Here is a 144,179-nt window from a genome sequence, read left to right as displayed (position 1 = left end):
AAATATTTATCTGAAAGGAATTCTCTGAAAACACAGAAATGAAGACAAATTTCTTTGTAGCTGTGGGTTTTTGGGACACAATAAGGACAAACTTCATACCAAACCACATTTTTCACATGGCATTAAATGGCTTTAGATTTTGATAAGTTTGGTTTTCTCCTTTATGTCTGATGCAATCTATTACATGTGTAATTGTGTTTCTGAGTATGTTCTTTCTTCAAATGTGAATTGCATTAATTCTTTCACTGTGGTTGGTACTGTGACAGTGCCCATCCCTCTAAATCTATGTAACTGGTATTTTCTCCAGGTTCATAGTTCTTGTCTCTCCAGGTCTCTGCCACTTGTTTTAATAACCTTTCATATGAAGTAGTGTTACTGTAAGCTTTTGTGTCAAAAATCAGATACAATCTCAAGAAAACAATGTGGGTTTCAGGCTTTTTACACTCAGGTAATATTCAGAGGAGAAAAAGATCTGTAAATATTACTTTTAAGGAACATGGAGGCCAGCCAGAGTTGAAATAAGAGCCTTTCCAATGCATCCTGAAGAAGCAACAGGGGCAATAATAAAACCAAATTTCCCCCTGTAAAGAGAAACATTTTTGGAAGGATGGACTCATTAGCTATGTGGTGAGGGCCAAGTTATTTTCTATTTCCTTCTCATTACTTCTAGGCCATGACCATGTTCTAACTATATTCCAGATCAGAACACTACCTGGGAATATTAGTAAGCTGAAAAAGAAACCAGTAAAACAGTTATAGTCCCAACGTTAGTATGAAATTCAGGACCATGATCTTTTAACTGCACTGGTAAAAAGTTATGTCAGTTGTAATTTTTGCTTCTTGGAGATGCCCAGCATTGAAAGAGCTCTCCACAAGTTCACATTCAGTTCTGCTGAATTTAAAAATCAGGAAAAGGCATTGATGAGCTCAGTTTTCATGGGTTGCTTGGGGGGAGACAGTCAAGAAGCCAGCCCACTTCCCAATTTCTGCTAAGTCCTGTTTTGGGTGCAGTGATTTGGCACCAGTCATTAAGTTATTTGCCAGCTGTGTGTATTTAGTGTATCAGGTATCACTGCTGTCAACTCCTTTCCTAACTCTTCAAAGGAGAGTCTGCTGGTGACTAGACAGCAGAGGGATTCTCTAGCCTCTGTTCTCAGGAGCAGGGCAACAGAGCAAGGGCAAGCTACAACAGATTGTTGCTCTTACTCCTCCCAATGTTGTAAATTAAAACAAGAATACGAAAAACCCATATGACTTCATCCCTCAGACCACAAATGAAGCTGAGTCAGCAAGTGGTGAAGAAAACTACATGTATTTATAGTGAATGAGCAATTATTTCTTTTTCATGACATGTTTGTAGCTAATCAACTCAAATAGCTGCCTATCTAATAAATACAAGCTGCATAAAACCCTGCCAAAAAACTGCACTTGGATGGTATATTTGGCAGAACTACTCTCAAAGCATATTTGATGTTCACTATTTGATTCAATAGATTGAGACCTGAGTAAGATTAAGAAATTATTTTGATTTTTTTTCATACTAGATATCTCTTTTATCCAGAACCATGTTTAGTTCCCTGATTTTTGTGGATGTAATGGTGGCAGGAACTGAATCCAGAGCTAAGCACTTAACTATTTCTTTCCATATATCCTAACTTTTTAATATGTTCTAATTATGCTCTGAAGCATTAGTCTGTTTTTTTCTTCCCTCCCTTTCTTAGGCATATCAAATGGATTCAGATTAAATTCGAGTTTGGAATTCTCAGAAGTCCAGCAATTATATTTTAATACAGCTTTAATTTAGCTTAAATTGTAGTTTAACACTTAAACTACAATTTAAGCTAAACTCTAAGCACATCTTCTGAGTATTTTTTGTTGTTAATTGTGATATAATAGTAATAATAATAACTATATATACTTAAGTGTCTGACTTCAATATGAATATATATTTTTACAGAATTAAAATATGTATAATATGTACAATACTATGATAAATACAATTATGCTTTCAAAGGAGATTTTAAATGGACTATCATATCAAAACTAGATTTGGTCCCATTTAATATTGATTACTTATTTCCTACTTTGGAGCTCACACCACAGACCACTTAAACTCTGAATGCTTTTGTTTTAATCACTTTATACTGCTCCATCCTCTCCTTCCTCCAGGAACTTGAAAGAGGTGTAGGTAGCCAGACAGGAAAATTCAGAGATCTAAATCAGGAAGAGTAAATTCTACTGACATTAGCTTCCCATGAATTTCAGCACACAGATTTTTCCATGTAACACCCATGAAAACTAATGGGAATCATGTGACTCAAAGCTCTGCACACTGAGCAGTTTCCTTGGTGTACTGAAGAATCTGTATCTAGTTTCCATGTCCTTAAACAGAATGATGGAGGCACAGTGACAATATATCACTCAAATATCTCACATATTTAGTACATTATAAAGTTTTGACAAAGCATTTGTAAAAGCAGCTTTAGCATCAGAAGTCAGAAATACCAGGGAAAGTTTAATTTAGAAATTTTGTTATGGTTTTCATGAGAATGATAAAACAGACTACTGAACTTGCAATTTGCTCTGTGACTATAAAAGTCCTAACTTAAATAGCCACACAGAATGCAATAAATGAAGCATTTTCAAAACAAATGTTTAGGCTTCATCTTTCTTTTTAATAATTATGACTTATTTTAAATGATAACCTATAAATAGATCATTAATATAAGAATTTTTTTAAAAATGAGATTTCAAGGAAAGGCTGAATAAGCTACAGTAAGACTAGGTAAGACTAGGAAGAAGCTGATAGGACAACTTTCAAAAAAATAATGCTATAAGCAATATTTATGATGATATGCTCAGGCAATTTGAAAACAAATGCTATAATTTACCTTTAAAATATATATTTATGTCAATATTTAGAGGACCACTGACTTAAAAGGAAGCTGTATTAGCATGAGGACATGTGCAGATAATACAGTGGAATAAATGGATGTTCTAAGTGTCTAAGTAGCACACAGAAGCTCTCAAGACTTTCCAAATACTCTCTGAATTTGTAGAACATCCCAATTCCTTCCCTTCTTCCTCTGCCTTCTTTTTGTTCCTTCACTTCATGCCCAGTTGCCATCTGCCTCTGCATACCACTCACAGTTAACTCTTGTGAAATTTTGAATTTCCTTATGTGTCAATGATCTCTAAGAAAACCCTCCAGCTGAATACTCTTCAGGATAGTTGACTTTTTATAAGTCAGAAGAAGTAAGAATTTATATTTCTTAAATTCAACAAAAGATGAAAAAGTTAATAAACTATTTTCCAGTAAAGAATAAGATCAGAGTATTGATGCTTTGGAAATTTAAATTTATTGTCTTCCTTCTTGCTCATACAACATGTCAATGAATGATAAGGATTAAGGTCCACCATTGCCAAACCACAGACTCTCCTCCTAAGAAGTGTAGCAAATGGTGCACATAGGCTATAATGGCCTGATAAAAATAAGAATATTTGCTTCCAGACTGTTATTCAAGTCACTCAAAAGACCTTTGGGGTATTATTTACACAAATTCAGTCCACTCATGTGGCAAAAATAGGTAAGTAGGTAGATAAAGAGAGACTGTTTGAATTGCATTCTAACAAATTTCTCTGGGTGTGGTGCAGAACAGCAGAAAGAACAGCAGTGTCCCAGCTCTCTCCCAGGAGTGCATAAGAACAATATTCTGTGTTTTATTGCAGAAAGTGAAAGCTATGGCATTCAACAGAAACTTCAGCAGAAACTTCTGCACAATTAGATGCAATCTAGGTTAAATCAGAGCAGAGACGCGTTCTGGCCATAAAAATTCTTTCATAAAACAGCAGTTTTTCTTAGTAGCAAGTTTTTTTTTTTTTTTTTTTCCTAATTTAACAGATCAACAATACAGACCTTGCTGAATTAAACTACTTTGTTTATTTTGATTCAGGAAAAGCTATCACTTCTTATCCCATTTGCCAATAATTTCAGACTCTTTCATACTATGAAACATGAATATGGGATCAACTGATATGAACTTCCACTGTCTCCATCTCTCTTATGAAATATAACCTTGGCTATTTCAATTCCACCTTCATTTTGTCATTACTGTAAACAGCACATGCATGTTGGTTTATTGATGGTGCTGAGAAGATGTTTTAATATTACTTTGACTACAAAGCATACCAGAAATATTTTCTATTGTTACAATTAATAATCTCTATGATATCTTCATTGAGTGGGTCCTCTGCTTGGAGATGCAAGTGCATAGATGAGTGGACTGGACTCTGCTATTCTTGAAATGATCTGGAAATATGAAGGAGATAGTTTGGGTGCTTCACTAGTTAGATACCATTTCTCCTTACATGTTTTTCTTCCTACTGATTCCCACATCCTTTGCTATAGTTTGGGGTTTGCAATGATGGGAAAGGATGCTGGCATAAGGTATTCTTGAAAGCAGAAACAGAGAATTTGCCCATCAGCTTGAGACACTTTTCAAAGAAATTCACTACTATCATGACAACAAAGTCAAACACAATCTTATTCATGTATCATAAAGAAAAATTTTGAGTTTTGTACAAACATGCCTTAAATTTTTAATGCAAAAATGTATGATTTTGGTTTAATCATAATTTTCTGAAAACTTTCAAAATTGAAATGTCTCTTACAGTCTTGATGGTCATGAAAGCAAAATAAAGCTTAGCTAAAAAGGAAGGTATAATCATGGCTTTTAATCTCTAATATTTTGGCATTAGCCCCAAATGTTTACTAATTATGCCCTAAAGTAACACCTCAGGATCAGAGAAGCTAAATGGGGTAAAGAACGTGAAAAAAACACAACTATTCTTCTTTTAAAAATTAAAATTGCTCATTCAATTAAAAAACCCTTAATAAAAATCTCTACTTGAGTTCAAGTTGCCCACGGGAAGGTCTAATTCATGCTGTCCATTAATGAAAGCTTTATATGACCATTAAGGAAAAACTGACAAGTTATCACAGCAACCTCAGTAATGCTTGTTAACATATATAAGAAATAAAAGCCGGATACTTAAAATGTACCCTAAATTTTACTTTTATTAGGTCAAACTTAGTAACATGTTAATAGGTTTAAAAGATCTATAATTTCAACTACTGCGACATGTTTTTAAATGCTGTACTGAAATTTTTTCCTTTGTAGATGACAAGTGTACTCTTTGATTGATGGGAAAGAATGCTGCCAATAAGTTAGTTATTGCAATACTTTGCTGAATTTGCTTAGTATAGACACCATATCTTCCAAATTGGAACTTCTAACAAAAATTTATAAAATATATATCAAATTAATGTCTAGAACTTGTTCTAGAACAAATAAAAACAAGTAAGCTCTAGTTTTTAGAAAGGAGATTGGTGAAAATTAATAATTTTGAGAACTTGCATTTTGTTCTCTGTATTTATTGCACTCCAGAGCTACAGTTATAAAGACAAAGTAAGCATCATAATTCCTACTTGGAAATGAAAAGATTTCTGGGACACTAATGCATTTTTTAAAGATATATTTAAGATACATTTCAGATGCTTCTCTTTTTTTTGCTGAAAATTTGCCAGCAGACATTCTGAATTGTATTCCACATCACTTAAAAAAGCATATTTACATGCCTTAGGTAAAGTCATATCCCATAGAATGAAGGGGAAAATAAGCTTTTTAAAATTTAGAAGTCTATTCTAACCAGCACATCACAACTATCTTCACATAAATCAAACCCAGTGGATTCATATAAAACTATTTTCTCTTTTGCTAGAAGACATTTGTACAGGCTATGTAGTATGATCTGGTCTTGAGTGTTGCATGTTTTTAGATTATGACAAAAAACTGTAAAAGAGAGTTTATTATATAGTGTCAACAAATTAACATAGTAGCTTAGGACAATCACAGTAAACTACTGAAAAGTAACAGAAATAATTTTTATTTCAATTGGTGACTTCACTTTAACAACACAGTTTGTAAAAGATTTATTAATTTTGATTTTTTTACGCTATTGGTAACATGTCCATTGATTTCACAGGGAGACATCAAATCTCAACAAGAATTACAATCTTCTCAAAGCAATTACTACAATGAAATTAATTTAAAAAATTTTAAACTGCATGGCTTTCATCTTCAACCTAAAAAAGTCAGAATGAGATTAGAACTTCTGGTCACAGTCACTAATAGGTCTACTGCTTTTAAAGATGATGTTATTACATCTGTAACAATAACAGCCAGGACATGAACATACTGAATGCCTGTCAACACAGAATATAGGCATCTCTGTACAATTAGCTGGTATTGATGCAAATATATACAGATATATATGTATATTTGTATGTGTGTGTGTGTGTGTTTATGTATATATTTTGATTTTCTCCTCCTTCTGTGAATTTTACAACTTCTTGAAATAATCTTTTTCAATTGTTTTGCACCCCAATCTGTGTTCTGAGCTCTCTCTCTCTCTCATTTATGCTCTCTGTCAACACACACCGCTGGAAAAAATCTCTGAACATCCCACCTTACACTTCAGAAGCTTCCTTCATTTTTTCTGTCTTGATTTTTTTTTTGCTTCTTTTCGTCAGCAGTTTACCTACATATGCTGTCCAAATTTTTTGCCCAAATCTTCCTCTTTGCAAATATTGGTGGTCAGACTCTTAACTTCTCCTTGTCCTAACACAGCTGTGTACTTCATTTGCTTTGGTATAAATAAACTCAGGAAATTTTCATCCTACTTCTGTTGTTGCTTTTGTTAGTGGTGACATAAACGTTTCTGCTGATTTAATCATATAATCATAGAATGGGTTGGAAGGGAGCTTAAAGGTAATTTGTTTCCAGCCCCTTGCATGGGCAGGGACACCTTTCACTAATGCTCGTTGCTACAAGCCCCATTCAACCTCACCTTGAGCACTTCCAGAAATGGGGAGTTCACAGCTTCTCTGGGAAATCTGTTTCAATATCTCACCACCCTCACAGTATGAATTTCTCCTCTATGTGTAGAGAAAGCTACTCTCTTTCAGTTTAAAGCCATTATGCCTTGTCTTATCAGTACATACCTTTGTAATAATTTCCTCTCCCTCTTTCTTGTAGTTTCTGCAAGTTTTGGTAGTCTTTGGCAGTTTCACTGGTTTCACTCTTGGTCCGGGGCTGGCACGTTTTTTGACTAAGAAAGCTTGGGTGGGATTTTTGTCATAGCATGGTTTTTTGTTTGTCCATTTCAGAGCTAACAACCCATTTTCCCGTGTGCACTTTCTTCTCTTAGTGCCATTTTAGCTTGTTCTGCTGTGTATGACTACCCTGCCCAGCCCCTGAGATGAGAGACTCTGATCTACTGAGTTGCCTTAACTGTTTACAGTCTCTCTGTGCTATGTAGCTTTATTTAGGTGCCTACCTTGTCTTGAGAACCCATTTTTCATCCTCAATTTATTTTGCCTTATGCTGGTCTATCTTTGCAGTGCTTACTAACCCAGTTTTGTCTATACAAACCACGACCCAGAATGATATTGCTTCCTTCCTGCTATGGTTAAGAACAGGACCCCTAATAGCACTGTACGCACTGTTCTTGTTGCCTCATAGATGCTGACACTTTTATTCTGTCCTATGCATTCAGTAGTAGCTGTAATCCATCATGTTCTCTACAAGTTTGTGTTCTGAAATGTATAACAACTCCATCATATTCATTTTGTCATTTTCCAAGCTTTTTTTATGTCCAGGCAGCTGAATCTTTGTGAAAGACAATGCTGCCTGCTTTTTCCAGTAGTCACAAAGTTGCTCTTAAATGTGCAGCTCCTGAGATGATTGTCATAGTCCTACAAGCTCTCAGCAACCTACCTGATGTAGACACAACAATAATTTGTCCCTTGCTAAAAGTTATAAGTAAAATGTAGGAATGGATGCTTATATTTATATACCAGCTACTATAATTCTGCCTCTGCATTCTGTAACAGTGAGGTGGCAAACTAAAGGAGAGAAAGAATTGCTCCAGGATTTTATTTATTTTTGCAGTAGATTATAGGCAGTGGGACTACAGAGAAATGACATTATGTATTGGTAAGATACAATTTCTTCCATAACCTTCCATGACAGCTTGAAAATTCTAGGTCTTAATTGCTTGCTATATATAATTTCCTTTCTCCCAGTCTAAAAATTTTTCTGCTACAATGCAGTAATAGCAGAAAATACAGAACAACAGTGGTGACAGAAAATTAAATTATTCTATTATCTTACAAGCATATTTCCCTAAAAAATAAAAGGTTAACATATATAATGAAAGAAAAAATTTCTAATTAATTCAGGACTAAGTGTGTGATCATTAATCAGAAAAACAAAGCAACTGCCTAAAAATAACTCTAGGAAGTCCATGCTGTGTTTTTACTTAAGAAGCAAAATAGTCTTAAGTGGACCACTGCACATTTCCTATGGGTTCTTTGAAATCATTATGACATGTCCTTTTCTGCATGTTTTCCATACTTTATATTGTCTCATAAATCTAGGACAAAGGTATCTTTCTACACTGGAGTTATATCTGTAGTCTAACATTTGAAGATTTTTTTTAAAAAAAATATGTATATTTGAAAATGCGTCTTTAAACAGATCTGAAAATAAGTCTTTACACACATGGTATTTCATATCTTCTCATCTACCATCTACAAACAAAGGATGTTCAACCAGACTCTTTCGCCCTCACAACAAGGCCTTTCAGTTTTCATCTTTTACATTTTCCCTTTTGTTGGTTTACTTGCCCCTTTAAACCTTTCTATTTGTATAATCATAAAAACTAAAAACATCATCAAAAAACCCAGAATTCTACTAGTTTGAATAGCTAATTTTTGGCATAACCATTCCAGAAGCATGAAGTCTGTGTGATTCCCAAATCCTGATCTTTTCTCATGCAAGGAAATATTTTATGCATCCAACAAATGAAACTGTCAGGCTGTTTGTTTTTTAAAGACAGAATTGAGGAAGAAACATATGATTTAAATAAAAGAGATTGTTTGAACATGCCTAAAGCCATGGTACGAATATGTCACTGTTTTCCTGCCTCTTAATGTGGGTCTAACTGAGTCCATTGGGCAAAGGATTTTCAAAGAAATCTCTGCTTCATTCATTCATGCACAGTTAGAAAGACAGGGAGGAAGTTGTAGGATATTCTCATTACAGTCTTGGTGTAAAATCTTGTTTTGTGGTTGCTGTGCACTTTGAAATTGTTACATTTTGCATAAGTTAATCACTAGTTGTCCTTACACAACTATGAAGAGGAAAATAGAGAACTTTTCCCATTATCTCGTAGTTAATTTCTTCAGTACTTCTAAGAAATTTTAATTGAAGACTTTTACTTGAAGGTGCAGAGTTCTATGAAAACATCCATATTTACCATCACTGATGTCTCCTTCACAATACTTATACAAATAAATTTAGCTAAACCATTATTTATCTGCTTACTGATGTGCTTTTCCATTTTTCGAAAACAGTTGTATAGTGCAGGGCACTAGCTGAACATGGCTGATGGCACGACGAGTTCCCACTGAACCACTGCTTAAAGTACTGTTTAAAAAAAGTTTCACTGAAAGCCTTCAATGCAATAGGATTGGACTCCTCAGCAAAAGAAGTTATGGTGCTTTTCAGGTATCCCCCAAGGTTCTCAACAACTCTTTTTCTTTTTCTCTGAAGTAGTTTTGGTTTGAACAAGCTGCCCTGCAACAGAATTGCATGCCCTGTTTCAGAGGCAGTCTTGCCAAGAACTTGTGGAAGTGGTGCTCTCTACCAGTACTGGAAAACATCCCAGCACATCCTAGGATTACACTTTCCTTTTTCATGGCAGCTTCACCCTGGTAGTGATAATCATCATGTGATTGACTGATTAAATGCGAGTTTTTCTCCTCCTGTACCATTTCCAACTGATGAGCTCCCAGCTTATAGCAGAAATTCTTGTTATTAGTCCCTGAGTGCATGACCTTACACTTTGTACTATTAAATTTCATCTTGCTTCTATTACTACAGTCGTCAAGGTCATCTAATTCTTCCTGTATGAAATTCCAGTTCTTCTCAGTATGGGCAACTCTGCCAAAGTTTTTGTCATCTGAAAAATTTCATTAGCACACTCCCAGTATTTGTATCAAAGGCACTAATGAAGAGATCAAATACTTCTCCTAAGACAATTCCCTGAGGAACTGCACCAGCAACTCTGCAAATTGATAGACTTCCTTTCAACAGAAGTCATATTGGTCTCTTGTTTAAGCCACTTTTTCAATGTTACAATTCTTGTGCTAGTTACTCTATTTAACTGAAGTTAACAGAGATTATACGGGTTTCACATTAGAGTGGTAGAGAAAGAATTCTAAATGAGATGTGAAAGTGTGACCTAGGGAAGGCAATTCAATCAAGCCAGGCCTGTCTCTCACCTAGATTGTTTGGATTGTTGGATAGGAGAAGACAAAATTTGATTATATAGCTATTAAATCTACAGAAGAAAAAAAAAAAAAACAACTCCAATAGGAAGTATAGAATCTGAAAACAGAAATATCCCTAAAATATTGGTTTTCAAATAAAAATATCTTTTCACATAGCAAATAGCTACTAAGTAGCTATTCGGGGCCCAAGAATATTTCTACATCCAAACAATGCTGCTTTGCATTCCCTCAATATAACAGCGTTATTTAAGCAATAGTGATGCAACAGTTCATTATCAGCTGGTTGTTCAATTAATGAAGTGCCTGAGGTAAAGGCCACTGCTTTGCTTACCCAACACAAGGTTTTATTAAAAAAAACAGGCATTCATCTTGATCACGGTACCAATTCAGCATCTACTAAGTTGACAACTCTATCTGGGAATAAGTTTCTATCACAAAGAAAGTGATATCTGCTGTCATCTGACAAGTAAACTTCATTCCCTACCTATATTTAGCAACTGAGACTCCTCTACTGCACAGAATAACAGCTCCCTTGCTTTATAGGAGTAAAATAGTTTATCAGAAGTTATGCTTGTTGCCCCAAAGAAATTTGTTTATTGTTATCTATTGATGGACCATTCACAAAGTTTAAGCCCTTTCACTGATTGCTGCTTATTATGTATGAGCAATTTTTTAGATGAATTTTGATATCTAAGATAACTTCACTGATTTCACTAAGGCCATGGCCCCAAAAAGCAGTGGTGTCTCCACCCATCTGATGTTGCAGTGAATTTTATGTAAGAGGAGGGTAGACTCCCAGGCCTGGATCGGGGAGTGATTGACTCTGGTTTGCTGTCTTTTCCCCTTCCAGCACCCCAAAAATAACTGTTCAGAAGGACTTAAATGTGGTCAACCCGAAACATGTGTGCCAGAAAATTGAGTGACCCAGGTGTGAAAACCTAAGAGGAGAGAGCAATACTGAAGGAGCTCACCCATCAGACGTGTTCATGATATCTGAATACCTAAAAGAAAGATGATTAAAAGAAGAACAGAGTGTTACAAAATATTTAAGTTTACAAAGAATGTTCTTCAATTTTTTAAAAAGAAAATCCATGAAGTAGAGACCAGGTTATTTATTGTTTCTTATTTTTCCATTTTATCTTAGCTATGTGGAACTCAGGGGATGTCATTCACCAATGGCTTAAAGGTTAGGAATTAGTGCACCAGGGTCTCTCAACAGTCATATCTCCTGACCAAAGAAAAGAAAGAGATATGTAGGCCCACTTTTCTTGAGATGCAGTGACAATGGTTAGTTTCTACCCAAGTGCAGGTATCTTGAAAGCTGAGTGGAATCAGCATTTGGGGCCAAGTTAAACTCATTAAATAGTATATTTTATAACAGATTGTGCACTCCTACATAATTGTATTTCCATTTTGGTTTATATAACACATTTTCCTCCATGTCTCCTCCTCTTTTGTTCAGTCTTTAAAACATTCTTGCCTCTGTAGCCTTGGTGGATATAATTTTATACCACATTAGAAAGAACTGTTTTTAAATTTATGTACTCTAGGTCAAAAACATTGTAAATTTAAACTACATTAAGCCACAAAATTAAGTCAAATACTGGGCAGAATTAGGACAGTTTTGAACTACTTCACTAATAGAAAGTTGGCTCTAATCCCAATAACTTCTAAGTCAATATCGTACAATCTGATCATCTTCTGCAAGAAAGCCATGACCTGTGTTTGATTCATTATAAGGAAAAGAAATAAGGAAAAATTTCTTCACAATATTTATTAAGAAGCACAAGTCTGTACCTGATTACTTCTATTCTCTTATCTCTTCTTAGAGAAAAACACAGATCATAGACTGATGCTATTGCCTTCCCCCTTTCTGCTAATTTACCAGTGGCTTAAATCTTTGTATCTGGCAGAATAGCCCTACTCTTTTGCCTAATCCTTCAATCCAGCAACTCCACAATGCTTCAGCAGTTGCCCAGGTAAAGCAGTACATGCACCTAACCCATCAGCTGAAAGCCTTTCTACAACATGTCAAGTACATCTGCAACATTTGTTCAAATTGAAATTTAGATGATGCTCTCTTCACATGCATCAAGACATTTTTTATTTCTGTGATTTGGAGTTAATGTTTTTTCCAATCCCAGGCAGAAAGAAAGTTCTGATTATCTATGGAGGATGATCCACAATCTTTTTCATTCATCCTGGAATAGCAAATGAGTATGTTTACTCTGTCATCTGAAAAGATGATACCTTGAAGCTGCTCCATTGAGCCTGTCACAGCTGTGTTAGAGGGAGGTGACCCATTTACTGATAGAAATAACTAGAAAATATAAACCTAGGCTGAGATTTTGTTTAAACAAAACTAGCCCTGATATGAACCTACTTGCTCAGACAATGGACTAAGTAATAATACCTTAACTGTTCACACATTATGACAAGACTGCTTCAACTATAAATACCATTTTAATTTTAATGATAATTTTTGTAATATTCCCACTTTCACTCTAATACATCTTCTCTCAAACACATTTTTGAAAGACATTTTTCTATAGTGGTTATTTAAAACTTGAAGACTTAGACACCTCTGACAGAAGTAGTATAAGCATTGGTCTTAAACATAATAAATGCCATTTGAGATAAATGCCATGAGATTTTATTATTTGTGTATTTTTTTCATAGCAGTTAACACCAGGAGAGGCCATTGTATTTTGCTATGGTCTTTCCATCATGAGGCTTCACATTTTACCCCACTGGTCTGTCCTGAGGCCAATAACCTGTGTTTGGAAAAAGCACTGGTTCCAGCCAGAGAATCCATCTTGATCTGTAGACATAAAAAGATAGGGAAGTGATCATACCGTTTTATAACTTGTTCCAGTGGTTAACCACTCATGGTTAACATGTGGCTTAGCTCAGCTTCCAGCCTTTAGTTCTTGTTACCCCTTTCTTTGTCTGTTTAAATTTAGCACTCTGTGTTTTCACATTGTGAGAGTATTTACACTTTCACAGTTACCTCCCAGTCAAGTCAGTGCTCCATATTCTTTTTGATAGATTAAACAAGTCAAGCTCTCGCAGTGTCTCCCTGTGGACATTTCATCCAATGTTGAATAGTCTTCTGTCTCTTTTCTACAACATCTCCACATTTAAAGAAAACCCAACAAACCAAAACTCTTTAAACTGTGGACAAAAGAAAGGGGAAAAGTATTTTCTTATTTGTCTCGTTATTGCCAAACAAAGATATACACATTTTAGATCCTGTTTCTCACTTGGTTATTTATAGTATTACAATTGCTGTTTTTCAGCACTATGCCTGTGGTTACCTCTTCACTGTGATACTTCTTAGAGCTTCCTCAGTCAATGTATTTCTGAACAAATATGTCCATCCTGCTGGGCTGGCCTGGATCTTTTTGCAACATGGGCTGGCTTTTTTATTATTTTTGGAATTATCTCATTTTACCAGTAATTCAGAATGCAGTTTATGGCTGTGTTGTCCTCATTATTATTTACTGATTCTCCAATCTTTCTGCCACCCACACATTTTCTAAGAATGATTTATGTTTATGTTTTAACTCATGGGTGAAAATGTTGAATAATGCTGAGTCTAATGTTGATCCCTGAGGAGCTTCCTAGGATCACTTCCATTTGATGATGATTTACCACTGACTAACTCTTTTTTGAGAGCATTCATTTAATAAGTTTTGCATTCATCTGCATTGTGCTCTGATGAACTTGTAATGTGTTGCCAGTGATCTGAAACCAGATGTGAAAAGTATTCTAGTTACATTGACAGGAATTCTATGCACTCACTGGGAAAGAGTAAAATGCAGGTAGTTGTCCAGGTTGTAAAGCAATGTATTCCTCTCACCTGTCAGCTAAAAATCTTTCTATAGTGTGCTAAGTATTTCTAAAACTTTTAATCAAAGAGAAAGGTAGATGGTATCTTGTCATACCTGTGAAGATAGTCCATATGAAATAAATTCAGAAAAATTGAAATGATGAAAAACTAATTAAGGGAAAATAAGGAAGAAAAACCAAACCAAAAAAAAAACCCCCAAAATGAAGCAAACCCCTTCTCAAACCACTTTTATATGGTTCTAATCCATAATTGTTTTTTTGCAGCAGCAGAAGTGTGAGAATACCTGTCTGGGTCATCTCAGCCAATGCTTTGGAAACTCACACACAACACATTTCACAGTATGCCTTTTTTTCCTACTGTTCCAAATGGTGCATGTGTGGATACTATACAAGAACACCAATTCATTTTAGGATATTAGGTCCAGATAAGGGTCTTCCAGTACAAATGGGACTAGAGTAATATGGTTACTTTAGGCACACCCTGAAAATTAAAATTGGATATGACTTTTACCTATTATCTGCAAACACAAAAGCTTCAAATCTTTATAGTTTTAATTGCTAGTCTGTACCTCTAAAGATTTTGCTTGGAATTGCATAATTATCATTGAGGCATCTTAGTAAAAGAAGATTTCAAAGTGCCACAATGATTGCTGAAAGACTGGGCATTTAGAGTTGAGTTTGTCACCTTACCAGAACCATCTTGGATCCTGCAACCAATGCAAAAGTGCTAGGAATAAGTAACACAGAATTCATCAGCACCAAGTGGTGCTGATGAAGTTTCTGTTCAAAGGTAGAGGCTGGTTACCAGTGGCATCATCTGCTGAGATAAAAGCAGTGAGTAACAGAGGCACAAACAGAGGCAAGGTGATATAAAATATATAATTCAACACTCATATTTTCTAGAGAAACAAAAATTCCAAAAAAAGCTAGAGCAAGTAAATTCTGAGGACACAAAATTATCATTAGTGGACCTTTGCAAGTACTCACAGAAAAATAAGTGCATTGTAAAGATAAACGTGAAGGATTGCAAATAGATATGATACTTTTCTAAAGATCTATTGATGGCTAAAACCCAGAAGTTTCTATATTTGGCTTTGCCAAAATATGCCTTTATCAAGACCATTACAGAACTTGATGGACTGATTGAAAATATCCAAGCAAATTGATGTAGTTATTCACTGATTTTTCCTCCTACCCAAACTTACCTGAAGACAGTACTGATGTGCTCAAATGGACCAGAAACTATATTCCTAAATCCTCTTCTACCTTTCTTCTTGTTGCTTAAGATTGCATATTTGTACTGTAGGACCAGTGCAAAGAATGATAAACCCTTAAAAAAATTCACACAACTTAGCTTTCATCAGATTAAGGTACCTTAGCAACTAGAGTAATACTTTATCTATTTTCAGTGGGATTTGGTTCTCTTTATAGCACCCTTGAACTGACCCCGATAGCTGGTGTTTCTATCTTTTATCAGCCCTGAGTCTTTTGAATCGCCAGGTTATTGAGTTGTGAGACCCTGCCATCTTCACATGTGTACCTAAACTTGCTTATCCTTGCCACCCAATTTGGGTCTTTAATAAAGTGCCAGGAAAGGTGCATCTAGTTCCTATCTGCTGTATTATGACATCAATCCCATAGGAGACTCATGGTCAAAATCTGATAATGTTAACTTTATTTTCAGCATGAATTTATGATAACTAAGTACAATTTATATCCTACATGCTGATACGGCATTCTTTTTTTTTTTTTTTTTCTTCCCTCCCTATCCTGTTCTTTGAGATCTTCAAAATGTGCACAGCATTCTTAATTCTTTCCTATTCTCTGTATGGGATCTTTCCATATAAATGACTTATCATAGAGAGGAGTGGCATTTTTGCCCTTTGTGGCATACTCCTTCAGTGCAGTAGCTATGGATCTAAAAAAAGGCAGCATGTTTCCAAGCACTTTTTTTCTCTCAGGGTTTACTTGCTAAAATAGAAACCCAAGTCCACATGGTGATCATATTTGCTACCTCAGGGACTAATTTTCTTTTACCTCCTTTCCTGTATTCCAAAGCTTCATTGCCATTATCCTCTTGCTCCCCATGCACTAACAAAAAGATTTTAATGCATTCATTATGCAAAATCTTGTCTTTTGTGACCTTTGCCAAGAGTGCCCCCAAAGGACTGGCCAGGCTTAATAAGCTCACAAATAAACTACGATGTCAGCCAAGGGCACTACTGGCCAATTGAGCCTGCACCATTGCCCTCTCCCCAAGCCCCCACTTCACACCTGAGATACCCCGAGGTGGGATTGTGGGGGTGTTGTCTGCCCTGAAAAACTGCTAATCCTTTCCGGCGGCTCCCAGCTAGGCAAACAATCCCCTTTGTGAAGGCTGGAACAATCACACAGGCAATATTGCCTTTTGCCGCTTCTCAGATACAGTCTGCCTTCCTTTAAGTTCCTCTTTCTCCTCTCTCCTTGACTACATTGTCTAATGCTTTCATTCTTCTTATTTCATTTATGTTATGTCCTGTAAAAGCTTTGTCATGTGTAAGCCAGCTGGGTCATTGGAGGAAAGGCACTCTCTCATCAGATCCTTGTGTTAGTCCATTTTCCTCCTGTCCAGAGTTATTGTCTAGGTTCTGTGGGGAAAACATCCGCTCCCCCATTCAGTGGTTGATGCTGTGACAGATTACAGCAGTTTCTGTCTGTTAAGCAGTCAGGCAAAGAAAAGAGTAAGAAGGATATAGCAGCCTCTTCATTTCATATATAAAAGATGCAGATAAAGTATATAATAACAGAGAACGGCATAATCAGTAAAAAAAAAATCTGAATTTATTGGGGAAGAAAATAAACTTACAAAACTTTAAAAGCAATCATGCTTATAAAAAATAGATATTACAAATGTTAATGCAAATTATTAGTAAATCTGACCCCTCTACCCCACTATGACACACATTTAAAATTTATTATGGAACACATTCAGGAGAATAGCTTTAGGGAATTCATTGCTCATCTTTCTCTTTCTTCCTCCATCTCACACACTAGCAGCCTCCAGACAGCTTCTCTGAATTCTTCAGAAATACTGCCACTCTGACCTCTGTACCATAGATCCATTGACTTACTTCATCTGACTGTCTGGAGTGACAGCTAAGATACTAGTACAACATGTTCTCACAACTTCCATGGCAGTGTACACATCTTCTTTCCAGTTCACCTTTATATTGTGATGCAGAATTTCAGGACACAGATTACTTAAGTTAGATATTTGAACTTCTGATATTTTAATATATATAGTTCAAAGAAAAAGCATGAGCAAACCATAGGCTTTAGTTAAAAGCAGAATTCATCTTACAACACTTAACTAAGTTCTATTTGTGAGTTCATGTAAAATAGAAAGCCTTTCAAAATAAAGGAAAGATTTAGGTATTGCACTGCCATTAGGTGCAAAAGGATTTAAATACATAATATATTTTTATGCTTGTTTTTGTTTGTTTATTTGTTTCAAGTTTTTTATTTGGCCAAGATATCCAATCTGTTCCAAAATTTATCTGAACACTTGTCAGCTCTGGATTTACCTCAAATTATTAGACTGGGGGAAAAAAAAGAAAAAAAAAAAAAAAAAAAGAAAGGAATACCCTGAGATGATGACACATTCTGATTTTTTTCAGAGATCAGCAGCAAACTCGAGGCTGTGTTTTCATGGATACTGAAAATTCAGTGCTGTGAGTGCTCAACAATATAAAAACTTAGTTCTTGAATTAAAACTCCCTCAATAACAATCTTATATTTATGCCCTTCCTGATGCCATAACATCAAAACACCTTCTCTAACATTTTAAAGAAAAAAGACCCCAAAACAAAACCTTTACATGTTTATCAGAAATTTTACCAGGTTCTATTTGCAAACTTCAAGAAATATATACTTGTTAATCTGACAGGGTAAGGCAGCATCAGAAGAACACATTTACCATATGTGGAACTGGAGTAGAGCCATTTATTCTTTTAATGTGTGCTTCAGACACTAGTGCTGCACACAGTAGGTAAAAATTATCTGTCCAAAAGCTCAGGAAGAATAAAAGTTCCTTTCTTTGGCATTTCTCAAAAGATGCCTCCAAATGCTTCTTAAAATGAAATGAGAGAAAGAAAATTAGGAAGGCTAGAATGTTCATCAAGACCTGGGAGAGGAAAAAAGCTAGGAAAACAAAAGGCACTTGTCAATAAATACAATAAACACCCACCCTGTATTACTGCACTTACTAAGAGCAGACAATGAGCCTCTGGCAGCAGTGAGGTGTGCAGACAAAAGGCCCTTGAGAAGTTTACTGCTGCATGCCGCATAATAGTTGAAATCTGTGAGTGTTTTTCAAGGTTAGGCACAAATAAAGCAAAATTTCTTTATTAAGGTTCCAAATTACTCATCTTCTCCTGCCTTTCAGTCCATTGTCAGGCTCTGAGTACTGTAACTGACCTTTGATAAACAGTCATTTCACCACAGTGATGAGACTACATAAAAACTAGTCTGTACAATATAATGCAGATTAACTGAGGGACATTCCAGCTCTTCTTAAAAATAAGCCAGAATGACACCAGAGAATTTGTTCATAATTTAGCTCGTTGCATGTGCACATATTCTTTGTGCATGAAATTTCTTTCCAATGAGATAATTTAAACAACGAAGAAATGAGATACATCTAGCAAGCAATTCTATATTTCCTTCAAAAGAGAGTCTAGTTAATGTTTTGCCACAGGTGTGAAAGAACTGGTGATTCAGCATTCATCTGCTTCCCTTGTAATGAGGCTGAGCACCAATGTTTAAAATACAGGGAAAAACCCTGCAAATGTGAAGTTGTTGCAAATTGTTTCATGAGCAAGCTTCACCCTTCAGACTGAAGCTGGTGAGTAAGCTGGTAGTGTAAAGCTTGCACATTTATCTAAGGATGAAACCAAGTATCTGTTTTGATCAAGAAATCTTTCATCAATAGTTTGTCTAACCTCGGAGATCATTAAAAATGTCTGTAAGATACAAATACAAATAGCATACTTTGTGTCAAGAAAGATCAAACGGAGTGATGGTGTCATGCTGAAGGTAGTCTGAAATATTGACAAGAGATCTTGCTGAATTAATTAGGCTACAAAGTTTCATAAGCAAAGTGTTTTTAAAGGTGTGGTATTATTTAGTATTAATATGAAAAATTATCAATATCAATTTGTAAAACCATTTTAGCACAATGATAAGAAAAGAAAGAGGAATAAGATGAAAAGATTGCCAGAAGAAGTAGTACTAGCACACTTTGTTGTGTTGCCATATCCAGTTTCTCTCATTATAGATGCTCCCAATTTATCTTCTTTTCATTTTATAGAAAAAAAAATCATAAAAGGCACTAGAGATGAAATGACCAGTATTAACATCAAGGCATTTTAAACAAGAATGCAGAGTCCTTGGGCCAGAGCTCTATCAGTTCAAGGCAATCTTTAATCCAGCTTTGTTTCTCCTCTCTCTCTTCTCAATTTGTGTCTTGATACCCATTCACAATGAAGCCTCTAAACTACATCACAACAGGCAGTTGTCTTTTCAGAGGAGAAGCTGTAAAATTGAACTAAAATATCAGACATTATTACTGAAATGACAAAATACAAAAGTCCATTAATGTAAAACCTGTACTTGAGGATGCATATAATTTATTCACTTAAACAAAATGCTATAGGCTATAAATGGCATTGTAAAAGGCTAAAGTACTGCAGGAAACAAGTTTTTGGATTCTATTTTTAATTTCAGAACTCCTAGATTTCACTTGGTGAGGATCAAAAACAATTTTAAGATCTAAATGGCTTTATATTCCAAATATCTGAGCTACAACACCTGATAGTTTCAATAGAAACTGCTAGTGCTGAGGACCACTGAAAAATCTATTCATATGAACGTTATCAATATTCTTTATATTGATATGAATTTACTAGTTGTATTATCTATATACATAGTCATGAGTATTTCCGACTGCACTACTGTAGTATCAGAAAATAATTTATTACAGAGACAGTATAAAAGTACAACCATTCCAACAATGCATATACTAACTAGAATTCTCTGGTGTGTTCTTGAACAAATATGAGCAGTAAAATAAAATAAAAAATAAAACATAATTAGAAATCTTTATTGATACCATCCTGTCTTCTTTTTCTCTACTGATTTCAGTGAGAGCAAGCTCTAAAAACAAAGTGTATATTGATTCAACCTTTTTTCTTACTTAGGATAAAGGAATAATTAAATCACATGAAAGAAAATATCAAGAAAAACAAAAATACCACTTCAATTGCCTTATGCCATATTAGGAAAATCAAGTAAGTAGCTGGTTGGTTGTCAGTATAACCAGTGTGCTGTTCATTTCTGAAGCTGCTTCCTCTGCTAAGAATAAGCCCCAGAAAACATTCATGGAAATTGCAATTTCTGAGGCACACAGTACAATTTATTTAGGCAGTCAAATTTACGCAGTTTAACAGATTCCTCGAGTCTTGTCTTGCTTTTTCATTAAGCCCTTTAAACTGGACTTCTTGTCAATAAATAAAACTATTGACGTTAAAAGGTCACATCTCTGACCTTTCACATGTTTCTCCTGGGCTGTATCTATATACACTGTATACTTTACCTCGAGAAGAGATTCTTTTATTTAAGAGAGCTTAAACTGTTCAAATTTGTAATGTACTGGGGATTTTGGAATATCTAGAGGGCTTAGTGGATAAAGAACTGACCTTTCATCTCTGAACTCAGTCCCCATCCAACCTAAGATGAGTGGAAGAGTTTTGTGTCAGCTGCCCATGTGATAAAACTAGCTTTCCCTTGTATCATTCAACACAATTTGGCATGACTGGCAGTTTTTTTTTCTCTCAAGAGAAGCACATTGAATATGGAAAATGAATTGCTTCTGTCTCTTGAGAGGGTGGTCCTCCAGGTTAGGCTTTGAAGTTATAAATGGGAAGTGCTGGCAAGCTCATATTATTGTTGGTTGCTAGCTCCATATCAAATGTATGGATAAACACTGGGTCACAATTTTAAATCAGTGGTAGGAGATGATTTACAAACACAAATATGTAACCACTTTTGTGACTTTTCCTCACCAAAATGGAAACTATGCCATGTAGTCCAAAGTCGATACAAGTAATTCTACGGGCTACGCTTGCTCCTGTAGGTAGTAAATTTTGACACATATCACAAGGGGATATGTTTATGTGTTTTGCCCCAGGGAAAAAACTTCTTCAAACTTCCAAAGAAGTGCAATTCCCTTATTTCCCTCTACATCAGCCTCCACAGCAGCTGATACACCAGTGGGAGGGTTGGGGAAGCCCGCTTCTGCCGGAACTAGAGCAGCCTCCAAGCAAAGGGCTCCGGGGGGCTGCGCTCCCCAAAGCTGCAGAGCTGCTCTCCTCTCACACTCCGAGCGTCAGAGCGGGGAGCACTCATCGACAAACAGAGCATTAGACCCAGTAATCTAAGACAGGTCCCTAGCACAGCACCGTGGTGCCCAAACCACAGTGCTGGGTCTCGGTTTTCTGCTGGATGTGGTGCTTTTCCACTGGGAATAATTTTTAAAAATAAGTTTTGATTTGTTTTGATTAGAATTATGTACTGAGTCTTTGTGACAAACTTTAAAAAGAAATGAACAACGTGAAATGTGAATTCAGTTAATTTCGTTACTGAAACTCGGAACCTGCAATCAGTTAGCATGCACCCAGTAATTAACTGGATTTTTTCTGTCTAGTGAATGTATTAATTATCTGCAATATAACATAATGCTCCCTCTTCTCTTGCAGTCCTTGGAACTAAGTTTGTTTCATCTGATACTTTTTATGACTCTTTAGTAATGTAAAATCTTTTTTTAAAATAGCAGTAGAAAATTGCACTGCAAGAATTTCTGGAGACAAGATATTTTTATACAAAAGAAAACCCACCTTAGTGACATTCATTGATTAATTTTATCTTTATGATTTATCTGTACATCACATAGATGGAATTTTTCAGAAATGCTGTAAATTAAAATTTGAAACCATGTTCCCACATTCCATGTCTCATGGCTGTGCTCACATGTTTAAAAATCAAGAGAATAAATTTCCTTTAAAGATAGTGACATCTTTGGAATGTTAATAACATAAAACTTTCAAAAGATAAAATTATTTCTTAGGTGAACTAGCAAAGAAGCAGATTGACTCAGTCCATTTTACACCTTTGTGCTAGAGAATGGCTGGGTTTAAATTACAGCAGCTTCAGTCTTTGCTTTTCAATCCCTTAATCCTTAAGGAGCAGAGGTTTCGGTTCAAGACAACTTCACACGGAACATAAGAAAAGATTCTGTGAGCCTACCTCAAGTATGATGATCATTTTTTCAGCTGTAATCTTTCACTTGCATCCCATAGCAAAAAAAAAAAAAAATCTGAGGAAAACCAGTGTCAAATAATTAATGCATTTTCAGTGAAAGGCTCCTTTCCACTATGGTTTAATACGTGTGCATGAAAAGCAGTAAATGCTTTCATGTGAGCCACTTGCAGATATTTGTACCTATGGTTTTCATCACTGTTTTACTGGTATTCCCTCATATTAGAGAGCCTTTGTGATATGTCTGAGCTGGAATGGAAAAGGAAGCTGGCCTGGGAGGTTTTACATCTGGTAGCCAACATCATTATTAAACAAGCTGCGTCAGTTTTTAAAAAAGCTGCATAGGTCGAATCAGGGCAATTACGTTCTGATCTAAGTCGCATACATTTGTCAATTATTTCCAGGTGTTCTTGGAACAACATATTTTCCTTATCTGTAATTAATATTTTGATTATTAATATGGCTGCAGTCAAATGTCAGGGGTCTCTCTGCTTGCCTTTATTTCATAAAAAATGTAGTCATGACAGTAATAATTTGACAATACTTAGGTTTTAAAGCATTATACTATTTTGTTTTACAGTTATTATTTAAGGTATAGTTTATAGTAACTATGTGCATTACATTGCTCTGTGTGTCTCTGCATTCATACGTATGTAGGTATAGTATACACCTCAGAGAACTGAAAAAACTCACTTGGAAATTAAAGATAGATAGTGGGAGTGAACACCACAATAACAATATTTTTTGGAATATAATAACAAAAAAAAAATTGAAACCTATACTTAAATTTCTACCTATCATTTTAAGTCTGATGTTATTTCTTAACTTATGCAAGATTACAGTTGGGAATTCTGAAAACTGTATAATTAGTCAGTGCATGAATAAGTATTCTTTGCTAATAGAAAACATTCAGACTAACCTCAATATTCAGAAGCCAATGTGGCTGGCACAAACAAATCATAAAAATGTTACAAAAAAAAAAGAAAGGGCAAAATGCCAAATTTTGAAAAATCACAAAGACAGACATTTATGGAGAAACCAAAATGAAAAGTCGGGGTTTTTTTGTTGTTGGTTTCCTCTGAATTTATAGGGGATACTCTATGACATTAGATTAATAATTTGAGGTCAACATTTTCTTTTTTTATCTTTCATAATTTTATGGTAAGAAGTGCTGACATCTCAGAATTAGAGAACTCTGTTCACAGTTTCTTCTGTTTCAGCTGGCTAAAGTAATGCATGACACTTTCCGAAGAATGCAAAATGTATGCAGCAACACAGAGTTAAAAAATTTATTTTTGATCTTCAAACATTGTTTGACCTTAATCAATGTCTTCCAACAAGCTTAATGTGACATAGCCCTGAAACAAAAACACAGAGCTCTCGGGTCCGGCTCTGGAATGAAAAAGCTGTGATTATTAGTCCTCTGTGTGATCTTTTCAGATTGCACTGATGAGATGAAGTTTAATCTCGTTTCTCTCCTCTCCAGTACCACAAACCACAGGCAGTTTAAGGCAGCCTGGAAATCTCTTACATCTGGAAGAGCAATAATTCATGGGATTTCACTTGACAGCCATGACAGGCAGCAGGGCAGCCAGAAACAACTGTCTCTTATGTTGTGCTATTTGCAAAAAGTCAGAAGAGGAGGAGCAGGCACAGGACCACATCCTTCTTTAGCATATGTTAGAGGAGGAAACCCTTTTATTTTCTGCCAGATGCTCCATGAATAGTCCTAAATATTACATAGACAGTAGCTATCACTTCCAAACAAAATTCCTTGGTGTCTGCTAAGCTGCAAAGCATATGAAGGCCTATTGTCTGGCAGAGGGTCATGGTTAAATTTGCACAGATTTTTTTTTATAGATATTTCAGATTCTACGTTATGATTTATAGGCATTTGCACACCCTGCTGTGCATGAATATGATACCATCTTCTGGGCAGGATTATTTCATGAAATGTATATGGGATTTAGCTACAGTAACTTTTACTGGGCAGCTTAGAATGGCCAGCAAAGTACTAGAATTTACTGCAGCACAGCTTGTGCTGTCAGGCTCATGGCTGGTGTTTATGATTTCTGCAGAAGCAGAAATAAACAACTTCTCCTTAATGGCTCTCTTTATGTGTAGGCAGCAGTAGCTCTATCTGGTCTCACAACAGTAGCTGGTGCAGTGGTCTGTCCCATTTCATGTGGAACCAATGTCTGAAAATTTGCATTTCTGCTTTTCTGAGTTTTCAGTGGAAGCGACCAGGAATGAATAAATCAACTGCAAATGTCTGAATGAGCAGCATTCCATTCGACTGCTTTTTCATGCTATAAATACATCTGGTTGAAATGGCCAGGTTTTGGAGTAAGAGCAAAATGATCAGATTTAATCTTAGTTTGTCTTAGAGTCTATACCCACACCATAAATACTCTGATATCAACTGAGACCTACTTAAATTACTGTCTTAAGGAAGGAGGCCTGTCTTCTGAGGGTCTGTGGTAAAGCAGCTTAATCAACATTTTTATGGGCATTTACATATGTGCTTAAGTAAAGGCTGAAAAGTGGGTAAGTTTCACCAGTCTGCAAACAGATGAATTAAATATCAATTTACTTTGCTTATATCTGCATACATATATAAAAAGCAAAATAGTCAGAATGTAATTGTCTAAGTAAAGTTTTTTGAGTAACAACTGTTTTTAAAGTTCAAAAGAATGTCGATGCACTCACTGTATATATAAGCAAGCAGAAAATACTTTTTTTAAAAGAAATGAGACAACTACTCTATGCCAAAGAAAAACAAATCCTTTGCCAAACTACACATTGTTAACTTAAAATGTGTTCCATGTGGAAGTAGGAAGACTGATCTGATGGAAAGGCTAGTGATTTAAAGTCAGCTGGCTCTGTGCCTGTCAACTGCACATTCTGGCTTCCAGTTTTACAGCTAGAATTGGAAATATTTAGTTTCTTTTTTCTTTTTTCTTAGGGAGGGGGAGGACATAATTCTTTTTCCTTTTCTAGTGATGCAGTGAATTTACCAATCAACTTGCCTATATAATCATCCAGACTTTAAACAAAGACAATGCAATATTGAATCACTTGTACAAAGCTCATACTGTATTTTAAGGACATTGTTTTATGTTAGACTCATTTTCCAAAGTGAGTTTAAAACCACTTTTGTACACCCATCACAGTTTTTCTAGGAAGAAATTGTATTACCCTATCTTTTCAGCATGGAAAAAGTATAAAGACAAGTTTATATTCTGAGGGAAGTACAGCATCTTACAGGTTACTGTATTTCACCTTTCACTGTGTTAGTATTACCTGTGTTGATCAAGCCTTTAATTTTTGCCCTCCTTTCCTGCCCATAAGCCATACAGTCCTGTCTCTGTATGTGGCCTAAAGGATATTGCAAATACAAAACGCTCAGATAGACAGAAAGAAAAAAGCTACACTACTACACCTGGCTGATATCTTAAAAAGAGGCTATCACTCCATGGTTTTTGCTGCAGGACTCTCAAAACTTCTTTTGTTATTCACATTAAACTTACATCCATCATCCTGTTTTAGTACATATTTTCCAGCACATGCTGCATGGTAATTACGAATACAGAAGGTTCTATTCATTGTGGAGGTTTTTTTTAACATTCTTTAGATACACTGAGCACTATAAGGTTGAATTTTGATTACTGGATTTCTGCACACAAAACACACTTAAAGCACATTTGCTTTTCTTTTTAGTTTTAAAATATTCCTGAAATATCTAGCAAGTCTCAGGATATTTAAATGGCAGAATTTCAGACACAATTCAGCCAGAGCTGTTTACTGCAAATATGATTGCAGATTGTAGAACTCCTCCCTTTTTTTTTCTTTTTGTTAGAATACCCACGTTTTATTTATGATTTTGGATTTTATTTCACAGCATTCCAGTTTAGTTTAGCACGATGTATTTAATAACCATGTCTACTGTCTTAATTACCCTATAAAGCAGGGTTCCATTGGCATTTGACCCTCCACAGCATTCCAGAGAAACTGCAGGACCATGATAATTACCAACTGCCTGTGAGAAAATTAAACAAAAAAGGCCTAACTTTTAAACCACCATTTTAAACGACCTATTACATCTCAGGAATAAATCATTGATGAAATAGCCTGCTTAACAGGAAAATAGCTATTCCATAGCAAAGAATTTCCCCTTGCATGATCATGAAGAGAATATTAAGTATTCTTCAGCTCAAAAGGTTAGGTTTTATGTCTGTCCAATGCTTTTTAATGACACATTTTTGTGTAATTTTATTGTAATCAAAGCCTTTTCCTATGTAGGCCGTAGACTATGACTATTTTGTCAGTCTTAAACATTTTACTAGTCAAAGAATAGAAAATCTATTTAAACATGTACCAAGAAAATTAAACATGTACCAAGAAAAAAGTGTTTATAAATCATTCACCGTTAAAAGAACCTGCATTAATGTAGCTTGATTTCCTTTGATGAACATAGCTATTTGCTGTATATTTTTCAAAAAAGTGCTCATCGATTTAAACTCATAACAGTACACTCTATTAATTGATAACACAGTTTTAAAAAGCTAATAAATTTTGAAAATCTAAATCATGGTGTGATTTATTTAATCACTCTCTCTTTAGTCTGTATCTAATGGCAATTACTATACCATCCTATGCTCCATTTCTTATTGCTATGCTTAACAAGAATTCTATTTCATCTATCTTTTTCTAAATGTCAGTTTGTATTTTTTCGAAATAATTAATCTTGGTTGAACATTGACACTAATTTCCAGATCAGATTAGGTCAGCACTCCTCATAGTGTAAAGTTAGGAACGTAATCAGTAAAAAACAAAGGTTGTTTTTTAAATTCTACAATTAAAAGTATTATTTTTTCACTTTTACATGTAAGACACATGAGACACAGGATATAAACCAAGGGAATATGAATCAGTTTTAAAATTATTTCCAGAACATTTTCTAACCCTCCTTAAAACATTTCACTTGAAAGCATCTCTGTTTTCAACAGAAGCAAGTAGAAATGTAATGAACAAAGAGTTTATGGAGTAGCCAAGCCACAAATGAAATTTGAATAGTTTTAGAAAGGGAGTTTGAAAATAATTCTGTGTTCAATCAGAAATAACACAACCATTCTACTCTGTGCCTTATAGCTTGAAAAAAAAAAAAAAAAGCTTTGTGACATCTATCAGCATGGTTTAAGACCTCTGGCCACGACTTTTATTTAAATTCCAGTTTAATTTATAATCCAAAGCAGAGATTAAATGCATAGCAGGCAACTGAATCCTAGTGGTATATTACAAACTTCTGGGCTTGATGATCCCAGTGCAGTTGTTCCCAGCCCAAATTTGACACTGCTATACCATTGTTCCCATACTACTGTCTACTGAAGTACCACCTGTGTAATCACTTAGACTAGAGCTGGAGTTACTATTGCAGCCTGGGAATTTCTGGAATAACATGTAGTTTAAAATCATAGGAAAATAAGAACAGCCATAATGGTTCAAACCAAAGGTCTAGCTAGTCTCATATTGTGTCTCTGACAACGTCCTATACCAGATGTCAGGGGGAGAGGATAAGAACCAGGCAAGCGTGTAATACTGTTTCCCATATTCATCTGGCCTTTAGCTGTAATTCAGACTTCTTGAATGAGATTCTTTTGTATTTATGTTTTTTCTCAATAAACTGGAACACATGACATTTTTAAACATCCACAGCATACAGCAATGAGTTCCACAGCTTAGCTATATCTTGTACAAACCTCTTGCTTGTTTTTAAACATCCAGCTGCTTTTTTCATCTGGTAGCCCACATGCTTGTACAGGAAAATACAGGGGATCAATACTTCCCTATGTGCATTCTCCAGGATGGTTAGAGATTTTGTGGACACTCATCAGTTGCTCCCTTAACGATTTTTCATTATTTAATTATTTAATCCTTTTCTTTTCTTTTCTTTTCTTTTCTTTTCTTTTCTTTTCTTTTCTTTTCTTTTCTTTTCTTTTCTTTTCTTTTCTTTTCTTTTCTTTTCTTTTCTTTTCTTTTCTTTTCTTTTCTTTTCTTTTCTTTTCTTTTTCTTTTTCTTTTTCTTTTCTTATTATCTTTCCCAAAATGCAGTGCCCTGACCTATTGAATAATTTTCAATGTATGGAAGCATTTCCATACCTCTGATCACTTGTATTGTTCATCTCTGTCCTTTTTTTTTTGCGGTTACATAGCATGCTTTTTGGATAGAAGAACCAGAAATGCCTATTTTCTTGTTTAAAATTTCATATAGTAATTAAATTTAATTGTATGCCTTATGATGCTGCCTACAGGAATGTGTACAAGAATCCAAAGTCATGGTAATTTTGATTTCTCTAACACTGAAACTCATTGTAGTAGGTTCAATCCCTAGAAGAGGCTAATAGCCACATCATTTAAGTGTTTTCCAAGTACTAAGTAGCTTAGTCTTTTTGAAGCCTAAATTCTCATGCTGTAATTAAGGGCCATAAGCCACTTTATCTGAGCATCTGGCACACACCAATTGCCTGTATATTTCTAGTATAAAACCTTGTCACAAAATTCTTCACAGCCAGTGCTTCCCTTCATTATCCAGAGCATTAGTCTGGTCTGTAACTCAGCTTCACAAGTATGTGTTTCATTCAAATCTCTATACCCAGATGTTGTTGAGGAGAATTTACCTTTTAGGGACTCTTGGCCCTATCTTTTGAAATCATAAGTCATCCGAGATAGCACTAATCCCTTCAACTCAGGTGCTGTATGAAGCAGATTCTTTGGTCACTTATGGACTAGTACAGTTGTCATTATTATTATTAGGATAAGTGCTAAAAATCTTCCTTTGAACTGGGCACTGAAGAGCAGGAGCTGAATTCACATGATCAGCTCCCAAGACTGCCACATGAAGAGTTTCATGATCCAGGAACAAAGCAGAAGTCTTTCATGCTCCCCTTTGCTAGATACTGCTTGGAGAACCCAAGGAAAATGGTCTCAAGGAAGTATACCTTGTAGGGAAGCAGTGCCTCTCTGTAGTTGCCTAGATGTTGTTATAGGCCTCCAAACCTTGGATCCTGTTTCACACCATATTTCTAATCTTCCTTCTCTTATTAAAATCAGGCTTTCCCTTGCAAGTAGAAAACTACATTAAACCCTGTCAAAGTGAAAATGATCCTCAGTCTAGTGATCAAGGCTTTATCTTGTTTTTCATGTGTCTGGAAATGGTATCCAGAACTGGCTACTCCATCATCTTTCCAGAGACTGAGGTGAGGTCCTTCTTTTTATTCAGAAGTGACACCTCCTTTCCTCCAGTCCTTGGACACTTCTGATTGTCATGATTATTCAAAGATTATTGAGGGGCCTCACAAAGAAGTCATTCTGCTACCCAAGGGTCCTGCAAAGGGCCACAAAGATGGTGAAGGGACTGACGCATGTCTCTGAGGAGAAAAGGCTGAGAGAGCTGTGAATGTTCAGTCTGGAGAAAAGAACGCTCAGGAGGATCCCATTAATGCATATAAATACTTGAATGGAATGTCAAAGAGAACAGGTAGGGTCCTCTTCTCAGTGGTGCCCAGTGACAGGACCAGAGGTAATGGGAATAGACAGGAGGTTTCCTATGGACATCAGGAAACACTTTTTCATGGTGAGAGTTACTGAGCACTGGCACAGCTTTTCAAGGAGGTTGTGGAATCGTCATCCTTGGAGATATTGAAAAGTGGTATGGATGTGGTTCTTGAAAACCAGCTCCAGGTGGCCCTGCATGAAAAGAGGGATTGGACCAATGACCTCCAGAGGCCCCTTTCAGCCTCAACCATTTTGTGATATTATAACTTTACCAAGCAGATCCTGATGACCCCAGCTTCACCTAAGTTAACTTGTTCCACAAAGGCTGATTTTAGGGAAGATTTATTACCTAAAAAAGAACAGAGAAACATCAAGGCTAAGATAGGCAAAGCCTTGATTTCCTCTATTCTGTGATGAATTTGTGTCATATAATCAGGGCAGTAATAATGAATAGCAGTGGTAAGGCCCAAATAAAGGATGCAGTTAAATAAAGAATGAGTTCCAGAAATTTAATTTGAATTTTGAATACAAAAAAAATTGGAAATTTTCAAAATTTTGCTTGGATGAACCTGTAACTTGCTTGAATTTAGTGGAAATAAAAGTGGAAATCATCAAATGAAGAAGAAACAACAAATGGAGAAGAAAACCAGACTGATATAATCTTTGATTATCTTATATGAGAAGAAGTTTAGAATTCAAAAGTCTTCCTCTTCAAGGCAAAACATGCTTCCTTCATGTTCCCATCAAGTTCCAGTACTATAGCTGTGGCATACAGTAGAATAAGTGTAGATCTTTTGCTTACAATTAAACAACACATACACAAAGACTCAAAACCTAAAAAATCAAAACCCAAAAGAAAATCCACACCAAAATGGACTAGTTATACAAGGAGGAAAATAACAAGGTAAGTGGAGTAATCATTCAGCCATAGCTAAAGCTAAATTCTGCATCAGTTTACTGCCTATCAGGAATAATTCATGTAAGCCACATACTGCATGGTCACTTACCTGGGCTTCAGGCTTATATCTTTCTTCTTTTTGATCTGAGGTAAGAAGTTGAACATAGTCTTTACTTCTCAAGATTGGTTAGTATAATGGTTGCTGTATTTTTTTGCTATACCCATCCAACTGTATAATACATTTTAGATTTGCTGGTAAGCAAAATGGTAGAATTGGGGCAAGATGCTCTATATACCATGTCTTTATACCATTTAGAAGGGGTGCAAGTATTCCTGTGAACATAAATGTGTCATAAGTTTTTTTTACACCATTTTACATTAGAAATCCTCATTTCAGCATCTCAGAGTTTGTCTTTCTGGGTGCCAGTCACTGTGAGTCCTACAGTAGCTCCAATTGCTTTCTGCACCAGAAAACAGTCTTGCCTTCTACTGTATGTTCAGAAGCTGACTAAGAATGCGTTTTTATGGACTAGCTTTGCAGTTCCAGGATTGGTTCCTTCTTCTGAAAACAAAGACATTTATCTGCATCATACTGGCATGGTACACTAAGCCCATCTGCATGTCTACCAGCTTGCCAGTGCTCATTGACAACTTTGCACTTAGGTGTTACATGCATGCAGTGTTATGTTCTGACCAGTCAGTTCAGTCTGTACTTGAAAGCAGACAAATTATTAAAAAGGGCTATGACTATTTAACCCTATCACTCCTTTTATAACAAGTCAAGAGACTAGTTCTGGAGACCCTTAGACAAACCTTAAAAAAAATTGTTTTCCTCCTATTGCTTCCCATATGATGTAAGTTAATTTTTATGTTATATTCCCAGAGATCTCTGTTGACCAGATGTTAGCAAATATGCTGTGGCTGCAGAAAGCATATCAGGAAGTCAAAGGGACCAAAGTTCTTGGTTTTCCATGAATTTACATGGTGATATAGAAAGACCTCTTCTTCAGGGTACCAGGTTTTATATGCCTGTCCATGAATAACAGCTTTTCAACAAGACAACTTTTTAAATTTTAGTTTCATCTTTTGATATTTATATTAAAGAAAAGGGCTGTCAGCAGATAGATTTAAAAGAATAAAATTGTTTGTCACACCTCTGAAGCAATCATTGTCTGAAGCTGGTTTTCAAGCAAACACTATGTAATTAGGAGATACACCTGCTCAGGACATGAGCCATGCCTGTTATTTTACATCCAAACTAAAGGAAAGAAATCCAGGATTTCTTTTTCAAAATGTTGGTGTAATATTCCTGATGGAAACCACAGATTTCATTCTTCTTCATGCAGGACAAACTAAAATATTTTTTGATGTTCAAGATACTTTTCTAGTTTGCCTTAGGTGATCCATAACAGCTTCTTTAAAGCAAGGCATTATTTATTTGCTCAAAGCAGCATAACAAGCATAGCAAGTGGATGAAGTAGGAACAGCCATATGCCCTCACTGTTTAACCATATTTATTTTACTGTTGACAAGTTCCACTCAGCTGACACACTGAATTCATAGGTGAGGGGTATTGCCAGCCTTTGTGGAACCAAAGCATATGTTTCCTTCAGCTGCTGATACTTACACTGTTTTTTAGAGACTTTAATAGATTACTGTCTCCTTTGATCTCAGATTTTGGCTGGGAAGATAAAACATTGTTAAGCTTGTCTGACTTCTCTTAATAGCCAGGTATAGGGAATACAGACAGTTTCCAGGTTCTCTATTGTTTCAACAAGAATTCTTCATAATCTGTCTAATAATTTATTTTCTTCAGCATTGTTTGCCTTCTTGAAACATTCCCCAAAACTTTTCTTGGAACTACCCACCCACCCAGAATAAGCTCAATGAAATTAACTCCAGGGCCAGAGTTGGTATTTATAAAAATAATGCAGATGTCTTATGCTCTTCAGCAACCAATGAGTATTACTGATATGATTCTCCCGTGGCTCAAAGAGGTAAAGATGCATTGCTATCAAAGTTGTTTCCATTTACAAGACCAGTCAATTTTGCATAGCACAATGTGGTGGAGAAAACAGTGGTGTTGGCACCAGAGCCTATGGAGCAGGCTATATTGTATATGAGCAAGAGATGGAGGTCTTTGATAAGAGATGATGCAGGGGGGTGGCTTTAATGCTCCAATTCATTTTCTGTGTGAGAGGGAGGGATGGTCTATTGAAAGTTTCATTTTAGGCCAGTTAACTAATACTGCCCCTTACTGATTCTTCAGCCATGCTCAATTAGAGAGAATCCTTTGTCCTGACACCAGTCAGGATTACTACGATTCATCAACTTTACCCTGAAGAGTGCTTTTATACCAGCTAGACCTCTTAGCTCTAGCTGTGAAATGCCTAGTCACAAGTTTGCCAGCAGATAATTTTCCTTGCCCCTGTAAACAGTAGGCCACTATAAGTACATCGTCAAAGCTTACTAATAATAGGCAATATAAATATGTAGCAAGTTGTGTATATTTGGAAATTAATTTAGAGTAGCTGTTAGCACATGCATTAAGCTGCACCAGGAGTGTAGAAATATATCAAATAGCAAGGCAAGATTTTTTTAAAGACATTAACAACTTCAATGCAAAGAGTAGTTGAGCTTGTCAGATGAGAGAGCTGCTATACACTCAAAATAGCTTTACAATGGTTTGGACAAAGGCTCCAAAAAAAAAACCTCCCTGGTTTGAGTCAGGAACAAGTAACCACAGACAACGCAATACATCAGTTGTTGCAGCTGAAAAAAAGCCAGGCTTTGCCAACACAGCTTGTAAACTGCAGAAGGTCAAATCCCAGTGATTCAAAACATTTGCATACACTGCTATGAAAACCAAATGTTTTCCCTTTAATTCAAATGAACATGAAATTAAACTAACAATAAAAATTGAAATGAAAATTCTGGCAAGCATGTTGACATGCAGAAAAGAATAAGGTTTCTCTGCAGCATTAATTAAAGTGTGAGTCATAGTAGAGAGTCTCATTTGTAACTAGTGGTGATGTGGTAGACTTCAGTTAGCCCAACGAGTATTGTCAAGATTTTAGCTGTCTCTCATGATTATAGTTGAGGAAACTGTTGATCACCAATTATAACCTGGTATACAAAAGGCCAGAAGCAATTCAAATAGCTCACCACTTAGTATGCCTGGTTTTTTTCTATTGAAAAAATATGTCAATAAAATTTTCACAGGTTGAATCAGCCCTGCTAGAGAATAGCAGGAATCTAAATATTCCAATTTTAAATATTTTTATTTACTTTAAATTAAAACATTAATTAAAAACATTTAAATATTTTATATTTTATTATATTATATATTTCTTTACAAAACCCTCTGATATGGTCAGAAAACCAGAAATAAAAGCACTTTCAAACTGCTTGGAATACGCTAACCATGATATATAGAAAATGTGTTATACTGCCTAACTAAAATCTAAGAGAAAAAAAAATGGTTACAGCATTTTTATTTTCAGAAAAGGACCAAATTACATGATGAATTGGAGAAAATAATGTTTGGTAGTGTGTGCTTGCAGCCTGGAAAGGCAACCATACCTTGGTCTTCATCAAAAGTACTGTGACCTTTAGGTTGAAGGAAAGGATTCTGCCCCTCTGCTCTCATGAGACTCCACTTGGAGAGCTGCATCCAGCTCTGGGGTCCTTAGCACAAGGGCACGTGGCCTTCTGGAATGAATCCTGAGGAGGGCTGTGAAAATGACCAGAGGGCTGGTATTAAGTTTTGTTTCGTCGGGCCAGGGTTTTATGAGCCTTTAAAAGAAAACTTAATACACACAAAGGATAGCTCAGCTATTACCTTTGGAGGCAAATAATGAGCAGGATGGCTTCTGCTGCAGTGTTGGAAACCAAACTGTTTAATAAAAGGAAAAACAATAAACAGAAAATCCGATCCAGGTACAGAGGTCTGCTCCTGGTAAAACACCTTCACAAAAGCCTCGCAGTTCTTTTGTCTTCTCTTTTTCTACCTGATGGCCCAGGCGGGATCTTTTGGCTCTCATCCAATTAGGTGACCCCAAGGTTTTAGTGAAGTCTCTGGGGTCCTATAAGGTGGCTTTTCACCTGATCGTTGGGAGAAACTTCTGGGCTTTCTTCCTTTTTTGGGGGACAAAGGCTAGTTTGTCCCTCTCTCATTGGGGGCATCCCCCTACACTCCTTCATCTCACCCTTTACTATACATTTAGAAAGAAAGAGGAGAAAGGAGTATAGATTAGAATGCCAATAATTTTTGCTGCCAATTCTCTATCTTAACTTTGGTGAAGTGTTTTTCCAGGTAGGCTTCAAATTTCTGGTTATATGTGTGACTTTTACATAGAGGTAGGTTTAACAACTTTTTTATCACAACAATAACTACAAAACTTTTTCAGTGCAAAACTTTCTTGTAAACAATTTTAACTAATGCAAACTTAGAAAACAGTCTTTGCTTCTATCCGTGGCTCAGTTGTTTGTGCATTCTTCTTCTGGTGCCGTCTGCTGCTCTCGGATCGGCTGCACTTGTGGCTTGACATTCTTTGCAGAGATCCATCGAAGACCTGTGTTTGTAGAAATGCATGCAAACCCCCGGCCCCATGTTACAAGAGGATGGGGTCCTGAAATCTGTCCTGTCTCTGGATCCTTGATGAAGACTGGTGGTCTTTCCTTGAGCTTTGCCTGACTGGTATTGCTGAAATGCCTGAAAATTGGTGGTACCTGCTCCATAAAGGAATTGTTTAAGAAGTTAAAAACATATACAGCTTTATTCAGCCTCTCTATTGTAGAAAGCACTTCTGTCCCCCCTTTCTGTCTTTCTAGTATCATTTTCAATGACCTGTGTGCTCTTTCTACAATAGACTGGCCTGTGGAAGAATGTGGAATACCTGTGGTATGTTTGATACCCCAAGTTTTGAAAAACTCTTGCAATTTATTAGAAATGTAGGCTGGTCCGTTGTCAGTTTTGACTTCTTGAGGAATACCTAGGGATGCAAATGCTTGTAAGAAATGTTTAATCACATCTCTACTTTTTTCTCCTTGATGTGCAGAAGCAAAAATTGCTCCTGAGAAGGTATCTATTGATACATGTATATGTTTGAACCTTGCAAATGACTGATATTGAGTGATGTCCGTTTGCCATATCTGCAGGCTATTTAAGCCTCGAGGGTTAACTCCTGTTGCTATTGCTGGTATAGCTAATTTCTGGCAATCTGGACATGACTGAACAATTGCTTTTGCCTGATTCTGAGAGATGTTAAACATTCTTACTAAAGCAGGTGCATTTTGGTGATAGAAAGCATGGCTCATTCTTGCTTGTTCAATAACATTAGGAAGTGTGTGCTGGATTGGCATGGCTAACAAATCAGCCATGGCATTTCCCTCTGCTAAGAAACCTGGAAGAGAAGAATGTGAGCGAATGTGCATTACAAAGTAAGGTTCTTGTCGAATGGAAAGAAGTAAGATTAACTGTTTGAGCAAACTATATAACTGATCATTAGCAACTTCTTTTAGCAGAGATCCTTCTGCTCTTTCCACCACACCTGCAACGTAAATTGAATCTGTTACTAAATTAAAAGGAAATGTGAATTTTGAAAAGACCCGTACAACTGCTGCCAACTCTGTAATCTGTGCAGAACCATCTACTTCCTCAATATCTGATTCCCATTTTTTTGTCTCTGAATTTTGCCAAGCAATCACAGATTTTTTAGACTTCCCAGAACCGTCTGTAAAAAATGTGATTGCCTCAAGGGGTACATTACTTCTTAAAGGCTTATGAATTAATTTTAAAGATGAACTTAATAGCTCATGTTTGGGACAATTGACTGAAATTTTTCCTGCAAAATTTTCCAAAGCAAATTGCATAACTTCTGAATTTTGAATTAACCATTCTAAGTAGATGGTTGTGACAGGCAGAAAGATTTCTGCAAAATCTCTTCCTGCAAGGGAAAGCATTCGAGATCTAGCCTTGATAATCAATTGTGAAATAATTTCAGGGCAAGTTGTTATAGTTTTACCCAATTGACGCGATAGGAAAACCCACTCTAAGATTATCAGATGGTCCTTCTTCTCTAGATCCCACTGGAATATCAAACCATGAAGTTGTGGACTCTCCCCTAAAACTGCAAACAAAAAAGACAGGTTAGGATTATACCGATGAGCCTGACGTGACTGGATGGCTCTCATCACTTTCTCTAAAGCATTTTGAGCTTCTTTGTTGAATTCTCGCGGTGAGTTTAAGGCTGTGTCTCCTCTTAACAAATCTGCCAGAGGAGCCAAGTCCTGATTTGAAAGGCCTAGTAGTGGACGAAGCCAGTTCAGAGTGCCTACAAGCTGCTGCACTTCATTCAAGGTCTTTGGATTTGTCCTTAGCTGGAGTGGCTGCGGAGTTACCGTTTGTTCTGTGATCCTGTATCCTAAATATTTCCAGGGAGGAAGTGTCTGTATTTTTTCTTTTGCTACAGTGAGTCCTGCTTTCTCTACTGCTGAGATGACCTGATCTGTTGTCTCCTGCATTGATGCTTGGTCCTTTGCTGCTACTAAGATATCATCCATGTAATGTAATATGAGAGAATTTGGATATTGTGCACGAACTGAGGAAAGTATTTTTGCAACATACCACTGACATATAGTCGGCGAGTTGCGCATTCCTTGTGGAAGAACGAGCCAATGATATCTTTTCAAAGGTGCTTGCTGATTTATGGATGGGATGGAAAATGCAAATCTTGGTGCATCGTCTGGGTGCAAGGGAATATTGAAAAAACAGTCTTTTAAATCAATAACAGTTAGCTTCCAATCTTTTGGAATCATAACAGGAGAGGGTAAACCTGGTTGTAAAGAACCCATTTCTTGAATTACTTCGTTAATTTTTCTGAGATCCTGTAACAACCTCCATTTCCCACTGTTTGGCTTTTTGATTACAAAAACTGGAGTGTTCCAGGGACTAGTAGTTGGAGTTAAATGACCTTTGGTTAATTGTTCCTGTACCAACTGCTCTAAAGCAGCAAGTTTCTCTTCAGGTAAGGGCCACTGGCTGACCCAAATGGGTGTGTTAGATGTCCATGTAAGTTTTAAAGTGTTATGTCCATCAACAGCTTTTGTTAAAATCCAGTTTCTAACCTGAGATGCCATTGTGATAAAATGTCCCGTCCCCAAAGAACTATATCAGCTCCTACAATGAATGGTCTTGTGGTGGCAACACGACCTTCAGGCCCCTCAAATGTGACTGCGTGCGAGCTTCGAAAGCTCTCACAGTGACCACCAATACCTGCCAGCTGATCCAGCGTAGGCACGATGGTCCAGTCCTGTGGCCATTTCGATCTCGATATCAGAGTGACGTCTGCTCCGGTATCTATCAGGCCAGTGAGGGTGATGGCTTGCCCGAGGTGCTTCAGGACACAGGTGAGCTGAGGCCGCCCGCGGCTGATGTGCCTGGTCCAAGCGATGACAGCTGTGTTGTTCTGTGACTCTGGTAGGAGGAAAGCTTGCGCTATGGTTATCCCTTTGGGTAAAAAACATGGAGGGTCTAGACACAAAGCTAAGACTGTAATTTCCTGTGAACAGGTGACAGACAGCACAGTTGGAATGACATAAAAACCTTCTGCATGGGATCTGCTCACTCCCACTATTAAGAACTGACGTGGTTGTGGTTCAGGTCCCAGCTGTCCTGTAGACACTGTGTGAGCAACAGCATTGGTTAGCATCACTGGCTGGGCTGTAGACAGCTCCAGTCTGGTACCTGGGGACATTGTGGTCGGAAGTCCTGCAAGGATGTGTTGCAGTTCTGAACTTGGTGGCCTGTGGTGGTCTCTGGCCTCTGGTGCAGTGGTTTTTGTATCATTGCACGCCACTGCTCCGTGCTGGGCTGCACGTTTCCCGGCAGATGGCACGAAAAACCCTGTGCTGGGTAAAAGCTGTTAGTATTGTGACAGAAACCTCTGCATCCACTGTTTCTTGGCAATGGCCTTCTGCGGGTCCTAGGACATCCCCTTTTAAAATGACCTCTCTGACCACACGAATAGCACGAGTCCCTTGGAATTTGTTGGTTCTCAATTGCACCTTTGAATGCTATTAAAGCTTCTGCTAGGGTTTGTGTTTGCTTTTCTACTGCTTTTTCCTGCTGCTTTAGGGTGTTTTCTTGAGCTGTTGTGATGGCACTGGCCAATACTTCTGCCTGCATGGCTGCTGCATGCTCAGGGGTGCTCAGGCGGTTGCAAGCATCTACTAGCTGTGTCAGGGTGGGCTCAGGATCCTGTGGTAATGTACGTAATGCCTTTTTACAGGTTGGGTTTGCATTAGAAATTGCAAGCCGTTTTAATAACTCTTGTCTGGCTCGGTCTATTGGAATCTGCTTTTCTAATGCCATTTTTAAACGGTCCAAAAACTTAATATAAGGTTCATCTATGCCCTGTTTTATTTCTGTGAAATCTAGTTCTGGCTTGTTGCCATCAGGGACTTGTAACAAAGCTGTTTTTGCTGCTTCTTTGACATCCTGCAATACTTGTCTACTAAGAGTTCGGGCTTGTATTTGAGGATCTGTATGAGCTCCTTCACCTGAGAGCTGATCTATAGTCAAATTTGCAGTAGCTGGAGTTCCTGCATAACCTCTTAAAAGGTCGTTTAACAAACGTTTCCATGCTAGTTCCCACAGAGAAAATTCTGTTGGAGATAGCAGGGATGTGCAAAGCTGTTTTAGATCATGTGGAGTGAATATGTTTGCTGTGAAGGTGGCCTGTAATAGGCTTCTGAAATAGGCAGAATCTCTACCATACAGACGAGAGGCTTTGCAAATCTCTTTTAACTCAGCAAAGTTAATTTGTTGCCATGTTTCCCTGGGTCCCGGACCTGCAGTGTATTTCACAGGAAAAACCTTCAATTTCGATGCAATTTCCCACTCTCCTTCCTGAACTGCATCCTTTCTTATCCTCTGCCAGGTATCTGTGACTCCCTGTGTGTTAAACTCTTCCTTAGATTGTTTGAAATTACATTGTGGAGCATAGGAATAGTTTGTTTTTTGTTCCGGTAAGTTATCGGACATGGGCGCCGCCATTTTGGACAGGGTCAGTTCCGGCGCATCACTTCCGGTTCCCACGCTCGGCAGAGAGGGGGTGTGCTGTCCCGGGCTGTGGGCGGGGAGCAGGGGCAGGGACACCGACCGGGCACCGCCTACAAAAGGGGCGCGTCCCTGTTCTGATGGGCAGGAGCTCAGGGAGCAGCCACCCAGGGACTCCTGGGAGTCCGAGGAGCCACGCCCACGAAGGACAGAGCTGGGCTCGGGGCTATAATGGCGATTGCCACGTGCTCTATTGTTCTCAGACTGGATTCTATCGGCTCGGCTTTTTCCAGTTTTACTGTCAAAATTCACCGATTTTGAACGCCAAAGCAAGGTTTTGAGAGGAGATAGAGAGGACTTTGCTCTGGTAGGGTTTTTGGAAGACGGGTTTTGCAGACAAGCCTGGCCAGGGCTGGTCTGCTCCCCCCTGTCTCGGGATGGGGTCGGTGGGGCAGGCGGGGGGGCAGCTGGCCTGGCTGCCTCCCGGCCTCTCCACCGGGGTTTCTCGGCTGGGATAAAGGAAGGTTTTTGGGTCCCCTCAGAACTTCGCTTTCTCCTGTCTTCTCTGTCCTGCCTGCATTCTGCCCTCTCCCTGGTCTTTGCTTGCTTTTCATTTTCCATTATTACAAATTTCAATACCGTCCTGAATATTGGACGCAGCTTTAAGTTGGACTTCTTGTTCTTTTCTGTGTTATATAATTTCAGTCCAACTGAATCCCAGAAGTCTGGATCGAGTTTCTGAGACATGTCTGAGTTTGGGAATTCTTTTAAGACCCATTTTACAAGCTTTTTAAGCTGTTTTTTGTCAAACTGAATATCTTGGATTTCCAACTTATAGTTAAAATACGAAAAAAATTCCTGCTCAGCTACTGACAACCGATTCCCCATGGTGAAACTCACCGAGTCTTCTGGTCGTCCTTCTTGGTATAGACTTTTTCCCGGGTCCTGGGTGCAACAGTTTCAGCTTAGCCGATTCACAGTATCCTCTGAGGGTGTGCCGTTTGCTCCCGTCCCGTCTGAATTATAGCCTCTTCTTCACCGGTATGAGGCTTCGATTTGGGATTCCCTCTAAACCCCAAATCTCTTCTTCTGAGTTTTCTTTTTTAACGCGACAAAAAACTCAGGTGCAGGCCTGCTTCCCCAAAAACGCAAATACCAAGGAAAATTGTCCTATTTTGATTGAGGTAATCAAAAATTCCTAGACCATCTTCCTCAATATGAGAAATTCTGTCCAGGTGCCACGTATTAAGTTTTGTTTCGTCGGGCCAGGGTTTTATGAGCCTTTAAAAGAAAACTTAATACACACAAAGGATAGCTCAGCTATTACCTTTGGAGGCAAATAATGAGCAGGATGGCTTCTGCTGCAGTGTTGGAAACCAAACTGTTTAATAAAAGGAAAAACAATAAACAGAAAATCCGATCCAGGTACAGAGGTCTGCTCCTGGTAAAACACCTTCACAAAAGCCTCGCAGTTCTTTTGTCTTCTCTTTTTCTACCTGATGGCCCAGGCGGGATCTTTTGGCTCTCATCCAATTAGGTGACCCCAAGGTTTTAGTGAAGTCTCTGGGGTCCTATAAGGTGGCTTTTCACCTGATCGTTGGGAGAAACTTCTGGGCTTTCTTCCTTTTTTGGGGGACAAAGGCTAGTTTGTCCCTCTCTCATTGGGGGCATCCCCCTACACTCCTTCAGGCTGGAGCACTTCTCAGACGAAGACAGGCTAAGAGAGTTGGGGCTCTTCACCTTGAAAAGAAGGCTACAGGAAGACCTTATAGCACCTTCCAGTACCTAAAGGGGGCTACAATAGAGCCAGAGAAGGATTTTTGGCAAGACAATATAGTGACAGGACAAGGAACAACAATTTAACTTAGATTAGATATTAATTAGATATAGAAATTCAACATTGTGAGGGTGGTGAGGCACTGGAACAGGCTGTCCAGAGAAGCTGTGGATGCCCCATCCCTGGAAGTGTTCAAAGCCAGGCTGGACTGGGCTCTGAGCAACGAGTTTAGTGGAAGGAGTCCCTGCCTACGGCAGGGAACAAGTTGAAACAAGTTGATCTCTAAGGTTCATTCCAACCCAAACCATTCTGTGGTTCTATGAAGTAATGAATACCAATAAAAGGATAAAGATTTTTTTCTAAAATTCCAAATTGCTTTTACTGCAGTCAGTGTGGCCTTTCTATTGATTTAGATAGAAGGACAAAACACTTGAAAGATAGCACATTAGTAAATATTACAAAAAACCCATAACCCTAAACCAAAGCAAACAGAAAAAATAAATTAATAAAATAAGTTCTAGACATTGTTTAAGAAATTGTAGAGTACATGTGGTTATATTGTTAAGCAAGATTTTTTTCAAAGTATTGTTTCTACCCACTGCAGATGAATACAACCAGCACAGCTGTTTAAGAATAAGGTGTGACTGAACAGAAAAATGTGTACTGGCTTGAACAGTGACTTTGGGGAAGTAAGATCCTGGACATGTGGTTCCTGCTACCTGCTGTAGGCTGATTAGTATTCAATGACCAGGATGATCACAGTCCCAGTCTTGCAAACTTCAATTCCACTTTTCTAGCAGGGATTCATTGAAATGTTTTCCATGTCTTTGACAAATTTTGAATTTCAGTGGTCAAACAAGTGGATTTTTGGTAGATTTTGGTATACAGAAACACAGTGCCTTTAGTTGTTGGCAATGTAAAGATAAATTATTCAAGTTACTTTTTTTAATCTCCATTTCAAATTTTGTCTGGCACCAGAAATATCTATTCAGAGCTCAAGCAAAAAAAATAAAGAATGCACCTCAGTTTTCAAGAATTTCTGATTTTCCCTGCCAGCTCTCTCCCCTGCCATATTTTTGTCACGACTCATTCAGAGTGGCTTTCCTGTGAGCTGGAGGAAAGTCAGAATTAGGTCACAGACATATAGACTCACACATGTATCTGTACAAAAGTCTCTGTATTTATGAAAAGTTTGGGACAAATCCAATCTCTGGTGTCAGTGAGTCAATTAACCTTCAAATCCTGTATTTCTTAGGCATTCAGGTGCTAGTATGTATTGCCTCCTACATACTGCATTAGTAACAAAGACAATTCTTCTCTGGTACTCTATATGTCTCTTCTACCTCAAAACAAACAATTTAAAATAATTAAAGAAAAAAGATAGAAACTCAATTATCCTGTATGGCATACATCTTAGATGTCCTCATTTGATGTGTTTTACTTAATTTACTTTAACAACAAACCAAGATCCTAGAGAAACAAAAAAAGAATTTTGCACATAGTGCTCTGTAAACCTGAATGCTTCTAATGTACTAGATATGATTTCTGAACTGAAGAGAATTTTCTGAGTGTCATTACTGTGTCTGCCTTCTCAGCAATCATAGAGGCTCACATCTATCATTTCCTTTGTTCAGTGAGAGACAGACTTCTTGCCATAAGAAAAAAAAATAAAGGGAAAGACTAGAAATATTTACTCTGATGCAATGGAAAAAAAAAGCTTCAGTCAAAATACTCTCTGTAATTTATATTTTAGAGAGTTACATATAAATTTGTACTTATATATACATGCTTATGAATTATACTGATTAAATTAATATTTTATATGTTTAAGGTGTACACTGTTATAATAATTTTGTAATATAATCTATTGTGTTTTTTAAATCTATCATTTAAAAAAATCTATGTACTTTAAAATAATCACTTAATGAAGTATGTGAGATGATAGCAAAATCCTGCATTTTCATTTACACTCATCCCTTTCTAGAGTTATTCAAATTAATAGTCTTAAATGGAATGTATATTAGTTGTTTTTCAGACCCTTCTAGCTATGCTTTTAGTGCATTACTGATTTTTTAAAATCAGATTTTCTCTGGAACCAGCCAAATTTTTTTCAGATGTCATATCACACTGCATGTATGCAAGAGTCATCTACGTTCTTCAAAAGAGAAATTCAATTAGAAAATTTGACTTACAGATTTTTGTCCTAACTGGAAATTTTGTAATGAACTGTAACTGGGTAAAAATGCTGCATTTTTATTCTTCTAATGCATTTGCCAGCACTTGGGGCAGTTGTTTGCAGTTCTTTGTTGCATTTGTTGGGCAGTGATGCCATTCCCAAGTGTCACACTGCAGGAAAGTGAGTTGCTCACATGCAGACATGACCTTCTCAGCCCTAAGCTGAAGCAGATAATGTATAGTAGTGTATGAATTTGAGAAAAAAAAAAGGGGTTTTATCTTCCTGGAGCATCTCCAATGGGATTGATTAGCACCCTGGGAATCCTCAGCTAAATTTTTCACTTTCTAGATACCACCATATGCTTCTTCTTCATATGTATGCTTTACTTATTTGGCTGGGTGATATACACTCATAAACAAAAACTACCTTTGGCTACTGGTTGCACTGAGGATGCTGCCCATCCAGGGATTTCAGATGAACTGACCCTTAATCGTTTAGCACAAGAGATGGAGATTGCTTTCACCTTCCTAAATCTCTGCAGCAAGAAAGGATTAGGCAAACTAAGGTACTACAATGAGTATTACTCTAGGACTGTCTTCAGATGTCTGAAGTCACTCTAATGCTAAAATAATTCAGAAATATTCTCAAGGAGTAAAGGAGTAGCTTTGTGTTACAACTTGTGTAACTGCAACAAAAAAGATGAAGGAAGGTAAGTGCCAAATTATTTACACAAAAGTATGCCAAATAATGCTAATTGTGTAAAGGTATGATCTTATTAATGGACACATGTATCTATGCTTTAACAAGTCTTAGGAAGAATTCTATAAAATGGGGGCACATTTGTCCTGATATTTTTTTCCTGAAATTTTAGTGTTCCTTCGGTGTCAGTGTCAGCTGCTAAATATGCCTTTTCCTTTTTTAAATACTAAGTTTCTCCAGGTCATTTTAAAAAAATACAGTTCTTCTTGTCCCACAACTACATGCTACATGGGTAGAATAACCATTTATATCCCTTGTCACAGTAGACCACATATCATTCCTAAAATTATCCTTTCTCAGGCTTTATTTAAATCTCTACCACAGGTGAGAAACCACAGCTACTGGGTCTATATTGAAGCCAACTGCCTCACTTTTTTTTTTTTTCCAAACACTAATAAAGAGGGCTTTCCCCCCTTCATTAAAAGAATGATTTGTATAAAAAATATGAATTAAGAACTTTTTAAACATATTCCCCTTTCTTTCTTTTTTTCAGTTCCTCATGATCATCTCTCCTTTATTGAAAAAAAAGCTAACATATCACTGAGATGAAGTGGATCAGTTCTGAGTTGCAACAAACCTATGTGCTGCTGTCTGTTCAGCCCTGTGAGTCTTTAAGAGATGCACTGAGACTGGAATGAGATCATCTACCTGAGATTATCTACCTGGAGATTCAATGGCTGCAAAGAGTGGGTGAAAATCTTCATGAATACTTGCTTCAGGAAAAGGAAGTATGGCGAGCATAACTGAAAAGCAGCCATGGCTTTTCAATGTGACATATAGATCCATTACAATTTACAGGAACAGCCACTGGCAGTAGCAAAAATCCGGGCAGATTAAGTAACTAGGCTGCTCTAGCAACAACATTTTCAACCAAGCAAAGGAATTGCCTCACAAACCAGCCCTTGTCTTTCTGGTTTTTTTTCTCTGCCCTTTTCAGAATTTGCTGCCAAGCTAGAACCCGGCCCTTCCTTCTCTACAGCTCACCTGTGATTTGAACAGTTTAGTGATGGATCAGATAACCCACAATGCAGTTAAACAGCAATCCTGCATCTCACACTCTAGTTTTAATGGTGCTATCCACTGCATTCCATTGTCTGGTTTGGCTCAAAAGGGAAATGAGTCTGCCTTTCTGCAAAAATTAACTGGCAGTGCTCAGTAATTTGGTAATTGGTATTCAGTAAGTGGTATTTTTAAGTTCTATATGGCTCTCAACCTGAAAGAACACAGCACTTAGAAGTGCCACTTGTTTCCATGCAGTTTTACATCCCATTCACTTCTGGCTGATTCTTACACTTTAAGTGCATAAGAGACCAGCAAGAAGGACACAAAGTCAGCATGTTTTCTGACCCATATAAAGCAGAACTAGATGATTACAATGCTCTTTTAGGGTGAATACATGGGGTGGAGTTTTAAGTCTGTCTTCTGGTGCCAGACATTATGTTTTATATGTTATTTCATTTCTAGCGCCCTGTTTGTGCATCATGATGTGGGTGCAGTAAGAGAGATTCATCCATCTCTTCCTACTCCTCTGTTCCCCAGCTCTCAGACTTCCTCTTCTCAGCCATCAGGCAATGAAAATGCTCTGGCAGGGTATTTTAAATATATTATTGCTTCTGGGCTCTTTGCTGATTGGAAGGAGTTGTTCAGTAAAAAGGTGCAGAGATGTTTGTGTGATAAATGGGAATATATAGACTGGGATGCTTGGCAGGGCTGAAAAAATACTGTCATGTGCATTCAAGATGGAAGGGAAGGGAGGGGAGGGAGACACGAGCTGTTAAAGTGAGTGGCAGCCACCTACAAACCTAATCCAAATAAAACCGCTCGGAGCAGAGGGACGTAGCCCTGCAGTTTGCACCAGCACAGAAGGATCAAAGCGAACAGCAGCCCTTGCTCACGCTGTCGGAGCCGCCGCCACCGAGCCCCTCCTCAGCGGGAGCAGGCCCGGCAGGGGCCCGGGTCACCTCGCCGTCCCCTCGGCCCAGCGCTGGGGGTGGGCAGCAGCAGCACGCCGCAGCCTCAAAGGCTGGAGCAGCCAATGCACTTCTCCAAGGCCGGCACAGAGCTCCAGCAGCCAGCGAGGCTGCCCGAGGCACCGTGCCTCCCGGAGCTCCTGCCGAGCGGCGCGGCCCTGCATCCCAATGCTCGCCCGGCGCTGAGATGGCCGAGCCAGCCCGAGCGAGGCAAGGAGCCGCTTGCCGCCTTATTGTGCATCCTCCTTGGGACTCCAGGGGAGGCACGGCGCTCAGCTGTACTTGTGCTGGATGAAAACTGAAAATATCTGTAAATGATTAAAATGGTAGGAGAGAAACAATCATAAATATTCATCATCTATCACTACTGATTTATTTTCCTAATGCTGTTGTTACTCACAGGACCAAATCTTCCTTGTTTTGCCTTCAGTGGCATATGTACAGCACACTAGAATTTGGAAGTAATTATGTTTGTATAAATTTAAAACATCACATAGTTAAAGGGAATTACAGGTATGACCTTTGTGAACTGCTGTCAGATTTTTTTGTGTTATCTCCAAAATATAATAAACAAAATCACACGGTATTTAGAAGGTTCTGTACTTTTCAAACACACCTTTACAAGTAGTACTAAGAGAATATGATGCTTTAAGAATGCAACAGCTTGACCTGTTCCAGAGAGCAGCCTAATTATTGTTTTAATGCTATTTCAGCAAGATAGGTATTTCTTCCTTGGTTTTTTTTTGCTTTTTCAAATGGAAGGAGTTGTATTTATCACTCTTGTATATCCAGCATGATTTCATCTTAAATTACTTTGTTGGAACTCACAGAGCTTTATTTAAGAGTGAGATGAATAGTAATATATTCGAGGTACCTGGAATTTAAGAGAAAAACCATGTAATATTGAAAAAATCTGGTGTTCATCTGGTACTACTTTTTTCTTTAAAAAGCTCCTTTAGTTTGCAGTCAGATATTCTTTTCAGGTCCGTTTTGGTGTCATATTTTGCAGAGAAACTATTAATCTACAATCTGTATGGCAATAAGTAGGAAAAAATTGCAATTTTTCATACAACAATCCAATGTCCTTCTATTTACTATACAAGACAAGTTTTCTGAAACACAGGGGTTGTTTTTATTTTTTTAATAGTTATATGGCTCAGATCCAGCAAGCAAACCCGTTTTACTGATGGGGTCTCTACTTATCCAGTGTTTCTGTCATCAGCCTGACCTTGCAGCTTTCTACAGTGCCATTATACCCTGGGTGCTGGCTTATTTTCATACAGCAGCCCCCAACTACTTGATCCCACTTCATCTACTTCATGGACACAGACATTTGTTGGGCTTATTAGCTCAGCAGGAGCCTTATCATATTTTGTATCTGAGGCTGTTGGAGATGTCAAGAGATGGAAATGCTGTGTAGCTTTTTATCCTCTCTTCTTGCACTTTCTCTGAGAGCCCAACAGTGCATTTGGATTCAATGCTCTCCTGCCACTAGCTGCTGAGATCTCTTTAAATATGTCTAGCTTTGCCATCTGTACCAATAACACTGCAAAGGCTTAGCCATGATTAGGCTGTCAAGATTTATTAAGTTAAAAAGTATCAAAGTTTCTTGCTGCAACCCCAGACCTTTTAAGAGTCCACCTTCTTTAGAAACCCTTCCCCCTCCTGACTAACACTACAGTCAATGTGCTTCGCTTGACCTTGACCAACATATGCACCCGGGGAACACTAATGAATTTGGGCCAATTCATCTTGGAACTCCAAATTTAATCAAGCTGACATGCCAGGGAAAGCAGACTGTAATTAACTCCTAGCATTTTAGGTAATCTGTAAATTTCATAAACTTAGATCAATCTGTTTCTGTGGTATTAAGCATTTTTTCATGGATTTGTTTAACAGACTAAAATTGTTAAAATAATGCAATAATAACAATTAAAAAGAAAGTGTTGTATCATAACATTAAATCCCTTCAAAAATTACTATTGGTCCAGCAGAATAGGATGCCACCAAACAATGTATACTTAGCAGCCTGCCTAGTAAAACCAAGTGAATCCAGTGTTTTCATTTCTTTTTGAAAATGAGTCATCCACTCATTTCATGATGTGCATGCTATGAAAATGTACTATCAGTGAAAATAAAATAGAAAAGAATCCCTTGCTCAGTGTTATCTTTCAATTAGTTTAATTTTGATAGAGAAGAGATAGGAGCATTAAAAACTAGCCCATAGGGCTCCTGTTTTGTTCTGCTTCATTTTATTATTATTTGTATAATGGTAGCACTTAGAGGTCCTGGCCAGGATCAAGGTCCCACTGTGTGAAGTGCTGTATGAATGCAAGGTTCCAGTCCTGAGGGGGAGGGAAAAAAAAAAAAGAAAAAAAACCCAGTAAAATATTGATTTAAAAAAAAAAAAAAGAAAAGAAAAAGAAAAGGAGAAAAAAGAAATAACCACCAACCCACCCACCACCCTAAACCAGACTTTTCTGAGACTAATATTTAAATCTCCAGGCTGAAATAGTTCCTCTGAATATTTTAAAAATTCTTTTCATATCTGCATGGAGCATCAACAGCACACCTAAGCTCCAGCCTTTCGAAAGTGGTCCTGGTAGGTAAGAAATTTTGAGGTGGCAACAAATATAACAGAAGAACAAAGTCAGAGCTCAAGCAATCAAATTATTTTATATGGATTGAAAAGGAAAAAGCCCAACTAACAAAGACTAAAACGATCACGGCATTTACAGCATATAATCTCAGAAATCATAAACCTTTGATCTTTTAAATGTAGGAGTTAAGAAAAATATAAAAAGCAGGACCATACCAAAGACTGAAACACATACATAGATATATACATATTGTATAGACATTTCCTGCAGACCTTGTTAAAGGGAAGCAATCAAATAACATCAGATATTGCTTCAATCAAATAAATGTTAATTATTTAAGAGCAGAGGCAGAGAAGAGCCCGAGCTATTAATTTAGGTTCCCTTCCTCAAAATGTGTTTCATAAAAATGCCATCTTTAAGATCTTTCTATTGTATTTTAAACTAAAAATTCATGAAGTTTTTTAAGGCAGACAGCAGCACAAAGCGCTGCAGTGAAGATGAAGTTCACCTACTCCTGTTGATCTTTGCAGTCTTCCTTTTCAAAGAGAAGGATGAACAGCATTTTGCTGATAGCTAAGGAAAATTCTTCACTGTTGCAGTTTGTACACACTTAAATAATGTACAGGGATTGTACATTATACAAATAAATGTACAGGGAGTGACAAAATACAGCATGTGCCTTAACCTTTTCATGCTGATTATGGTCACTGTGGCTAGAAGGGAGGATTAAGGTCTGTGCTCAAACATAACATGCAAACACACACACACACATGCACTGTGTTTACACAAGTAATAATCATATACAGCAACACATATATTCTATAGGATGAGATTTTTGACTCTGTTCCAAATGTTGATGCTATTTTAGATGGACAAATCAGTCATGCAGTGTCTTTAATGAAAATATTTCTCATACTGAAGAAACCACAGCATAACACCGTATGATCACAGAAGATTCTTTAATGTCTTGTGGCCAGCACAGTCTTTCATTTCTAAATACACTGGACCAAGGGGAATAAAACCAATTCACGGCTTCCCTTCTTCACGAGGCTGGAAAACTTGGCATAAATTGCTTCTTCTTTCTCTTGGTATATGACTATGCACATGCCTGTGTCTCAATTACAAAAACAAATATCTTGTTTTTGTGCAAGCTAAGAGAGCTAAGCAATGTATCTTATGTGCCCTCAGTCTATAAAAGTGAAAAAAAAAAATCTACTCAGGCCTCTTTCATAATGTGTATAGTATCCAGGACTTTATTTTGAATGATGCAGAAGCACAATTCAAATACTCAAAAAGGTGGAGTCTCCATAGGCATGGCCAATAATGTGCTATATACTTTCAAAGCTTTAAAAAATGTCTTCACATATGTTGTTATGATTTATTAAGCAAATTCTTGACCCTAATAGCTAGTAAAAGCTAGCAAAGTGCAACTGGCTACTTTAATGACCGGAAACATAAATGCTGGTTCACAGAAAGTAATCTCCCAACCATCATAATGTGTAATAGATCATTCAGGACACTAAGCACTTGACCAAAATGATCTCACCTGCTGTCAAATTCTCTCTAAAATCCTTTTGTTGACTGGTCAATGGGAACAATGTGATGCAAGGATATGTCTTACACCAACATATTGGAGTCATCATCATCAGACTACATGCCAGGAGCAGAAAATTTAGATTGTTTGGGTGTTGGTGATGGGTGGCCTCCAGTGACTGGGTGACAAAATACCCAAGCTGGTGTAGGAACATTTCTAAGTCAACCTCAGCTGATTGTGAGATGGTTGTCAATCTATAGGTTACCTATATGGAGCCCTGCGTGGATTAATCTTACTTCTTCTTTTCAGAGATCCCTGGAGATAATTGCAATACCACAATTTCGCTGAACACCAGCTTCACCACCTCCATTTTAGCCTCTACAACCAATGTTATCTCCCAAAGGAGGGAGCATATAATTATGAGAAAAGTTTAAATTGATGCAAGGATCTGAGGAGCTAAAAGGCCACTTATAGCTGAACAAGACACTTAGAACTTTCAAAACAACCTCCTAAAGGAAAAAGTAAGTTAATGCAAAACACTGAAAGGAGCAATCAGTAATGTTGACTGTACCTTCAACAGAGGATATGCCCTCAGTAGCTGATAATGTAGAACAATCTTGAGGCTGCATTAGATTCATTGATAGTCCTGACTGCAGAGATAATTGTGGTAAGAAATGGTTGCGCTCCCACTTCCCCAAGAGACTGTGCCTATTGCTGTCAAAGGAAGATCTGGAAACTGTGATTCATGCTTTTATCATCTCCATGTTCCTAACTTAGGGCTAAGGGCTCCACAGAAGTTTCATCTTGTTCAACACTCAGCAGCCCACCTCTTAAGCAGGAAAACCTGCCAAGAGATCATAATGGAAATCTGCACACTCTAATGGATTTCTGCATTCATTATCCAGATACAAATCAACTTCCTGGTCCTTATATTTAAGGATATTTTAGATACTGGCTTTTAGCCAAGATCTACCATGCAACTTTTCTTATTGAAAATGCTGAAGTGTATGCAACCTATGTTCAAATGCTCAGAAGTGTTTCATGTATTAGGCTCCTGCCCCTGGAAGGAAGATTTAACAGAATTCAAGATGTAGTGTGAATCCAATCATCTCACAAGCAAATCTTCCTGTAATAGTGCGGCTTTAGGAAGAATGACAAGAAGTAAAAGAAAAGGAAGGAGTAAAGTGAGAAGAAAAAACTGAGGAAAACATATATGCCTCCAAAACTTGTCACATTAAGTACAGATGTGGACAGAAGCTCTTTGTAGACTTCCATAATTTACTTTTTAGTGTGAGAGGTACAGACATATTACATGTGTTGATTGAATTATTGACATATAAAACTTTCTGCCCAAGAAGCTTATTTGAGGGTACTCATATGATATGCTGAAAAGGAATAACAGAAAGAGAGAGATGAGGTGGGATGGAGATAAAACTTACACAGTTTCAAGGAAAGTAGAAAAGTATTTTTGTATTAATACATGCACATACTGATCTCTTTTGGGTACTGAAAGCTGACCTACCAAATGTTTTCTTTAAAACAAGGAAAGAAGGGAAAGAAGAATGAGGAAAAGAGAGTAGAATATCAGCTAACATTAGTTAGAACCTTAATGTAGTATTTTTACATGTATTTTGTTGCAGCATTGTTGCAAATCATGTATATTTTGAGCAAATCTAGGAACTACCTGGTCACAGGATTCACATTGTAGCTAGTTCTAAAATGTATGGCATATATCTGCTGCTGCAGTAAGAGCTTATTTTTGTCTTTTCAGTAAATGTTTAGAGGAAAATGGTGATCAAAATAAATCCTTATTCCTAGGTCCAAATGCATGCATAAATAATTATTGTGAATCAAAATTGTTTCTTTCTTTTTTTTTTTCAAGAGAATATATTTCCCAAACACATGGAAGTAAAAGTCTATTGTTAAGAAAACACAGAGGATGCAACAACATCCTAAACTAAATTTTTCATCAGGATCAGTGTTCTCTGAATTTGAGCTTTTACTGCTCTAAATTGCTCGTGTTCAAAGTAAAGAACTTTGAGGGCACAAAACCTATTAATTCTATTGCATTATAAGAGTATGGTTAGCTTGTCCACTGTCTGGTTTCCTGATGGTCTGCCTAGTTTTATTCTAGCTCCTCCCAACTCTGTCAGAGCTACTAAGCATGGACACATGCATAAGCAGTGGTCTCTAGTCTGAAGTGACCATTAAAAGTATTCTGTGGTAGAATCCTTACACAAATTAGCAGGCACTTTCTGTCTCATCAAGAGATGTGGCTTTGTCCATGCTACTCTACATCTGAGTTTCACAAACACAGAGATTCAGGGATAAGGCTCCAGTGGAATCATAAAATATTTGCTAGTCTGTCATTACCACAAACCTGGTTGTTAGTGGGGTGGAGTGCTCCATCTACTTCCTGGCACTAGCTCCAAGACTGCTGACAGATTTATGTGAAGCAGAATGCATACACACTTCTAGCTTTGACCCAAAATGGTCAAGCTCTTAATTTTTTTTCCCCCTACAGATGGACAATCCCAAAGGTGCAGCTAATACTGTCACGTTAAGTGACTCCAATATTGTAAAGCTGAGAACAGGTGACATGGATAAATATTTTTCTGAAATTCATCCAAATAATATTACAGTTTACTATTACAGTTTATTTGTGTTAGGCAAACAGTAGGGTATGCTATTAAAGCAGGGAAGAAAACAGAGTATTTTCCTCTAAGACCTTCCAACCTGAGCAGCATATAAACAAAGAACTTGGTCTTGGGACATGCTGAGCTCATGCACAATAGTGATAGGTACAATAAAACAGCCTCAACTGGATTCCTAGAGCATCCTAATTTACTCTGAGGTGGTGAAAGAAGGTTTGATGTGAGAGATAAGAAAACACCAAACTGTTAAGAAGAGTTCAGAAAACCAAAGCTAAGAATAAATTTGGGCGGGCTTTTTAAAGATTATAGGATGCTGTTGTTGAAAGGATAAGTAGTGAGTCCTAGATTTTGTTTATTAGGTGTAAACAATGAAGAGTGATGCCCCTGTTTTTATATTTTTTCCTGTTTTGCACTGTTGTTTAAGAAACATTTTTCCTACAACTTCACTGAGCTTGAGATTAGCTGGGACAATAGCTGGGGAGATAGCTTCAGGCTTGTGTATAAATGAATGTGTTTCAGGTCCTGCTTTAGGCTCTGCCAGCATTTGGTTGGGGCTGTCTAGATGGAGGAGGTAGATACTAGTAAGCATTAATGTGAATTTATGGTAGTCTGGCTACATTGCATAGGCATAACCTTTACCAGAAAGTGAAGTGTGTAGCACCAAACAATGCATACTAGGAATATCCATATAAAAAGGTACCTCTTTATGTAGAAATGAAGACTTTCCTTAAAGAGTACTTTCCTTTAAAGAACTTATTATCTGAACAGCACGTAAAGAGAGAGCCCAGTCCTGCAGGGTGCTGTAGTTAGTGTCCTATTAATTCACTCCCGTGCTTACTGCATCCTAACTTCTTGTATTGACAAGCAGAATTTAAGCCTTACAGAACTGTAAATGGTTGATGTCATATACCCTTTTTAATGGGACTTAATGTAGATAGCGACACCAGCAGCCAAACCGTTCAGCTTTGGAAAGCTCCCTCTTACCCAGCTGTTGCTTACAGGTGGAACAGCAACTCCTGCAGCCACAGCTGATGACATTCATGGAGTGTGTCAGTGGTTCTGGCACTATGAATGGAAATGAGAAGACTGGGAGACATCATGGAAATATATATTGCTCATGACATCTCCTCACTGTCTAAGAGTCCTCCAGATGCTTGGTGATGTCCTCGTAAGTGCAGTAATGCTCTCAACTCCTAACACTAAGCACCATTTCTTGTTATTTTTCTGCAGGGGCAGCAGCTGCTAGAAATGCAAAGGCACGTTAGAGATACTCCAGAGTAAATGTTTCCTTTGCCTCTTCTAGAGCTGCAAGTCTTCACACACTACAGTGCCATTCAGTGGCTTAGAAAAATCTGCCTGGGCCATAAAACATTTCCAAATCAGAATTTCCTAGGTGTATCTAGTACAAGAGGTGCAAAAATTATATTTCATAATTCACCAAACAGATGAGCAATTTCTGGAATTGAACATTTCTGTTCAGTCCTTTACTCTTTATAAATTGATGAGTGGGTTTGTGGCCTGTCACTAATAGGTCTCTAAATTAATAAGCTGACATGTATTGCAACACTCTCTAGGGCAAACTTCCTTCAAGTTTGGATTCTAGTGACCTGCCTTATGTCATGCTGTGGATTCAGCCTTAGCAAAAGGTGGAATTTTCAGCCTGCTTTTTGTTCTCTGATAGTTTACAATAAGTCAGCTTCTCATTCTGTCATCAGTTAATATTAAAAGCAGAAAAAATAATAGTCACTGTCTTCTAGCACAGAACAAGAAGACTAATATCTCCTTTTAATGGGATTTTTGAATGATGGGAAGAGAGAATGACGACCTTTTTCTTTACAGAGTTTTTTAAAGAAGAGTGAAGGTCCCACCATTTTGTTATGTGCAGGCCATGGTTTAAGTCTGTAATCTCCATTGCTGCACATAGTTGGGAGTCTTGGGCTTCCATGTGTGCAGACAGAGCTGTGTACCTGCTCACCACCTCTGGGACTGTCAGCCTGTCCATGCTCCAGCAGAAGGATTGGAGGTTACATTTGCCATGGCACAGCTGGGCCCAAAGGATTGTACTCTGGCTGCCCAGAGACTGAAGATGTTCTAGGCGTGAGAGGCAGAAGCACATCCTGCACTAAGGGGCTAGACCAGGTTATTTATTTATACTAATCTCATCTCTTCCTCCTTACCCAAGAAATTTCTACAAGCCTGTGGTCAAAGAAATGCCTAATCTCACTATGGTAACAAGCCACAAAGAACTGGGAATCATATTGCCAGCTTGTTGTATAAATGTGCTTTTTGCCTCCTAAAGATTCCTGTCTGATTCCTGACTGCAAACAGGTAAGTCTCATACCCCTCACACCCCCACATGCACCAAGATCATCTGTGTGAGGTGGTATACATTTGTCTTATCTGCACTGGAAGACTTATGCATTGTGGGTTTAACTGGGCCTGTGAAGGGAACAGCATGTGACTAGATATAGTCACAAAAGTATATCAGGCTATTAGTTATTTAAAAATGGTCAAAGAGATAAAAAATCAATTTGAGGGAGGAGGACTGTGAACAGAAATAATGGAGTAAGCACTGCAATACACCCATCTTCTCCACATTTAACTGTTCAGTCCCCACATCTGCAGAAGGAAAGCACACTTTAAATGAGACATTCAGCTGGCATAAATCAGGAAGCATCTCTGAAATCAGTGGTTTCACATCTGTGCATCAGCTAAGCTCTGTGTTGCAGAGTTTTCATCATTGAAGACCAAATGAGTATGATCGCTGCATATTATACAGGAATTATTTAGCAGGCAGAGGCTAGCTCTCTTGCTAAACAGGAACCTATTACAGAGGGAATGCATTCATATACAGCAGTAAAGTGCCTGCAGTTCTGATTAAATAAAGAGAAAGGCAGAAACCCATGAAAATTAATATTTCTGTAAATCATAAAAGCAAGCCCAAGCTTATTAACAATTTTTATAGGCATTGTATAAAACAGAACAACTATATGTGTGAGAAAGAGAGAGAAAGACAAAGAGACAGAGACAGAGTGAGAGAGAGAAAACCAGAGACAGAGATAGAAAGGGAGAAAAATATTTAGGATGCAGAGATAGAAAGGGAGAAAAATGTTTTGGATGCATGCAGCAAAAAAAGTATTTTGAACAAGAATAAAAATAAAGATCAGAGTTCAAATTAAACTGCCATACAGTCCCTATACATGATCTGCTCATTATATATTTATTGTTTCTTGACTACTGAAAAATGATCACTATCACTGCTATTTTCATGTGACTTTAAAAAAGAAAAAAAAGGAAAAAGAATACATGTTATCTTCTGCATTATCTCTGTAGGCTAGGTTATATACTGCACATAGTTAAACACACAATGATGAAAGATTCATATAGGCTGCTCTCATTTCCCAGCTTCTCATTTTTACACAGAGCACCTAGATTTGCCAGAATCTCTCCCTCCTTTGGCAAGAGGGCAAGCAAGCAGTCATTTCAGAAACTGGTGCCAGTGCTACCTATGAGTCAGCGTGATGTATTTAATGCTCCATTTGTTAGAGGCTAAGTACATTACCCCTACAGTGCCCTAACCTCTAATGGCTCAGTGCCAGGGAGCCCAAGTCTGGTCCTGAACCTGTATTACTACTCCACATTTTACTGCAGTGTCAGTTGTCTCTAATACATACATTAGATCTAGGCATCACAGTTCATCGTTTTAACATTAGATTCTGGTATTATGAAATATATCTTTTTCAGAGTATTTCTTATTTCCCTGTAATGCATCAAAAATGGGAATGAAAAATTAGACATGAATTTGAAGTGCAAAAATTTTATGTTTTCATCATTTTGTACTAAAGCTGGAGTAAAAATATAGGTGTTTGTAATATGGTGCACGGGTCTGACATATAGCTCTTGATGTTCAGGGTTAAATTTAAATCTACATTGCCTGGTTACCAATCTCCGCAGTTGCACCCAGGCAGGACTAGGAAAGATTGATGATTGTGATTGTGAGATTAATCCTGTAATGTTTACAAGACTTCTGAGCTGAAACCTGGTTGGTCATATCATGCTATCCAGAGAAGGCCGCTTGGCTTGCCAGGGTAATTTCTTCTGATGCAGTAAATAACTAGGCATAATGAAAATACTCTGATGTATTCTACTGCCTGATTGATGCTCTGCATGCGATATGGCAAAGCAGTGCACTTCCTATCACAAATTTACATATACAAACCAGCAGAAGAAGCATGATAATGTCAGCATCCTCCAGAAACCCTAGGATGCTACACAATTTTATAGCAGTTATGAATTACTGTTGACCTTTCTGCCCTCTTATACCAGTATGCTAGACTCAAGCATATTGAAAGTCATCAGTCTGAAGCAGTCATTCTTTACATAATTATGGCTATTTGTGTGTGGGAGGATAGTGTTTCTTTTATTGTTAAAAATTAGCATTAAAGAATATCATTGCTGAGATTGAATGGCCCATCTGTTTTAAGCATATATTTTAATAGAAATAGAGAAAAGTATGATTCAAATTCTGCAAACTATTTTTATAAGCCAAATGATGCCAAAAAGTGGACTTTTACAGTTCAGTATTTAATGAAAGAGCATGGCTTGTGTCCTGGTTTCCTGGTTTCAACACAGACATTTTTTTCTTTTTAAATTTTTTTAAAATTATTTTTTAAGCATGCTAAAAGGTCTTAGCACTTAGCACTATCATTTAAACTAAATTTCTTGCTGGATTTTGCAAGTCTAAATTAACAGGAAATATTCAGTAGTGGTATAAAAGTCTTTCAAGTACAAATATAGATTAAATCTTTGAAATCATGTAGATGCATTAGTTAAAGGAGCTTCCATATTTCATACTAAATATTTGAATAATCAGGCTTTCAGAACATCACTAAAACACAGCTCCTTATTATCATTTGCATTTTAATGTCCTTAAAATTATTACACTAAGGGAAATGTTTTTGATACATTATAGCATTTCCTCTAAATGTGTGATTATGTTAATGGGTTTTCAATCAGGATCCTAGCCTGACACCATAGGAAAATTTATGCAAAGTTCATACCCTGTCAGGGCCTTTAATCAGGACCATTTATTAGACCCCTGCCTTCTTTGATGGTTGCTGCTCCCTTTATTAAATATACTGACTTGGCCATCTGAAGAAAAGGACAATAAAAGGTTACTGGGGATGAAAGCATGAATGCTATTTGCTCATGTTTCCTTTACAGACACTTCTTCAATAATTAAGGAAGGGCTTTCTTTGGCCTTTTAGGCTTTTGAAGTGCATATCAAACATAACACTTAGTTCTTGTTTTTATGGAATGTTTAATGCAGAGATTTAGGCTTAAGCACAAGTAAACTAACTTAGAGGCTGCTAACAGAATTAATTTAAATAATTCTCACAAAAATCACTGCAGTCACGTATGTCTACTGACTAGCTGAGCTATATTGAAGTGAGGCGATTAAACTTACTGTAATTTAGAGAAATACCGAAAACAATGGCCTCCCCCATCTTCCCCTTTTCTTTTTTTTTTTCCTTACACTATTTTTTTTCTAGCTTTTTTCTGGTCAAACCTTAGCATAGCAAAGTCATCACTGCATCTGATAAAACAGCTTTCAGTACGAGAACTGTTTCCAAGATCCCTCAATATATATGCTAGTTACTTTATAAAATTATTTAATACACTGCTTAAGGATTTATAGGAGGGTTGAAACTGGCATGAGTGACACTAATTTTTCCCCTGGATCGCATGCAGAGAAAAACACAACAAACAGCAGATCTAACTAAGTAGTATTGACAACCTGGGGTTTGGATACAAATTCAATATGAGAAAACAGACTCACTTCAATGAAATACAAATAAACAACGAATTCTGTTTTGACATGTCTAAATAGGTAGTAGGTGACTGAGAGGCTTGGGTCTCATAGGAAAGCCATTAGTGGAGCATTTGATAGGAAAACGTTTGATTTGAATGCAAGTTGCGTTTCCCCTCAGGGGGTGATCTGAGTGGTATACTGGGGATTCACAGGCGCCCTTTTCACTAGAAAATGCCTGCTGGGCTGTATCTTGATAAATGAAATTTGTAGGATCTCCTAATACTAACAAGTATATAACTATATCATCTATTTAGAAGGCATGCTAATTATATTGGTTCACTGATGTTCATTTTCTCATTCTGTAAAAATATATTAAAAAGTTTTAATAATGAGCACCTGGGTCAATTCTATGTCCAGACTGGAAAAAATAATAATACTTCATTAGTTTAATTATCAATATTTATTGCTCTGAAAAAAGGAATTCATTATTTTTCCCCACAAGCAATTGGTAAATATTCAGTGAAGTGATAGGACTACAGCAAGAAATTAGTTACATAAATGCCACTGACCTTATGTAGAATAGAGTCTTAAACTTAGAAACTTTAAACTGAATAGTTCTCTGGCATATTTTTTTTTGCCAGAAATAGTACCCTAAATATTATCATGGCCATCAAAAGCATTGATAAAATGAATTATCTCTAACAAGATATTCAGATGAAAATGACTACATCCTTGTTGGTATTTAGATATGTACACACCTTTGTGTACATTTCTTAAGATGCTAGGTTTTTTTGAAACAAATTATTTGGTACCTAAATTGCACAGCTAAAAAAGCAATATATTTGATAAAATGGGAAGATTTGACTTTTTACTTTTTTCTCACATCAGAATCTTACAGAAAAATAATTTAAGGTGTTTTTGAATACACTAGCCTGTGACCCACCCTTTAAAATTCAAATAGTCTCAATTTCAAAGGAAGAATATTCAAAGAATACAGGGCTAAAATAAACGATTGGGACAGTAAAGAGTTAATGTTCAGAGATGAAGGTTGGAGTTAGGGATTGTTTATGACGCCAAAAATGTTGCTGAAGGTAATCTTAGTCAAACGACCCTTCAAAATTAGTATTACGTTTAATTGCATGCATGTGTTTCTGATAAATCTCATCAGTGTTAAGCATCATTTTATCTTTCTGTTTGTCCACACAAAGAAGCCAGCAGACTGAATGATACTGGTAATGCCTGTTAGTTTGAAAGCAGAGAATGCACGGTATGCAGCTTAAAGCACATCAAAGGAAATGTAACAGGACCTCAGTATGTCTTCCTATTAGACAACACGTTGTTATTAAGTAGAAATACTATTTCTTGTATTTATGCAGTTTCGCAGATCAGAAGATGCCTTTCAGAATTAGTAATTAATAAAAAAAACAAAACAAAACAAAACAAAACAAAACAACCAAAATATTTTCCCTTTTAGTGAGGTAGACAAATGAAAAAAAGAAATGCTTTACTTCCATGAATAAAGAAAGCAGGATATTAATTCATGTAAGACACAGTTTGTTGGTTTATGTTGAAGTAAGCTACCATGATTACCTAAATGGATCAGGTGTAAGGACATTAAAGGGATAAGGTGGCTTCTGAGCATATAAGAATATATAACATCATATAAATATATATCTGTATTTGTTCTATTTGCTCATGCGCATGCACACGCATTCTGCATATGTTAGGCCTTTCTGAGAAAGAGGCAAACAATATAGATGAAAATCAGCATCTGCAAAAGGCAGCAATCCCATGATTCCTTCTGAGCCAATCACTTAACATATCATTCATAATGCTAGTCTGCTTTCATCATCCTCACCCTGTCACTGGCATCTTTCTTCATTTTCTTCTGCTTCTCAGTTCCAAGAAAGTGGAACCACTGTATCATTTACTGTCCACAACCTAAGCTGCTGATTTAAAGGCTGATTTTTTACTTTCCATAATGTCATATAACTATCCTTTCTGCTTTCTATAAAAGTTTAAGTTCAGGAAGATCTTGGGTAATTTTAACACTGAAAACTGTTCAGGGAGCTCAATTTTCTCTCCCACATTTTTCCTTTTATTATAAATTTTATAATTACAAGGTTTTAAAGAATATGATATGCAGTTCCCCCTTCCTTTTTATTTTTCTTTTATTTTTGGTTTTGTTTTGTTTTGCTTTTGTTTTTCTGGCTTCCAGGGTTATACAACTTAAGCAGTAGCTTTTAGTTCTGCTCAAGAAAATTTCTAAATTAATAAAAAATTGCTGCCCATAATCTTTTCTTTAATGACAAGACACATTATATTTATTAAGCATATTCTCCAAATGTTGATAGTTATATTGCTTTTATTAATGATTCCTAGAAGCAAATAAAGCGCATTTTTTCCTCCTCTTTTTTTCCCCCCTATTATTATTATTATTGTTACAGTGGACAGTGATGACTCTGTGTCTTAAAACCTAATCACTAGTGCCTATTAAATTTGGGTTTCATATGTTGCTGGAGGTAGAACTGATTATCATAGTGAATGAAATACTTGTTTGGCGTATTCCCAGAGGGCAAAAAGTCATTCTTCAAGGTGATGCATCTCATTTGAGGAATACATTAACAATTGAAGGCAGTTAAAAATACATGTGAACTCCCAGTGAGGCAAATCTGAGGTTGACCACATATATTTACTGACTGACTCTTGCCTCATTCAGGGGAGAAAACTGTGATATGGAAGGCTGGTTCCTGCAACATATGAGACCTTAATTTACAACTCTAATGTGGCAAGTAGATCATAGCTGCTTAAAAAATATTTAGGATTTAACGCTCTGTATGGGTTTAAGATGTCTTTTGTATCTTAGAAGGTTAAAGAAAAAGTATGAGAAAAGATAAGGCTCAACAGCATAAAAGGTCAAGTTTGTGATAGAAATTAGCTTCTTATTTCAAGGTTGTGTGATAAAATAAAGAATAAGACAGATGCATTTTTGAAACCATGCTGAGATCCATAGTGAAAAGTTTTATACAATAGAAAACAGGACACAGGCTACATAAAGGCCAGCATTATTGCTATGAAATGCCAGGTTACAGAGTGATTGTATTAATTGCAGTAGCACCCTGAATAGATGGAGTGATACAGAGGATATCCTATACAATGATGAAACATATTACTGTAACAAATGCTATTTTTCCTCCAAATTAATTTTCAAAGCATGTGATATTTTAGTGGAAAATAAAGCAGAAATAGAAAGAAAGCCAGGGTACCCACATTTCTCAAGAAGACATGAGTACTAACCAAGCAATATATGAAATGTAAAGCAACATCATGTAATAAAACCCAAACCAAACAAAACAATACAGTATTTGAGCTTGTTTTGCCATCAAATTAAAAGTTATATTATACCATGTAGCTTATTATTTATTTGGAAAAAAGTGATTTATCAAAATGTATAAATATTAACATTTTGATTCACAAAGAAGCACTGTCAAATATCCAACCTGTCTTCTAGGAAATTGAGTCAGACAGACATGAAGTTTTGCAGAAGAGAAAATAGAGGTAGATCAAGATGGAATGCTTTTCATCTCCAAATAGTATCTTCCTCCAAATTCAAGAAAAAGTAATTTAAACTGCAAAACACATTTATATATGAATGCATTTATATATTTCACACCCTTACAAAACCACCATTAGAATGAGAACATGTGTGTTGAAAGACATGGGATAATAATTATATAACTGACATACATGTTGCTATCAAGTAAAATTCCAAGACAAAAAGAAGACAAAATAATAGAGATAATATGGTCCCTCCACCCCCCAAATGTTAACACCTAAATTCTGACTAGCATCATGACATCTCTGCACCACAACCCAAGCCATCCTCAGTCACCAGGTATATTATAACTGAAACTTCTTGAGATCAGCCCCTCAGTATAGCCAAGATATCACGACATTTTACTGCAGTCCATCAACCTGTACTTTTCCTAAAACACAATTAGAACTGCTGTGTGATATCAGGATATCCATTTTCCAGGGCAGCAGCTGAAGGCAGACTGAGAGGTGGTGAAACAGAGAAATAGGGTAAGGATGAAAAGGGACAGAATTTTGTTAGGAAACACTGCTCTCATGAAAGAAATCATTTATGTAGTCCAAAATCCAAATTGTTACACAAGAAATCCTTCACTGAGCCTAGAGATCTAACATTACATGTAAAGCTAAATTGCATGGGCCTGTGGAAGCTGGCAGCTATGTGAGACATATGGGGCTGCAAGCTCAAGGATTCTGCACTGAGAATGATGAGTTAGGATTCACACAGGGAGCTGTCTGTAAGTTTGATTAGCCAGATGTGTGAAAAGAAACCTAATGCTTAGTCAGAAATTCCTGAAAGGGGCTGTTGAAAAATCAGATGTAGTAGGAAGACAGCAAAAACCCAGATATGTCTTTATGGTGAGTGAAAGCCTTAAAGCCTTGCTGAAAGCCAAGGGAAGGTCTGGTTAAAATGAACATCTTGTTGTGGAGTTGCACATCTCATAAGCAATTTAATGAGTTCCTTAAATAAGGACTCACAGAATCCAGAGCCATTGCAGAGAGGCACCTGCCACAGAGTCAGTCAGCTCTACTCCTAGCTGGAACGTATTCACAGGTGCACATTTCTGAAGAGGATGTATCATCTTGCCTTCAAGACTCCAAAGGTAAATCTACCATGTATTTTGATGTTGGATTGCCCCACTCAATTTAATTTACAAAATAAGTAACTGAGGAGCCTTAAAACCTTGGATTCTAAAACTTGTAATTTCTTTCCCCAAAGCCTTTTTAGATTCTCTTAATTTTTCTCTCTGGTTTTCTATGCCCTTTTTGAAGTCTGGATGGATATATATCCTACTCACCCTTTTTCTGTGCTATGTACAAAGAGAAATTGACCTAAACACTGCTACCACTGGTAAAGGTTTTATTTTCATAACAAAGGAAAATGTGAGCCATGGAGGCGGGTTCTGCAGAAAGAGCAGGATCGGCAGTTGTCTCTGACTGACTCAGTATAGTGTTTCAACTCTAAGTTACTGCTGTCCAGAATTATTAAATTCTCTAACCTAAGTCCCTTTTTTCCTTTTCACTCTCCAATATATTATATTTTATAGTGCTGTATTGAAAAGTACAAGCCCTACCCATTTTAACAAGCCATTCAAATCACCCTGTGAAAGTGAGGTGTGCTCATCATTTGCTGCCCCACCAACATCTTTGTCATCTGCAAGATGTGATTCTGATATCTGCATTTTTGATTAAGAGGTTAGCTAACACTGGATCCAGATTTGAAATCTGGGTCTGATTGAAAAAGTCACTTTATTGTTTTCCAGCAAAACCAGCTAGTTTCCATCATCTGTCTACAAGTCAAAATTGTATGGCCTATTAATCACATAGGCCTCAACCTATTCTCAAACATAATATCTTTTATTAATAAGTCAGTTGGTTGGAAGAAGTCCCCATTACTTGCAGAATGTTTCTATAACTGAAGTCTTTAATCCTATTGAAAGACTCAAACAAAAAACTCCATGTAACTTGATGACAATTCCTGTCTTTTGGAGAACAGTTTGGCATTGACTATACTTTTACCTCTTCTAATTAAATTTCTATCTACTTTGTGAGTAAAGGCTTTTTAGTTAAATTTAGCACCATTCTGTCCCATTAGTAACTCTCTTGTTAAACTTCTGAACTCTTTGAAATATGTGAAAATCACTGACAGTCTTTGAGTTCCTTAGAATTTATCCAGTTTTCTATTCCTTTATGGTTAACATTTATGGTTTAGAGAGATTCTGGTAGTTCCTGAGTGCGAGATATCATGGCCAGTTAATTTAAAAATGTTAAAATCCTTTGCCACAGAGGGTAAAGTTCCAATTACAACAGCATCACATGGGACAGGCACATCTCTCTGTTTTATTTCAAATAAATAACTAAAATATCTGCTTAACATTCCTGTCTTTATACATCAGTACATGATCAAACAAACCTGGCATCGAACCTATAGATGTTACCAATAAGATTTTTAAGGAATTCGTAGTTTTTAAATTTTAATGGAAATTTATATGGCATTGAAATATCCCTTGGTTTTCTTTTAGTTCTCCTAGAGGTTTTAACTAGCAGCTGTTATCCACTTTCATTTGCTTTCCCATTTTTCCTTCTATCATATACTGTTATTTGTGTTATTGTCAAGTCTATATCAGTTTAAAGATAAGAAATCAAATATGACATTTTTTTTTCTTACATTCTAACATCATTGATATATGTCAGGATATCCTTGATAAATTTTTACTTGCTAATACTTGCAAACTTGGGAAAATCCACTGCTTTAATGTAATAGTAGTTATAGCAGTCACCAATACTTCTGTATTTGCTTTTTGAAAATTTTGAATTTAGAAATTTACTATATTTATAAAAAAAGATCATATTATCATAGATTATCTCGAGTTGGAGGGGCCCCATAATGATCATTGAATCCAACTCCCTGCTCCTAGCAAGTGGAGCTTTGCCTTCAGATGCCTCATACTCTTATCCATCTCTGGTGAAAAATTCTCTTTATCATAGTTAGAAACTCAGTTTCAAATTTAGCTACATGAAATTACATTCTAAAGAAACAGTTTTTCCTATTGGTGAATGCTTATGGAACCCCTGATGTTGCTTCCTGGTTTGAGCAGGTATTTTGCAGACGCCCACTTCTAAAACCATCAAAACTTTGTAGCCGGCACAACTTAAATCCATAAATATCAAAGGCTTTGTGATTTTGAGTAATATCTGCCCAAACAAATCTTTGATGTAGCATGCTACCTTGTGTATTCTGCTACATTCTGCCCTTGCAAAATGGGTTTAATGTTTAGCTTTAATTTTCTATTCAAATGAAAAGTCCTAATAAGTTTATGTAACCCCCTTCATGTTTCTTATGCATTATTTTCTTATCTTGTTAATAAATACTCAGTAACAATGTCTCTGAGTTTGAATTTATAATATCTAAAATACCAAGATAAGTTCCTGGACATGCATGTTTTATATCAGCAGCGGTCTCTAATTTTGGAAGCCTTCTTCTTGGAATCAAAAGGAAAATTTTGTGGAATCCGTTAAAACCATTTCTTGGTGGTGACCTATTATTTGGAAGTTTTAAGTTATGCTAAACAATTATATTTAATTCGTAGAACACTTACAATCAGTCTAATATTCAAACATTTACCCATTCTTCCTTTTAAACTACATCCTACCAAACCGAGAGGAACATTTCTATTTATGTATCACCCCGGTGTCCCTCTTGCGTGATCCTCTTTGTTCCACACCCATTCTTCTGTGGTCATTTTCGCAGGGAGAACGTACCCATAGGAAGGAAGACCAACAAGTTCATCACCATCTCTGCTGAAGGCAGATTTTTTCAGCAAACTTGAAACCACAACATTGTTTTCCAGTACACATAAATCTTCCATCTACAATTTGATTTGGGGGCTACTGCCTTGCTTTCTTCAGATGGATACTTGGGAAAAAAAAAAGGCTTTCTTCCAAAATATCGGTGTATTTTGTTTGTCACTTCAAAAATATAATCCCTACTGTTACAATGAAGTTTTCTATGACTATTCTTTTCTAAGCTCCAAATGCTAAAGTACTTGTGTTTGTGTGGGTGCCTGTGCACAGGTTGCAAGATTTACAGATGACAGTTTCACATGTCATAAACATTCCTGTCCCACAATGCCTGATCAATGACTGTCCCAAAAAGATACACTCCTGCCAACTTCTTCAAAGCTGCCTCATATTCAGAGAGCGCTCGCCCTTCTAGCTGATTTCCCTAGTGTAGTTTGTATCATTCTGCAATAATGTTTGTTCTAAGAACAGTATATCTCCTCAAAACATCAAGCTTTTAAACCAGTTTTTGTGTTGTCTGTCAATATTCAGTCAACTTTTCTCCTAACTTGGGCTACAGACACTATCTTATGTTTTTCTTCAGTAGAAATTCATGAGAAAACAAGCCTTGATGTTTTTTATTTTTACTAAATAAAGCTATTTTCATTGTTTTCCTTTTCAGACAGGTTGACTTTTCCTTTTGTATACTGTCCTTGATGTGATTCTTCGGGGGGCAAAAAACGTCCTGCAGAGCTGTTAACTGATTCAGACCAGTGCTGGATTCTTGACCAAGTATTCCCTTTTGTATTTGGAGAGGAATCTTAAAACTCCCACTGAGTGCTCCTTAGCAAAATGATAACTTAATAGAGAGTTCTTCCTAGGAGAGATCCAACATAATTCAAGCAAAGGAAAACAGTTCTGGACACAGGTCTGTAACCACAGTCTGACTTAATTAGAAGTACTACAAGTTGCAGCAAATCTTCATTTCTAGATGTGTAGTGTTCCAAATAACTCAAGCACTGGCAGGAGCACAGACACAAATTCTACTTTATATGTTCCTGCAATTTCACCAATGACTTCCTAATCCAAATTCTCTAATCATATATCTCCCTGGAAATGTAGATTTCTTTTATAACTTTAGAACCCTAAGGAACACTCACCCAGCCTCCTTCACCCTTTCCTTCCTTTTCTAGGCACTATTGTCTTTCTTAGTCAAATTCTGCAAACAGACTTCTAGGGATTTTAGAACCAAGATTAATTAATTTATATTTGATTGTTTTGAGATCTGTTGTCAGTTCACATATTGTGTTTCTGATACAAAAATGCAAGAGAAAATCTGAAGACACTACAAAGCACCTGCATACAAGTTAACAGCAGATTTTGGAGCTCAGGTTCAAATGTCTCAGCCGTACTTGTGACACACCATTTGAAAATACCATCTCAGGGGTGGGGTGGCAAGAACTGGCTATCTAAAAAGGTTAGAAAACTTTATTTAGATTGCAGATCTCAGAAGGGCCTTGTCTATTCCACCCATCTAATTCTCTCCAACGGTGTTGCACAAAACTCGAAATTTCACATGCAGAAGTTAAAAATATTCTAGATATAAAGATAATACTGCATAAGCATCATACTCTGTTTGTGATTTCAAAAACCCTGTTGCACAAGCCCATGCAGTCTTAGCATCATATTCATACTTAGGGCATCACAGCTTATCTGCTTAGGTGAATAAGCTGCCCTAAAGCCTTAGGATAAAAAACCACCTATTTTTATCCTTTGAAAATTGTAAATAGCTACAAAGTTTACTTATGTAGGGTATACATATCAGGGTCACATCTGAAGTATGTCTGAACACATATTTTTTTCCTATAAGGGAATCTTCTTTAGCACTACACCTACTCTTTCACTACCCATGTAGTTTGAGTATTTTTTGTCATACTTTTTCTTACTCTTGTATCCATTTAGAAGCCAAACAGATCAAGAGACAACTGAAATAATTCTGCCAAATGTAGAGAAAGAGCAACTCTTTCTCTGTAAGAAAAGAGATGGCAACTTTACCTAGGAAAAGGTGCAATCCCAGACCACAACATTTCTGGTGAAACAGCCCTAATAATTTTTTATGAACAGAGGTTTTTTATTTGATAGTAATAAAAAAACCAATTAGAAATAAAATCTTGGTTGTCTCACAGACTAGAGGTGACAGGCTAGATAGGTAATATTTATACAACACGTGGGCAAGCACTGACACTGTTTCATAAGGCAGGCATTCTGGATATTTTACAATGGACCTATTATTTGCAAAATAATTTGCAATTTTAAATTACATATTCCTATTTATAACATTTTTTTGGTGCATGCAGTGGCAAAATCCCAATAAGCAACCCACTGTAAAACTTCTAAGTGTAAAAAAGAAATATTACTCTTTGTATAGATTCAATAAATAGACTAGCTTTTCTTTCCACTGTTGAATATAGTGATTAATGCTAAAGTATTCTTGGTAATCATGAAGGTGAAAAATCTGAAGCTGTGCAGCACTGCAAATTACTTAAGAATAACTCAACTTGAGTAAATTATCCATGTGTTACTTTCAAATGGCAAAGATATCCAAATCATCTACAACACTGACATCTTTAATGAGTCAAGGTTATTTTAGCATTTAGCTTACATGTGAAAATCAATAGATAAGCTTTCTCTTTAGCTTTCAGTCAAGTTCAGACATGTTAGAAGCTGGGGGAACTTAAAGTTTATTTGTGGTTGTATCATACACGATAAAAATCTGAAGAGGGTTATTCTGATTTTACCTTTGCTTGACCTCAAAGTTTTACTAGTTTGAGGTTTTAGGATGTCAAATATATGTCACATCCGACCTTCTGTTGTCAAACAGTTTTCCAAGATATTGTACATAAACTTGTCTTTTTAGGTGACTAGTAACACATTTTCCAAGTCTTATCATATGAATGAAATGCAGATTTTTGATTTATCTGATATAGCTGTACAAGTCCATATTTGGAACAGGGACACAGAATTCATAGTTTAAATACATAATACCTACATATTTTCTTTTCTTGCTCAGTGAAAGGAGATACTATATTCTCCTTTCAAGACCTATAGATCGAGCACATCATTCACCATTGGTAATGCTGCTTTAGTGTATCCCATGGGTGAGGAATTGCCACTGGCTGTCCTGCATTGAATCTTCACAGCTTAGCAGTGAGAAGTACCTTCCATAGGCTGGGGGGAAACCTTCTGAAAACAGCGGAGGACGCTAATGACTCTTCATAAAGAACATATTTCTTGGAAAGTCCAGAATTATAAGTGAGTGCACCTTTGCAAGAATTCAACTTATACTTCTAGTTGCTATAGATGTATTGCTACATCTATTGCTATAGATGTATTTTATATTTGTGACCAACAACTACCAGACTACTGGCATATATTTCTATATATATATCAGTATATATTTTGAATCAAACTTTGATCACACAGTTCAGACTGAGCTACTTGAAAATGTAGGGAAAAGAAAGCAGGAACAGTCTTTGTCAGCTGGTGCATTCTAAATCATGTACATTTGATGTCTAGTCTGTACATGACACACACAGACTACAGTTGTGGTACTGTTTGATGCCCCTCATTCATTCACAGACATCTGCTATTCAGTCTTAAATATTCTTGCTTTTTCAGGTTGTTTTTGTTTGTTTTCAATTTTCCTCTATTATCTAGGCAGTAGCAATAGAGTTGAAATGATGCCCTTTCTATGGCTTCTTTCTTTCACCAGCTTATTATTTAATTTCTCTGTACATGCTTTTGAGCTTTCTTTCATTACAATGTCTATCACAGCATTCACATCTGTCCTCTGGGTTTTTGTTCCTAGTGTGTATCCTAGGTGGCACCCTTTTCAGATGCTTCTGAACATCTAAAGTTTTCAGCATTTCCAAAACTTTTTGTTTGTCCTTGCCCTTATCTTATTATTTATTACTGTATTTTGATTTCCTTTCCTTTTAACCAGCTTCCTTAATTTAATATAATTTGTTTGACTGATTTGGTGATTTTGCTCTATTCTGACCAAAGCCACAATTAATAGCATGACAGTGGTTAGTGTCTATGTCTTCAGACATTCAAAATCATGATATGTGGCTTACATATGTGAATTGAGGTGGGATGAGTTTGCTTAATAAGGCTGAAGCAGTCACAAGGCCAAGGAAGCCCATGTTCTGGGATCCTCAGTGCAAGAGTGCGTGTGGCTCCCGGAGAGAGTTCAGAGGAGAATGGCGAAGATCACTGGGGGACTGGAGCACCTTCATTACAAGGTCAGGCTGAGGAAGTTAAGCTGAGATACCTCACTGATGTCTATAAATACCTGAATGGAGTATGACAAGTGGATGGTATCAGGTGTTTCTCAGTGGTGCCGAGCAATAGGACAGGAGGCAATCGGCAGAAAGTGATGTACAGAAAATTCCACCTGAATGTGAGGGAGAACTTTTACTGTGCAGGTGACTGTGCACTGGAAAGGGTTGCCCACAGAGGTTGTGGAGTCTCCCTCCTTGGGAACCATTCAAGAACCATCTGGACACAATCCTGTGCCATGTGCTCTGGGATGATCGTGCTTGAGCAGGGAGGTTGGACCAGATGACCCTCTGTGATGTCTTCTAACTTTATAGATTCCAGATTCTGTGATTCTGTAAACATACTTGGTTTATTATGAAATGTAGCAGGTTTTTTTGTACATTTACCTTTAGAGAAGTAAAATAGCAAAAGAAGCTCAGGTAGCACCTGCAAAGGAGACACAGATTCAGGTGCTTGTCTTCCTTGGGTGTTTCTGCTCAGAAGTAACACAAAAGGCATGGTTCAGAGACGCTTCCCCCAGCAGAAATGTAATTGTGTGTATGCTATCCTTGGAATGCAACGATCAAAGCTGCTGATATTAACTCAAATGAGTGTAAAACAGAGACAGATTTCCATTTCTATTGCCACTGCTTGTGTGATATTGTCTCTTCGTCCTTCTTTAACCATCTAAAACCAATATGGTTTGAAAAATACCTTTATCTATACACAAAAGGGGAACAGTGTAATATTTATGGGAAGACTTTTCATCCAGTTTATATAGCCCATCACAGGGTTGTGCAATATAAGATTTTTATCTTCACACAGAGATATATTTTAATAATTATCTTTGGTGTCTTTAGATGAAGAATGACAAAGCCTGGTCCACTGTCCCAATATTAATGTTAAAAATAATACAGGCTATAAGGTACAATGTGACAGGATTCCAGGGATATTCCACAGTGATTGCAAAATTTGTGGTATCTCTGACAGAAATGGTATTAAAGAAAGCCCATTGTGAATCTGTTCATTTCTTGTCACATTGTAGATAAAATGATTAATTATAGAGACAAAGATATTTACTCAGTCATTGTTTTTAAGCTGTTCTATTATGTTAACAGTAGCAATATGAACTTAGAATGCATTACTTGGAAAAGAGACTTTGCCTTCAAGCCTGAAAAATGAACTGGCCTGGTTCACTCGTGTGCCTCAGTTTCAGCTGTGAGGTATCATGTATCTGAGAAGCAGGAACCACTGACTCCTATCAACTCTTGCACACATTTGGACCTTGCTACCCCTAGTCAGACACCAAGTGACTACCAGTCTAGTGGGAAGCACCAGTGCTCCTTAGGTGAGTACTTGGGGTCAGTGAAACACACTGAGGAAGTGGGCAGGAGGAGGAAAAAAGCCCTGAACTATTCAAAAAGCCAGCCCAATTCTCAGTTGATGGGTAGCAATTAGTGGTGCCAAGACAAGCACCTATTCCCTTGCAGTGTCATGGGACCCTGGTCTCCATGGAGAAGGAGCAGACCACAGTATGAGCTCCCAGCTGAGTCCTCTGGGACAAGGCAGGTAACACTCCCACTCATGTGAGCTGCCTGCTGGCTGCTTCCCAAGGCATGCACTTCTATTTGGGTTTCTGCCTTGTCTGGAAGGCTGTGCAGTTAATTGCTACTTTGTGAGACCAGAGCCCAATTGTACAAGGACTCTTCCCTTCCCTCCTGGTTGCAGCAGGCATCAGTCTCAGCTTGCTGGAAGCCCTGTAAACTCATACTTCCCAAGGATGGGAAGAAATCTTGGCATTTGCAATGCAGTTAGAAGAAGCTCCCTCCCTGCCTTGTCTGCACTGTACACAGTGTGCCTGGGAGCATCAGGGTCTGGGCTGAGTGTCACCACATCTGGGACTTTGTGTTTGACAATGTCAGTGTCAGGAAAGGGCTCTGACAAGGATTTAACAGTGTAGACAGTGTGAAACATGATAGTGGTCCTTGTTCTTATCTAGTGGTGGGTTTCTTTGGCTTTCTCTGTTGACGGGTTGGTTTGTTTGTGGTCACAGGAAAGTGTGGGGAGTCCAGCCATGTTTTCAGAGGTGATTGTTAAGTATCTGGGTTTCTCCATAATCTATATTTCTGTAGCAACTTAATGGTGGCCAGTAAAATAACCTTGATTTTGTTGGAAGCTGAAGCAGGAATAATGAAATTGTTAGAAAAGGAAGAAAATTTGGAGTATTTTATTTTATTTTATTTTATTTTATTTTATTTTATTTTATTTTTTATTAATTTTTATTTTTATTTTTTTAATATTTGTTTCTTTCTTTCTTCTAATAAACATTTCTGATCTCCTTAAATTGTTTTTTCTGTTTAGAATAATTAAAGTCCTATTTCTCAGCTCTGCTTATATTCCTAACATGTACATTTTGATATTTTCACAGAAAAGTATTGAGTTCTATAGCTCCTACTTTTTAAATAGCTCACAGCTTGACAAACAGTAAAGGCTCATTGAGAGAGCTCACAGAGTAAGAATTAAAACTTTAAGGAATTAAATAGCTTTTCAAAAGCTAAGATAATGAAAAATTTCAAAAATATGGCAGAGATGGGAGTTAATAAACCAGATCTTGCCAGTCGCAGTCTTGTACCTTCCTCCCATCCCTGTGAGATCTGGTTTTAATCCCAGTCTCTGCATCAGAATTCCAGTGGGAATGAGATCTTTCTGTGAGTCAGAGCTAAAGATGTATTCCAGCAGCATGCTGTGCTAAGTTGTGGTCAGCCAATCGAATATCAAAGGGATTAAGTCTGTGAATCATTTAACGGGAAATTTCTCCTGCCTCAGTAGCATTGATGTTTTAAGGTGTGAAATTCAAGAGAGGCTTAGTTCTCCTTTGGTCAGACAACCGCTCTGCAGCCTGCGTTATCAAGAGGCAGTCAAGAAGATCCCCTTGGGTCATGTGGCTGGTATACATTTTTGTATTACCATAGTAGGCTAGTTTTAACCTGCAGGATGTAATCCTATTTACCTCACATGTGGTCTGTGCCCAAGGAGCATGTGCTCCACTTATATATATATTATTTGCATTACCAGAGTCCCTGACAGCCAAGATTGTAGACCAGGACACTATTTTGCTGAGTACTGTATAAACATGTAGAAAAACAATGCCCTCCCCTTCACTCAAGTGTTTTATAACAAAACATAACCGATAAGGATAACAGAAGGAGGGGTGGGGATCAGAATTTTTCAGCAGATTATGACCTTAGGATACCTGCAGCCTGTTGTCAATATGTCTGTTTGTATTGCTGAAGATTTTGAAAGACAACTTTCAAAGGCATTTTAGAGGCATTTACTCATGGCTAGGGGAAGCATCTCCCAGGTAGCGGGAATAGGTGGGAACGTAGACAGCAGTAAATGTAACAAATAGGCAGTAAGTACCATGGGCAAATGGGACACAGAAGTCAATCTCTCATTATTCAATAGAAGAAGTCAGGTAGGAAAAAGGTAGTTCAGAGAAAAAAATGTTGAGACCAATAACAGCAAATATTTAATTGAGATGTAGAAAGGGGGATTGATATTGTTAAGATATCATCCAGCGTCTTTGCTTACAAGTGAGACAAGACTGTGTTAGTTGGGGTTTGAGAAAAACAGCAAAATAAGTCTTGGAGAAGGTTTCTGTGTTGTTTTTCACTGTTGATGTTGGGCGTTTGTGTGTGTTTTTGTGGTTTTGGTTTTGGAGGGGTCTGGGGGAGATAAAAGTTAGCATTTTAGAGGCTAATCTGAAAACATAGAGTGGGGAAAAATCTCAAGCAAATGAAATTGGTGAAGATGGCTGGATTATGGGCATGAATGGCTGGCAAGGTAATGAGCTTGCTCAGATTCACCAAGAGAGAAAGCAACAGGAGATATTTCTGATGGAATTATAAAATATGTTTTAATAGCCAGTTTATGCTCGAGAAGCACCAGAGTTAGAACAAAAGACTAAGTATGGGCAAACGAATATAGGTCTGCAAACTAATAATGTCTATGTATTACCAGCAAAAAAAAAAAAAGCTGTTTCAATGCAATTTTTTTAAAGAAACTGCCAAAAAATCCAGAAGGAAAAATGTCTAAATATAGGTGATATATTGAGCTGAAGTAGGGAGCTGGTAAGAGACAATTTCAAATATTAAAATGATGTCTGGCAATGTTCAGGTCTGCTTTTCCATGTCAGTAACAGCAATTCTCTTTATGGGTTTCACAGTATGACAATGAGGCAAATGGACCTATAGCTATGAGATATATTTTTACAAATCAGGAACTTCAGCACCAACACTTATTGTAATTCACAAAATACTGATTGAAATGTTAACAGCTGCCAGTGTTAAATCCAAATATACACACATCAGTGGTCCTGTAACCCGTGAATGAGAAGTATTGTTTATTTTTTTAAGCTAAGGAGATAATTTTCAGCAACTGGTCATTCTGAATGTACAGTGTTTCAAAACCATAGCCCCTCTAGAGTAACCAAGGTGAAATAAAAGCAAACGTTGGAAATCCTCCAGTTCTTATGAAATGGAACAGGTTTTTTCTCTCATCAGTTCTATTTATTACACAGCTCAAGAATAAGCCTGGGTTTTTTATCTTTTGTCAATTAAAACATAAAGCAGTGTTAAAAATATTCTTAGCCAAGCATAAGGTACATAACTTTGTAAAAGGGATCTGTCAGTTCTTGAACAGCCCCTGTTTCTCCTGCCTTTGTCATGATGTAGTTAAATAGATGTTTGCTTTTTTCTCTTCATGTTAGTGATTTTCTAAGGGGCTGTATCTTCATAGTGTTTCTGTAGGTTAGCTGGAATAGCAGATCCTTACTGCATGTACAGTAAGTTTTGAACCTGGTTATAGAGACATATAAAAGTGAACCCTGCTAGGAACTCCACTTCTCATGCTGAGGTTTAAACACTGGAATTGGGTTCCCAGTGGATTTTCACTTTCACAAGTACTTAATGCAGCTTTAGGTGTCCCTAGGGCAATCTGAACTGGCCACTGAATATCCTTTTTAAGGGGAGTGAACAATGGCTTAGTTCCACCTCTCTTGAAATACAGGATTCATGTTTTCCTCTCTTAAAATTTAGTGTTCCTGGAGGCAGTCAGTAGCATTAGAGAATGAGACTGTATTTATCTATCCCAAGGCTAGGTACAATGTAGGTAAGGGCAATCCAAGCTTCCCTGCGGTGCTCTGTCAAAGCTTTTTAACCCTAAGCTGAAAGGATAACCACTCTAGAGTATGATTACAATTGAGACTCCAGGTGTATTAAAAAGTTGGGCCTTTAAGATTGGCAAAAGCTTTTGATTACAGAAAATTCTGTGTTACTTTTTGTGATGTGCATCTCTGTACTGGGGGCTGCACTGAGAAAACCAAGCAGATTTCACCTTGAACTGATTCTCACACTGGAACTCAGATCTCTGGAGATGTTTTTTAAGAAGAACAGTGATTTTATTTTTCATGAGAAAATGAGATAAAATGTACTTTCTAGGAAAAAAACCTAAACCCAAACAAACACAAAATCCCCAGTTCTAGTAAACAATTTCGAAAATAATTGAAAGCAAATAACAAGTAAGATATGAATAAAAACAGGAAAAAAAATTAAAGTGCCGAAAAAAATATTGTTCTTTCAAAATTAAAAAATATATGATTTAGTGGTGATTTAAGGATTTTGATGAAAACATTAATGCTTTACATGACTTGAAGGTAATAAACACCTCTGTTCTATTGAGTGTCCTCGACTCCCATTGACCTCAGGAAGAGCTGAAGGCATTCAGCACTTTGCTTGATCTGAATATGAACAAGGAGGCAAGCAAAAGGAAGAACAAAAAATTATTATTATCTTGATAATATTCAATTATTTTTAGTAAAATAAATTATATTATTTTTATAAAAGCAACAAAAAAATCTGCATGTCTACAGAGTGCTGTATTTCATTAAATATTCAAATGGCATTTCAATATTTAAGCAAAATCCATAGGCTAATTTCATTATTGTCACAGCCGGAATATTATATTACCTGAAAAGTGCTCAATAAGATTGATTTTTGTTGCTCTGTAAAATATAGTCTCCACTGACCACTTGCCAGGTTGGGTTACAAGAGTCTTTCAAACCACAAACTGTGCTGTGGTCTTTACAATGCATTGCCTGGAATTCTCAGACTGTGCTTTGAAACCCTACAAAATATCAATGACCACCTTACATCTAATCGCTAACCAGGCAGAGGCTCTTTTCTGAAGATCTTTTGAAGTACCTATTAGTGTAAATCAAAGTTTTAGCGTGTTCTTATCTTTTTTCCTTGCTTGCCTAGAATATTCAAAAATGATTTGTACACTTACGCAACCTACTTAAAAGAAAAGACAATAAACCTTTAAATGTTATAATTTAAACTCTTCCGCATTCTTTTATGAACCCCATCAATCCCATTCATAATTAATGAAATGCAGGATGATTCCTGGATGAAATAAGTTTTCATTCTCATTGCTAATCAATATTTCTGACCATATCTGTTTCATTATTGACAACATCTAGCCACATTTACTCTTATAATTAAGTTATAGTTCAACTTCTAACTTTTCCTGAGTGTTTGAAATGGCCGTATGGTGTTCTTAATTTCAGTTGCTGTTTCATCTCTCTCAGTAGGTGCCTATTTTATTGTTAAAGGTCATACTCATTTGTCTGCTCCAACAAAGGCAGCCCTTAAAGTTGGCTGTGGTTTTGACAGACAGTGGTCCCTATAAGTGATAGTCTTAAGGACAGACCTGGCACTGGGAGACAGTCACCACAGCAAGGGAAATAACAGATAACAAATCATGCCACTATTTTTCCTCCTGGCGTGATTGACGACATCACAGCAGGTGTAACTTTTCAGTGTCTCCAGATTAAAAACCCCTCAAACAAATGAGTTCTTAAAATACTGTCCGGGGGCGTCAAAAGGTTGCTGCTGAACTCAAATCCATTTTTAAAAACAGTCTCTGTATTCTTTTAAAAGTAAAGTGCATAATTTAAGAGTAGTGAGTGCAATTATCTAATGTTCAGATATCTTTCTGCTCTGATAGCACAAAGTTCCCTTAAAAATGGAGCAGATATTGTATTAGATGGGTAAATATTAATCTTATAAATACACCCAGAGGAAGCAGCATTTTCAGTGAGTAATAAGACACTTGTCAATATGTAATACAAATTTTTCTGTACTACAGACAGCAGAAAAACACTTTGGGGTGGTCTTTTATTAAATTCCACTAGAGGAGGGGTGTGGAAAAAGGAAAAAAATTAATGTTGAGGCTTCAAAAGTAGCAGTGCTTGTGCAGGTTTTATGAAAATGCCAAAGAGAAGGAAAATAAAAACTTTCCTCCTACATGTTCTACATATTGATTTAAACCTTGGGTTTTGTCCCAGTACTATCTCCATAAATACGAAAGCTATTTTTTTGACTAGAACAGAAATAATCTCATGTAAGTGATGTTTAGACATGTTTTGTAATTCTATTGATCAATCTTTTTTCTATTGCTAAGCAGACTTGAATTTTTTCCCCTGAATTCTGCTATGCTTACCTTTGAAATCTGGACTTCAATTTTTTTACAGGTTGTCATACACAGACACCTACAGTAACTGTGAATATGAAAGTTATATTATTTTGTCTGCAACTTCTAGGCACAAATGGTATATCCTACAAACATATCATGCCTTTTAAATATGAGCTAACCCTGTCTTTACAGATGGTATGAGTGAAAACATAGAACAGATCCTGATTATAGAAAACAGGTGAAAGTGTTATAACATTTCATGACATATAGCACTATGCTTACAAAAGGTGAAAATAAATCAGAGTGTTTTCTGACTGATTCAAGCCTTAATCTGTTCCGTTTCTACCCAAAATACCAGCTTTTGATATAGCTATCTAGATTCATTGCAAAACAAAATATGCATGTTCATCTAATAACCTAAACAATGTGGCAAGTGCATGCATCAGTCACTCAAGGGCATCTCTTTGGCAATTTGCCTTAGCTGTTCTGCTAGCTACAAACTCTGTGGAGAGGCTATGCAGAGCAGACTCTACAAAGGGCACAGTTTTGCCCCAGTGGGTACAAGCACATGCACTAAATTGTCAGTAACAGTTTTCACCACGATGCTAAGTCTTTGTTCTGAGTTCACCAGCAATAAAATTTCCTGTATTCATATGAGTAATAATTTGTTGTAGGATGTGGTGTGCTGCAAGACCTTCAGCCATGTTCTGTGACCCCTTCCAGGACCCAGCATAAGAGGGTAATTAATCATAGATAACATTGGGGTAGATGCGCACTAGCTTTGAATTCCCACTTAAGCTCTTTGTCCCTTCTTTTCCAAGTCTTTTCTCTGACTCTGAACACTTCCAAGCATCCATGCTTTCTGTTGTCCCATCATACCTCTTAACAATGTCTGCACTCTCTCTGCAATGTCTTCTGGCTCTGGTGAGACGTGTTTCCTGACACAATTGACAGTCTGAGTCTGACAGTCTAAGGAGCCCCTGGTGGCAAACTACAGGCGCTTACCAGCACAGAAAGATGTTTGAGCAGCAGCGCACTTGGCTCTGGAGACAACATAGCTTCCAGCTGAGCTACCGGCTTTAATGCAAAGCCTTCTCTGAATGGCAAACTATCTGTACAGCTCATTGGTGAGAAATATTGGGATGTTAAACTGCTCCTTGTCAGACATCATGGTGATGCGGACAGGGAGGAAACACACTCCAGAAAGACTGTGGCAAGGAAACAGCTTCTGCAGACCAATTCCATCCAGGAGAATAACAGATCAAATAACTTTTCCCTTTTTCACCCAAAGTCTACTGCAACTCCCAGTCTGTGCTGCAGGACTACACAAGAGCAATGAACATATTTGTGTGGGCATCTGTGCATTTGTGTAAGAGATACCATCTTGGATAACTCACTGTAGTTTCTACCAGGCACCTCCAGAGCTAACAGCATGAGCTACTACAGCTTGAGAAAACAAACCAATCCCCTGTAGCTGTGGCTATAACAGACATATATTTCCTGTGGATCCAGCACAGAGGGGAACCTGTAACACATACTCGTCACTAGTTTTTACATGCACATTCATGCGTGAGATTTTTGTACTTATTGGAAGGGGATTCTTTACTTAGTAGAATCCAGGAGAAGACAAATCAAAACCTTAAATAGAATAATATTTACAAAAAGATAAGGCTACTAACACAACTGAATTTTCTAAAGACAGAGTAGGAAATCAGGTTGTAAGAATCAGCTTGTAATAAGAGAAAACTACAGTCAATATTTAAAGCAGAATTTTCCAATAGGAGGTGTAATATTTGAAAGGGATTGGGAGTAGATACAGGTCAGAATTTTCAGAAAAGGATGTATAGTTGTAAAAAAGCCAAAATGAAACAAATCAAAGCAGAAAACACAGCTTATATGTGACTTCCATATGAAAGGCTGCCTCAGTTTGTTGACAGGCTTAATGTATGGAGTGTACTGGTTCTTCGAATAGTTTCTAAAGCTATTCACGTAAAAATATTCCCAGCAATATCATTGCAGCATTCATCTATGTCTTTTAGAGAGAATCTTTAAACTTCATTATATTTAAAATATGAGCAAAAGTTCATTTCGAGGGAATATATTATGCATTATTGTTTTGGTTTTTAAGAGTTTAGGAAAGAAAGTTTCAAAAACACTAGAGTTTTTTGTTTGTCTTGGTGACTGATTAGTGTTGATTTGTTGAAAAGGAGAATTGCTGTTTCAGATAAGTGTTTTAGTGTGGGACTGAAAGAATGGTCTACTGTCTGCAACCATTATTTTGCACAGTTGGTGTACATACAAAAGAAGACATTATTGAATAACATACGCTTAATGCCACACCTCTTATTTCTGCTTAGCTAGGAATTCTGATTATAGTGCTCTGAATATTTGTCGTTTTCTGAATTGGAGCTTAGGTCAGAAGTAGACAAGAAAAATGTCATCCTTTTGTTTTATCAGTCCTGTTAAAGTACATGGGACCATAGGCAAAACACTAGAAGAAAAGGAAGACAAATACTTTTAAAATATGCCTAAAATGAGGAGTTTTCTCCTTATTTTCTACATGATTTATAATCCAGTATGGCCCTAATGTGAGGAGTCCAAATGTAACAGAAGTGTTCCACTGCGTTAAATATAGTTATTGAGGAATTTACTTGAGTCAACTCAAAATACCAGTTGCGACAGAAGTCTACCTAAGAAATCAACACCAGTTTTCCTTGAAGAAAATTGCAAGGCATAATAAATCCAGTTCAGTTTTGAACTGGTCATTAGAAGAAGACTTAACACAAGCCATTCCTCTCAATGAGAGACCTACCACATGACACAGAATCATAGAATTGCACAGGCTGGAAAATACTTTTAAGATCATTGAATCCTTAACACTTTCACTTGGTTTGTATAATGAATATCCACTATGTATCTTTTTCATAGAATATTCACCAAAGGCGAATATTGAAGGCTTCTGAAAAAGACAGTGATTTTTAGTACTTTGAAAATATATTATTTCCTAAAGACTAGTTCATGTGTTTGGCCACCATTCTGAACAGTGTGCAAAGCAGACACCTGATGTATACATATGAGAAAAAGCTCCACATCAGAATTATGCCATGAATTAGGAATTTAGATTGCAGACATATAAAAATCTCTTGAAAACAGATGTGATTTAGTTGAAGTTTTTGATTTGTTTATTTTAAAAGCATATGGAATATATTAGTCATGAAATTAGCTCCTACTAAGTAGGAGTATGCATAGTAGGTTATGTCTAAAGTTAAAATCCAACTATCTTCAGGCAACCACAATCAACTTATATGCATCTCTAACATGGCACATTTAAAGATTATAGTATCTAAACACTATTGCAGTTCCATGTTAAGTGTTCCAGCAGCTGCCTTGCACCTTTGTGGTTTATTTTTATATGGCAGGCATTGGCATATCTGAAAGAAAATATGGTTCAGTTCTGAAAGATGCTAAAAACTTCTTTCAGCTTTCTTTAATTTCATTGAGAATAACAAAAGTGGGAATAATTCAGTGGGGATCTAGAACTGGGTCATTACTATACATAGAAATATCTATGGTCTGCAGCTTCATTTGTAAAAGTTGTGGACTCCAATACAAAACAAAGATACTCAATCTGCTATGTATGTCCTTGCTGATTTTTAACTTTAATTTCTGACACCATTAAAAATAACCAAGGACAAATAATGTAAATAATGACAATTGACAAGAACTCATAATCTTTCAGAAGCCAGAATTCATCAAAATAGGTTTTAGCAGGAATAGCACAATATTTTTTGTATGAATAAATAAAAATTTCTTTAAAGACTCAAGAGATTATTCTATTTTGCATGATACATATAAAACTGTCCCCACAAAATTGTAATCTTACACAATTTATGGTAGTTTCCCATAAATTACATGAGTATATTGGAAGCTTGTTAATAATTAAAAGTCTTTTACTTTTTCAACTCTCAAATAAGTATTAGAGTAAATAATTTCCAGTCTTCATCTGACATGACATCTAACCAATACAGGCATCACAAAATAAATAATTTATGAAAAATATTTATTTAAAGAGCTGTAATTTACCTTGCATTTACCATATGCCATTCATCCAAGTATCAGTATAAAATATTCATTAGAGAAACTCATTAAAACAAACTTCTATACAATGAGGTGACGGGCCAACAAAAAACATCAATCATCACAGGGGTTTAAGTTGCTATTAGTCCATATACATAAAGTAGTATTTCAAAATAAAAAAAGATGAATATTTCTACTTTTACTCTGGAATCACCAGGGCTACATTAAAGCTTTTTCTTCACCTATTTCATGAGTCCCAAGAAGTCCCTGACAGAACACAGAGATCTAATTTATTAATGATGAATAAATCTGATGTAATAATTAATGGGAAATCTATAGCTAATCTTAATGGAAGAATAGCTAGACATGTAATGATATTTAAGTCTGGCATAAAAGATCTTAGTTCATGCATTACAAGCAGGGCAATTACCTGTGCATGTATGCAGCTCTAGATTAACAAAAGGGTACCAAGCATTAAAACAATGCAGGACTCCCCACAACCAAAGATATGGAGTCTCTTATTATTCATAATACATTGTTTTGAAACTGAACCTGAGGTTAGGGAGATATATAAGAAAAAGTAAAAGCTATCAATATCCTCCAGTCAAAAATACCTATCTTGTATCAAAATTCTTTTAGGTAAGCAAATGAGATGACTCCAGGTCTAAATTCAGAAAAAGCAGCATGCCACATCAGTGCATTTATGGGATGCACCTACAAAACCATGCCCCTCACTCCTCTATAGATTCTTCCACATTAGGAAGTTCTGTTAAATATCTACTTCACATAGACTGCATTTCTATTATACTGTTGATCTGTGATTAAATGCACTAATAAAATTAACTGGTTTTGCTACAAAGAGAACATCTGGAGCAATGTTTAATTTTGTGTCAAACATATACAGGAAACACCTGTCTAGTTGAAGTAATTTTTACAAAAATGACATTAATCCATCTGTTGTGGAAATTCATGTCACAGTTGTCACATTAAAAAGCAATATCAACAAACACAGAAACGGTAAATTACTTTGGAAGTAAATCTTCTAAAATTAACCAAAAATTCATTAATCCAAATGTTACCACGTTAATCTGATTTCACACTGAATAAGATCTCCCTTTTTTGTTCAGATTAAAAATGTCTTTCAATTATTCCATGATAAAACTTTCGGATGTGAAGTTAAGTTACATAATTAGAAGATTAAAAGTAAAGCCAGACTATTTGCACACACCTCTACAAAATAGTGCCTTAAATGACTCTTAATATAAACCAAATGCATTTTACAGGAGAAAAAAACACATAAAAAAGTTAAATATACCTGTTATATGGAGTTGGGACTCTTACAAGTTCATACAAGACAAAATGAGTAGGATGTCACCTTTGTACAAAAGTGTGAAAAGTACAGATATGACAGAAATATTCTTAATTTATGGGATCTTTCCAATACTTATTTTCTCCAAGATATTAGTACAACATGTACTATATGTTTTGAAATACTTCTGCTGAAAGTGTGGAAGATGACCAAAATCAACAAAAAAGAAAGAACTCCAAGGTTATGTGGCCTTTTTGAGACAATTCTTCTGCCTTAATATTTTTCCATTACCTTACTAAATTTCAATTAATTTTTGACCTAAAAATAGTCTATAAAGGCTATGAACTAGGCTTATTCTTCATTTGAGGTTAAATTAAAGAAATAAAAAAACCCAAAAAAACCCAGAGAAATTATTGCTTCAAGAAATACTACAAAAGGTGCTGTAAAGAAGCTTCTCATGAGTAAAGTTTAATAATTATATAGCACAGTGTATCAAAATGCCTCATCTGGTACTTTCCAATGTTAAATGCAAAACAAGTTATCAAGTCAAGATTTAATAGCCCTCTTTACCAACTTGTATGGTCTTCAGCTTTCCATTTAATCTGTTTTTGGTTATAGATAATATTAGGTGCTGTTTTGTTGAATAATTTCTTCTGTATTTAAAAATAAAATATTTTATACCCTCTTGAGTACAATCTGAATTGTATAGTCCGCTGTTGGGATGGTCCTTTGACATGGGTTAGAGAATAGAATTCAACAAACAAAACTCAAGCATATTTGAAGTACCCTCAAAGTACTCTGAAAGTGATTTTGGGACTGAAGTTTCTAGATCTTCCTATATCATTACCAGCAGTGTGAAGGCAAGAGAATTGGGAGCAGTTTGTGAAGGCCTACTTGGACAGTCAAAGTCATGTTGAGACTTAGCCAAAAGTAGGGATAAGAAAATAAATAACTATAGAAATCTCTGCTTGCATGTTAAGGGGTCTCAAAAGAGACCATGGGGTTTATGCCTTACATGCTCCTGTTTGCAGAAGGGTGAGAGAGCTCCTTAATCTTGTGAGGGACAAACAGAAAATCGTGCTGGAATCATCAGAGGAGTCCGTAGTGCCATATTTGCTGGACTTCCACAGGAGTGTAAGGGGTTTATGGCCTTAGCACACCATTATAACCTTGCTGAAACATGTCAAAAGCAGAAAATCTGGTATGATTGACAAGTTAAAGCTTAGACATATGATGTGGGGCAAAAGGTCAAACTTCTGATCCCAGATTGGCAAGAAAACTGTAAACAGACTAGGAGGGACTATTTAGCAGCATTAGGTGGGTCAACAGTATTGTAGAGCTTCCAGATAGCAGAAGCACACACTCTACAGTTTTAGGACAGTAAGTTTAAGCAAGTTCTAGTAAGGACAGGAATTTTCTTTACTAAATGTAGGCCCAGTGTGAAACGGAGCTGAAATTCATAATGAATTCAAGAGGGAAGGCAGAAAAATTACTCTGGTAGAGGGATTTCCCACTTCAATCTGTATGCATTAAGGGAGTTCAGAGGACAGTGGTTCTGTCAGATGACAGCCAAGTTCTGTCACTAATGTGCTCCAGACAAGCTGTGGCAGAGCTCAGCAGTAAAGCCTTGGGTGAGGCTTGACTCTTCAGAGGTACAATTACAGAGGTGTAACAGTCATGTGAAAGGGAATTACTGTGTAACTACATCTTGTGGGCTGGACCTAGTGTCTTAACTGTTTTTTAATTCTCAGGTGTTCTGTGATGGCAGTTAGAGCTGTTTGCTTTGCTGCAGCAAGGTTATTTGGAATAGGGACTCCGAAAAGTGAAAGAAAGTGAAAAGTGAAAAGTGAAAGAAAGGTCATTAAAGTGAAAATGATCCATTAAGGACAAAAAGAAAAAAAAAAATCAAACAGACCTTTTAAATGTTGTACAACCATTAAAAGATTGCTCTTTATATCTCTAGACTTTTCCAATTTTCCTCATGGGACCACCAAAAGAAAAAAAAACCCAATAATTAATACTAGGAGTCCCAGAACATCAGAGCAACAAACTCAATTTTTCTAGTGAATTCTTTTCATTCTTATTGACTTATCTTCACATATGTCAGTCTGTTTAGTCAGTCTGCAGCTACCACAATAATTGGGAATGACAGTGTGATCTCAACTGGAATTAAGAGAGATGGAATTAGGAAAAAATTGAGAGTCACACTCTTTTGAGTAGTAAAGCTAAACAACTCAGAAGCAGAGAAGAAAACTACCTGTGAAGCCTTTGTGATGGCAGTGTGCAGTTCTAGAGAAATAAAGTATGCCCATTGCTTGAACCACATTTGGTGACTACACACCCTGACGTTACCATTCCTTCTCAGCAGAACAGTGCTAACTGCAGACATTGCCACTTCAAGGAAAGAGTTGGAGAACAAGGAAGCATTTAGGTTGGAAAAGACCACTAAGATCATAGAATCATGGAATGGTTTGGATTGGAAGTGATCATCTAGTTCTAAAAATCATCTAGTTCTAACCCCCTTGCTTTGTGCAGGGTCATCCTTCACTTGACCTGATTGCTTAGAGCCCCAACCAACCTGGCCTTAAATACTTCCAGAGATGGGCCAATTAGAACTTCTTTGGGTATCCTGTTTCAGCGCTTCATCACCCTCACATTAAAGAACTTTTAAACATCTAACTTAAACCTAGTGTCAGTTTGAAACCATTACCCCTTGTCATGTCATGCCCTTATAAAAAGTCCTCTCCATCTTTCTTTGTAGGCTGCCTTCAGATACTGCAAGACTGCAATTAGGTAATCTCAAAGTCTTCTTGTTTCCAGGCTGAGCAATCCCAATTCTCATAACCCTCCTCAAAGGAAATGTGCTTTATCTCTCTAATTGACTTGGTGCCCCTCCTTTGGACTCTCTCCAAATCCATGTCCTTCCTACACAGCATGTGCCAGAGCTGGATGCAGCAGTGCAGGTGGAGTCTCACCAGAGCTGAGCAGAAGGACAGAGTCCTCTCCCTCACCCTGCTGGCCATGCTGCTTTTGATACAGTCAGGATTCATGTGGCTTTCTGAGCTGTGAGTGCACACTGTTGGGTCATATCCATCCTCTCATCCACCAGCAGCCCCAAGTCCTTCTTGGCAGAGCTGCTCTCAATCTGTTCATCCAACAGCCTGTATTGATACCAGGGCTGTTGTGGTGGGGAACTGTGTCGGAGTTCATAGAAGTCTAGATAAATGGAATCTGTATCACTTGCCCAATGATACAGTCACCCTTTCATAGAATGGCACCAACTTGGTCAGGCACGACTTGCCCTAGGTGAAGCCTTGCTGGCTGTTCCAAATCACCTCCCTGTCCTCCCTACGCCTTAGCACAACTTCTAGGAGGATCTGTCCCATGACCTTCCCAGGCACAGAGGTGAGACTGACAGGTCAGTTGTTATTACGGTGCAGCGGTAATGATGGAAGAGGCAGGGAACATTCCTCGGGTTGGACCTTACTCATTGTCTCACTTTAGCATTCTCATTCCTCACAGACTCCTGCTGCAGTGATGTGCCTTCTGGCTTGTGGTGAGATGATTGTCAATCTTATCCACCACAAAAAAAGTGATAGCATGAGAGGAAGAGATCTTAAGTTGTGCCAGGGGATGTTTAGATAAGATATTAGGGAAAATTTGTTCACCGGAAGAGTTGTCAAACATTGGAACAAGCTGCCCAGTGAAGGAGTTAGTCACCATTTCTGGAGGTATTTAATAGACTTGTAGATGTGGAACTTTGGGACATGGTTTAGTGGTGGACTTGGCAGTTTTAGGTTAACAGTGATCTTGGAGGTCTTCTCCAAAATACATGATTTTGATTCACATACCACACTTGCAACCTCTACAAGAGACTCCAGTAACCCAGGCAAAATTAAATGGCCTGTGACTCATTTTGATTTTCTGTTCTGTCAGTGTCCATGGGCTAGAAGTGCTCATTTAATCCTAAATATTCTTAATGGATGCTGCACAAGCCAACAACCCAAAGTGGTACATATGTTGTGATCTATCTTACTTCATTGTCTGGCCTTATAATGGTTTTTGACAGGCTAAGGAAGAGCTGACCTGAAGCTACAACAAGTGAGCAGAGCATGAGAGGCTGTGGATAAAGATGTGAGAAGAGGGACAATGGCCCTACCATAATGTGGCAAGGAAAGCAAAAATGCCATCTTTAGAGATTACTTTTGCTGAAAAGTGTGATCTTGAATTCAGCTTTTAAAGAGATTTTCAGCATGTGTCAGACTCCTCATTACATGCTTTGTTCAAGCAGATGGGGGCTCAAACCCCTCCAGACCCCAGCATCACTTGGCAAGCTTGTTACTTCCCCTGTCCAGGGGAATTTATAACTTAAACCAAGTCTGAGGAAACACAAATATCAAGAGGAAATCAAGTATTTCAGGACTTTTCTTTGGTGTGGGGCTTTTTGTTCATCAGTTTTTGGTTTTTTTGTTTTCTTGGTTTTGTTTTTGTTTATGTGTTCTTTTTGTTTTGTGGGCTGGGGGGGCGGTTTTGTTTGTTTTTGGTTTTTGTTTGGGTTTTTAATTGTTTTTTTCTTCTTTATTTATTTCTTCCTGACATAAGTCAGGATGATCCCTTCTATTTTTTTTAAGCTACCGCTAAGCATCAGAAAAATAGTTTTTAATTTTATTTTAATTTTATTTTTTGTGTGTGTGAAACATTCCCCCAGAATGTATCATCTTGAAGAAGACATTCTGTGTATTCCATTTCAGCACAATTTCAAGCTTTCTAAGCCTAGTGTTTTGCAGCTTTGGCTCCTCCATAAATTGTACTGAACTTTTCCAGGTTTTCTGACTGCACTTTTAGAATGAGTTTTGGCCTCAGAAAAAGAGATTCATAGAAATATTGTCCTTTGTTTTTCAACTTTCTTATGGGGCAGAGGGTCTTGCAATGCTGTTTGCAAGGTCATTTTGAAAGTAATCTCTTGTCACTTTGAGACCTATTTCTTTGTGTTTCATACTAGTGCTTTTACACTCAAAAACAATTAAGGATGTTGCTCTTTAGGAAAACTTAGATTTTTGATGTCTCCAAATAGGAAACTGGTACTTGTCACAAATTGTCACATTCATGCTCTGAATTTGGTTTAATGAAATTTGGTTTAACTAACAGATCATTCAGAAATGTTATCAGATATTTGATATTCTGATCAGTGTAAGGTCAGTTTATTCATTTGTATCCAGAGAAAACCACCTTAAAGAATCTTAGTTACAGGTGTGAGATATCATGAGGATCAATCCTGCTCCTAGAAATCCTATGTGAATATCAACTTCTGGTGATTAAAAAAAAAAAAGATATTTTTCATTCTTACAGAAAATCAGTTAATGTATCCCCCAATATTTCCTTGTTCCCAAGTTTTTGTTTAATATGTCTCACCTGCATTTTTAAATGCAGAGAGGTATGTTGCCTTGATGCTATTTTCTTTAAAATGTAGAATCTGTAATTATAATCCTGTAAATTTATAGATATGCTTATAATTAAGTTTCATAGACATTGATTATTGTTTTTAAGGTTTTTATGGCTAGGAATTTTAAGTTTGTATGTCTGCATGCTCTCTTATGTTATATACAAATGATAGCAGTTGTCATTTTATTTATAATAAGATTTTCAGTCTATTTAGTCTTTTGAGTTAGTAGAGTTTTCAGTGTGAATATTTATTGTACTTCAGAAAGACTTTACGTGTGGTTGCAAGCATAATTTTTGTTCAAAAATATCCACTACCAGAAAATGAGCTGTGGTGTAGAAAATGATAGCTAAATTTAAAGCCTGAGATATTGTCAAGAATCTCCTGCATATTTAAGACAGAATTCTACATATAAAACAATGGGAGAGATCCCAGCTCTGCAAAAGTTACTGCTAGTGCTTTCAGTTACTGCTAGTGGAATCCAGGATTCTACACCATGTCTTCCCTGAGGATAAACAGACTCACCTGGTCTTAAAATCAAAGAATCTATTCTTATTCTTCAAATTAATAGGAGTGGGAGAGCACATAATCTCATTGTCTGAGCACATAGCAAAGTACAAATAATATGAATTGTAGCTGTACCTCTTTTAAAAATTTATAAAATTTTAAAATATAAATAAGAACCAACATAACTTTTTATGTTCTTCAACCAGCTAGAAAGAGGCATGGATATTTGGTATGTGAGAAAAAGAAATCTTTAAATCAAAAATCTCTTTCTATATTAGTTTCTTGGAAATAGCCTGCTGGCACTCATACAGGATTAAGAGGACCTTAGGTCAAAACAAATGAGAGAGAACAGTTTGCAATGTGTTGGTGATGTGAATAAATGTAAAAGACTCCTGTGTGGAATCTGTCAGCTTGCAATTTTGTGACAAACTACAGGATTATTTTGGTTCAGGAACCTACATTATAATATAGAAACTGCTTTCCAACCTAAAAATAATATATTTTCAGCCAAGGAATCAGCATTTTATATTTGGGCACAATATACTGTCACACTGTGTGATGTTGCTAATGATGTGCTATGCAAAGCTGATGAGATACTGGCTACTTGCAAAAAATGTAAAGTGACATTCTATGCACCTACCTTCAGCAGGAAAAGTCCTTGTAACATATGTCATGTAGTAACAATGATACAGCCAACTGACACCAATTAAAAAGTCACAAATGGTTGCTTTTCTCTAATGTTCAAAGAGCTCAAGGAATTTAGATGTGTACATTAAGGATCAGATGCTTGGTTGCATATTCTACAAACTATGTTTTAAACAAATCAGCATACAGATGGCTGTGACAATAACTACCAGGAAAAAGTGAAGGGTGAACTGTCACAAAGTTTGACAGGCCATTGCATATTGAGAGTTTTTCCCTATTGCTCTTTGAATAGTCAGTCCCACAGTATTTCTATACTATGTCATGCAGGCAGGTGGAGGGTGGGTAAGTATTCTGATTAAGGCAAGGGACAGGAGATGCATGAAAACTGCAATAAATATTTTTATCCTTCTATAAGTGTTTCCAGTTTGACCTTGGATAAACATTAGTTAGTCTCATTTGGGTATCTGCATCTGCAAAGCTTGGATACTACAACCTTCCAATCCAAAAATTTTCTGCATGTTAGCAAGACACTGAGGTACCACGGCAACTGAATTACTACCGTAGGCTGAATTTATTTTTTTTAGCTAATTTTTCAGTTTTTTTTTCTTTTTTAATGGTTTTTGAAGAAGCCTTAATTAACAAAAACCTGTACAGCAAATTAGAAAATCCTGAATTAGTGACACAGAACAGGAAACAGAAACATTTAGGGACAAAGGAATTAGTAAGTTCCCTGGAGAAGAAAAGAGGTATGAAATACACATCTGGGCTTATCCAGAAATACTGACAAAAAGGGGAAAATGTCAGAAAAACACAGCATGTGATAAAATATAAAGAAAAAAACAAGAAGGAATAGACATGTATTAAAAGTGCCAAGGTCACTTTTTGGAAGGCTGGAGAAATTTACTTGGGATAATTAATGACAGAACTCTCCTCTGCACGCAGGTAATCAGATAGGACTGCATCTATGGATAGAGTTATCTGTAAAATTAATGGAGAGAAGCACTATTCTCAGCAGTTATGGCACTGAGAAATTTTAATTCTCAAGGTATATGCTGGAGAACAAATGCAACTAACAGCCAAAGGAACTCTGTATTCCTTGATGTGTTTAGCTGACATGTTTCTTAATCAACTATTCCCCAGAAGTACTTTTGGTGAAAGTAACTTTAAGTAATTAACATGGAGTTAATTAAAAAGTAGATTCAATTTAAATTAAAGGGAAAATATACAAAACTAGGACAGTCAGTAAGGTTTGGGATTTCAGAAGGATCTATTTTGATATGCGAAATAAGTAGTAGAGTAAGTTTTGTTAAAAAAAACCCTTGACTATAGTTAAACTGAGCTTAAGAACTTGTGGTTTGAAGCTTTTCCAAGTCAAAAGTAATAAATGCAACAGTAAGATGTGTCATGGATAAAGAGAAGAGACCTTACAAAAAGAGGATTTATATGTGCATAACCCTCTCAGAACATGTATAAGCAGAGGCATATACATAATGGGTAGGTAATGTTTTAAAGTCAAGCTGGGGTGGAGTTTGCTAGGAGATGTAAAGTGCCTGAAGTGTCTTAAAAGCACGGTGGCTTTCATCCCACTGCTTCAACTAGAAGACAATTCAAGATTTCTTGTGACCAAGCAATACAAAGCATTTTTTTTCCCCCACCAACTTGAAGACATTCAGGACCAATTTCACACTACTATTACTAGGATCAATATTTACTTTTGGTTTAACTCTCTCTTCCCCTTTTCTGACGTTCTCAGGAAAAGCAGGTCATCCCAACTGTTTTTCTTCTGCTTTTTTTTTTCTCTTTAGTACACTTTTAGTTTCATTGAATCACTGAATGATGGCAAAAGGAACTGTAGCCATTACCAAGGTGTACTATTATGAATAGTTCCCTATTGCTGGCTCTGACCTCTCACTTTGTAAACTTGCCTTTCTTTGTGTCCAAAACAGTGCTGATCTCATGGTCACCAACTAATAATCCTCCTACCAACCCTTCTTGAGTTGTTTCCCTCAGATGATTTCCCAAAATAAACATGCCTATCAATAAACGATTAGTAATACTAGGATGAAAGAAAAACTAGTTCAGATGAAATATTATGTTGATTAGTCCCAGCTGAGGAACTGGAAATAAATTTTCAGTTACTACATTTTTCTGGAAACTGGAAGGACATTCCTAAGTCACTGCTCTACCAAGGACTAAGACTCTGGTATCCTTCTAAACATATTGCAGAAAAAAATAATCCTAAATACTTCTCAGATAGAGTTAATAACTACAAAAGGCATTGTAAGATGTATTGTCTATAATTTAAAAAGAAGACTCAAAATGTTTTCTTCCATTGTATGTTTCAGTTGATTCTTGTTTTCTTTCCATGATTAGATTTCTCTCCATATTCCATAAATAAAGAAGTTTTATTTTTCCTTTAGTCTTTGATTTACTTTGAAAAATACAGAAAAGCAGTCTGTTAACTTTTCTTAATGTTTTTGTTTGTTTTGATTGGTTTGTTTTGTTTTGCTAACAGAGAAAGGCCAGTCCTACTGTTGATGCTGATCTCCTTGAATTTATGGTTCAGTTTTAAGCAGTAGTTTTGAAAAGACAATGGCATTTCCAGGTTTGAACCCTGATAAAAAGCATGACACAGAGGGAGAAGGAATAAAATGCCTGGAAAATTAAGACTTATGGCAATGTAATGACCCAAGAAGAAAGCACTTCCACTATAGAGAATTCCCCACAGTAATTTTGGAAATCTCATTACACACAGATCTTCTGTTACTTCAAGGATAGTTTCAAATACAATTTCCCTGCATTTCTATGTAATGATAAGAAACTCTATCTGCTGCTTAAGGCCCAACTCTTGAACATCTGTAATTCAGGACATTGTGTAGGAAAAATAAAGAGTGTAGTATGCCAATTAAATATCCCAGAAGACTGGATTACCACAGTTTTGTTTGATCATAGCCTTGTTTAGTGTTTTGCAGGGTAATAAATAGCAGAGAGATGTAATACGCCTGTGTCTTCAAGTTGGAGTGTTACAGTTTCACTTGGAAAGCCAATATTAGCTCTTTCATGTTCTCAGGGAGGAAGAAAAAGAATAAGGCAGACCCTTGTTCAAAATGGCTCAACAGCTGGCCTTTCCTTTTGAATGAAAATGAAGGGGGAAAATGGAATCAAACCTAGAGTTTATAATCATACTCTCCGCTATATGATCCTTTCCTCAAACCTTGCTTCCTTTAGCAGCTGAAACTAGATGCCAAACCTTATTTTTAGCTTTTTAGAGATGTCTGGTGTTACTAGTTAGATGACAGAAGAGCAGAGGACAAACATCCTTCTTGAGGCAAAATAGTTAAGGAAAAGAAATGGCTGGTGACTGACTGGTTTAAGGAATTTAAAATTGTCCTCACAGATGTTAAAAAAACCCTATTGAGTAATTTTTCTGAAACTGCTGCTGGGTGCACACTGCATCAGTAATTAAAAAAAAAAAGAAAAAGCCAGACCCTACATAAAGGTTACCAATATGTATTTAATAGTATCTCTATTAGTTTCTTATTAATCTGTTTTTTTCTTCAAAAAGGATATATTAATTTATCTATTAAAATATTATTGCTCTTTTGAAAAGATTTCTGCTGACTGGTCTGTTATTTCACAGGATTAATTCTGGATGAAGGGAAAGCTACCACCCTCTGATTGTTTCTCTTGGGTGCATATGTCACCTTTCCTTTAAGTTAATAATTTCATAACCGGTGATATGGCTGATTTGCTCATGAAAATAAAGGCACTCTGATCCTATATGTTATTTATCATTTGGATTCACAAAGAGAGCACATTTTGATGTACAAATCCATTCTCAAACAAATCTGATTCCTTGCTAATCCATAGAATATTTTGATCTTTACTGGGTAATGAAGTCTTCATTTTTATGTGTAAAAAAAATCTCATGTATAATACAAACAATATTATCTCTAAAACTGTGATACATCATCATACATGCAAAACCAAAGCCTTGGGTAAGACAGACTGGCAAGTTAGATGAACCACTTCAATTTTCCATCAATCAAATTATAGTTTATTGTTCAGCTGAACTACCTCAGGCAACACAAATCTAAAAACTGTCATTTTGGAAACATTACATTTTTTTTCTGTCACATTATAACCCAAGCCACAGCCATAAAAAAGAATGTCATACCATTACTGACTGTAATATTCCTTAATTTAAGAACAGCTAATTCATCTGCAATATATACAGTGTTCCTAAGATTTGGAGCTTATAGCAGTGTTCAGTTACAGTAATCTTATCAAATCCCATTAGCACATGTATTATTTTTTAAATAATGGAGATTTTTACAAATTCAATTAAGAATAGAATGGTTGTTTATAACAGCATTTTAATGCCTACATTAGAAATAAGGTTTACATTTCAGAATCATCTAATATTTCAATTATTTGGTTACTATGAACCCTAAATTGTCGGGAATTTAATTCAAAATTAGGTTTCTATGGCATACACTTGATGAAATAATGTGGTGCCCTTTTTCTATTTCTTTACAGCAATGACTGTCATCACTCTAAGGCTCAGAAGTTAAAAATTAATCTGCTAAATGTTACAGGTCTGTTTGTGTTCTGTCACCCAAAATGCACCTTTTGCTATATAGGCAATGGAATTCCCCTAACATTGAAAATCAGAAATGTAATGCTTGTACATTTTAAGTGTTCTGTTTGCCACTTACCCTAAATTTCTAAATGATAACTTTATAGTGTTCCTTTATTTATCCACATTGAAGTGCATATACAAGTTAAAGGGTGAGAATTACAATGAGAGGTTATATTTCTTCTCTGCTTAAAATATATGGCATTGAGAGTGTGAAAAGAAGGAGAGTTGCTAATAAAAGTATTCTTCCCTCACCATCTATAAGATTAAAAATATAATCATGTTACCCTAGGAAATCATAAACTTAATTACGAAACCACTCTTTAAATAATATGTGATGAGATTTAAAGATAACTGAAATGTTGTGAGAACATCCACTTCACTGCAAAGATATATATCATGAGGACACCTGTCCCCCCCTTAATTGACTACCTGCTAAAAGAAAAACCTGCTAAAAGAGCAGATTTACTGTGTAGTGAGGCAGTGAATTTTAGAGGTCTCTGCTGAATAAAAAACTAGTTCCATTGGTTGAGCTGGGCCATGTTCTTGAGCAAGTTCAGACATATTAACTGAGCTTTTATGTGTTTTTATGCACCATTTATTTTTGAAAAATCAGGAATTTTCACTGCAACAATTACTTATGCACCAAAGTAATAAAATTCTGGTGGTTGATAGTCACCAAATCTATGCTAAGCATATTCCAGCAAGGATTATTGTATACAGTTTGTATACAGTGTACATGCAAAAAGGTGAGGGAAATCAGTGCAAGACTACTAAGTGTAAAGAATTTAATTGTAGTGTTTGCATTTCCTTTTGGTTTTGTTTTTCTTTTAAGCAAATTGGGTTATTTTATGTATGGTGAAAATTTTCCTAAGGAATATATTTCTGCTCCTGTGATTCTTATAATTGCTGGATATATTAATGTCTTTTAGTCTGGTACACTGCCAAAGGTAGAGAGTAAACAAGAATCAGATCCTTACAGAGCTTTCTTCAGAGGATAACACTAAGGCTCTTGAATGCACCAGAATTTTTTGGAAACTAGAAATACCAGTCCTAAATTTTCAGAGTATATTACAATTTAAGCCACCTCATTCTCTGTTCATTGAAAAGTGTCACACTGGTGAGTATCTTAAGAAGCAGTTAGAGAAGGTAGACATCAGGACTTTTCTAACTAACAAACCTATAACTTCTAGTTTTATGTTTGTTCTCTAACAAAAATTTTTCTATTTTCTACTATTTTGTTTCTTCTGCCAAAAAAAAAAGTTTTTATTTGAGCTGAAAAGGTCTAAATCACTTTCCTGTCTCAGATGTGAATTTTCCAGATTTAAAAGAACCCTGAGAACATGCAATCTTTATTCACAAAGCATGCAAAAGAGAAGCAGGAAGGGAGTACCGTAAAACTAGTTACAACAAAAAAAAATGACTGACCCATCTAAAACTCAGTAAGATGGGCTAAAGTTGCTTCCTCTCAAGTGAAAACACAGTTTTTGTGACTCATTCCATTGACTCATGAATATATGTATATTTTCACTATGTCTATAAAAATTCTTGTTTTATCCTGTTTTACAGGAAGCTGGACTTTCTTACTGTGTTACTAGCTGCTGGCAGTGGAAGCACCCAAACCTTTGGCATATTCAGCCTTGCAATAAAATCCAGGGTGTTTCCTAGATACAGTATAATTAACTTCAAATGCTATGTTACAATTATTTTAGGGTGTGACTTAGACAAAATAAAGCACTTCTAAGTGAAGACTGATGTGCAGTTCTAAATGCACCCTTTTTTGTCCATAGGTACTATAAATACTTTAGAATGCAATAGATAGCAGTTTGTGTCCCTTAAATTCTGGATTTTAATTTTACAACATGAGATAGATTATTCTTGGTGGTATCCTTTCTTTCCTATTGATTTTATTTTTAGCTCATTTAAACTCTTGTTGTTTAGGCTACGAGTAAAGCCTCGCAAGTCATAGCCACATTTTGCCTAGTTGCATTTAAGATTATACATTAGGATTTGTTCAGTCTTAGTAATTGTGTTGGTTTTCCACGGCCTAGTGTGAGAAGCTGCCAGAAGCTTCCACCATGTCTGGCACAGCTGGTCTGTGATGGCTCTGAGGATGAACATGCTGCTGGCCAAAGCTGGGCTAATTAGACATGATGGTAATGCCTCTGTGATAACATATATAAGAAGAAGTCAAAACAAAGGCGGTTGGGCAGTTAGAATTCCAGCCAGAGAAGAAAAGGAGGTGAGAACATGTGAAGGAAACAACATGGAGACACCAAGGTCACTGGAGAAGGAAGGGCAGGAGGTGCTCCAGGCACCGGAGCCAAGATTCCTCTGCAGGCTGTGGTGAGGCTGTGGTGAAGCAGCTGTGCCCCTGCAGCCCATGGCATCCATGAGGGTTGCAGAGATCCACCCACAGCCCATGGGGGTGGTGCCCACGCTGGAGTGGGTGGATGCCTGGAGGAGGTCCAGCTGGAGATCTAGTGGAGCCAGGGAGCCCTTGCTTCCAGGCTGGAGGATCCTGTTCTTGGAAGACTGCACCCCATGGAAGAGTAATCCAAGCTACAGTTTGGGGAGGACTGGGAGTCCCATGGGAAGGACTCACACTGCAGCAGTTTTGGGAGAACTGCTGCTCATGAGGTTTGCAGCCATGCTGGAGAAGTTCACGGAGAACTGTTTCCAGTGGGAAACAGTCTCACAGGGGAAGGACTCCTCTCCTTCAGCAGCAGAAGAAAACCTCAGGTGACAAACTAACCAGAACCCACATCCTCCGTGTCCCTGTGCTGTTGGTGGGAAGGAGGGAAGGGTTGGGGGAAGAAAAGGTATTTTTAAGGGCTTATTTTACTTCTCATTATCCTCCTCTGATATTGTTAGTAATAAGCTTACTTTGCGCCTCTAAGTTGAGCCTGTTTTGCCCTTGGAGTGTTTTCTCCTGGTCATTAACTCATGAACCCTTTGTTTAAATTTTTCTCTCCTCTGCCCAGCTAAAGCAGGGGAGGATGAGTGGCTTTTGTGGGTGCCTGGCATTTGGCCAGCGTCAAACCATGACTGTAACTAGGAATAAAGCTTAATAAAATTAACATGGAAGCTCTCTAGTATGCAGAATCTGACATTATAAGTGTTTACACATACCTGCTTCAGATCCTTTATAAATGCTATCAGCCAGTACATTTACATGGATATATTCCATTCTAGTTTGCAAGTACAGCTTCCAAAGTAACTTTTCTTATTTCAGTCATGCCAGCAGAAGAACCTCGAAAATGTGCCATGAGCTTTATGGTTCTTTTCTTTAGGAAGCATATTCAATCAACCTGTTTTTCTTTTCTTCCAACAAGTTGTAACTTGGCTGCTTCAAGGTAAGTTTATTTTCGTCCATTAGTTTGTATGGCTGTCAGGATGTGATGCAAAGTGCCCAGGTTTCAGTGCCATCTCAGCCCTGAGACCTTCCCCACTGCCCTCCCTTCTGAGCGCTCCATACGCAGGAGAAGGAGATAGACACTGGTGTCTCTCTACCCTGTAGCCATGTTTTGAAGGGGCAGCAGCAGGGCTCTGTTGTCAACTTCCATTCACTCATCCAGACCATAGTGTACCCAACGGAGCTCCCTCCAAGGTGAAAGACTTTGTTCTAAAACAATGGACCTTCATCATCATCAACTGACACACTACACCAAGAGGCACACCTCAGCTATGTCTGCTGAAATGTGCTTCCTAGAGAACTAATATTTTACGCTTTTCCTTTTATACTTTTCCTTTCCTGATCTTATTCCTTTGTTAACCACCTTCTATTAGGAAAAATACGAGCAGTAGGAAACATGGATGTGCCTACTGGAATGTGTAAAAACTATAGTTCAGGCATTTTCAAGATAAAGAGTGTTTAGTAATAAAAGTCCAGAAAAAACCTGAACTAAAATGAAAATGTGGATGCATCTTTAATAAGAACTTGTGGTCAGGTTTCATTTATGATCCTGTTGTAATGACATGATCTCAGAATCTCCCTTCAATTCATAAATAGTGAAAAAAAATTCAATAAATAGGAATTCATTCATTTTTTCATTAAGCCAATGTGTTGGTAGAGAAATATGGCAGATCCCCAGGTATTCAAATGCTGCCTACACCTTACCCCTCTCTGAGATCCTTTTTCACCTTTGTCACATTTTAAAATGCTTTCAAAGGTGACGATCAAACAAGGAGACAGGTTTTTAACAAGGCAGTCATTTTTAACTATCAAAGTTCTTTTCATTCTCTACAGATACATATCAAGCAAGACTGGATTTGTAAATTCAAGTCATTAAACACAAAAAAAAAAAAAAAGAATTGCTTGTGACATTATTATTTTGGGCTGATTGGATCATTGGATAATGTTCTAAAAAAATGTTACAAGTTTGAGTCCAAACAGAACTTTTAGAGAACAGACTTACAACATTACAGACACAAGTTAATCAAAGCAACACTTTCTCTTAGGTTGGTGAGCAGAGGAGGCATATAGGGAAAAGGAAAGAGAGAAAAAGTTTCTTTAAACAAGTGCATGCAAAGAACTAGAAAGTACTTTGATACTACTTTTTCCCCGAATAAAAATGTGGTCTCTTTTATGGAGGATGAAGCTGTAACTCAGTGTCTCTGTGCTTCTGAGCGTGTTAATCCTATACAAATGATGAGTATGGAGCAGTACCAACGATGAAAACTTGCAACTCTTTCATTTGTTAAGACATGGAACACTATTTTTTACATGTTACATGAAAGAAAAAATGCTATGAAATACCAAAGAATATAAAAACTAGAAGCCAGAAAATGAGGGGTAGACTTTGAAAATACATCATATTGTGGGAAAATGACCCAAATGTTCTAGTTTTTATGAGGGTGCTTGCTCCCCTTCTGACCTTTTTTCCAGATTTGTATTTGGAACTAGAAGGATATATTTCCCCTTTTGGAAATCTCTTTAAGAAGGCCTGTGGACAACATGTGTTGGATCAAATGTTTCAGAACTTTAAGGTCTTTCAAAGCCTTTTTTTTTTTTTTTTTTGATATTGCAGTTCTTTTCATTACTACTGATTTTGATGATGGTTGGTTGAACTGTATGGGAAAAAATGTGAACCTGCTCAAAGATCATTGGTTAAAAAATCTGAACCAAACTGAAGCACATATTTTTCATAGTATTTCTCTGTTTCTGTTTTAGAAGCTCAGAAGCACAAGTGGTGTGTGATTTTTTGTGTGTGTACTTGTGTCTTTGTATGCTTTTGTGTCTTACACATAAAGACAATGTTTGACTATGAAATAATTGGTGTGAAGCTGATCGACATTTCTCTGCCATGGTCACTAGGCAGAATGTGACTATCCCAAAGACACAGAAGCTCTTTCTGGATATGAAATGAATTTTTGTATTCTTAGTTTATTAATAATTTTGTACTGTTCTTGCCCACAGTGCAGTATTTTATATATATATATATATACATATTTATACACACAGCAAGTGCAAAGTAAAAAATATCATCTATGTAAATATATATTGTATGTACTTCATGATATCTGAAATTTTGAAATATATTTCCCAAATAGTTGCACTTATTACAGACCGCTCCATTAGAACTTTAGTGTCTCTATGTTTGTATTTATATATATATATATATATATATGCATGCATATAATGTGGTATCATGTAATGTGGTATCATGCAGTGTAGTATCAGATTCACTAGCAAAGATCTGTATTCACTAAAGATGACAGAGGCAAACTCTATACCAACGAGACCATTGTTATATATAGCAACTGAGGCAATCAACAGAATTAAACAACTGAGATAGAACAGTAATGTCAAAAAAAGTCAAATAAATTTATTGTTAAAAGAGTAACCAACAATTCTTGATATTTCATGGTGGTAAGGAAAGAAGTAAGCAGTGTATCTGTGTGCAAAAATGTTTAATTTAAATAATGGGAAAAACATTCATATTTGAAGAATAGTATTTGAACAGGTTACTCAGCGAGGTCAAGGAAGCCCCTGTAATGGCTATTTTTAAAGAACATTAGACAAATGTCTGCCAGTAACATTGTGTAACTGATCCCATAGAGAGCAGGGGTGTAGATTAGATGACCTCTTAAGGTCCTTTCCAACACGTCTCCATGAAGTTCTAATTAAAAAAAGCCCAACACAAATATTTATCAGACTTTTTTTTTTTGTTCACATAGTTGGTTACTTTATGATTCTGTGAAAGAGCAATGAACTGGAAGGAACTGACAGCAAATGTTTTAATTTGGCAGTTTAGGGGAAAAAAGATCTTTGCACTTATTTTGATGTCTGTTACTGGCAAAAAACACAAATGAAAAGCTGCCAAAATGTCTTTGAGACAAATTCAGCCAAGTAATTCTCTTTCAATACGAGACATATGATTAGGTCTACAGCCAATCTTGGAACTCTTTACTTGTATCTTTCAGATTACCACTTTGAAAATCTATTTTGGTATAGTATACACAGAGACAGACAGGCAGATATGCACGCCCTCTTTCTTTAAGCAGTCAAACTGAGAAAAATGTAATTAAAATTTTATTATGCTGTGCATAAAAATGCATAGTTACGGTTAGCATCATTAAAGAAAGCTAGAATAGGGACAATTGTCATATCTATTTATTAGATCTACTGAACTACGTCCAGTTGATAGTTAAAACTGTACTCATACAGAATTATCTGACTGCCATTACTGGAAGCACAATTACATGACACTTACCTCTGAAGTCAGGAACTGCACATCAAGTGGTCACTAAAAAGCTGAAAAATACCAGCCTCCGTTTTGGCTTTTGTTCAGAAACAGGGTAGACAAAGCCTTGGCAACTCCAGCTACAGGGTGACTTCAACCACTTTATTTCCAGCTCTTGTGTGAATGTTGGAGAGAAGAGTCAACCTCATGGGCATCTTGCACTCTTCAGAGTGGAGGGGCTGGGATTCCTCATCACCTTACATGCATCAGATGGAAGAAAAGCCTCTATTCAATGCACATTCCTAATAGCCAGGAGAATATAACCATAGCCACTTGTTGGGATTCTCCACAACAGCCAGAGAGATGGACTTCCAGCTCACTTCCATAAAGTCAAGGACATTCAAACACCAGTAAGATAAGTGCCACATTTGATTTGATTGAGTACCACGTTGGGTGACACCCAGATGTACTGAAATTCCTAACATAAAACTAATGCCAAAAATACCCCAACCTTTTTTAGTTCTCTTTTCCAAGTGAATAAATCTCTAAGCTTTGCTTAGAGAGGAGGTTTTGAAAAATATGACTGTTTCAAGATTCTTTTATTAAGAAGTATGATGTCACAGATGGTGGCTGGAAAACAGGTGTTTACAGCTACTTTTTTTTCCCCTAAGGCTTAAAGTTGTCAGGAAATTATCCAAGTTACTTAAGTATTACAATAATGCCTTAATCACTTGCACTCCTTTTCTTCCTACCATTATCATCAGCAAAACCAAAAGCAGGCATAACTCAATTCTCTCCTGAGAATCTCACAAAACTGTTGCAACATTCTTATTTAATCTGTATATTCCAATCATTATTTATTGCTTCTTCAGCTTCTCCTTTTAACATATTTTGCCTAACTTGTTTTCAAAATTGTAAATTTATGCATTTGATTTGCCTTTGTTTTGATTAATTTGATTAATACCTTCGCATTCAAACGTTTTTGAACAGTTATTTAGGCCAAAAGTTGCTTTGAACGCCTGAATTTCAAGTGTAAACTTATTTGGCATCATAATGTATTAGCACTTCAGAATTTCAATGACATAAGAAGCAGCCTTATTATTTGGACTACTAATATCTGTTAGGTCATCTGCTAAGCCTTTCTTATTTTAAAAAAGCGAGTAAAATTGTATTTAAAATACAGCAGTACCAAGCAGGTTCTTATGAGGCAGGATGCTAACTGATACAGTTCAGTAACGTTGTAAACAACTGTTACGCTGCACACAAGAAGATTTGAAATATCCTCAGAATCCCTTTCTTCTACAAGCAATGCCAGGAACAATAAGAATTAAGTGTGCTGAAACTTAATAGTTTGGAACTGCTCTGGTGTGGGCGTAAGGCGAAAGCAAGAGGTTTTTGACAAATTCAGGACAAGTAGTTTGCATACAAATGAACAATTTGTTCTTGAAATGTTCTTTCCATCTTGTTTTACTATTAAGCACAGTCAGGGACAATTGTTGGTATAAATTTTGATGATTATCATGAAAACTTTGGCAGTGAAAACCAGTGAGAACTTACCGTGGGAGGATGCCAGCCCTTCCAACTTTCTGGTCAACATCCGGTAGCAACTGAAAAAAATAACCCCTAAAAATTAACTCTCAGACTTTTACCCTACACATGGCAAAGGACAGGATTTTTCTGATCTCACACTATGTAGTCTTCCTCATATTACTAGTACTGAGCCCTACGTGGTAGAACTTGTAGACTCAATATTTTAGGAAGCACCATTAGGTAGAACAAAGAATAAATTTTAGGATGAGTCTTCAATATATGGCTTTTCAATGTGTCTAGCAATTTCAGATATTTTGGAATACCCTTTCAGAGGAAATTTTCTTTTTCTGGCTGCAATTTCTACCTCCACTTATGCTAGATTTTTGCAATATCAGATACTAACTTGATTTTGTTCAATGTCAATATGCCATTGCATAACTGCTGAACTGCTCAAAGGATATAGTATATAATTTATATCATCTTTCTTCTCTTATAGGGGTTTCAAGTCACCTGTAGGAGGAAAAATGACACCTGATTCAACAAAAGGTTGCTGGAACAAACACAGTAATGACATAGTAATGATCGTGTACCAAATGACTGCTTTGCATCACGTGGCTGTGGCATTTCCACATTTCCTAGATCAAGAGCTCTGAAGTAAGATTTACTGTATTGTCAAGCCATGGCCTGAGGGTTTTAGGCAGCTTGATTAAAAGATTCATACTGTCACATACTAGGATCTGTTGAGTGCGATGAAAGGTTAGTATTTCACACAATGATTTGCAAACCTTCAGCTGAAGTCCAGTAGGTTTTGGTGGTTTTTTTTTTTTTTTGGCTGTTGTTGTTGTTGTTGTTTTGGTTTGTTTGTTGTTTTTTTTTTTTTTTTCCCCCTTTGGGGAAGTGGATTGTGTGTATTTTTCCTCCAAGTTTCACTAGGTCATTTGCAATTGATAGCACAGCAGCTTCTGTCATATATCCTTTTCTAAGAAAACAACAATATATTAGCTCATACTAAACTTGTTCCTACTATGTCTAGAGTAAGAGTACTAAATCTTTTTGTTCAAGGTAAAATTTTAGTGAGATGAGAATTATAAATAAGGACAGATTTCTGAATGCTTCATAAAAAGAAAATTGAAACTAGAAGCTGTATTCAGGTATTTCACTCCTTCACAAAGGGGTGAAAGATAAAGGTGGATCTCAGAAAAAGGTTATTCAAGTAAGAAAAATAGCTTGATTTGGTCAGGTCCAGATAAAAGGAAGGTTGTTTCTAAATCAAATATGCAAGCTGTCTTTTGGGATTCACTCTTGTCTAGCACTGAATGTTCCCCTAATCCTGTTTGCTCTCAGATGCTACAGATTCCTACAGAAGTTACAGAGATATGCTGCTAAAATCATTAATGTATATTAAAAAAAATCAGGAGATTTTACCTTTGTGGTATTTTTACTATTTTTTAAATTATCTTTTAAAATTTTCTCCATTTTTGGTAAGGCATTTAGGTAAAGTATCAGGACTGTAACTGTTAATAAACACTTTTGTTTTATGCCCCTCCCCTCAATTCCTTCCAAAAAGTAGTTTTTCTGTATAAAAATCTATGCCATTTGACATGGAAAGTGTGACTGCTATCAAACAGCAGGGTATGAAATGATTTCCCCCCTTTATCTATACTGGATCTTTTCTTTCCATTTGCTTTACTTAAAATGAATGACATGCTATTTTGGGAGACAAATTCTTGGAGATGCAATACAAAAATTAATGCTTAGACTAGATGCACTATTTAGAAATATTCATTTGACTTAGCAGTTATTAACAGTTTTTGACTTAGCAATTATTAACAGTTTTACCAAGTATACTATTGCTGCATTGTCATATTATGCAGTTAGACATTCAAAAGCATATCCCCACTGTAATATGTTATGTATTTTTTTTCTTCTGTAAATGAGCACCTTAATTATTAATTTAAAAAAATATAGGGTTTCCCACCATATTTTGAAGATCTACAGAGGTTGTCATGCTTGTAAGTTGCAAATCTTAGGGCTGAGAGATACCACCAAATGCAAACCAAATAACCTTCACAGGAAAAAAGCCTTAAACTAAATAGTGGTGCAAATAAGAAGTCAACACAGTCTTTAGAATAGTCACATGAAGCAGTCTGACTGTCTAATAAGCTGCCTGGCTGGCCAAGAATACCACTAGAAAAAAAAAAAATTGCACTTCAAAGAACCAGGAGGGTGTCTTCAACAAGTCAGAAATTGGTTTTTGACCTTTCTGACTTATGTAAGCTTTCAGGATTCCCACCTGTGGTTTCTTTTCTAAATGACTTGATGATAAAAAGATAATATTTTTTCTTCTTTTGAATGGAAGAAACTCCTCCCTTTTTGTATTGGCTATAATACTGCTGAAGCCAGCCCTCTCTAGTGCTGCCCTTTCAGGGGTAGAAATAAGAACTGTGTCTGCTCCATTTCTCTGCATTGGATTTCCTACAATATTAATAGCCTGAGTAGTAGAAATCTTCATTGTAATTGCACATCAATGTATAGTTACTGCAAAATGAACACTATAACCAGTTTAAGGTTTGGGGTATTTTTTTGGGGATTAAATTCAGCATGAGTGATGGCTTGTTTTTTTAAAGAAATAAGGCATGAAGTTTAAAATGCAGCATTGACTGAAGTTGATATTTGCAATAGGCAACTTAAAGTTTGGAGACAGCCATTTTCAACAGCTGGGACAGAGGCCTGATTTTTGAAAGTGCTGTCAGTCATGACTCTTTTTAAATGGGCAACACCAATCTGAATTTAAAAAATCACAAATATCTAGCCACTCAAAATCTTGGATTTAGCTCATTTAGGGTTTATTTTTTCTTTAATGCAAAATGCCAGTAAAAGCAAAATTCAGGAATAACCTTCATTGTACTCTGTTTTTAATTATATGGAACATGCTAACTGGTCTTCAAAAAGTACTAAGGTATTCTAAGCAAAGCCTGTGGGGCTCAGGTCAGAGGATCTGCATATGCTTAAGATGCTTAGCACTTCACAAAACTAAACATCTGGAAGTGTCCTGCTGCAGAAATAGATTAAAACATAAATTGGAAAGAAAATGCAAGTAATAAGAAACACCAGAACTTAGACTCATTTGGAACAAAATGACCGAACAAAAGATTGGAATCCATAACTGAGATAAAACTAGCGGGTGACTTGTTAAAACCCCCCACAGGATGCTAAGCAATTTTTTTTTCACAATCCTTCATTTTTATTGAGAACAAGATAACCTTCTCTCTCAATTTGTGATCTCCCTGCAAATAATCAAGAAGATTACAACTTCTTTCTGTTTTTAACTTTCATCCTGCTGAGAAACTCTGAAACACTTTCAGCAGGTCGTCCAGGCAGTACTAGTCATTATGTATAAGAAGAAGCGCTGTCGAAGTAGTATGTATGAGAAATGGAAAACAATTTTGATGGTAGGAGCTTAAAAATCATGCAGAACATCGCTGAAAGTGCAATACAAAGTAGTACTGAGAAAATTTGTGAAGCTGTGGAAACATAGTTAAAAACTCAGTTGTTCATTCCAGGAAGTACTTTGTGTTTTTTCTTTCTAAAATAGTTGCACTGCTTAATAATGTAAATAATGTTTTCCTGTACTGTAAAGCTCTGTATTGTCTTGCATTTTTGTAATACATTCTGAAAAGACTGCTGTCTCCTTCTACCTGTAGTATCTAAGTGGACCTATGGGGAAATTTTCTTTTGCTAGGACTCTCCACTTCATTTTCTGTGATGCTACAACACGTGTGGGTCTGCTCTGCTCTCTGCTTCACTTTTCTCCTTCTCTCCCCAAACTCAGATTTCTGACCAACAGCTTCAACATATCCTGCCCCTTTATCTTTTGGTGTACTGGGTGTGTTAATTGTCAAGAAGAGTCTGAAAGGCATCAGGGGGATATCAGCTCATCCCCATGTTTTTACTGTGGCTTGAACATTCACTAGGATCTTTCTGGCTGCCAGGATTTTCAGGGGGGAATTTACTGTTTTGCTGAGACACAAATGCAAGGAAAATCTAATTTAAATTTGAAAAATGTAAGAGGAAAAAGACACATTTCATAGCTGGATCCTTTTAAACCTCTATTTTGCAGCATTTTATTTATATTTTGTAAGTGCTTCAGAGGAAATTATATTTGTTATCTAGAGAATTCATATGCAAAAACTTCATTTTTTAAAAAGAAAAAAATAGTTTTCTAAAAACTGCAGGGATCAACTTCTATGCTAACTATTACTAAGGAAACACTTAGGTCAGGATGGAAAACTTTAAATTGAATATGGCTCCAGAATACTTCAGATATTTAAAATGCCCTGTTAGTGTTTATGACTGTGGCGTAGTACAGCAAAAGTAACTTCAGTGTATTGTGAACAAGCCCAAATACAGCTCCCAGTACAGTTCACAGAAAACCTTCTACTTACATTACTGAGAGCAGCAGCAGACAGCCCTAAATTAGTAATAGCTGATGTGTCATTAGATTTATCTTCTGCAGCCTAGGACCACTTCTATGTGCCATGATTCATTGCAGATTCCAATGTAAATTATGAATCCAGGAGAAACTGGTACTTATACATTGCAAGTTGCAATGACTGGAATTTGTGTTCTGCAGCTATTTTTTCTTTTAATGATGGACATTAGGTTAACAGTAAAAATACTGTTTCAATTCCTATCTCCTTGCACTTGTTTTATCAACATCCAGTATTGTTCCTTCATTGCACAGAGACTTTCTCCTGTCTCTAACCTATGCATTGTAATAACCTAAAATTCAAAAATTAGATTCTTCTTTCCTCAGCCTTCCCTGTGCTCAGTTGGTGAGTTTTGTTACCAAAATGTTGAATTCAATGCTAGAGCTGGCCAAGTTCAGTGCAGAATGAAGTGATTTCCATGTTGCTTGTTGTATGACTCACTGTGACAATAATGAAGCGTGGGTTGGTATGGTTTTCAGAGAGCTGACCTTGCATCAAAATCTCTTCTCATTAAGCAAAATTCCCAATGAAATTCAAAGCACATTTAATGACCACAGAATTTTGCCAAAAGCAGTAACCACTAAACTAAATGAGACAGTGTTGATTATGCAAATAAACAGCCACCCTGAAAGCCTGTCTACTGTCTAAAACTATGTATTTCTAGGATTATTTAAGTTATGATACTTATCAGAACTGGAATCTAATTATGCTAGATTCTATATAAATACAAATTACAGGACTGCAGTGTGATTTGATACAAGATTCAATAAGTAACCCCACAAAAAAGGGTCTCAGGTCTGAGGGAATTTTGTGCATGTCCAGGTTATTCATTATCTAACAATATTTATAGTCTTTAAAATTTTGTCTCTAGTAATTGAAGGACAGCTTGCAATTGAAAATAGATAACTCAGTTCTGGCAATTAAATTAAAAGGTTTGCCATGTGAAAGCTGTTGACACTGAAAGCATAATTATTTTATTAAGGAAAGCATGAACTTTTTATTGAATGCCAAAGTAGGGCATTCAGCATATTTCAGTGGATTACACTTTTGCACCAGTCTTTAGCAAAACTAGAAAATCGTGCACAAAACATTCAACTTTTCATTGTAAATTACTGAAATGTTCATAGAGATTACAGATTTGGTGTCTCAAGAGACACACCACTGAAGGAACCATAAAGCAGAACAGGTATTTCACCTTGGAAAGAAGGTTTAACTCTCATCATTTATAAAAAGAAAGTACAAAAGCCACTTCTGAGTCTCAATCTGTTGTCTCTTCTACTCTCTGGTTTGCATATATACTTATTGGCTCATTTTAAAAGTCATTTCTGTCTTAACCAAAAACCAGAAACTTGAAGTGGAAATGGTTTACTGGCTATATAAGAGAAACAGTTAAATTCTACAAATTCAAAATGATTCATGCACAAAGTAGTCTGAAAAATGCTATTTAAGAAACTACATTCCTGCAGATGCAGAAAACTTACAGTTCAGTCCCAAGGTAAGTCCACACCAATGAGAGAAACAGACAACCAAGCTGCCAGTAAGAAATAAAACACTTGAGTGATACTCATCACAACAGTAGGTTACACAAAAGGATCTTTGATCAGAGGACTAATGGTAAAAAATTATAGCTTCCCTTTAAATACTATGGGCCAGCAGATTTGACCCTTGCTATATGTAGTGAGCTCTGTATTGTTGGAATCCTAAATTGTTTTGCAACACAATGAGCTAGACTGAAATACTGTAAGAGGCCTTGAGCTTTCCTTCTAAAGTGTCCACATCCTATGCCTGCACTGCCTGCCTGCCATCACTCTGTCCAGTGGTGGTGAATATACATCACACACTACATTTTTTCAATGTGTAGCACTCCAGTATTTTACTCAACAACACTGTACACCTAAAAGGCCAGACAACAGATTGGAGTTTCTCCCAGGAAATATTAGCTTAATACCTTCCTCTTTTTTCTCCAGTTATTTTTCATCTCTTTGTCAATGAATCTGATAAAATTTTTGGAGCCTAAAGTACTTTTCATTCATCTCTCCTTTCTTTGGGTTCTATAGTCAAAGAGCAAGAAATTGGGGAATTTTTAATGGGGACAAAGAAACCCCCAAAGGCATTAATTTTTCAAAGGATTCACTTAGTGGATGACTATTGCAAATGCCTGTCTAACAAAAACATTGCAGTCTATTAATCTGTTATTCCTTATAAATTTGGAACTTAGATATATTTAATTTTTTTAAAAATTTTATTATTTTATGAAAGCTACTAAGATATTGTTTTTCCTTTCTCAGAAAAGGACACTTTTTTAGCTGTTTTAGGGCAAATTTTCAAAACATTTAGTGGGAGGTATATATATTAACCAAAACAACAAAGTTTAATATAATTTCACCAAGATGATATGCATAAGGAAAGTATGGAAACATACCTTCTAAGTTCTACCTTTCCTTTCTACCTTTCCCTTCTACCTTAAGCATCATTTTGGAAATGCAGCTCAGAATAGTCTTTCAAAGGAAGGAAACACCATATTCCATGTTTTCACCCATAATAAAATATAGTTATATAATATAGTTATGAAGCTTCTCAAAAATAGCAAATGAGTAATGATGCATGGTTGCCTTTTCTTGCCACAGGTTGCTGTTCTACGTGAACAGAGCATCATCTTCCTCCTTCAGTGAACACTGCATTACAAGAGACCATTTCCTGCATGATCTATTATCCCATTATAGTGTAAAAACAAAATTAAAGTAAATCCAAACAGTATTAGGGTTTTGTCTATTTTTATAGAAAACAAAGCTGATACAGCTTTTTCAGCTGAAATTGTAGCCAATACTTATACAGTATAATATTGTTTACAACAGGTTCAGCCATTGCATTGCACTTGCTTTTCAATGGGTTAGCTAAATGACCATCAATAGTTTAAGTTTTTTAAATCAGTCCTTTAACTTGTTTAGAAAGGACTAGAACAAGTTCCAGGATTTTTTTCTATAATAGTACATTTTTAACATAGAAGCCAACAATAAATTGTGAAAACAAACACTGTGGACTGTAGTGACATTCTTTCTAGGTCTGTGGTTATGGAAGGGGTAGGAAGGGGATGCATATGAAGAGATTGGAAGTATTTTCTGCATGCCTGATAATTTCCTGCATTTCCTAATGTCCTTCAGTGACACTTAAGTTCTCTCCAGAGGACTTTGTTGAAATACTTGAAAATCTATGGATAGCAAAAGTGAGTCTTGAAGCATCTTTAGCACTTGTTGACTGAGTATTTTTTCACTGCTTCTGAAATAAATTACTTTCAGTAACACAGAGTTAAGCAGGAGAATTATAAGGTAAATACCCCATTTTTGCAGTTATTAATTCTGAAAGAGGTTGATCCAGAGGTTCCCACTTTCATGAGGAAATGGATTATGTAGGACCCCCTTTTCTTCAGCAAATATCAGTGAAGGAAAAGGTTTGATATCCAACTCTGGAAGAGAAGGGCCAACTTAGCTCTTGCACGTACTGCTGTAAGGCTGGAGACAGTCCAACCAAACCAAAGTGAAGAACAGCTGATGGTAGGTGCACCAAGGCCAAAGTTTTTCATGGAAACATGCATGCATGCATGCAGCACCACCACAAATAAAACAGCATAATGCAGCAGGTATGTTCAACGCTACCTCAGAGTTTTTGCTTTGGACTCTACGTGCATTGAAATTAAACCTCCAGCTGATGCAAAAGATCTGTGTGATTATGCAATAGTGTTTATTTGTTTAAGGAATTCTTTCACACAGTCTCTGGAAAAGCAAGTGAATACTCAATTCATATGTCACACTGTATCTTCAGCTAAAATGCTTAGTGCTTGAGTATTCCTGCTTCATTTTGCATAAACTGACATCATATACTGAAAGAGAAAGAGGGCCAATGTGCTTCTCAGAAACCAAGTAGTCATGAGACTTCACCTGGCACTACAGATATGCACATGCACACACATGTATACACACATACAAACACACATGTACACACACACGTACGCATGCAAAAAATAGGAAAAACGACTCAGCAATTGCAAGAGTCGCAATTTACCATGGAAGCTTCTACTTAATATTCCGCTTGATCTGCCAAGTTTATAGCCTGGCAAATCTGAATACAAATGTCGATGCAAATGAGGATTCATTATTCTTACATCGTCTTTGTGTTGAAGCTTAATGTAACTTGGTTCCTGTGGTTGCTCAGGGAATGTAGATTGCAAGACAGGAGGAAAAAAAAACCTCGACAAAACCCAGAGAAGCAAATAGGGAAAAGAAAAGTAACAGAAATGGAAATAAATGGAAAAAAAATATGCTAAGGTTTCAGACTAACAAAACATCAAACCATTGCATTGCATTCTCCCCCTATTTTCTTACATAAAGTATATTTGCTTACCATTATCAGCATAGAAGGAGTTAACTAACCAAGACCATTCTCCACAGAGTCAAAACATAACAATCCTCTTTTTACTGATTATACAATATTGTGCCCATTGTAAACTCAGTGCCCCATTTATCTGAAAATTTTAACATTCTTTCATAATTATAGAGCTCATCGGCTGGTAGAACCTGTACATTTAGATCTGTGAGAAGATTATAAATGAATTTAAAACCACCCCACCATTTCTGCTTCTTTCATTATAAATTACTGCTGAATAATTCAAAAACACGTTAAGAAAACTACAGTACGATTAATAAACTATACAATGAAAATCACAACAGTTTAAATCATACATTTATTGTCCCATTTATAGCCCATCACAAGCGAGGGTTGAAAAGTACCAAATTAGAGAAAACATGAAATGCTGCAAAATTATAATTAGATCCTCAGTGCCACACAGTACATTGTTCTGATGAATCTTTTGTACGGCTAGCTTATGCTTACATATAAATACCTTCTCAGTAAATAAAAATGTACTGTAGGCTTGACTTTTAGAGAAGCTGTAAAGCTTAGCATATGCGATGATCCCAAAGTCAATGCTGTAAGGCTTGCTTCTTCATCCATAAATAAAGCACATTTGCATCCATTCAGTCAAATTAGCTCCATATAAAAAGGTGGTTATAATTAGCTCCTCTTTCAGGTTCACGGTTAAAACTCAAGCGTGCCTGCCGTCTTGATTAAATCCACCATCGTCTTCCAATAGCTAGTGCTAATTCTTCCAAGGAAATATTCAGTTGAGGTGTTATTTTATTCTGCACTGCTGTTAGTTGTCTAATTTACGCCAAGTCCCTGCAGTGCTTTCCTTAAGCCATCCTCTTTGTCTTGCCTTTGAAATTTACCAAATCTTACAAGAAATCAATACTTAATTGATTATTCACTTTTCTGCAGCTTCAAACAGCAAGCACGCATAAGATCCTGGAGTAGTCACCCGATTTCCAATGCAGGAGGTTGCTTGGTGGCAGGGATCTGCAAGTATCCAACAGCAGGCATTCCACGGAGCTGTGCAGTGGCGTACAGTGCCAGCATCCAATAAAGAAAACGAAGATACTCTAACGAAGCAGGAAAAGTTCCCATGTGAGACAGATCCATATCAATGCTTTAAATAAAAAGCGGAGGCACTGGCTTTCAGATAGAAGAGCACCATTCTCTTTGCAGCTATCCCTCTGTTCTTTCCTTACCCTTTTCTTCCTATGGCACTGGAGTGGAATATCCAAAGTGCCACCGAACTCACAGAACTCCACGTCGGAACGGGGGTGAGGCTCGTGCTGTACCTCTGACATAGAATAAGGATGGCAAGCACGTAACATTACGAAATGTAGGACAAATTCAGGCGAGAGAGAGAGAGGGAGAGCAAGAGACAGATGGCGGATCTGGCTGGGAGCCAAAGCCAGTGAAATGAATTACATTGCTGAATAACTGTACAACCATTGATTCTGCCACTTGTTGCTGCATGGCAAAAAAGGGCCCTGACGTTGGCAGGAATCTCCTCGCGTGTCACGCATGCCGCAGATAACTTTTCACATGTAACTTGCTGCACCAACAGTGACACGCTATGTGTGTGTGTGTGTGCGTGTGTGTGAGTGTGTGTGAGTGTGTGAGTGCGTGTGCATGAGGGACAAAAGGAGAGAGAGCCAGAGTGCGTGTGGGGGGTGTGTGGGTATGTGCCTGCGTGCGTGGTGTGTGTGCCTGTGCGCGCGCGCGCGCGTGGAGGGGAAAACAATCACTGCAATCCAGCCATTTTGTTTAATGAAGAATGGAAGGCTGGCATTCAGAGACGTGGTTATGTGCCGCATATTAATGTGTGCTCTGTAGACATCCTCCCCCTTTTTAGATGAGTGGCACAGGAATGAAGCCCTCTATAGAGCAGCCACCGTGGGAGCAGGAGCTCACAAGGTAACATATCATCGCTGAACCTACGGACGTGGCACCCGCCACTCCACAGAAGAACAAGTTGCTGTCGGATGAGGAGGAAAACCAGGTCCCATGGTTATGATGTTTGGGTGCTTTCGAAAAGATAGCCAGAGTCGAAGCAGATTGTTCAATAAATGCTTCGTACCCAGGATGAAGGGAGACATTATGGGATGCCCAGGGGGCTTTGGAAATCAAATACAATGTTTGAGTAGCACAATTTGAGGTACATTATAAAAAAGCAATTTGAATTGCCAATGAGGCGACACATATCTGCATGCTAATTAGACCTGTGTCAAGCTTAGTCTGCCGGGTTGTGTTGATGGCTAGGAATGTGCTTGTAACTCTGCTGAGAGATTGTTTCTGCATAAATTATCAGCTTTGTCCTACTGATCATTTTCTGCAAACAAACATGAAATGTAAGATCAAAAGGCAATTCTGAAATTAAAATTATTGATTGATAAAGCCTAGATTTCAGAATCTAATTAGAGGAGGCACAAACAAAAGCTGATATTATTACAGATTGTGCCTGAGCTAGCAGCCAGATTGTGCAAGGCTTGTAATTTATCTTTGTTTATGCAGCCAGGATATTAAAAATGTAATTAAAATGGTAAAATGATCTGATCAGAAATAGCCACCTAGTGGCAAGTATATTATTTTAAATGGATTATAAAAACATTGATCTGTGCAAATAAAAGGTTTTTTTCATGACAAACATAGCAGCTCATTGAAATTTGCTGAGCAATTTGTCTTTTGCTAATAAGTTGTCTTTTGTGTTTTGTTCCATAGATAAGCAGCATCATTTATAACCCTCATTTGCACACTAATAAACATTCTGTTATTACAGGTGGTGTTGGGAACATCTTTCATAAATTATGGCATATGAAAATGGAAGAAAACAATAAACGCTTTTCCAGACATGCACTATATACATTTTGTAAAATTAGAATATTCATCTGACAGCAGCAGCAGAAGTTGCTTATTAAATCACTCTATTGCACTATTTAAACTATGAAATGGTAGAAACATTGTCAATATGTAATTCAGCTTCTTGCATATTTTGGCTACTTAAAAATGCTATACAAAACACAGAGGGCCCAATTTACTAAGTTTGTGCAGATTCAATTACTAAATTTCATGGCTATAAAGAGGTCTTTGTGACTTATACATTTTTAACCTCATTTAGTACCTTTCTAGAGTTGCCAAGTGGATTAAGCATTAAAAGAACAGACTGTTTAATTGCACACAATATAGAAATGAGTTTTGAAATTTCTCTGCTATTGTGAGCTATGGACAGTGAAATGGCCAAAGGGAGTTCTATCATATGTTATTGAAGCTAGATTACAAAAAAAAAAAAAAAAAAAAAAAAAAACAAACAAAAAAAAACAAGCAAAAACCCAGACTATAAACAGTTTTTCAAGAAAAGATATTCAGAAGCTTGTAAGTTCATGAGCAGGGCTTAAGTCATGTATTTCTTCTTGTTTCAGATTTCCACATGAAACCACTATGGAAATGCTCAATTCCTTTTAAAGAAATTCACAATGTAGGGTCCTGTCAGCAGCTCTGGGGTCTTTTGTTAGGTGCACTTAAAATGCCAGATTAAATATTAATATGTGGTTAGAGTTGTGCTATTTTGCAAGCCCTGAAACCCTATTAGTAAATCATGATCTGGTGACTGATGCAAGAAATTTCAAGGCACCAAGACTGCAGATTGCCCATCAATCTGATGGATCACTAATTTTTACTAAATCAGGCCCTTGGACTTTTAGCTGTAAGCAGATGTATGTTTCATTGTGACGGGAAAAGCAGTCCAAATAACACAGCAATTTTCTGCACTGAATGTGTATCGTAACAGGCAGAGTTGTTTTGCATAATCAGTAAGTTATTTGAATACAAGTGTTCATTTAACTGGCTGTGCATGACTGATGCTGTTCTTGAAAAAAACCCCACATTTTGAGCTAGAAGAGAAAGTTGCATTATTTTCATAGGGTAGTACTAGGATTTCAAAACAGTGTAGTAGAGCTGCAGAAGGATGCTGAAGAGGAATGCCCAGGCAAAAGCAGCCACATATTCTCACCCATCCCAAGGAGCTTTATCCCCCCAATAGCCTTCATCAACTACTGACAGTAAGTCATACATGCAGGGATGAGCAAATACCAGGAAAGATCCTGAAGGATCAGGCAAAGCAAAATGGAACCCAGAAGAAGGGATGGGAAACAATCTGAGGAAAAATACTGGAAGTATTATTACATTATAAACTACTGATGTAGAGATGACATATTCATCCTGACATATGGCACACTAAGATACATAGCTGCGTTGCAGCCTTCCTAACTTCTTTAGAAAAAAGAAACCACCTCTGAAGCCAAATCACACTCTTTATTGGCAATCTTTATGTCATACAGATGAATCTTGACTTCTAGTTCCTTATAATATGGATTTAAGCAACTGACTTAGGTCTTTAATAATTATAAAGAGTTTCATGTATGCAGATATTAGCATAGTATATATTGCCTTCCAATTCATATCTGTCTTTTTTGCTTTCCTATCTCCTCTCTCACACTTTGTAGCAGTCTGCTCACACTCATATGGAAGTCAGCATTAGAAAGAGACCTCTCCATATCTTCTCTGCCCCTGCTGCTTGACCAACATTGAGTAATACAAGTCTGAAAGACTCATAAGTATTGCATTATCTTTGTCTTTCTCAGGTCACCCTCTTTAAACATGCATACACACTGCGTAAAAGAAATCCCAATTTTAATCTGAAATAAAACACAATTAATAAATTCAAGCTTTTTTTTTTTCAGATGAAGTCTACAATTATATAAATCTTTACAATTAATATACTGAAATCACAACACATATTATATGGTTTCGAAAAAAAAAAAATACAGTGTATAATAATTCAAGGCTTTCCCAAGCTGATGGGCAGCCTAAGAAAGTAGTGTTATTTTTGCTCTGGTGGCCATTTTTACTATTTTCAAATACTAAAGAATTTCTTTTATTTAAAGAAAGCTATCCAAATCAATATGCCTTCTGGTATTGACATTGTGAAGTAATACGCAGCAACACCAACCATTCTGAAACATTCCAGTGGGCTTTTAATGTGAGCGAGAGTCTGCTGGGAGCAGCCTCCCTGACTGAGGCACATGGAGGGTGTTCTAATTTCCACTAAGCCCTGATCAATGGGAATTTATTACCACTTAGACAAATAGAAAGCCAGACTGTGCAAAACTGAACTGCCTTGAATGTACAGCCCACATCAGAAAGATACATAAACATTCAAAGCAAAGCAGAATAGTCGAACAATATGTGGATGTCTTTTTAGACCTCCTTTTCCACAAAGCCAATGCTTTGCTACTACATCCTGTGAAAATACAAACGCTGACAGAAGAAAGCTTACACGTACTTAATGGCGTTCCAGAGCAATGTACATATCATTGTTTCTGAACTGTAGTTCCTATTGTGCTCTGTGTCGTGCTCATGTGTTTACCAAATGTCAGAAACCTCCTTTACAGGCTATTAATACTATTGTGGTCCCTCCAACATGCACACAAATACACCCACTCCCCTCACCACACACACTTTCTCACTGTCCGTCAATATGTTGCAAAGTCTGTGTTTCATTACCATATCATATGGAGTATTGATTCCTGTTCCAAGCTAAATAATGTTGTTTTTTAAAAGATCTTTTACCCTTTATGTGGGGTTTGCTAACCGAACCACAGACTGGTAACAAAGATGTATTATAGTATTTGATATACTATATACTTTGGCAAATGCCAAAACCAGTAACTTAGGCAGAAATTTCAATGCTTAATTCAAGTTTTACAAACAGGAAGATTGTGCACAATATCCAGTTACATACATTCCATGTTAAAAAGGGAAACATTCCTAATAGACCTTTCAACATAATAAGATTCAGGCCTAAGCAGTAAAGAAAATGATTACCAGTTTTATTAGGCTTCAACTAGTTTCCATACCAGATCTAAAAAGTCACCTTGCACCTATATAAAGAGGATTATTTATGTATTTATCTGTACATGTGTCCTCATCAGCCACTGTATACAATCATTTCATGGCATTCAGATTCAGCACAAAAACATCAAGGCCTAAGTACAAATATTATTACTATAATGGGTTTTCATTTCTAGAGGTCATCAGGGGAAGGGATTAATTTTGCTTGCTTTATTGTACACACAGAACAGCACACAGGGTCATATTACAATGCCTTTATCTGGAAAATCACATTCAGCTGTAATGAGAAAGACTCTTCTTAAAACAATTTTACAATTTTGGGTGTATTAGCTGTATTTTATTTCATTTCTATATTGCTTTCCTTTATGTGCATTTATTTCAGATATCATTAATTGATTGTTAGTGATATTTACAATAATGATTTCAGGTCTCTTTTCAGTTTCTTGAGAACTCTTTTATTTTCCTTTTTAAGACTCCTTTCATCAGCAGTGATGTGAAAACATTTTGTATCTCTAGGTTGCTACAGAATTTGTTTGAAAATTGTATAGAAAACATAATTTCTGTTTACCCTGACAAAAGTACTCCAAATAGATTGCATTTCCTTACAGCTTCTATATATGATACAGAAAACAGTCTTTGGCCAATAATTTACAGACAAAACTTTATTTTCCCTTTGCTTCCTCAGAGAACATCTTATTAAGAGGTATTATTTAAATGAGACAACAGCATTCTCATCCATGCTGCATGAAACTGGTATTATGCTACACAAGGAACTTAATTTTTGTTCACATCACATGTTGTGAAGCAAGTTTTGCAAAGGCAAGTTCAGAGGTAGCAGGAAAGCAAAACCAAAAGGTTTTATGTCATGCAATGCCCAGGTATAAACAGATTTAAACAGTATCCATTTAATGCATATGGAATTTACAGTCACATTTTAGCTAGGAATAGATGATATTTTTAGTCCATTTTCAACCAGTTTCAAAGCTCTTTGAATGAAAGTCCAACAGAGCCAGGATGGGATGCAGATTCCTAACAGGACAAGACAAGATAAGAAAAAGAGAAAAGAAAAAATTAAATAAAATATGGAGAAAAGTGAGATGAGAAACAAAATAGAACCATTGAATAAAGACACAAATTCTGGAATCAAAATGAAGAAAAGGGAAAATGCAATGCCTGTACCATCTCCTATATGTCTTACAGAGATTATTCACTTGCATGGGCAAAACTTGTCCTTCTTTTACTATGGTTGTTAAAACTTAGATTTTGTGCAAGTTAGAAAACTTATTTTCCCTTGGTTTCCTCAATAGGGATAATAGAGGTAGACTTCAGACTACTGGGAAAATAGATTGACCAAGTTCCATGAATATTCCCACTCTTAGCATTAATACTTTTTGATTTGTCTTGGCAAAGGAGTTGAGAAGCAGAAATGTCTGGAGACATCATGATTTCAGAGGCCATAAACCTTACAAAAGCACTTGAGAACTGCACAGAGCACATTATTGGCAACAATATTGAGCTGCACATTATTGGCAAGATAAAACACATGCTACCTTTCCTTAACACACCCTCCTTCTGGGTTTGCAGGTTAGCAAGGAACTCATTCTCCCAGACACTATTATTTTGGAGCATCAAAGACAATCCTTGGCACTTGAGGAATGCATGTGGAAGTATGCTGACCACTGGAATCATGAGCAAAACTGAAGGAACAATGCATCCTTTCCCATTCTAGCAAGGATGTCTCAGGGACTCTATTGACTCCTAAGCATTGAGACCATTTCTCATTCTGGCAAGGTTCCATTAAACATGCAACACTTTTTTGCCATAATATAACCAAACAAAATTCTTATTGCTTTGTCAGACTCCACATTCTGTAGGAGGCACACAAACAAGTGCCTCAGGAGTATCTGCTTTCAGTCATAACTGTAACTATAGTTTATTCAGAACTTGCAACCTACATATTTGTCACTAGGTTTTTTAGAAAATATGTATAATAGAAGTACAGCCTGCTGTAGACCAACATAGGTTTCAGACTGTAAAGGTTTTGTATGTTCCTGAGCAAAATATGTATAGGAAGAAAAGATGATAAATAATTGCATTCTACATTCATGTAAAACAATGTTAAAGGCCCAAATTCTGTCTAAACTTGTAGATATTAAATACTGCCATTAAAGTAAATTGTATGAACCCATTGTAAAGAACATCATGAATAGTCGCTTGCTTCTCCAAATAGACATATTTAACATCAAGAGAAGAAACAAATACTGATACACTAGAAAGAATTAATAAAAGTAACTTTGTCGCAGAATATATAATTTTCTTCACTGGAGTTTTTATACACAACCACACATATGCAGAGAGAGAGTTTCTATGTGACCCTTACCTTTCCTATTGCTAAAAAAATTTCTTTAAAATTCAAGACAAGTTTCTGAATAAGTTAAAATCAAAAACATTTAAGATGCTAGTTGAATCAGAAAAAGAAATACAATACAAAGAAGTGGAGTTAAGTCCCGGGTTCTTAGGGATTTTTAATATTTGTCTTCAAATATATTGTTTCTCTGCGCTAAAGGGATACGGACCCCAATCCTTTGGGTATTCAAAAGTACCACTTGAATTAAAGTAAAAGGTTTGCTCCCATTTGACCCTGGATCTCAGAGTACAACTGCACATTGGCACCGGTCCCCAGCCCCACAGTGAGATCCCAAATACCACCATGTTAAGTCACAGGAGGTGACTCCAGTTAGCTGGAGGCTACTGATTCCTCAGCTATTGATTCTTTTAAGCCAGAGCTTTAGTCTCCCCTCTCCAGTTATTGTTCTTGGATGAGGTAGTGGAATTGTGTACTTTCTTAACTAGGAATTCTACACTAGTTTGGTCTAGAAGGGACATTCTGAGGAAGAAGTTCTTATTGATCAAAATGAGTCTCTGACCCGTTCTATTCAAGCACAGCCTTACACAAGGAAGTCAATACAGTGCAAGGCTGTGAGAACACAGGAAAACCCAGCACCCCTAACTTACTGGTTTAGACATTGTGAGTACCCAGAAACAGACACAAAGGCCAATTGACACAGTCCCACACTTTTACAACTTAACTCTTTTACTCTCCAGAACAAGGTGGCTGCGCTCAAAGTGTCTGTTCATGATAATTCCTGATCTATCATGAATATGGCACCTAAAAACTAGCTGGCACAGGCCCAAGTCAGGCTGAGAACATACTAGTACTTGAAGAGTAGAAAGAGTATTATTCCAGAGCTAGGGAATGTTCCTAGTCTCTGTTTAATTTTAGGGTATATATTTAGATTGTAATTCTTTCCATTAATGAAAGTGAGATTTGAACTAGGTCCTTAGAGGGCCATTGACATTTGAAGGATTGGAGAGGGATACAATCAATTTAAATATGCATTCGCAAATTTACAAAATATTATAAACATGTAAGTTAGTGCATCTATCTTCATCAGACTCTAAAGCTGTAAATACCAGATGTCATTTATAGATTAAATGATTTTCCTAAATCTGATTTTATATTAATACAAACCATTTGTCAATTCAACATGAAGGCTTCTATTTTAAACATTCAAAAGTCATGGCATGCAAATGTTAGGGTTATCCCAGTGATTCATTGCACAAAACGTAAATTAAGGTATAAACTGAACAGAAAAATTAGTTTGCCTAAGAGGTGTTGAAATAGATCTGTAACTGACCTGATCACAGCATTTTCACTTCCAGTAAAAAACCTCTCAAACCCCCAGTTTCAATAACCTGATCTTCTGCAGATGAAAAAACCTAGCTCACAGTAAACAGCAATTCAACATGTGCAAGAGGTCTTTGACAAGAGAATTCTTAAGAAAAAAATTCTGCTTTTTAAGAGGGAGATTTTCTTTTCATGCCTACCTTCAGTAGTGATAGTTTCCAATGGTTAAACACTCTGTACCTTTATCTTCATTATCACTCAAAGAGCAATCTTTTCAAAAGATCTTCAAAGTAACTGGCAAAGATAACAAGTGTGTCAACAAGTATTTAAAGAATTTGAAGGAAACCATATCACCTATCGATAAAAAGAAAGTTTTAAAAAGCAAATCCTAAAAATCTGAAAATCTAAAAATATAATTGTTTAAGAGCACAGTTTTGCCAACCTTAGCCTTAGCTTGACTAAAGCAACTAAGCTGTCTGGCAAAAGAAAATTAAGAACACCTCTGTCTCTTCCCCTGAGGCCAACTCCATGGAGCTGAATCTTAAATTCAGGAAATTTCTTGACCACCAGGATTTTCCTTCTTCACTGGTCAGTATCAGCACTGCAAGAAGTCACCTTTCTCAGACTCCTGACTTTCAAATCAGCCTAGATGCCTTTTTTTTTTTTTCCCCATTTTTAAGACAAAGCACCTTTTAATGTACATATGACTACAGACTAGTTACACACAAGGGGCAATGCCAGCAATAGTCTCCCAAGATAGGATTAATCTCTTTTTAGCATACAGTGGCAGAAGACTTTTTCTATTATGGGAACTCCTTGTTTTGAATAATGTATTCTAGTGAGCAGAATTAATATTTTCTCAATTTTGCTCAATTATGGCAGAAGAAGAAGACAATATAGTTAAAAGTAAGGTGAGGACAGGATGGAAGGCAGAGCAAACAGTAACCCTGATAAACAACCATAAGAGAGACTGAATGAGCTAAGCCTTGACTTTAAGACACTTGGAGTTATACAAAAAAATATGCATTTCTCAGCTTTACAGAAACATACTTTCATTTATAATTTTTTATTTTATTGCAGGGATCAAAGTGTCACTGAAATTTGGAGCTAAACCTCTTTTGTTTCTTCTTACTGAGGCTGAAGTTTGATGACATAGTCGTGTCTACAGATAAATGGAATGAGCACTATTTTTCAAAATAAATGCATATTGCATCCTTTTTAGTATTAGCATATTCCAACATTTGGAGTACTTACACAGGGCTTAAATGCCAGTAATTCATGCATCCAAGACTTAGGAAATTCTGTTTACTTTTTAAAATATTAAGCAAAGCATAACCAGATTTTCATGTCATAGATATTTATGCAGTGGGATCTCTCAATAGGTCAAAAATTGCAAAAATCCCTCAAACCAAAACCCAAAACATAAAACTAAGAGACAGGAGACACATCTAAATATTTCTGCCTTGAAGAAGGAATGTATTGTAGCACATACCCTCATATAAAATCTATTCACTGCATATAAAAACTCTTTGAGTTTTAAAATATCCATATGAAATTATAAAGCATAAAAAATTTTATATACAACAGAAGATGCCAATATGAAATGAAGGTCTCAACCAGCACCTGCTTTAAAGAAATATATAAATACCTTTATATCTTCATTCATAAAAGTATCGGCACAGGAGATAATAAAATCTCATTAATATACAATGCTTTGTGTTGCATCTCAAATGACTTTCACAGCAAGAAACTTGCCCTACTCCTATCCAAGACTATGTGGTAATATTAAACAGAAGTAAGTATAAAATAAAATAATTTCTACCACATCATTACATAATTTATTCTCAGTAATACCTTGAGAAAGATTTTAAATATTCAATTAAGATGCAAGTGATTTTTTCCAAAGATTATTTCAGTTCTTATCACCTTTGGATGCCTGGTCAAAATGCTTACTGCTAAGGCATTAAATGTATCCTCCCATACTGTCACATTGACTGTGGGGTAAATGAGTGTATGATGATTTCTCCCTCCAAGGCTCAGAATATTAAATTAAAGTCTAAAAGAAACAACAACATTGTTTTCATATAACCAGGGGCCTATCCAAATATAAAATAAATTTGCATAGTTCCAGACTCACTGAGGAGGAAGTAAGTTGACTTATTCACATAAAAGCTGCAGTGATGTGTTCTTATACTCTGTCAAGCTACAAATCTGAAAATTTGCCTAAAGGGAAACTGGATTTTATCTATCCATAATGTTAACATAAAACAAATCTACATAGCTTTTTATCGATATCACAGTCTGTTTGTCTTACTTCTAAACTTAAGCAACATTATTCTGACAGCACATTGCAGATTTTTTGTTTCTTGCTTCATCTATTGCTTAAGTGCAATATATTCTGTGGACTTCTTACCTTTTAAAGTGATACCTGCTTCCAATTAACAGCATTTCAACACAAAATTGCTCAAGAGTAACTAGACAGTCTTGATCCAATCCTTAAATCATTATTCAAATATGTATTTCAGCGTAGGGCTTTCTCTTCTTTTTTTTTTTTTTTTAACTGAGTAAAGACTGCAAAGTGTTTGGGGTTTGTTTGGAAATATTAATAGCTAGCAGTTCTCTTGTTCATTAGAAAAGGCTTTCCTTTTAAAGTTTATTCCATAAATTATGTGAATCCTTCTCTACCATGGCCAATGAATTAGAACCATATTGTAACATTGCATCATCTATATAGCTGTAAAATAGATTTAATGCAATCAAGAATAAATCATTGACAAATAAATTCAATAAACATGGTCTGAAGACTGAGTCTTGGCGGACATCACAGTCCATTTCAGCCAAGCCAGATTCCTTGCCCTGTACAACAAATCTGTGTGCTCTTCTTGTTAAACAGTCATGAATCTGAGCTAAGTGACTTATCCTCAAGAGCATCATAGCATTATCTCTTCTAATCAGCATTCTAGAGTCAATCAAATCAAATGCTTCTGCGAAAATTACAAAATACAGTGCCAATTCTTTGATTCTATCCAATGCCTGGTCACTGGAAATATTATTATTAAAGTGCCAGATGCCAAAAACTACTTCTGGCACATACAAGAAAAAATGAAAGTCGGACATCTAAAGCCTTGGGTTGAAATTCTGCCAATTAGAGGGACAGGAAGAAAAAAAGCCAGGATATTTTCATTCTTATCTACTGAGAACCAAATAAAATTAAAGGAAATTACTGAAAATCACCTCAGACACAGTATCTGGGAGCAGATCACAGCATTAAGTGTCACCCAGTGTAAGGTGAAATTCTTTGCATTTAGGTAAAATGAGTTTACTCCTTCTTTTTCAGGAAGTATTCCAACATTCCTGATTGGCTGTCCTAAACAAGAATATATGTTTTCCTACTACCAGGTTCTTTTTTGCAATTATTCTGCTACTGACAGGACAAAGGTATTGCCTTTATCTTTATGTGTGGCTGAAATCACAATCAGATGTTTCTAGCTGGCCAAATAGGAAGAAAGGAAGTGACTTTTTTTTTTTCTTGTCCTGCACTGTAGGGAGTAGGCAAACTTTAGCTATAACTAGGAAATTTCCAAGTAAAATTTTATAGCATTTTTTTTTATTTTTTCCTGAGTTGCAGTTTAGATTTTTTTATTGCAAATTAAACTATCTCACCTAGAAAATAATAGCTTGAAATGATCCTTAGTTCAGGAGATTATGTGTGCAATGATTCAACTAAATGTAAAATGGTCATAGCATTGACAATTCCTAAAGTAGAAAGGCCTGAAAAAACCATGGATTCTACAGTATCTAGATGAAGCTAAGAAAAAGAATATTTATGTATTACATAAGTAGGTTTCAGTAACTTTATTTTGTAAAGAAGTATAATGCAGAATCTACTTGCATTAAAATCTGTCACTGAGAATGGAGGTTAATTCTGTCCCTTCACAGTATTTCAATGATGCACTTTAAAAATTCCTTTTGTTTTATATTTGGTGAGGGTTTTAAATTCCCCTGCCTTGAAAGTAACCAAAACTTTAATCAAGTTCTTAAAAAAAACCCCCTCCTTTTCTTATTTTTTTAAGAAGGAATAGCTGTGCCAAGATATCTGCAAACAACATCTAAATTTACCTGAAGGCAGAATGTTGCCATTCTTAAAGGCCCTGGAAATCTACACATTACTTCTAAAAAATCCACCAAAGAGTAACTAAGAAATTGGGCTGTAGAACATGAGCTGTGACCCTCATATGTGACTGCAAAATAAAGCAAAATTTTGCAGTTCTATTCCATTTTGAAGGGATGGTAGAAGTCAGGCATATATTAATCCATATATTAATGGACTATATGTTAATGATATATAGATATTTAGGGAAATAAATTGTGCCTATCTTACCAAAACACTGAAAATTAACTTTAAAAGAGTATACAACTTCACTTATTTAGAATTTGCTGTTTGAACAAAGACTCAGCAAATAAAAATAATGTCGAAATTTTTACTGATAATTTACTTTTTTTTCCTGCCTTATTTTGAATCCTCCCTCATGCACACCTGACATTTTATCATGAAGTACGAAGCCCTTTGCATTCTCTGTATATGGGAGTTGAGCACCCTGATCAGTATTGTGAATTCTCCTCCTAGACCAGTGCACATAACTTCATTCTTCTAGTAAGCAAAATATTACTTATTTCTTTTAGTTAGACTTTAACAGCAGAGTATGGCTGGGGTGTGGGAGCACCTCCAATACTGCAAACTTTCCCCTTCTCTCTGGTTTTTGTGTAAAAGAAAACAGGAGATTAGGCTGTATGGAAAATAAAATGAATTCCCCAGTCTGAACAAGTCACCAGAAGCCAAAGCAAATTTTCAGCCTAACAATTTTTAACTACTTATTCTGGTTTTGCAATATCCAGCCTTACAACTGGAAACAGAGGCTAAATAATAGGATTTTTACATGCGAAAATCTTTGTTTCATCATATTAATGACATAATTAAAAACAGTTAGAGTTAATATTTCATGTTCTAAACTAAAAACACATTATTTCAGGAATTTCATTTCTAAGAAGCAAAGTGAAAATAAATGTAACATGTATTGATTAACTGTAAATTGGGAAATGGCCACATCTCCCTGGGAATTTATCTGATTTAAAGGACTTACAGCAGAAAGTCATGAAAACTTTTTGCAGAATGGCTTATGCTGTAAAATCTGTATTCACATAACTGCACAAAACTGGCAATTTGTCAGTGGCCCTACAATAAACTGCAATACGTGGCTTTAAACCATGCTTATCTGAAGTTAGAAAATTATCTGACTAATGATGAAATTCAAAGTCTTTGTTAAAATTTAGGTTTCTTTACATGCACATCTTGGTAAGGAAATATAATACTCTTCATTAATGTGAACTTTTAGACCATAGATTCTTTGCTAACACCTACTGATTTGGAGAAGGGTGATCTTGGATTTGCTACCAAATTTAGTTTTCAGTCATGGAACTGGAATACAGTATTCTATAGTCACAGCTCCTATGTTTTATATTTCTAAGTCCACTAAACTGAAATATACATTTTACCACATCAGAAAAAAAAAAAAAATGAAGTTTACTTTATGCAGTACAAAATATTACTATTATTTTCATAATGTATATTTTCAGCCAGATACCATCCTCAGATCTGAATCTGCAGCTGGAAATACCTTATGAGAAAGCACAAAATGGATTTTTAAGGTTATAAAGTAATGCATTCCACATATCTGAGGCTCAGATAGAGCTTTTTCTTTTTTTCTTTTTTTTTTTATTTTTAGATAATGATCACCAGTACAATGTTCTGTCCATAAAAATCTGTTAAAAATTTACCAGGCTATGATATTCATTATCATAGCCTTTCAATAGAAAGCTCAAATGTTAAAATGCAGCTAGATGAGTACGGGTAATATATCACTCCATTCTAGTAAGCACACATATTTATTTTTTTTTTTAGATTAGTTTCATCTTGTAAATTACAAATTGGATTAGGGAGTTTGATATGATTGGAAAACAGATTGACAGTCTATTTAGCATTTTTATTAGTTGTGTAGATTATCTATAGGCTATAGATGACCTCAGTCAACTTAACATTCTTTAGGCAGCCAGACACAAGGCAACATCAGCCAATCATAAAAACATGTACTTGATTATTAGGTCTCAAGATGTGTCAAATCAATATACTGTATCACCTTAAAGGATAGATATAAGAAGGCATCTACATCTTTTGTAACTTAAGAAGCTGAAGAAAAAATGCTAAAATAAAAACCACAGTTTACATAAGTTCTCTTTTTTACAGATATTGATATTATTGTCAATTCAGATTTTTTGTATAATTATAATTTTTTTTACCCTCTGACTCTCTTTGAAACCGAAAGAAATATAGGGCATAAATATATTAAATAAAAACTTAAAAGGATCACACTATTCCTACCATCTCCTTGTCTTTACTGTATTTGTATCCAGCACTAAGTGGTCTCTTCTGCTTCTGATTGAAACAAGAAATGGTTTAATATAACCAAGGTGCAGTAGTACATCAAATAACTGTTGGTAATCATGCTTAACTGTTGCCATTGCACTTTGTGATCCAAAATCTAAGAGAAAAATATGTAGTGCAGAGGTTGTGATTCTGCTGTACTTGCACTATTTGAGTGCTGCACCCACATCTGTAGTGACATAAGGAAGGGATAATTCTTCAAAATTATTTCTTTTTTGCAATTCCTTAGTTTCTGGGTATTTATTAATCTACAGCTGACCCTTAGCACTACTTGGCTATCTAGCTCACCCTATTATCTGCCTACCTTTCTATCACATTTACCTTATTTAGGAAAAGAGGCAACCAGGACTCTCAATTATAATTCTCTCTAATTAGCTCAAGCAAAGTAGAAAGAGTAAAGTGTCATTAACTTCCATGAATGTGGACCCATACCGAAGGAAGTTAATCAGAGGTAGAATCTACTCACTGTTCTGAAGCAGCATAATGGTTTTAAGCCTATCTCTTTCAGTTACCAAGACAGAGTGAAGGGACAGCAATTTTTCTTTTAGATCACCTTACAGGAAAAGTTAATCTTTGCATGTTATGGCTATATCTACAGACTGGATCTCACTTCCACTGTACATTTCCTATGAATGAAGTGCAACCTTGAAGCTGCAATAAAGATGAAAAAAACACACATCTGTTCCATAGTCATGATCATAATATGAAAGGCTACTCTATCACGCCTTTAATATCTATGAATTTAGATTTAGGTGGTTTGTCAAATGTTTCAGTGATTTTCCTAGATTTTTCCATTTAATTTAGGAGAGGATATTTTTCTGACTTTGACAACATTTTTCACTTTAAAAATTAAAATTTATTTGGAGGATTAAATTGCAAACAGTATATTCCTAAAGGCAGTAGATAACTTTATCTTAACAGAGAAGATTTCTGAGCATGCATAAAGTTTTGTTCTGAACAAATTGAGTGAGAAAATATTTGCCTGATATATCTACATATATCTATATTGATTAATCAGACAGATATTTTTCTCCTGAAGTGAGAGAACATACTAAAGTCACCTGGAATATCTATCTATCTATCTATCTATCTATCTATCTATCTATCTATCTATCTATCTATCTGTCTATCTAATCTTCTATCCAAATGCAATAATACTTCATACATTGACAAAGGTTAAAGACTGGCCACAATTTTCTTTACAAGGGCATTATTCAAGAAGTAATATTTTGCAAATGTTTCTTCTTGTCAAAATGCAGCTTTATCCAGTCTTCTTCCTTCTTAGCGGATTCTCACTAGCAGGTGGAAGATACTCTAATATTTAGAAATGCTTTTAATACCTGTGCTCTGAAAACATTTAGAGACTGAAGATTCTGCATGCTGAATAGTCCAGTCAGAAAATCTTGGAAATTGTTTTCTTGTTTTATGGAACACTACCTGAATTACAGGACATGAGTAATATTTTTTCTGCTTTATACTTTGAAATGCCCATGCAAGTCAACTTCAATATTTTTCTTCCTGTTTGCTACATAGATTCTCAAACCAACATATTCTGATATTTCTAATAAACTAACTGCTATTTTGCATAGAAATACATGTTACAACTCAAGATGATTTGAGAACCTTCTTCTTCATCCTGCTTAATTAACTCCTGTAACTCCTAATTAACAGTTCCTAAAGCTTTAGTTTGTCTAAGAGAGTGAGATGTAGAATTTTAAGGGTAAAAGGTGCTATGCTAATTTAATGGATGGTTACAAATGAGTTTCCAAGGGATTAACCCAAGAATAGCTAAATACATTTAAGAAGGGTTTGTGGTAGTTTTCAGTACAGAAAGATCCAAAGAATCTTAACTGACTAAAAACTGAAAATCAAGCAAAAATGACCTTTACAGCCTTTACACCTGGTTCTTACTAATGTGTATCCCTTCCTTCTCCACTCTCACTAAATGTGCTGGAAAAACAAACATATATGTCGTAATTAACTAGATTTACAAGTGTGAGGTTTAACTTCTGCAACCTTTAGCGAGTCTTGTTGCTTGATCTGCCCAAGGCTGAAGAAAAGCCAGATATAAGAGTCTGGAATATTCTGTCTTCTGGTAGATACAGGTTTCTGCTAACCAGCCAGGTTGTTCTTTGTCACAAGCCTTAAGGTAATTTCTCTTTGCTCCCCAAATCCAGGGGTACATAGATATATATGTATACAGTGAAAAAGATTGTTTTTTCAAAGTGAACCTGGAGACCCTGCGACCATGTAGGATTGGGCAGTTCATTGGCAGTGTCCCAGCATAGCTTTCCACTGTCCTACAGAAATGCACTGAAATATATATCATAGCAACAGCTGTCCAGTGCACATATCTAAGAGGCTCTATAATTCTGAAAATATCTCACAGTATTGAACATTATTCCAATTATTTAATTATCAGTAAATTTCCTAAAACTAATCCCTGGGTTGCCCTCTGATTATTTATAACATTTCATATTGTTTGTTTGTTTGTTTTTACTTTCCTGTACTTAAGGTCTTCTGATTAATGTTCTGTTGCATATCAAATTTAGTGCTCTGGATTCAGGCTTCCTTATGCACCATTTTATAAAAGAAACCTAAATTACACACCAAATTGTAATGCTTGTTTTGCGTTTTCTCCTCCATCAGACTTCATGATGCTTCAATGCTTCATTCAATGAAGCATTCAATGATTTTTGCATTTGAATATAAGTATGTTGCCTTAATACACCATCACAAACTACTTTATTATACTTGGAGGTAAACACATTACTTTTGGTGACCTACTTAAACTCATAGTATCCCTATCCCATTCTTCCTTCATCCTTGGCCAGTGATTAAAAAAATCAATTAATCAAGGACTGAGACTAGTTTGGCCTGACTAGGATTTTGTGAGACAATTTATTTTCTCTGGTAAACTCCCATCTTAGCTTTCTTCTAGCAATTTATTTTCCCGACACTGATCCCAGTTTATTTATTTATTTTGAGTAAGAAAACCACAATAAGGTCTCCCCCAAACCTTCTCTTCTGCATCTAAACAACCTCAACTCAGCCTTTCTGCCCAGGAGTTGTGTTCCAGCACTCTGATCTTTCTTGTGGCCCTTCTCTGGATTGTTCTATGATATCAATGCCTTTGTTTGCACTGGAATGCCCAGAGCTGGATACAATATTCCAGATGGGATCTCATCAGAGTGAAGGAGGAGAGTCACCTCCTTCAACCTGCTGGCCACTCTCCTCTTTTTGCAGCTGAGAAAATGGTTGACTTCCTGGGCTGCCAGCGCACACCGCTGGCTCATGTCAAATTTTTCATCTACCATTATTCCCAAAGCCTTCTCTGAAGGGCTGTGCTCAAGTCATTCATCCCTCAGTTTTTCCTGATAATTCAGATCGCCTGAATCCAGGTGAAAGACCTCGCACTTGGCTTTGTTGAGCTTCATGAGGTTCACCTGGGCCCACTTCTGAAGCCTGTCAAGGTACCTCCTGATGGCATTCTGCCTTAAGCGTATCAAATAGATTGGTGTCACCCCTAAACTGAGACATCTGAAAATAATGGTACAGTAGGATTAACACTGCGAAAAGATCTCCTCTTGAAGATATTGTATGACCTAAGATGAATGCTGTCAGGAAGAAATAAACTGTTTTATCACTCTGTTCTTATCATTCACAGTCTGTCCCATAAGCCCTTGGGAGCCCTGAAGACCCACACATTTCCGCACATACCTCTTGTTTCCTTTATACTTAAGCAAGTCATTATTTGCTTTTTAGTATCTGGATATGCAATTACTTTGTGTGTGTGTGTTCTTATTCTCTTCTTCTATTTTAAATGTTTGTCTGACAGAATTTATGATTCTTTCTACTTGGAAAGATAGGATTTAGCATCTTGACTCAAGTAATCCTGCAGATTTTGCCATTTACAGATACTGACTTTTGTCTTACATTTTCTGCTGTAGTAAGTTATGCTTTCCATAATTCAGTTATAACACAGTCAACATATGTCTATCTTGAGTAAAAATTTAATTTTCCCCATGTTTGGTATTAGGGTCACTTTGACTAGTTATGCTATTAAAAGAAACAACAAAACCCAATGAAAATATCCTTTCTGTAATTTGATGTCAGAGTACTTGTTTTTTTCTTTGACTCTTATTCCTGCAATTTTAAAATAATTAATATTGCAGTCACTTCTGTTTAGTGGCCCCAATGTTTTCAAAGAATTTCTGTATATTATCACTTCCAATTTAGTTCTCCTGTGTGCTTTTAGAATTCATAATCCTAGAAAAAAATGGTTTAAAGGACATATATCTTTAAATATGGCTTGTTAAGGCACTGCAATGGTTTAAGATAATAAATTATTACTATTTAATTATCAGAAATTTTGATTACCAGTAATAGCAAGTTAGTAACATCTTTGATCTTTTTTGCTGAGCATTTAGTATTTTTTCCTACCCATAAAGTCAGCAATACAATACAACTTACATACATTTATTTTAGTGAACTAACCTTTAAATATACAGATTTTCATCATAAGAACCCCCTTCACTGGCACCTTTCCTTGACATATATTTTATGGGAAGGCTCTCTCCTTTTTCTTATTTCTGTAAACTACACAGCATGATTTGTTCTTTTTGTGCAATGATGTTCCAGCAATCAGAATAATTTATAATGGATATTATGTATGTTATCCTCTGTTGCTTGATTCTTTGTTTGCCACTATACCATATTTCAATGCAACTTTTCCTCCCAATTTTTTGCCCATACTGAAAGAAATAAGTAAAACTTTCATCCCTAACTTTGAAGTATTTTGCCTTCTTCTTGGTTGGAACCTACACTTTACAGATGTGTAATTTGTAATACTGCCTCTATTTTATTAACAAAGCTCTGGCTTCTTCAGCCCTGATCATAAATATCACACCTGCATCAGTCTCTAATAGTATCTACCTTTGGCAAAAGGGAATACGTTAGAATATCTTCCTAATACCTTGCATACTTTTAAATTCATTTTTATGGTTTTCATAACAAAGGCAAATCCAAACTTTTATTAGTTGAGGCTATTATTTCAGCATGCATTATGATATGCTTATAGGTAGAGAGATTTATAATCTGCAAAAATAATTGTGCCATTACTATTCTATAGTAACCATAAGGAATGCAAAAGTGGATTAAGGAGTTTTTTCCAATTAAAAAAGAAATTTAGTATTTAGCAACTGCTTCGTGGTTAGACTCTAAAGTATGCTGGGATGCAAGTATTATGGATCAAGAATAAGATGTGTTTTAATGTATTATTCAGTATAAGATCCCTTTACTACTGATATTTAACGTCTGAAACACAGTTTTTGGCTGATAGACACACTGTAAAGACCAAGTTGCTTCAGAAGGTTTTCACATAGGCAGAGGCCAAAATCCTCCATCAGTTGCCACAGACATTAAAAGGTTTCTCAAGCAGCTGCTTTGCTTATGACTCTCTGACACTTTTTCATTTTGCAGGTATTTTTTAATGTAATTAATTTCTAAGTGTACTCATAATTCAGTGTGGGACAATAAACAAGTACAGGTTCTGATTTAGGAAGAAGGATACATATAGTAATGTAAGAATTTCCACCTATCATCTCAGCTTCACAACAATTGAATGGACACTGCATAAGCAAGCAATGTTGTTTGAAAGTTCTATTAATATTTTAGGAGTCTAAAGAATTAATGAACTCTGTTCATTCATTCTTGGTGAATGTCATCTTCCTTTCTTTTGCAGTATTGATACATATAGCCACTATGATGAAGCTTTGCTGGGAGTATTTATATGCTGAGAAGGAATTTTTCAAAAGCTACCTGAAAAAAACCCCTTCAGAAAGCCTCTCCCTTTTGATTCTTCCCTTTTTTTTATAGAGGATTGCAATATGCCTAAATGTCCTTTTAGTGAAATTAAGCTTTTTTGAAAACAATGTTAATAACTTTATCATAATTTTACATTAGCAAATCATACTAAACATTGAGGTTTTCTTAGTTGAAATTATTGTCAGAAATACTTGTCATGCTAGGTACTATGAATAACACTTTTACTATTTAGGCAGACACATTTTTATTAACACATTCTGGGGCATTTCTACTTGTTTTAAAAATAGAGTGTTGTTTTTTCTTCACCACCATTAAAGGAAACTCGAAATCAATTTTAGTCTATGTGGAAAATGTATATCCCTTGACATTTAACTTAAGACATAGCCAGTAAGTTCACATTCATGTGACAGCACAGTTCAAATTGATGAAAACAATGTATTCCTTGTGTCATTGTAAATTTGATAAAAATCTGAGCATAATAAACAAAAGTGGGAGGTGTGTTCCTGCAAGCAGTTGCAAAGGTTTGCTGTTCTGTTTTTCAAGAAAGGATTTTGTGTCTTCAATTGGTTAATGGAATTTATTATTTTTACTGTATGTCATTATTAATGTTTAAGGTAGTAGCTGGAAAAACCCAAGCCCAAATTAAAAAAAAAAAAATCAGAAGGAAATAAGACATGGATCTTTCAGCCAGATACAACACCTGTGTTATGCCAATATGCCTTATAATTGGAATAGATCAGTAAATATGCAAATAAAGCAAACAGATGCTCATTTGAAGTACTTAAGACATAGAAGTATCCTAATTTTGAGATAAATATTTCAACTATGACTTATTTTAGGCAACAGCAGCTATGGGCATTCTATGCCTTTGATGATCTGGCCACATGAAACCACAAAACCAGACAAATCAACAAGTTATACCTGGAAAATGAAAAGGAACAATAGGAATAATTTAGCATAAAACTAGAGATTTTAATAGAAGATCGTCCTATTTTTTACAATGAGCACTATTTAAAATTCCACCTGTAGGCCAATCAGTCTTCTGTGATCCTGGTAGGATTGACACTTAAACATTACTTTAGGATTTTGCTTAGAACAAAAGAATAAAAGCTATTTTAATCAAACCTTCTTCTTTTTAATCAGTGCAACATGCATTTCATGAACAATTTATGGCACTCGACAAAAACACGGGACTTCTTTCAGATTTGTGAAAAACAAAAGAAAAAGGTATCCTTAAAGAGAACACCATCACTATGGATAGAAAACAGGCAGAATACGGTAGGATATGAGCAGGCATAATTGCATGCTTTGATATTTATGATGAAAGACCTGAGCTGAAAGAAAAATGACAAAAATGCTATCTTAGCCTTTTATGAAACAAAGAAAACCTGAAGGTCGTGCAATAGTAATTTTCATCATTCCTTCCAAAGCCTTGGCAAGCTTTGAAAATTCATATGTAATAGCAGCTAGCTTTTCTAAGTGAAAGTGCTTTGAAATCATCCTGGGATATACAGTATATAAAAGAAACCTTCATTTTTCAACTGCAACAAAAGCAAAATTATATTTCTGAATCTTAACCTGACTATTTTAAATTATGTTGCCTTAGCTCTTGAAATATCATTCATTATATTGTACAGTTAATTCTCTGAACTCAAAATGTTCTGCTGTATGTATTAATTTGAAAAGAAATTGCTTCTGTAAATTAGGGAAAAAAAGGTTTAAAATTTACAATTTAGTCACTAAATAAAGAAAACATCTCTGGAAAAATTCATTGACAAGCACAAAAAATGCAAGCTAAGAACACAGAATACACAAAGGATGTATTCGGTGAGATTCTTACAGCTGAATAACATTCTGAATTTAATTTCAATTCAAATTCCACTATGTACAAGGAAAATGGTTAAATTTAGAGTTGTCTACCATCTAAACTTTAAGGAAATTTAAATTGCCTTTAAAGAACAAGCATATTCTTCCTACTAATGTTCATTTATCACTTCTGAGTGGGAGGGATTTATTTTACTTATAAATAATTCTTTATGAGTTTCTGCATTTGTTTGGACTATTTGGTCTTCTTTCTGTTGTCCCTGAAACAGAGGTTGAACACTCTTTAAGCTGTAACTTGACCTCCATGCCTTTTTCCTGCAGATGAGACTGAATCCCTATCAGCAGGAGAAAATATGAAAGAATAAGAGAGTCAGAGGAAAAAAAAATCCAATAATTGGAAACTATTCCAAACTTTCCCCAAACAAAAAGAAGGAGAAGGAGAAGAAGAAGAAGAAGAAGAAGAAGAAGAAGAAGAAGAAGAAGAAGAAGAAAAAGAAAAAAGTAATATCTGAATGTAGAACTAAGAGGAAAAATATCCAAATATCTGATTTTCATTCAGCTTTACCCATTCTGCATCAATTTCCTTCTTTTAATAATTTTTTCCTTCATGGTATTTCAGGAAGTTTACTTTTTGAAAACAATGAAAGGCACAAAACCTACATCTAATATCCCAAACAAATTAAACAACCTACTGCCTTCCCTAGAAATTCAAAAGAAAATGCGCTACTTCAATTAAAATAATCTTTTAGAGATGAGAAAAGCAAAGCAGAAGCCATTATCATGTGTGGCAATGTCTTTTTTGGGAAGACTCTTTACAGGTTCCCCTCTGGACTATCACTATTTGCACATAAGCAAAGCAGCCCTTCACTGTGAAGCATCCAAAATCTTCTTTACTTCTTCAGTATTTCCTGGTCATATGGATGAATAGTGATTAGTTTCAAGACATTCACATACTTTTTTTCTTTTGATGTAATTTAGCCTTTCAGAGCCGAGAAGCCACATACTCTAAAATCTGCTACACTCAATTAATGTTAGGTACAAACCCACACGGTGCTTAGCTGAGTGCAATTGCACAACTGGATGTGCAGGGTGAACAATAAAGTGCAGCTTAGATCCTTGTGCTAAATCACCAAGAAAGGGTGCTTGCAAGTGAACAGTGGTGGGAATACTGCAACACTCTCATTTAAAACAAAAATGGGTTTGATATGGCATTCTGTGTTCATTCTGTGTTCATTAACTTTCAGAGAGGTGAAACAATTAGCTAGATTCAACACCTTAAGGCAGTGAAATTTATATCCAAATTCTTATCCTGGACATTCTATATTTAGATTACTAGGAGTAGGATCAGACACAAAGAACTAATTTTTTATTGGTTTTCAAACTGATATTTTAGGCATTTAAAACAAAAAATGGGAAACCTAACAGTTTTCCAAGGAGAAAAAAAACTGCATGAGGCTATACAATGACCTTTGATTACAACAAATATAGAATGTGACAGTATTAGAATATGAATACAATGGTCTCCATGTTGAGATACCAAAAGGTACTTAAATATCACTTCAGTAGCACAGGTCACTGATATTTGCTCTTTTAAGGTTGACGGTGCCATGTTTTAATTCTCAGCATCTGCAGGAGAATTTCAGGTGCCTTCTGGAAGACAAAGGTTTCTCAGAAGACATGGAGGTGTGACTTCTGCTGTTATCTTGGCTACGTTTTCTTGTCACTCTGCTCAGAAGAAGAAGCAGTAGCTGCCCTTAAGAAACAACCCTGACAAGTGGTTAAAAGATCATCTCATAAATGCATGATTGGGAATTGAGAGAACTTGTTATTCTTATCATTACTAATAATATTTTTATCATTCTTAACAAATACAAGAAATCCTGTTTGTGCCATTGTTACTACTTACAGTGGTAGTTGTGTTGATTCCTGTGTTGGAGGTACAGAGGGTTTATAATATAATGCTGTGTTGTATTAGAATCTGTATGACTCTACAGTATTCTGAAGAGCTTGCCAGTGAAATACAAGACTGCTAGAAAAAAATTGGCTACAATGAATGGACTGGAGTAGTGTAGTGGAGTGAATAGATGTCATTTAAATGTCTCTCCCAGCACAGAGCTCTGGAATTGTCCTCAGGAAGCACCTATTTCTCTTCATTGGTTACATTACATCACAGAACTTTGCACTATGTCACTCCAAACCACTGTCATGATGCTAGAACAAAATCTTACACAGGGATACGTAAGGATGTGATGTTTCTACTATTTGAGTATATTCCAAAACTGAATGAAACTGAATGAAGCTGAAGGTTGGCCCATTGCATCAGCTCAATGTGACACTGATCTTTGTTTTACCATTTTTTAAAGAAGTACTAAAAACTCAAATAAGGTCCTCTGGAATCTTCCAAAATCCTCAGACACAATGCTTTTGGAGGATAAACTTAAAGGGCTATCCTGTCTACATTTTCAGCTTGTTACATTGTATCAACAATCTAGCAGTAGTTCCCTGAAGAAAATATCCCTTGTTCCTTGACACAGAATCCAGGTGACCAGTCAGGATAAACCCCAATCTCTGCTGATATTTGGTCACCTTCATTTGTTTTTTCCTAAAAATCATAAGCATAGAAAATTATTCTGCTATAGGATATCGTAAACATGTTTGGAGGTTTTTAAATAAGTATTTTACAATTTTCAGTGAGTGTACACTTTCCTCTGTACTTGTGTAATGAGTTGAGTGAAGTTTTTATTTATTTCCATGGTCAAATACTTTTTGTAACAGTTAGGGGAAATTTAGTGAGTTTTTAGGAGTTTACAACCAGTATGTAAACACCTTCAGCTGATATAATTGTGACTATGCTATATGATTGTATTATTTCAGCCAGCTGTATCTGCAAATAGCTTCAGAAGAAGTGGTAAAAACTAAATGTAAAAGGGCTCTTGAAATAGAACAGAGAAGCTTGTTCAATGCTTTCATCAAAATTGTATATAGATGTGCTAAGTATGAATTTGTAAATCTCCCCTAAATTGCTAAGAGACTCTTCAAAACCACTAACAGAATCAGAAATTGTACGGGGATAAAATGCAGTGAAAGTTCCAGTTGTGTCCCTCAGCTAAACAGGACGCAATACCTCATTTCTGTCCAATAAGTTATGTGTATGGATGGGATAGGTAGTATCCACCTACTGCTTGAACTTGGAATTATAAGCATTTATCCGCGGATGTCAAATTTTCCTTAATAGGTCAAAGACTTCCAAAGTTATTGGCATGATTGAGAGATGCACAGGCAATTTGATCCTATTACTCCTATGTCAGATGAAAAATGCAGATTAAAAATGGGGATGAAGCTTCACAAAGCTTAATGAGACCAATACATACTGCTATAAAATAAAAGTGGTTTATTTTTTTTTTTCAATGTCGTATGTTTCCTATTTTGGTTTTCATTAAGAATATATAAGCTCAAAATGTGAGTTGAATGTAAGTGATAAAAGAATCTGGGGAGATCTTGGAACAACAGCCCTGGGTAGTGTAGGCTGTCCCATTTTCTCTTTGAAAAGGAGACACATAATCACCTGAGGAGAAATCATTACCACAGGTAAAGAGAAAGAGCTACAAGAGAGCCTTGACTTCCTCTACACACTGGCAAATCTTGGACACAAGTGGAGTGAAATAATCTTCAATCATTTTTCAGATACTTGCATCTAACAGATCACTCTGCAAAAATAGAGTAATTACATTTAGGAACTGCTCTTCCTAAGCTTTGGGTGTTTCTGTCAGAGTTGTACTTGAAGATAATAGACACTTCAGCCACTCTGTGCTCCTGGAGAATCCTATACAGGTGAGAGAAGGTCTGTGGAATAGGGGCCTTGTCTTAGAAGATATTTGCAGCAAAATTATCACTTAGGATTTATCTCAAATAAGTTTGGGATTAGTCACCTGAAGTTACTTCAGCTACCATCTACATTAGATAAAACAATTAAGTCTCTCCAAAGAGCAGTTTAGTTCACCCAAGACTCAAGCACTCCAAAGGTTCTTATTTTCCTTCACTGATTACTTCCCTGTCTAGAGTGGCTGGAGTACTAATTAACCACAGTTAGGTGAATACAATAGGTCTTAACATCCTATTTATGTTTTTCCCCTAAATGCATCAATAAAACTGCTAATATTATGGGGAAAATAAAAATGTAGTGGTTAAATTTTTGCACGTGTTAGTCTAAAGAGAGACAAAATAATGTATAATTTTTCAAATCAGACACCATTCACAAAGTGAGGGTGGGAAGAGGAAGTCTGTGATGAGACCATTGATTGAGAAATCCAATGTAGGTTTTAAAGGAGCAGCTTTTCTTTTTTACAAAGAGACAGAATGAATAATTTGAAAAGGTTTATAAGTACAGTATAATTCTCATAAAGACGCATATTTTTGTATTGATCAGTTTCTTGGTCAGAAAGTTCAACAAAAATATATCAAAGCAAAATCTAAATAAAAAACAACCAGATGTCTTATTCAGGGGAAAAAAAAGGAAAATAAAAAGCAAACACAAAAAATAAAAAGGAGAAAAAAAGAAAAGAAAGAAAGAAAACAGGAATAAAAGGCACCACTGTTGAGAATTCTTGGTTGTTTACAAACTCAAAATTCAAATGTTTTCTTCAAAAGCTTATTCCAGGCAGCAAATGAAGTAATCTTTTTGGAAAGTAATAGGATTTTATTCTCATGAGATCCCCCCACAGAGAGGTGGCCACTTCCTTAAATCAGTCAGTCAGGTATGATGATACCTCAAATCCCAACTGCTTGGAGCAAATAAATAATAAATGAAGATGGCATTTGAGTCTGAAAAATCATCCGTGAGGTCGAGATCCTTCCTTTTGGTGAACTCTGTAAGATGTGTAGTGTGGAAGCAGAAGCTAAAGGTTAGGAGCTTGACCATGCGCTGCACTTCGGCTTGTAAGTTCAAAAGTGGCTACTAACCATGAACCAAACACATCATTGAAGGCTGGGGTTTTTGTGTTTCTTTTTTTTTTTACCCTTCGGTCCTTATAGTCTAAGGTTTGCTTTCACTCCAGGGGAGTAGAGAGTCAGAAAATGCAGGAAAGAAAAGTTAGCATTCTTTCTGAGCACAAACCTGCTGCTAAGCTGGTATTTTGTATTGATTTTTCCTGAAGCCTGTAATCTTGAAAGCTTGTAACAGAGGATGAGGTAAATATCATTTTATTTGCTCAAATAGGTTTAGATTAGATTGAGATGAAAAACTAGAGACAAGCCAAATTAGGACTGAAAGCAGCAATTACAGATTATTGTTTCCAGCAGTAACTAGAATAGGTTATTTCACTGATAAAAAGGGCTTGCTGAAAGAAAGAATAGGTGATTTTCCTTAGAGCCTTAAAATAATATCAAGAAAAGAATAGACAAGGAAAATATAAACAGAAATTAATAAAAAATTTGTTACGGTGCATGTTAAAAAGGTGAGACTACCTGTAGAGTAAATTAGCACATGGTTTATTGAACTTACTTATAATTCACAGCTTAACAATATATACTCAAGAGTACATACTTCTGAATATACACAATATGTGTGCTTAGAAAACTAGTAATATACTTTTCATTGTGTACATTTTTTCTTGTCTTGTTGAAAAACAAAGCACACCATACAGCCTGGAGGATAATAATAAAAATCAGCTCTTAAAAGTAATTCCTTCGATAAAATAGTTTCTGAGAGGAAAAAAAATGTGTACAAAAGCGTTCAAATGATGCTGACAATAAGGCATGGAATTTAAAAGGCTTAACCATGTCTTATCTTAGAGTCTGTTTTATTTCTTCATCTTCTGAGCACTTCAAACATATGAGCTGTTATTCCATCTTTAGATCAGTAACTTTGAATTGTTCTACCTGTCATTCTGCAGTGACTAGCACAGCTAGATGTCATACAATGATTGTTTGCACTTTCATTCTTTCACATTAAATGGCAATCATCCGGTCCTTTTGATTTGTTTCTTTTATTTAGCCCTGAAGTTTTTACACTAGAATCTCATTAAAGCTGAACTAGTATATTCCTGTCAAAAAACTAATGGAAAAAGTTTAAAAGAGAAATATTTCACCTATATTGTCACTTACTGGTGGAGTTGCATTTATCAAGATTTGCAGAGTTTACTTCTTTAGTATACGTTCTTCTGGCCTTGTTCACCTCTCTGCTTCCACACTCTCCCCCCTGCCCCCCACTTCTGTTGCACAAAATTAGGATGATGTGATCTAATAAACCAGACACCTTAATAAAATAGAAGCAAAAAGAATGATAAATTTTATCTCCTGGAAACATTACTTTCTCTTATTAGGACAGATATCTCCTGTTAGTCAAGGATATTGTCAGAGAATTTTCCTATGCAAAGAACTAAGCACTTCATTGAACAAACATTGTTTACAGAAGTATAACTCAATGTCTGAGTTACAGGAACTAATAAATTAAACAAATCCTCTGCTGCTGATATTTCTAGGCATATATGGTAATCTTTTTCATCCATGCAGACAACTAAGTCCCACCCTTGAAAATAACTCTACAACCCTTTTCCCCTCCAGTAACATTTAGGTTTTGATCCAGGTAAGGCCACTAATTACAGCATCTATAAAATTGATTACTGAGCTCTTCATAAGAGTTCTCAAATTACTCAGAAGTTATTTATGCAGAAGAATGGCTTGCTGTATCAGGAAAAGAAAAATCATACAAGACCCATTTAATCTGTGGTATGAAGGACAATGAAAAATATATCCATTCAATAAAGAATCTTCTTTTATCTTATGCTGCTGCACTGACAGATAAGAGAAATATATCATGTGGATTCTGATCCCTCTATGAGTTCCAGAAAATAAGATAAGGGTCTGCAAAATGCTGGCAAATTAATCCCAGTGAAATTACTAACCATTTTGTCTAAAGATCCAGTAGTCAGGAGGGATAACTTAGAGGTCACCTTTACTATTAACGCTAAGGGTTTTCTAGCTGGTATTGTGGCATACATACATTGTACATCTAAATGCCCGATCTAAAAATGAATTCCTCAGCATTTCTGAATATGCTCCATAGATTTAACTCAAACGATGCACGGATTTTTCCTCCCATGTAAAACGTGCTGTTTTAAGCCCTCTGTCTCCCATTTGCCTGTGCATAAATGACGACCTCTTCCTTAGAAACTTAAATGATGTGCAAGCTGCTAGATGTCAAAGGATCCCTGTGGCTTGAACACAAAGATAAGATAGTACTTATTAATAAAAAATATGAAATTACTCTGACATGTAATTGTTGCAGAAAATGCCTATTTAAGAAATGCATATATGAGAAATAATGACCAAAAGGGAGGGCATTTCTCAGCAGTTAATGACTAGATAGAAAAGTTAATGGCTCCAGGTGAAGTCAAGGTCGCATAACTCAGCCTGTCATTAATAGCTTGGAAATGCCCAGCCAGGAGGTCATCACTGTTATTATGAGCCATAGGAATATAAAAAATATAATGAAAAAAATAATTACCCTTTTGTGTTTTGAAGAGTTAGAAGTAAAACTGTAGGTTGCCATGGATATGTTGTTCTGTTTACTAGAGTTATATCCTCTTAGCAGTTAAAGGCCAGGGTTGCAATTCAGCATGGTGCTAGCCAAAACAATTAAAGCACAGAGCCCAAAAAGCAAACCTCAGCATACTGCAAGATCAAGGATCAGGCTTATAATAAGCGGAAAAGCATTCCCTCAGGTTTATTTTCAGCAATGAGTACTTCTGAAGCAATAATTTTAAGGTAAAACCTGCCTCCTAATAAATTTGTTTCCTAATTTTTTCCATTTAAATTATATCTGGTTTGTAACTATATCTTTACAGTTTTGCAAAAGAAATAGATAATATACCAGTAAATCTTTAAATTCTACCTTAGTTTCAAGTTTCTTTTCCTTATTGATTTTCATAAGTTGTGATTTGTTTATTCACTCTTAATATTTTAATTAAGTGAAATAGATACTTATCCATGTTTCCAATCCTATCAAAATCAGGAGCCAGATATCTTTTGGATGGAGTTCCATAGATTAAGA

General features: G+C 36.3%; 1 long non-coding RNA gene across 4 annotated transcripts; it reads right to left on the bottom strand.

The window, feature by feature from the left end:
• Positions 1–27,459: 27,459 nt before the first annotated feature.
• On the bottom strand, positions 27,460–112,692 carry LOC135281108 (uncharacterized). Of its 4 annotated transcripts, none has more exons than XR_010347872.1 (4): positions 112,023–112,692; positions 103,501–103,566; positions 101,974–102,199; positions 27,460–30,367 (listed from the first exon to the last, which is right to left on the bottom strand). It is a non-coding gene; the product is annotated as an uncharacterized LOC135281108 (long non-coding RNA). The 4 variants fall into 4 exon arrangements; XR_010347871.1 differs by having other exon boundaries at positions 103,501–103,550; XR_010347876.1 differs by lacking the exon at positions 27,460–30,367 and adding an exon at positions 76,729–76,904 and having other exon boundaries at positions 103,501–103,550.
• Between the last annotated feature and the right edge of the window lie 31,487 nt (positions 112,693–144,179).

Source organism: Passer domesticus, chromosome 1 (assembly GCF_036417665.1).
Source record: "Passer domesticus isolate bPasDom1 chromosome 1, bPasDom1.hap1, whole genome shotgun sequence".
Taxonomy (NCBI): domain Eukaryota; kingdom Metazoa; phylum Chordata; class Aves; order Passeriformes; family Passeridae; genus Passer; species Passer domesticus.
The sequence above is the reverse complement of the archived record's forward strand: the minus strand, read 5'-3'. Positions and strand labels throughout refer to the sequence as shown.